The sequence below is a fragment of the Hyla sarda genome, chromosome 10 (genome assembly GCF_029499605.1).
Source record: "Hyla sarda isolate aHylSar1 chromosome 10, aHylSar1.hap1, whole genome shotgun sequence".
Classification (NCBI taxonomy): Eukaryota; Metazoa; Chordata; class Amphibia; order Anura; family Hylidae; genus Hyla; species Hyla sarda.
This window is the reverse complement of record NC_079198.1, coordinates 71516985-71641191: the sequence shown is the minus strand read 5'-3', so window position 1 is coordinate 71641191 and position 124207 is coordinate 71516985. Positions and strand designations below refer to the sequence as shown.

The following is a 124207-nucleotide window of genomic DNA, read 5'->3' as shown; positions in this document are numbered from 1 at the left end:
AGTGATTTGTACAGCGGTAGAATTATTTCCTTGTCGTGGGCATCTATGCCCCTATTGATGCACCCCATGATTTTATTTACCTTGGCAGCAGCTGCCCGACACTGGTCACTACAGATAAATTTACTGTTAGCCAAGACTCCTAATACATAGCTAAGACTCCTAATACATTTTTCCTCCCTATGTGCATTACCTTACATTTATCAGTGTTGAACCTCATCTACCACTTCCCAGCCCAAACCTCCAATCTATCCAGATCCATTTGTAACAGTGCACTGTCCTTTATAGTGTTTACTGCTTTACAGAGTTAAGTATCATCTGCAAAGATTGCTACTTTACTATTCAACCCCTCTACAAGGTCATTAATGAATATGTTAAATAGAACAGGACCCAAGACTGACCCCTGTGGTACCCCACTAGTAACAGTCACCCAATCAGAATAAGTACCATTAACCTCTTAAGTATTTAGGGCATACCTGTACGCCCTAAGCCCGGTCCCAGTGTGAAAAACGGGGTCATGCTGTGACCCCGCATCACACCGGGTCTGTCCCGGCTGCTAATCATAGCCGGGACCCTGGGCTAACAGAGAGCGGCATCGATCGTTGTGCCGCGCGCTGTTAACCCTTCAGACGCGGCGATCAAAGTTGACCGCCGCGTCTGAAAATGAAAGTAAACGGTTCCCGGCAGCTCAGTCGGGCTGATCGGGACATTGCCATAAAATATGGCTTTGCAGGGATCAGCATAGGAGATCAGTGTGTGCAGTGCTATAGCTCCCTATGGGAGCTATAACACTGCAAAAAAAAAGTGGAAAAAAAAAGTTAACAAAGGTCATTTAACCCCTTCCCTATTAAAAGTTTGAATCCCCCCCCCCTTTTCCCATAAAAAAACTGTGTAAATAAAAATAAAAATAAACATATGTGGTATCGCCGCGTGCAAAAATGTACGAACTATAAAAAATATATCGTTAATTAAACCGCACGGTCAATGGCGTTCGCGCCAAAAAAATTCCAAAGTCCAAAATAGTGTATTTTTGGTAACTTTTTATATCATGAAAAAAATGAATAAAAAGCGATCAAAAAGTCCAATCAATACAAAAATGGTACCGATAAAAACTTCAGAACACGGCGCAAAAAATGAGTCCTCATACCATCCCATACGCGGAAAAATAAAAAAGTTATAGGGGTTAGATGAGAATTTTTAACATATAAATTTTTCTGCATGTAGTTATGATTTTTTCCGAAGTACGACAATATCCAACCTATATAAGTAGGGTATCATTTTAACCGTATGGACCTACAGAATAAAGGTAAGGTGTTATTTTTATCGAAAAATGCACTGCGTAGAAACGGAAGCCCCCAAATTTACAAAATGAAATTTTTCTTCAATTTTGTCGCACAACGATTTTTTTTTCCGTTGAGTCGTGTATTTTTTGGGTAAAATCACTATTGTCACTGCAAAGTAGAATTGGTGGCGCAAAAAATAAGCTATCATATGAATTTTTAGGTACAAAATTGAAAGCGTTATGATTTTTAGAAGGTGATGAGGAAAAAAGGAAAATGCAAAAACTCTAAAACGCTGAGTCCTTAGGAGTCATACATTTATTTGTATCAAGATATTCCAAAATAGCATCTCTTAGAAAACTCTCAAACAATTTACATACAACAGAGGTTAAACTAACAGGCCTATAATTCCCGGGGTCGCCTTTTGACCCCTTTTTAAATATTGGCACCCCATTTGCTATGCGTCAGTCCTGGGGAACAGACTCTGTCACTATAGAGGGTCTGTTCCCCAGGACTGGCGCATAGCAAATGTGGTGCCAATATTTAAAAAGGGTCAAAAGGTGATCGGAGCACTGGATCCTTTGCAAAAGAGAGAGGGCACAGGGGGCTGGAATGGGGTTGGTAGATGTAGCACAAATGCTGCTGGAGCATTGGGACATCAGCTATGATTGAGTCAAACCTTGGGGTGTCTGTAATGGAGTATATTGTTGGAGCTGATAGGAAAATCCCTTGTCCTGATAGGTAAGTGGACAGATAATTATTTACCCCACAGTCCAGTATTGTGACCTGGGAGTGTGGCCTAACTTGTCACATCTCAGGTCATACCCAGTTCAGACAGTTCTGTGAACAGTGTGCTGGGCCTGGTAAACAGTAAAAGCTTCAGTAAACTAGTATACAGATATGTCTGACTGTCCCTAGCAGTTGGGAAAGCAACATTTGAGAGGGGTCCTAGTGGTGCCAGTAGTGAGAGTTAGGCTAATGAGCCCTAATTGGCAAAATAAATACTTCTGGGTCTGGACCCTAGAGGTCAGGGTCTGATAATAAGCAGTAGTCACCAGGAAAAAGGATAAGAAATGCCCAATGGGTAAGGTCTTGTGAGAAGTAACACAGGGGGCAAAGAGGCTGCTAAAGCGTAAATACAGTACTACCTCAGGTAAAATCAACTGCTTCTCTTCTGTGCTTTTTGTAAGAAATGCAACTACTTAGATTGGTGTACTCTTGAAAGTGAAGTCTATAGCCCCAGAATAGATTTGGCAGCTTCTTGAATAGACAGCCAAAGATTACGGTGTTGCACTCCTTGAATCATGCTATATCGCAGCTAATGTAAGTGAAGTCAAGCTGCAGCCTGCAAGTGGCCATGACCATGACCAGAAATGTATCCTGGACAGATTATAGGTGATTTCTGAGGGTCCCTTGAGGGCCTTCTGTGGTGACCCAGCACCAATAGCTGTCCTGTGGCTTTGGACTGTCTCAGGCAGCTTGGCAAGTGTTGGACCCACCAGAGTTTCACAGTTAAATCAATTATGTATAGTGTCAGATAATATATTTTCTTTAATTAATTGTTATATGTATATATGTTTTCCATGTGACTGTACCTTTAATTGAGAACAGTGAACCTCATGCGACCCTGCCTGCCAATGGTAACCCCTAAAGTCTCCCCTGTATAGTGTAGTGGGGGGAAGAGTTGTTCTGTCTAGTTACTGCAGAGCTACAGTGTGGTTCAGGTGTGCTGTGTGCTCTGAGGAGAGGCCTAGCTCAAATCTGATCTCTCAACTGGTCATCCTGCAAGGATTACTCGCAAGGAGGAAGTTCATGCTCCTGAGGAAAAGTCTTCAGTACCTTGACAGGACCCCAGCTACCAGGATTCAATCTTCTGCCTCACAAGTCAGTATTCTGTTTGGTGTAAGCACCACAAGTCTCAGCAAGTCAACAGGGCTCCCAAGGGGTTACGCTGCACTCTCTCACCTAAAGCCAGCTGTTTGTGTATTACCATCTGCACCAGCTCAGTAAAGACAGTTATCCGTAACCTGACATCGGTGTGTTCCTTTACTCCCCGTGTCTGGCCCAGGAGAAGCTGTCTCCAACTTTGGACCGTGTATAGGATAATGTGAAGGGATCGGGTATTCTTACTAACATGCCGTGGACACCACACTTCTGCCATGCAGCACAATTCAGTGAGCATGGCACGGCAATTATATGCCATGTGACCCATGTCGCCATGTAACTTTCATGAAGTCCTAGCCTTAAAGGAAAACTAGCATGTGTTAAAAGAGATCAGAACTCCACACTACAAACATGTCTTTATAACATGCTAAAATGCATTTTAAATGCTGTTTTTGTGGTGTGGCAATTGTGTGGAAGAAAGTTTTGGCGATGTCACCCCATTTAAAGGGGTACTCCTGCATTAAGACATCTTATACCCAATCCAAAGGATAGAGGATAAGATGCCTGATCATGGGGGTCTCGCCGCTGGGGACCCCCGTGATCTTTCATGCAGCACCCCGGTACCATCAGCCCTCGGATGTTTGCTCCGGGTCTGATGACTGCCGATCATGGGGCCAGAGTATTGTGATGTCACGCCTCTGCCCCCTCAATGCAAGCCTAACTACCTGGCTACCTAGAGTTTTACCTGGATGCCTAACTACTTATGTACATACCTGGCTATCTAACTACCTACATACCTGGCTGCCTAACTACCTACCTACATATCTTGCTACCTACTTACATACCTGGTTACCTAACTACTGTATAGTATATTGGGGGTGGTAGTAGTAGTATGACATAGTACTGGTATAGCATAATGAGCATAGCATAATAGTGGAGAGAACAGAATGACACAGGGGGTCACAGCACAGGGGCCAACCAAGGGAAAACCAGCAAAGGTAGCGGAGAGAACAGTGCCTCCATCGAGACCCACAGTTTCGTGGCAATGCAAGTCTACCACTCACGTAAGATGAGAAGCCACATAGTAATGGTAGATATTCAGAAGACTGAGACCCCCCTCCAGCTTACATAGAAACATAGAATGTGTCGGCAGATAAGAACCATTTGGCCCATCTAGTCTGCCCAATAATCTGAATACTATGAATAGTCCCTGGGCCTATCTTATATGAAGGATAGCCTTATGCTTATCCCATGCATGTTTAAACTCCTTCACTGTATTTGCAGCTACCACTTCTGCAGGAAGGCTATTCCATGCATCCACTAGTCTCTCAGTAAAGTAATACTTCCTGATATTACTGCAGAAACATTTGCCCCTCTAATTTTAAACTATGTCCTCTTGTGGTAGTTTTTCTTCTTTTAAATATTCTCTCCTCCTTTACCGTGTTGATTCCCTTTATGTATTTAAAAGTCTCTATCATATCCCCTCTGTCTCTTCTTTCTTCCAAGCTATACATGTCTATAAAGAAAAGATCTCTCCAACTTGCCTGGCTTGTTGGCACAGACAAATTTGAAGAGAAAAATGCACAAGGGGAAGAAACAGGAAAGCTTAGAAAAGATAAAGCAGGCGGGGAAGTACATAAAAAAAAAAAAAATCACACAGCACCTAACCTAAACCAAGAGAGTCCCACCAGTCCAGATCGGGATTAAGCGTGCGCAGTAGCGAGACAAAGTTAGTTTAATAGATCTCTGAGACCTGTGGTGTGAGGAAGATGCCATGGTATTTCAGGGACGAGGCAGCCCAGTGGAAGGGAAAAGAAACAGAGAGACGAGGGAAGGGAAGTTGGCAAGGACAGATTCAATGTCTCAGATTATTGGAGATTAATCTTGTAATTAGACAAGGCCGTATAAGTAGTGATCTCCGCCAAAAGGTTGGGGACAGTGACCAAGAAGTTAGTAATAAAAAAGGAGCATAGCCGACATAGCCTTGGAGGAGTCAAAATGAATAAGATCAAGAGTCCAGGTCATGCTGTCCCTCGCCTGCTGGGAGGGTATAAAACCAGCCTGATTTGTTTTTGCTTGCATAGCGCAGCATAGACTATTTTTTTTAGAACATTGTAGAGGTTTTTTTTTTTGTGTATGCCTTTATTCTTATCTCTTTTTGCTGATGTGGCGTACATAGGATAGGCTATATCTTGGTTTACAAAAGCACAATGATGTGGGTTGTGTAGTACGGCCTTTATTTTCCATGAATCCTCTGGCTTTGGGTGGGGAGTTTCATCATTGCACCTGGTCATCTCATTGGGCTGCTGGTGCTGGTGATCACCCAGGTGAACTTATTAGACTCACAAGTGGGTTGGGGTCAGTTCACACTGTGCAGTTCTGATGTGTTTTCTTACTTTCTTACTGATGTGTTTTCGTACTGTTTGAGAGAAATAATATCATATTATGATATTATATCATAATATCATAAAAGTAATTTGACCTATAATCACAATTGAGGTGTTTTATGAAGATTTGACGTCTCTAGGCTGTGTTCACACAATGAATTTTTACAGCTTTTTATACATTTTACTGCATTATAGGCCGTGTTCACATGTTACAACTAATTAGCCACAAATTACCAAAATTATGATAAACATGGCACATATTATAGCGATTATATAACTTATGCTACTTGCTGAGGGTTTTTTAGCATTTCTTTTGGAAATTTTTCTGGTGTATTACAGATTCCTACCTACTGAGTTTTCTGGACTTGTTGTCAGAAAATCCGGCGGCTCTCGATCATGCTCATGTGTTAAAGAAGCTGTGCTGAGCTATTAGATGCATGCCTCCTCTCTCCACCATACAAGGCTTTACATTTTAGTATTATGCCATGCAGGTTAATCAGTCAAGCGAGGTAAAGGTGTTGGTTGGAGGGAGGAGGTGTTCGTTCCGTGGCTCACACAGCCTCTCTGATACTTGAGCTCTAAGGGCTCATTCACTGGGATTTGGCTACTCTGCAAACTGCAGTATCAGCGCAGCAGAATTTCTACAGCAGAATGGACATCCATCCAAACAAGAACATGTTCCTTCGGGGGGCGCGGCTAGCTATGAAGTTGTGAGGACGCACACTCTCAGAGCTCCGAGCCTAGCGCCCTATATTGCCCTGATACACCAGCTGCCTTGATGAGGAATAAGCACAAGAAGTCTCAGCAGGGGACCAGGACCCGTCCTTCGTCCCCCCAGGCGGACATTTTGGGGTATTTTACCCGGTCACAGCCCTGGAGAAGTTCCTCCCTGCCTCCCTCCAAGATTGCGGCGGTTCCCGACTCCTCACCTTCACCATGTGATCCGGAGCTGCGACCTGCTGGCGGGTTGCTGCCCCCTACCACCGGGCTGGTCCCGTCCTGCGATGCCGCTCCCTTGTCCTCCCAGGAGCCCCAGAAGGTACCTGATCTCGCTGCCTCGTCATCCCCGGGACTTCTGCCTCCTCCTCTGCAGCAACGGGAAGATGCGGATGTGCGCAGTGCTGCCCACGCTGCGCCGGAAGAGAAGACCCAGGTTGCATCTGCTGTGGGGACCCCAGCTCTGGATCCGGATGCCCTGCTGGCGGAGGACCGCGGCACCGCTCCTGCTGCCTGTCCATCTCCTGCTCCTCCATCACCTGAGGTGAGCGTGTCGCGGCCCCCGCCGGCATCAGGCCGCGTTGCGGCAGGGTCGGGCGACCGGCCTTGTTCTCCCTCTGTCTGCTTGGGAGAATCAGGGAGGGATGATGAGGCCTCCTCTCCCACTCAGAGACTGTGCGCTGGCGCGCTGCCTGCCCCCCTCGGGGTGCAGACCTCACTATGGGGGCCTACCATGCCCTCAGCAGCTGAAAGGGGCCAAGATCTCTACCCGGTCCACTGCGTCAACTCTATGGGACCGGTCCTGATCCAATTGGACTGGCCTCCTCTGCCACTTCCTGGCCCCCCCACCCATGGTGGCCTTTTACAATCTACCCCCCACACTCCAGGTGCCACTGCCTACGGGTTCACCTCCATCTCCATAGTGGTCCTCAGGCTCCTCATGGGGACCCACAGTGCTACACCCCACCACAGTGTCTAGCCCTGGCATAGGGCCCCCCTCTCCTGCCCCATCCACACTGGCCCTAGATTATGGGGCCCTGCACTCCTCCTCGAAGGGCCCTCCTCCAAGTCTTCAAGGGACTCCACCTGCCTTCCAGACTCCTGTCCAGGACTATCGGTCTCCTCAACCTCCTATGGGCCCACTTGTGGGGTCTCCCCAGGTGGCACGGTCTCCTGCTGTGGACGGATACAAACCAATTACCCTGTCGGATCTCCGCTCCCTGCTTTCTTCTCTGCCCACTAAGGAGGACTTTTCTACTATGGCTAAACAACTGGTGGATGAATGCAAGCAGGAGTTTGCGCATCTTCGCTCTGATGTGACTGCCCTATTATCTAAAGTGTTGGAGATTGAGAATGTTCAGGACTCCGCTAACACAGCTATCAAAACTCTCCAAGACACGTTTCAGACACACAGTGAACAATTATTTGTACTTCAACAACATCTGGACGACGTGGAAAATCGCCACAGACGTAACAATATTCGGGTTCGTGGTTTGCCTGAGATGGTGGGCCCTGACTAACTGTATTCGGCATTGCTAGCGATATTCAATGACTTACTGGACAGACCACTAGATGCTCACATTGAATTGGACAGGGCCCATAGAGCCCTACGTCCCCCGAATCCCAATGATAGCCGTCCCAGAGATGTCATCTGTAGGGTGCATTTTTACGCCATCAAAGAGGACAAGGCGACACATCTTGTACAAAGACGTTGAAATCCAATTGTTCCCTGACCTCTCTCGCCACACGTTGGCCCAACGTGCAGCACTGAAGCCTCTCCTGGAAGTCCTTAGAGGAAAGGACCTCCCTTACCGTTGGGGGTATCCCTTTGCCCTCTTAGTTCGAAAGGAGGGCAGGATGCACACTTTACGCTCCCCGAGCGACCTGCCTGGATTCCTGAAGAGCTTGGACAACCCTCCTCTCCCTCTTCCGGACTGGTCCACACTGACACCTTCTGCACCCAAGAGGCAGATGCCTCGGTCTCCTCGGCAGTCCCCTAAGCAGGCCCGCTCGGATGCCCCCTCCCGGGGTCGCCGCCAACAGAGACGGGTCGCCCGTGGGGACTCAGTTCCCGCCTCCTCCAGAGCCGACCGGGCTCCTGATGGCTGAATTAATTGCTTGAGTGTTACTATGATTTTGACTTGCTTCCCTTGACTGTCTTTTCTCTCTTCTCTCTGCAGATCGAAATGTGAGCTGACTGTTGCCATTTTTCTCCTGTTTATCTTCACATTTCCTTTGAGTCTAGGTCAGTGGTTCTCAACCTTTTTGGCGACTGTACCCCCAAAGGCTGAAAGTATGTCCGCGGGTACCCCTTCGCACGGAACTTGTGCGCGAGGGGTACCCGCGGACAAAAGGCGTGTTCTTACCTTTATACTAATGCATCCCCCCTCCATCTTTATCCCCTTGTGTTATTATTCCTCCTCCATCTTTATCCCCTTGTGCTATTATTCCCCCTCCCTCTGACCCCCTTGTGTTATTATTCCCTCCTCCATCTTTATCCCCTTGTGTTATTATTCCTCCTCCATCTTTATCCCCTTGTGTTATTATTCCTCCTCCATCTTTATCCCCCTGTGTTGTTATTATTCCTCCTCCATCTTTATCCCCCTGTGTCATTATTCCTCCTCCATCTTTATCCCCTTGTGTTATTATTCCTCCTCCATCTTTATCCCCTTGTGTTATTATTCCTCCTCCATCTTTATCCCCTTGTGTTATTATTCCTCCTCCATCTTTATCCCCTTGTGTTATTATTCCTCCTCCATCTTTATCCCCTTGTGTTATTATCCCCCCTCCATCTTTATCCCCTTGTGTTATTATTCCCCCTCCATCTTTATCCCCTTGTGTTATTATTCCTTATCGGATACTGTCGACTAGATTATGTGCTAGTCCAACATGCTGCTCTTCCTTGGGTGGCCTCTTCTTCAAATCCCTATTATTAGACCCGCCTTGTTTGGCTGAGCTGTCGACCACAGTTGCCGGTTTCATAAGAGACCACGAGGAGGACTCTACCAACCCGTTTATACAATGGGAGGCTCTTAAGTGTGTCCTCCGGGGGGTCCTTATTAAGCAAGGGTCTTGTCTCAAACAGGGTAGGGCTCAGGATCTACGTAGGGCTCTTTCTGTAGTTTCCTCCTTTGAAGTTTTGCATAAGCGCTCGCTTTCCCAGCCTGTACTTCAGGACCTGCAGCTCGCCAGGCTTGAGGTGAAGAGGCTTTTGGAGGAGTCTTGGGGACGCTGGCTTCAGATGGGTCGTAGCAGGTTTTATGAATATGGGAACAAGAGTGGCCGCATGCTGGCTAGGGCGCTGCGCTCCAAGATAGCACAGTCACATATCCCCTGCATTCACACCCCCTCTGGCCATGTAGCTCACTCCACAGAAGATATTGCCTCCACTTTTAGGTCCTTTTTTTCTGATCTCTATAATCTCCACCCCCCTTTTCTTGGTTTGGTCGGATGAACATCTTGAAATTACACTTATGCCCCGCTTGTTATATCTCCTACAGACCTTACCCATCCATATACCTACTTCTTTCTGACGCTTGGTGCACAAATGTTTCGGCATATTCGTCTGGTCCTCGACACGTCCTTGTCTGAATCGCACCCTTCTCTCCAGACCTAAGTTGTCGGGAGGAGCTGGGCTGCCTGATTGTCGCTTGTATTATCTTGCATGTGTACATGCTCGTGTCCTGGACTGGTCGCATAACTTGGAGACTAAATTATGGGTCGGTTTGGCCCAGGATCTTTCCTGGGGAACCTTAGCTTCCTTACCGTGGAGGTGGTCCCCCTCCCGACAAGACATGTTCCCATCCTCGTTTTCTACACGCCACACCCTAGCTTCCTTGCACGCGATAGGTGGTGAGGAGTGCCTGGTAGATAGATTAGGCCCACTTCTTCCGGTGACGGGTAACCCGTCCTTTCCGCCAGGAGATCCCTCGGGGGGGTGACTTTTTTGGGGCCACTTTGACTAACCCTCTTAGGTTTTGGCAAATAGTGAAGGATGGGAGACTTAAAACTCTGGAGGAACTGCTAGCTGACAGCCCCCCATCTAGGCGTACCCCGTTCGCTTATCTGCAACTGCACCACTTCTTTTTCTCGCTCCCTCCTCAGGCCAGGGTGCACCGCCCGCTGTCACCCTTTGAACGTCTCTGCCTTGCCTCCTCTTGCCCCCGGCATGCCATCTCTTTAATGTATGACCTTTTACTGACTCCCAGAACACGCTCCCTTCCGGCTTATTGTCGAGCTTGGGAAGCTGAATTAGGCAAATCGTTTTCTGATGAAGAATGGGCGAGATGCTTCCACCTGACACATAAAGCAATTATTGCCACTAAATCCCAGGAAACCTGCTACAAAGTCTTATCTAGGTGGTACCGAGTGCCATAGGTGTTACATCGTTGGTACCCCTCTGTGCCTAGTGTATGTTGGAGCTGTGGTACTGCCGAGGGTACGATGACCCATATTTGGTGGGCGTGTCCAATACTGAAAAGATTCTGGGAAACGGTTCTCCGGGTGGTCGAGGAGGTCACAGGTACACGGGTGCCTCGCACCCAGGAAGCTACGCTACTCTTTATGGTCTCCATGGCGCAAGCACAGTATAAACGATCTTTGATGAAACACCTCTTACAGGCCGCTAAATCAATTATCCCTAGAAAATGGAAGTCCCCTGACCCTCCTACCATTGAAGAATGGATGGCTGAAGTGGCGCAAACACGCCGTATGGAGGAACTATTAGCTGTCCTCCCGGAAGACGTTGTGGGAATAGGTGCCACATGGCTCCCTTGGGGGGAATTTTTCTCCTCCAGACGGTATAGGTCAATGTCGTAGGATAGGCCTGATCCATTACCTTGCCCTTCTGCACAATGTTGCCCGCAGGCTCTGGGCCTCCGCAATGGGTTCTTGCTCAGTGTCCCTTGTATTCCCATTCCCGCTTAGTACTCAGGCTTGCAGCCTCTGTCTGTGGGCTTTCTTGCCCTTTTCTTTTACCTGTTCTGTTTTTCCACACTATTTCTGTCCCTCTCCCTTATTCCCTTTTCCCTTTTGTATTCGTGGGTGTGTGCGGTTGCTGTTTATTCTTTTCCCTAATATAGTTTTCTTTTTTCACTGCATTTTTGCTACTTACGAATGGTGTATTTAACAAATCTTTCTTACATACGCCCTCTTTATCTTGTGGCTCTCCTAACCGGATCTAATTGCTCTGTTTAGTTTTAGTTCTTAGTATTTGATTACTATGTTTTGTTAATTGCCTTGATGCACTTGCTTATCCAATGCATTTGCACATTAGTTTAATTCACAGCCCCTTGTACTTTTGGCCTCCAAAGGCCGGCGGGCTCGAATGCAGTTGATATATTTCCTGTATATCTGTTATTCTTATGCTAATAAAATCCTTTTGAATGTGAAAAAAAAAGAACATGTTCCTTCTTCAGGTAGAATTCCACTTGACTATTATGCCATCTAAGCAATGTGTCGGCGCCCGCTGCAAGCGGACATGCCGGCTGAATGTCCGCAGTGTGAGCCTTAAGCATGACTGCATAAGATGAAGCCTTGCTCTTGTTCCAACCATTTTCCATAGATGTATATTTTGTTACGTTATGCGCTCCGGCCGCACACGATGGCTGTGAGTGCATGGTCCCGTTACCTGTGGCTGCCGGCGGGGCTGGGACTCGCATTGCAGGACGAGCCTGCATGCGAGCCCCAGTCTGTCACTCACCTGGTGCTTCTCCTGCCTCTCTGCTCTGACATGCGTGTCCCTGCCCCCTAGGGTACATGCGCGCCGGAGCTTTAAGATTTAAAGGGCCAGTGCGCTCATTAGTGTAATTCACCTGTGGCTTATTGATAAATTCTGCCACCATCCTCACTTCCCTGCAAGATCTTTGTTGCCTTGTGCCTAGAGAAAGCATTCCTGAGAGTTGCCTTACCGTGTATCTTATCTTTTGCTCTGTGACTTGACCTTGCCCCTCTGCTACCTACCTACTGACCTCCTGCTATGTCCTGACTATGCTACTTTGCCGCCTGCCTTGACCTTCTGCTATCCTGACTACGAGCTGCCTTATCCCTCCAGTGCCTCGCATCTCCTCAGTCGCCTGTGTGGTCGAGCCGTGCCAGGGGCTCTGGTGAAAACCAGAAGCACCTTAGACTCCGCTCCCTGATACAGTCCGAGTCATCTGCCACACAGGTCCAGCGGATTAACATCCAACAGAGTTTCCATCTTCTGAAACGTGGGTGTTACATATTTATTAGTGCTAATCAGTGGGTATGTTTATTAGTCCGAATGTAGTTACTGGTTGACTATGTTTTGGCCACTAACAAAACTCTGAATACCAGCAGTGGCAGCATTTATTTTAACTCCTTAAGGCCGTGACCCCGCATCACACCAGGTCGGTCCCGGCTGCTAATCATAGCCGGGACCCTGGGCTAACAGCGCGCGGCATCGATCGTTGTGCCGTGCGCTGTTAACCCTTCAGATGCGGCGATCAAAGTTGACCGCCGCGTCTGAAAACGAAAGTTAACGCTTCCCGGCAGCTCATTCGGGCTTGTCAGGACATCGCGATAAAATCGCGATGTTCCGATCAGCTGGAACGCATTCGGAGGTGTCCTTACCTGTCTCAGCGGTGTCCGATCGTCGATTGATTGCTCCAAGCCTGAGCTACAGGCTTGAGCAATCGAGCCCCTATCTGACTGATCCGTGCAAAGCTATGGCTTTGCAGGGATCAGCATAGGAGATCAGTGTGTGCAGTGCTATAGCTCCCTATTGGAGCTATAGCACTGCAAAAAAAAAGTGAAAAAAAAAAACTTAACAAAGGTCATTTAACCCCTTCCCTAATAAAAGTTTGAATCACCCCCCTTTTCCTATAAAAAAGAACTGTAAATAAAAATAAACATATGTGGTATCACCGCGTGCGAAAATGTACGGACTATAAAAATATATTGTTAATTAAATCGCACGGTCCAAAATTTGGTCACTTTTTAGATCATGAAAAAATGAATAAAAAGCGATCAAAAAGTCAGATCAATACAAAAATGGTACCGATAAAAACTTCAGAACACGGCGCAAAAAATGAGTCCTCAAATAAAAAAGTTATAGGGGTTAGAAGATGAGAATTTTTAACATATACATTTTCCTGCATGTAGTTATGATTTTTTTCCAAAGTACGACAATATCCAACCTATATAAGTAGGGTATCATTTTAACCGTATGGACCTACAGAATAAAGATGAGGTGTTTTTTGTACCAAAGAATGCACTGCGTAGAAACGGAAGCCCCCAAAAGTTATAAAATGAAATTTTTTTCTTCAATTTTGTCACACAATTAATTTTTTTTCCATTTCGCCGTGGATTTTTGGGTAAAATTACTAATGTCACTGCAAAGTAGAATTGATGGCACAAAAAATTAGCCATCATATGGAAATTTATGTGCAAAATTGAAAGCGTTATGATTTTTAGAAGGTGATGAGGAAAAAATGAAAATGCAAAAACGGAAAAACCCTGCATCCTTAAGGGGTTAAAGTGCAAGATAAATATAGTTATGTTTAATAGTTTGGACATTTCTGTTTGTGGTGATCTAATACATATAGTTTTCTAGCGTGACAGGGCAGGAAAAGCTGAAGGGCAGGTCAACAAATAAAAAACTCACACCGCTATTCGTTTCCTGTCCTGCACTAACAGGGCCGGTTCTGCCTATAGGCAAAATGGGCAGCCGCCTGGAGCTCCCTCTTGATGGGGGCGTAGCTCTGCCTACTGCAAGTAAGCTAGTCGCCAGCATGCGAAGAACGCGACGCTTATTCAAAGCACCTGCCCAACCAGCACCACCGTTGCACCCCCTTCCCCCAGTACCATACAAATCTGCAGTGCCACCTCCGAGGCAGGTCAGGTCCATCCAGCATCCTGACATTGTGCGCGCCTCCATACATCCGTCCCAACTCCCACTCCGAACCAACCTCAATTACATGAAGAGGAGGTTTGTAACAGTGTGTCACCCCAGAAGTAAGAAGAATGCACAAGGAGAAGGGTGTTACAGTGTGTCACCCCAGTAATAAAGAGATTACATGAGGAGAGGGGATTTATTACAGTGTAAGTAGATTACATGAGATGGAGGTTTGTTACAGTGTCACCCCAGTAGTAAGGAGATTACATGGGGAGGGTTGTTACAGTGTGTCCCCCCAGTAGTAAGTAGATTACATGAGGAGGAGGTTTGTTACAGTGTCACCACAGTAGTAAGGAGATTACATGAGGAGGAGGTTTGTTACAGTGTGTTACCCCAGTAGTAAGGTGATTACTACAAATTCCTTTCACCTAGGGTGGAAAAATCCTTGCACAAACCCTGTGCACCAACGCACTGGAATGTCCAGTGAAAGTTGTATGGTGATGTTACCATAGATATCATGTGTAAGAGGCTTCGGGCCAGGTATTGGCTGCAGCAGCCTGTATACAGTGTACAGTCTCCCCTTCAAAGCACTCCATCTCCAATCTTTCTACAAATACAATTACAACTCTAAATCCCTAGATTCTCCAATATTACCACCCCCCACCCCACAGAACCACATCTTCTCTTCTCTCCTACAGCATCACTATTCCATCTCATAGACGAGGGGTAGGCAACCTTCAGCACTGCAGATGTTGTGGACCCAAGCATCATTGCAGATGTCCTCTAAAACACCTGCAGTGCTGAAGGTTGCCTATGCCTGTCAAAGACCAATCTCTTCCCCTGCAGCATCTCTTCTTCCTCTATCATACAGTATTTGCTCTTCCCTACAGCACCACATCTTCTCCCTCTCCAGCCTGCAGCCCTGTACATCGCCTATCTCTTCACTTTTCACTATTCTCCAAACTCACAGGACTATCTATCTTATCTACCACAGCAGTTCAGTGCCACATTCTTAATTCCTTGCCCTGTGAAACAATTATCCATGTGTTGGCAGGAACAGTCAGCAGATCTTACCAGCTGACACTGCCAGCTCTAGCAATAACTTGTGGGGTAACATTGGTGCCAATTTACATGGGGTGACACACTGTAACAAACCTCCTCTTCATGTAAAACAGCTAGAGGGCGTTACAGCACAACAAAAGGAAAGACACTTCCTCAGAGACTGAACATGGCTTCTGCACTACAGTACATGTAATTTGCTGTAACGCCCTCTAGCTGTTTTTAAGGAGAAACTGACATCTTGTTCACCCACACTAAACTCAATACATTGGCTTATAGTGCGGGTGAACAGCTTTAAAAAGAGGGGTAAGGCTAGGTCTCCATGCAGATTTTTTTTTCTGGTGTTTTTTTGGAAAACCGCTAATGCAGTTTTTGAGCCAAAGTCAGAAGTGGATCCAGTAGGAAGGAAAAGTGTAAGTTCTTCCTTAATATTTCCCATTCCTTTTGAGTACACTTCAGGCTGTTCACATTTTACATAGTAACATAGTTCATAAGGTTGAAAAAAGACCAGCGACCATCTCGTTCAACCTATATCCCTAATGAGTCCCTAGTGAGTTAAAGGAGTTCTCCAACTGAAATATTTTATCCCCCGGGCTGTAAAACTATACATAATAAACTTTCACTTACCTGCCTAAGATCCCCCGTTGTTCCGATATCGCCGCCTGTGCTCCGGTCAGCTTCCACTTCCTGCGGGTCGGTGACTTCACTCTGCGCTCAGCCTATCAGCGGCCGCGATGGGACATTGCTGCGGCCGCTGATAGGCTGAGCGCAGAGTGAAGTCACCGACCCGCAGGAAGTGGAAGAGACCAGGACCGGAGAACGGGACGGCGATATCGGAACAAGGGGGGATCGTAGGCAGGTAAGTGAAAGTTTATTATGTATAGTTTTACAGCCCGGGCACAGCGGTGGTTAAAAGTTTTAGCTTAGAGAACTCCTTTAATCCAGAGGGAGGCAAAAAAAACTCTCATACTAGAGGTAAAAAATTCCTTCCCGACTCCAAATATGTCAGTCAGAATAAATCCCTGGATCAACGTTCTGTCCCTATAAATCTAATATACATAACCAGCGATGTCCTTACTCTCCAAAAATGAATCCAGACCCCTTTTAAATTCTTTTACAGAGTTCCCCATGACCACCTCCTCCGGGAGAGAATTCCACAGTCTCACTGCTCTTACAGTAAAGAACCCCCGTCTGTGCTGGTGTAGAAACCTTCTTTCCTCTAAACGGAGAGGATACCCCCTTGTTATGGATACAGTCCTGGGTATAAATAGATCATGGGAGAGATCTCTGTACGGCCCCCTGATATATTTATACATAGTGTGGGAAGTGTCAGGGATCGCCCTTTGCTGAGGGAAAGGGACACGTGTCTGTCTTTATCCAAATCAGGCAAACAGCAGCAAGTTCATGCAATCTGACTCTTGGTCAGGTTTATTAGAAAGGTTGCAAGCCAAATAAAAATAACAATACAGGAACAAAAGAAAAACCTTGCCTGTCCGGCACTAACTATACAAGTGATGACCCTCACTACCAGCTGGAGAGCTTCTCTCTGCCAGCTAACAAAAATACTTTCAGCAACCTTTACTCACATAAGTCTCTCCACAGACAGGCGTTCTGTGTCCTCAGCCAGAGAGAGAGATCTGACCTCCTGGCTTCTCTTTTATATCCACCCTCTCATTCACCTTAATCAATCACCTGGCAGGTGAGAGGCTCTGGAGTTACCTCACATAGGAAAGGAACCTGGGAGAAATATACCTGCCTTCCACAACCAAACCTGCATGAGTGTCACAATAGTTATTAGGTCTCCCCTTAGCATTCTTTTTTCTAAACTAAATAACCCCAATTCTGATAATCTTTCTGGGTACTGAAGTCCTCCCATTCCCTGTATTACCCTTGTTGCCAGTCTTTGAACCCTCTCCAGCTCCACTATATCTTTCTTGTATGCTGGTGCCCAGTACTGTACACAGTATTCTATGTGTGGTCTGACTAGTGACTTGTACAGCGGTTGAATTATTTCCTTGTCGTGGGCATCTATGCCCCTATTGTTGCACCCCATGATTATATTTGCCTTGGCAGCAGCTGCCCAACACTGGTAACTACAGTTAAATTTAAGATTAACTAAGATTCCCAAGTCCTTTTCCACGTCAGTCGTCCCAAGTGTTCTCCCATTTAATACATAATCCCAGCCCGGATTGTTCCTCCCCATGTGCATTACCTTACATTTATCAGTGTTGAACCTCATCTGCCACTTCCCAGCCCAAACCTCCAACCTATCCAGATCCATTTGTAACAGTTCACTGTCCTCTATAGTGTTTACCGCTTTACAGAGTTTAGTATCATCTGCATAGATTACTACTTTACTATTCAACCCCTCTACAAAGTCATCAATACATATATTAAATAGAACAGGACCCAAGACTGACCCCTGTGGTACCCCACTAGAAACAGTGACCCAATCAGAATAAGTACCATTAATAACCACCCTCTGTTTCCTATCACTGAGCCAGTTACTTACCCACTTGCACACATTTTCCGAAGATTCTCATTTTATGCACCAATCTTTTATGTGGCATAAAATGAGAATGCAGGAGACATCCAGCGATTGCCCCTGGTCCAGTCTGGAGCCCCCCTCCTCATAAAAGCTGATCAGGTTAGTTTGACAGGACCGATCCCTCATAAAGCCATGCTGATATGGAGTCATGCATTTATTTTTATCAAGATACTCCAAAATAGCATCTCTTAGAAAACCCTCAAACAATTTACATACAACGGAGGTTAAACTAGCAGGCCTATAATTCCCGGGGTCACCTTTTGACCCCTTTTTAAATATTGACACCATATTTGCCATGCGCCAGTCCTGGGGAAGAGTCGCTGTTACTGTAGAGTCCCTGTTACTATAGAGTCCCTGAATTTAAAAAATAGGGGTCTGTCTATTACGTTATTTAATTCCTTTAGAACACAGGGGTTGAATGCCATCTGGACCTGGTGATTTGTCTATTTAGATTTTTTGTAGGCGGCACTGTACTTCTTCCTGGGTTAGACAGGTGACCTGTACTGGGGAGTTTACCTTATCTCGCTGTATTTCACCTAGCATTTCATCTTTCTCGGTGAATACAGTGGAGAAGAATATGTTTAATATAGATACTTTTTCCTGATCCCTGTCTATAATTTCTTCCTCATCATTTTTTAAAACACTTTCATTTTTAACCTTTTTGCTATTTATATAGTTAAAGGGTACCTCTCATCAAATAAACTTTTGATATACTTTAGATTAATGAATGTTGAATAACTTTCCAATAGCATGTTAATGAAAAATATGCTTCTTTCTATTGTATTTTTCCCGATCAGTCCTGTCGGCAAGCATTTCTGACTCATGTTGGAGTCCTAAACACTCAGAGCAGCCAGCCTGCTTTATTCACAGCCAAACAGGCTGGGAACAAAGCAGGCTGGCAGCTCTAAGTGTTCTCCTTTGTAAACAAAGCAGACTGGCAGCTCGTAGTGTTTAGGACTCCAGCATGAGTCTGAAATGCTTGCTGCCAGGACTGGTAGGGAGACCCCTAGTGGTCATTTCTTCAAAGTGGAAAATTAAATAGAAAGAAGCATATTTTTTTAATAACATACAATTGTAAAGTTATTCTGCATACATTAATCTATACTATATCAAAAGTTTTTTTGATGAGAGGTACCCTTTAAAAAACATTTTGGGGTTAGTTTTATTCTCTTTGGCAATGAGTCTTTCTGTCTCTATTTTTGTAGCTTTTATCTGTTTTTTACATATATTACATTTTTCTCTATAGCTTTTTAACCCCTTAAGAACCAAGCCAATTTTCACTTTAAGGACCAGGCCAATTTTATTTTTGCATTTTCGTTTTTTCCTCCTCACCTTCTAAAATCCATAACTCTTTTATATTTCCATCTACAGACCCAAATAAGGGCTTGTTTTTTGCGTGACCAATTGTACTTTGTAATGAAACCTCTCATTTTACCATAAAATGTATGGCAACTCCAAAAAAATATTTTTTTAGGGAGGAAATTTAAATGAAAAACACAATTTTGCACATTTTGTAGGGTTTCGTTTTCACACTGTACACTTTACGGTAGAAATGACATGTGTTCTTTATTCTGTAGGTCAATACGATTAAAATTATACCATGGCTAGATACTTTTATATTTTTGTACCGCTTAAAAAAAATCTAAAACTTTTTGTACAAAATCAGTAATCTAAAATTGACCTATTTTTACCATCTATAACTTTTTCATTTTTCCGTATAAAGGGCTGTATGAGTGCAAATTTTTTGCGCCGTCATCTGTACTTTTTATTGATACCACATTTGCATATATACATTTTGTAATAATTTTTTTGGGAATAAAATGTGACAAAAAAGCAGCATTTTTGGACTTTTTTTTATTTTTTACGTTTACGCCGTTCACCGTATGGGATCATTAACATTATATTGTGATAGATCGGACATATATGCACGCGGCAATATCAAATATGTTTATAAAAAATCATGTTTATGCTTTTTGGGGGTAAAATGGGAAAAACTGACAATTTTCATTTTTATTGGGGAAGGGGATTTTTAGGACACATTTTATGTCCCCATAGGGCACTAGCTATAGCAATCATTTGATTGCTTATACTGTTCAGTGCTATGCATAGGACATAGCACTGATCAGTGTTATCAGCTATCTTCTGCTCTGGTCTGCTCGATCTCAGACCAGAGCAGGAGACGCCGGGAGAAGGACGGAGGCAGGTGAGGGGACCTCCGTCCGCCATTACAGATGATCAGACCACAGCGGCAGCCCTGCGGGCGATCCGATTATCTATTTTAACGTGCGCATTGCCGCAGATACCGTGATCTGTACTGATCACGGCATCTGAGGTGTTAAAGGCGGACATCTGCGCGATCGTAGATGTCAGCCATTACCGGCAGGTACGCAGCTGCTGATAGCAGTCGGAACCTGCCGTGTATGACATGTATGCTCGCGGTCATACACAGGATGTAAATGTACGTCCTGGTGCGCGAAGTACCGCCAAGCCAGGACGTACATTTACGTCCGTGGTCGTTAAGGGGTTAAGGCTTCTTCACTGCCATCCTGTTTTAGTAGTTTAAATGCTTTATTTTTGTCATTTATTGCCCCCTTAACATTCTTATTCAGCCATATTGGTTTTCTTTTATTTCTGACCCTTTTATTCCCATAAGGTATATACATCTTACAGTGAGAGTTTAAGATATTTTTAAAAGTCTCCCATTTAGTGTCAGTATTCTTGTTTTTAAGGACATTATCCCATTTTATATTGTTAAGGGCTTCTCTGAGTTGATCAAACTTTGCCTTCCTAAAGTTCATTGTTTTTATGGCCCCTCGAGAGATTCCCTTATTGAAGAACAAGTTATTATTTATTACCGTATTTATCGGGGTATAACATGCACTGGCCTATAATACGCACCCTGATTTTCCCAAGGAGATTTTGGTAAAAAAGTTTTTTACCGAAATATCCTTGGAAAAATTAGGGTGCGTGTGTGTGCAGGTGTAACTCGATAAACTGTTTCTGGCGGCTTCTGCAGTTCAATTATTTAAAGCAAACGCTTTAAATCATTGACGTGCAGTGGCTTCTGTGGGGCCAGAGTGCCGCTGCTCTATTCCCTCCCCGTTCCCGGTTTTATAGTTAAATATTCCACCACTGCCTGATTCCCTCCCTGTCCCCGGTTTTATAGTTAAATATCCCGCCGCCACTGCCCAATTCCCTCCCCGTCCCCGGTTTTATAGTTACATGTGCCCTGGGGACTGCGGTCCTTCATGCTCCGGCGGTCTCCTGATCTGTCACTGTGCGCCGCACACTGACTGACGAGTGACCTTGTGTTGAGGACACAGCGCAGCGCACAGTGACAGATCAGGAGACCACCGTGGCATGAAGGATCGCAGTCCCCAGGGCACATGTAACTATAAAACCGGGGACGGGGAGAGAATTGGGCAATGGCGGCGGCAGGACATATAACTATAAAACCGGGGACGGGGAGGGAATCGGGCAGTTGCAGTGGGACTCTGGCCAGGCAGATGCTGCTGCAGTTCAATGATTTAAAGCGCCCACTTTAAATCATTGAACTGCAGCGGCTTTTGCGTGGTCACAAACAGTCTATCGGCGTATAACACACAGATAGACTATAGGCTAAACATTTTAGCATAAAAAATGTGTGTTATACGCCGATAAATATGGTATATTATGATCACTATTTCCTAGGTGTCCTTCTACTTGCACATCAGTTACTCTGTCAGGTCTGTTGGTTAATATTAAGTCTAGTAGGGCGCTCCCTCTGGTCAGCCCCTGCACCATTTGGGACAGATAATTGTCTTTAGCTATGGTCAGAAACCTGTTTCCTTTATGAAATTCACAGGTCTCAGTCTCCCAGTTTATATCAGGATAGTTAAAGTCTTCCATTATTATCACATCATTCTGATTTGCCGCCTTGTTTATTTGCCTCAGTAATTGATCTTCTGGCTCTTCCATTAAGTTTGCTGGCTTATAGCAAATCACATATCAAAGCCCTTTTAGACCCTAGTAACAGATATAGTTAAAACTTATACATTTTAATGATATGCCTTAAAATTAAGATACTTATCAAAAATCGTGACTACAGAATCGTGACCCACACAAAGATTAATAAACTACCACGACACCTGAAAAAGAGTACTGTACAAGTCCAAAGCCAATCCTGACTTATGGACTGTTTATATTTCGATACCATAAGTGGTAAACTCAGAGTAGTAAACCGGTCTCTCAGGATAAACAGACCGAAATTCACTCCTGAAATATACACTATCTCCCAAGTAGGGTCAGCGCAATATATTGTAGCATCAAGATTGCTCTATCACCTCTTATACATCATCAGTCAATATATATAAGCATTAACACAGGAGCATTCAACTCACCACTAGAATTCCAGGTGTTCACCTTAAATTATAACACCAATTGTGCAATCAACCGTGAGTGAAATAATAAAAAGGACATTACAATTTTTTCCTCTTTCCGATGCGTTTCCCCCCATATTCTCGGGGTTTCTCAAGGAACCTATGGGTTAAGTCCTATTGATATGGACGGATGTCACAAGATGAGGCTGGCTCAAGGATAATGCCGACAAGCCTGCACAAAACAAGAGCATACTAAGTTTGCACATAGGGGCCACAGTAATATAGCACTAAGTACCTGAAAAAGAAAGAGCAGCTGTTACATACCTCGTTCTCTCATGCATCACAGATATGTCAGGCGTGTGCCCCGGTAGGTATGTTATTCCACACGCCTGCAGCCTTGATATGGCTGCGTGCGGGTTTTATACCTCGCGGCAGACACACGCGAGCACTTCCGGTATCGCAGTGATCACTTCCGGTTCACCGCGTACCTTCAATACACCGTTTCTGTCATAATTGTATGATAAAGCCCACTTCTATTGTTAGTGTTACTGCCTGGCTTCCCTTCCGTACCTAACCGATGCTATAATTCGATGTTCTGCAACGGCAGTATACCCTATGAGGGACGCTGTGCATTATTGCGTCACAGCCTACGTGATAAAATGGCATTCCCCCTCATCTGCCAACCGGGCAAACTTGTTGGGGTGTGCCAGTTCCAGACTAGCCTCCCTGACACTTTTCCCTCTACCCCGTTTTCTAACTGTAACCCAGCTAACTGCCTGACTTTCCTGCACCTCCGTCCCACTATCCTCCCCCACCTCTACCCCAGAGATTACTTGCTCAGTGAGCAGGAAACTCCTCTCCAAGTTGTCAATGCGTCTCAGTGTTGCCAGTTGCTCCTCTAGATCCAGGATCTGGGCTTCAAAATGAACAACTCACTGCTGTTCAAGGATTGCATACATTGTGCAAGACGCACACTGAACTGCATTTTCAACATGGAGGCCATACTAGATTTGGGGATTGCAAAAATTAACAGTAAAAAAAACAATCACATTTTTCAATTAAACTCCCTGAATTTAAAGTCCCTTAATTGCAAGTCCCTCTCACTTTTATACTTACACTCACTTGTATACTTCACACTCTTGTATACAGACAAACAATCACTAGCTCAAACAATCGCATAGTGTACTTGCTTTTATAGTTACCAGATACCACCTCTCTCTTCCACTGCCTGGAAGTGAATGCAAAGTGCTAGCTGGACAAACAGGGCTCTGGGCACTGAGGACAAGCAGGGCTCTGGACACTGAGGATAAGCAGGGCTCTGTGCACTAAAGACAAGCAGGGCTCTGTACACTGAGGACAAGCAGGGTTCTGTGCACTGACGACAAGCAGGGCTCTGTGCACTGAGGACAAGCAGGGCTCTCTACAGTGAGGACAAGCAGGGCTCTATACACTGAGGACAAGCAGGGCTCTGTACACTGAGGACAAGCAGGGCTCTGGGCACTGAGGACAAGCAGGGCTCTGTACACTGAGGACAAGTAGGGCTCTGTACACTGAGGACAAGCAGGGCTCTCTGCACTGAGGACAAGCAGGGTTCTCTACACTGAGGACAAGCAGGTCTCTGGGCACTGAGGACAAGCAGGGCTCTGTACACTGAGGACAAGCAGGGCTCTTTGCACTGAGGACAAGCAGGGCTCTGTACACTGAGGACAAGCAGGGCTCTGTGCAGTGAGGATAAGCAGGGCTCTGTGCAGTGAGGACAAGCAGGTCTCTGTACACTGAGCACAGGCAGGGCTATGTACACTAAGGACAAGCAGGGCTCTGGGCACTGAGGACAAGCAGGGCTCTGGGCACTGAGGACAAGTAGGGCTCTGTACACTGAGGACAAGTAGGGCTCTGTACACTGAGGACAAGCAGGGTTCTGTGCACTGAGGACAAGCAGGGCTCTGTGCACTGAGGACAAGCAGGGCTCTGTGCACTGAGGAAAAGCAGGGCTCTGTGCACTGAGGACAAGCAGGGCTCTGTGCACTGAGGACAAGCAGGGCTCTGTGCACTGAGGAGAAGCAGGGCTCTCTTCACTGAGGACAAACAGTCCCCTGGGCACTGAGGACAAGCAGGGCTCTGTGCACTGAGGACGAGCAGGGCTCTGTACACTGAGGACAAGCAGGGCTCTGTGCACTGAGGACAAGCAGGGCTCTGTACACTGAGGAAAAGCAGGGCTCTGTAAACTGAGGACAAGCAGGGCTCTCTACAGTGAGGACAAGCAGGGCTCTGTACACTGAGGACAAGCAGGGCTCTGTGCACTGAGGACAAGCAGGGCTCTGTACACTGAGGACAAGCAGGGCTCTGTGCACTGAGGACAAGCAGGGCTCTCTACAGTGAGGACAAGCAGGGCTCTGTACACTGAGGACAAGCAGGGCTCTGTACACTGAGGAAAAGCAGGGCTCTGTAAACTGAGGACAAGCAGGACTCTGTGCACTGAGGACAAGCAGGGCTCTGTGCACTGAGGACAAGCAGGGCTCTGTGCACTGAGGACAAGCAGGGCTCTCTACACTGAGGACAAACAGGCCCTTGGGCACTGAGGGCGAGCAGGGCTCTGTACACTGAGGAAAGGCAGGGCTCTGTACACTGAGGACAAGCAGGGCTCTGGGTACTGAGGACAAGCAGGGCTCTGGGCACTGAGGACAAGCAGGGCTCTGGGCACTGAGGACAAGCAGGGCTCTGTGCACTGAGGACAAGCAGGGCTCCCTACAGTGAGGACAAGCAGGGCTTTCTACACTGAGGACAAACAGGCCATTGGGCACTGAGGACGAGCAGGGCTCTGTGCACTGAGGACGAGCAGGGCTCTGTACACTGAGGACGAGCAGGGCTCTGTGCACTGAGTGCAAGCAGGGCTCTGTGCACTGAGGACAAGCAGGGCTCTCTACACTGAGCACAAACCGGCCCCTGGGCACTGAGGACAGGCAGGGCTCTGTGCACTGAGGACGAGCAGGGCTCTGTACACTGAGGACAAGCAGGGCTCTGTGCACTGACGACAAGCAGGGCTCTGGGCACTGAAGACGAGCAGGGCTCTGTACACTGAGGACAAGCAGGGCTCTGTGAAGTTAGGGCAAGCAGGGCTCTTTGCAGTGAGGACAAGCAGGGCTCTGTACACTGAGGACAAGCAGGGCTCTGTACACTGAGGACAAGCAGGGCTCTGTGCACTGAGGACAAGCAGGCCTCTGGGCACAGAGGACGAGCAGGGCTCTGTACACTGAGGACAAGCAGGGCTCTGTGCAGTGAGGGCAAGCAGGGCTCTTTGCAGTGATGACAAGCAGGGCTCTGTACACTGAGGACAGGCAGGGCTCTGTGCAGTGAGGTTAAGCAGGGCTCTGTACACTGAGGAAAGGCAGGGCTCTGTACAATGAGGACAAGCGGGGCTCTGGGCACTGAGGACAAGCGGGGCTCTGGGCACTGAGGACAAGCAGGGCTCTGGGCACTGAGGACAAGCAGGGCTCTGTGCACTGAGGACAAGCAGGGCTCTGTGCAATGAGGACAAGCAGGCCTCTGTGCACTGAGGAAAGCAGGGCTCTGTGTACTGAGGACAGGCAGGGCTCTGTACACTGAGGACAAGCAGGGCTCTGTGTACTGAGGACAAGCAGGGCTCTGTGTACTGAGGACAAGCAGGGCTCTGTGCACTGAGGACAAGCAGGGCTCTGTACACTGATGACAAGCAGGGCTCTGTACACTGAGGACAAGCAGGGCTCTGGGCACTGAGGACAAGAGGGGCTCTGGGCACTGAGGAAAAGCAGGGCTCTCTACACTGAGGACAAACAGGCCCCTGGGCACTGAGGCCGAGCAGTACTCTGTACACTGAGGACAAGCAGGGCTCTGTGCAGTGAGGATAAGCAGGGCTCTGTGCAGTGAGGACAAGCAGGGCTCTGTACACTGAGGACAGGCAGGGCTCTGTGCAGTGAGGACAAGCAGGGCTCTGTACACTGAGGAAAAGCAGGGCTATGTACACTGAGGACAAGCAGGGCTCTGGGCACTGAGGACAAGCAGGGCTCTGGGCACTGAGGACAAGTAGGGCTCTGTGCACTGAGGACAAGTAGGGCTCTGTACACTGAGGACAAGCAGGGTTCTGTGCACTGAGGACAAGCAGAGCTCTGTGCACTGAGGACAAGCAGGGCTCTTTGCACTGAGGATAAGCAGGGCACTGTGCACTGACGACAAGCAGGGCTCTGTGCACTGAGGACAAGCAGGGCTCTGTGCACTGAGGAGAAGCAGGGCTCTCTACACTGAGGACAAACAGGCCCCTGGGCACTGAGGCCGAGCAGTACTCTGTACACTGAGGACAAGCAGGGCTCTGTGCAGTGAGGATAAGCAGGGCTCTGTTAAGTGAGGACAAGCAGGGCTCTGTACACTGAGGACAGGCAGGGCTCTGTGCAGTGAGGACAAGCAGGGCTCTGTACACTGAGGAAAAGCAGGGCTATGTACACTGAGGACAAGCAGGGCTCTGGGCACTGAGGACAAGCAGGGCTCTGGGCACTGAGGACAAGTAGGGCTCTGTGCACTGAGGACAAGTAGGGCTCTGTACACTGAGGACAAGCAGGGTTCTGTGCACTGAGGACAAGCAGAGCTCTGTGCACTGAGGACAAGCAGGGCTCTTTGCACTGAGGATAAGCAGGGCACTGTGCACTGACGACAAGCAGGGCTCTGTGCATTGAGGACAAGCAGGGCTCTGTGCACTGAGGAGAAGCAGGGCTCTCTTCACTGAGGACAAACAGGCCCCTTGGCACTGAGGACGAGCAGGGCTCTGTACACTGAGGAAAGGCAGGGCTCTGTACACTGAGGACAAGCAGGGCTCTGGGTACTGAGGACAAGCAGGGCTCTGGGCACTGAGGACAAGCAGGGCTCTGGGCACTGAGGACAAGCAGGGCTCTGTGCACTGAGGACAAGCAGGGCTCTGTGCACTGAGGACAAGCAGGGCTCCCTACAGTGAGGACAAGCAGGGCTTTCTACACTGAGGACAAACAGGCCCTTGGGCACTGAGGACGAGCAGGGCTCTGTGCACTGAGGACGAGCAGGGCTCTGTGCACTGAGGACGAGCAGGGCTCTGTACACTGAGGACAAGCAGGGCTCTCTACACTGAGCACAAACCGGCCCCTGGGCACTGAGGACAAGCAGGGCTCTGTGCACTGAGGACGAGCAGGGCTCTGTTCACTGGGGACAAGCAGGGCTCTGTGCAGTGAGCGCAAGCAGGGCTCTTTGCAGTGAGGACAAGCAGGGCTCTGTACACTGAGGACAAACAGGGCTCTGTACACTGAGGACAAGCAGGGCTCTGTGCAGTTAGGGCAAGCAGGGCTCTTTGCAGTGAGGACAAGCAGGGCTCTGTACACTGAGGACAAGCAGGGCTCTGTACACTGAGGACAAGAAGGGCTCTGTGCATTGAGGACAAGAAGGGCTCTGTGCACTGAGGACAAGCAGGCCTCTGGGCACTGAGGACGAGCAGGGCTCTGTACACTGAGGACAAGCAGGGCTCTGTGCAGTGAGCGCAAGCAGGGCTCTTTGCAGTGAGGACAAGCAGGGCTCTCTACACTGAGGACAGGCAGGGCTCTGTGCAGTGAGGTTAAGCAGGGCTCAGTACACTGAGGAAAGGCAGGGCTCTGTACACTGAGGACAAGCAGGGCTCTGGGCACTGAGGACACGCGGGGCTCTGGGCACTGAGGACAAGCAGGGCTCTGTGCAATGAGGACAAGCAGGCCTCTGTGCACTGAGGACAAGCAGGGCTCTGTGTACTGAGGACAGGCAGGGCTCTGTACACTGAGGACAAGCAGGGCTCTGTTTACTGAGGACAAGCAGGGCTCTGTGTACTGAGGACAAGCAGGGCTCTCTGCACTGAGGACAAGCAGGGCTCTGTACACTGATGACAAGCAGGGCTCTGTACACTGAGGGCAAGCAGGGCTCTGGGTACTGAGGACAAGAGGGGCTCTGGGCACTGAGGACAAGCAGGGCTCTCTACACTGAGGACAAACAGGCCCCTGGGCACTGAGGCCGAGCAGTACTCTGTGCACTGAGGACGAGCAGGGCTCTGTACATTGAGGACAAGTAGGGCTCTGTACACTGAGGACAAGCAGGACTCTCTACAGTGAGGACAAGCAGGGCTCTGTACACTGAGGACAAGCAGGGCTCTGTACACTGAGGACAAGCAGGGCTCTGTGCACTGAGGACAAGCAGACCTCTGGGCACTGAGGACGAGCAGGGCTCTGTGCAGTGAGGGCAAGCAGGGCTCTTTGCAGTGAATACAAGCAGGGCTCTGTACACTGAGGACAGGCAGGGCTCTGTGCAGTGAGGTTAAGCAGGGCTCTGTACACTGAGGACAAGCAGGGCTCTGTACACTGAGGACAAGCAGGGCTCTGGGCACTGAGGACAAGCAGGGCTCTGGGCACTGAGGACAAGCAGGGCTCTGTGCACTGAGGACAAGCAGGGCTCTGTGCAATGAGGACAAGCAGGCCTCTGTGCACTGAGGACAAGCAGGGCTCTGTGTACTGAGGACAGGCAGGGCTCTGTACACTGAGGACAAGCAGGGCTCTGTGCACTGAGGACAAGCAGGGCTCTGTGCACTGAGGACAAGCAGGGCTCTGTGTACTGAGGACAAGCAGGGCTCTGTGCACTGAGGACAAGAGGGGCTCTGGGCACTGAGGACAAGCAGGGCTCTGGGCACTGAGGACGAGCAGGGCTCTGTACACTGAGGACGAGCAGGGCTCTGTGCACTGAGGACAAGCAGGGCTCTCTACACTGAGGACAAGCAGGGCTCTCTACACTGAGGATAAACAGGCCCCTGGCCACTCAGGACGAGCAGTACTCTGTGCAGTGAGGACAAGCAGGTCTCTGTATACTGAGGACAGGCAGGGCTCTGTGCAGTGAGGTTAAGCAGGGCTCTGTATACTGAGGAAAAGCAGGGCTCTGTTCACTGAGAACAGGCAGGGCTCTGTGCACTGAGGACAAGCAGGGCTCTGTGCAATGAGGACAAGCAGGCCTCTGTGCACTGAGGACAAGCAGGGCTCTGTGTACTGAGGACAGGCAGGGCTCTGTACACTGAGGACAAACAGGCCCCTGGGCACTGAGGACTAGCAGTACTCTGTGCACTGAGGACGAGCAGGGCTCTGTACACTGAGGACAAGCAGGGCTCTGAGTACTGAGGACAAGCAGGGCTCTCTACAGTGAGGACAAGCAGGGCTCTGTACACTGAGGACAATCAGGGCTCTGTACACTGAGGACAAGCAGGGCTCTGTGCACTGAGGACAAGCAGGGCTCTGTGCACTGAGGACAAGCAGGGCTCTGTGCACTGAGGACAAGCAGGGTTCTGTGCACTGAGGACAAGCAGGGCTCTCTACACTGAGGACAAACAGGCCCCTGGGCACTGAGGACGAGCAGTACTCTGTGCACTGAGGACGAGCAGGGCTCTGTACACTGAGGACAAGCAGGGCTCTGTGTACTGAGGACAAGCAGGGCTCTCTACAGTGAGGACAAGCAGGGCTCTGTACACTGAGGACAATCAGGACTCTGTACACTGAGGACAAGCAGGGCTCTGTGCACTGAGGACAAGCAGGCCTCTGGGCACTGAGGACGGGCTCTGTACACTGAGGACAAGCAGGGCTCTGTGCAGTGAGGGCAAGCAGGGCTCTGTGCAGTGAGGACAAGCAGGTCTCTGTACACTGAGGACAGGCAGGGCTCTGTGCACTGAGGGCAAAGCAGGGCTCAGTACACTGAGGACGAGCAGGGCTCTGTACACTGAGGACGAGCAGGGCTCTGTGCACTGAGGACAAGCAGGGCTCTGTGCACTGAGGACCAGCAGGGCTCTGTACACTGAGGACAAGCAGGGCTCTGTGCACTGAGGACAAGCAGGGCTCTCTACACTGAGGACAAACAGGCCCCTGGGCACTGAAGACGAGCAGTACTCTGTGCAGTGAGGACGAGCAAGGCTCTGTACAATGAGGACAAGCAGGGCTCTGTGCACTGAGGACAAGCAGGGCTCTCTACAGTGAGGACAAGCAGGGCTCTGTACACTGAGGACAAGCAGGGCTCTGTACACTGAGGATAAGCAGGGCTCTGTGCACTGAGGACAAGCAGGCCTCTTGGCACTGAGGACGAGCAGGGCTCTGTACACTGAGGACAAGCAGGGCTCTGTGCAGTGAGAGCAAGCAGGACTCTGTGCAGTGAGGACAAGCAGGTCTCTGTACACTGAGGAAAAGCAGGGCTCTGTACACTGAGGACAAGCAGGGCTCTGGGCACTGAGGACGAGCAGGGCTCTGTACACTGAGGACAAGCAGGGCTCTCTACACTGAGCACAAACTGGCCCCTGGGCACTGAGGACAAGCAGGGCTCTGTGCACTGAGGACGAGCAGGGCTCTGTTCACTGGGGACAAGCAGGGCTCTGTGCAGTGAGCGCAAGCAGGGCTCTTTGCAGTGAGGACAAGCAGGGCTCTGTACACTGAGGACAAACAGGGCTCTGTACACTGAGGACAAGCAGGGCTCTGTGCAGTTAGGGCAAGCAGGGCTCTTTGCAGTGAGGACAAGCAGGGCTCTGTACACTGAGGACAAGCAGGGCTCTGTACACTGAGGACAAGAAGGGCTCTGTGCATTGAGGACAAGAAGGGCTCTGTGCACTGAGGACAAGCAGGCCTCTGGGCACTGAGGACGAGCAGGGCTCTGTACACTGAGGACAAGCAGGGCTCTGTGCAGTGAGCGCAAGCAGGGCTCTTTGCAGTGAGGACAAGCAGGGCTCTCTACACTGAGGACAGGCAGGGCTCTGTGCAGTGAGGTTAAGCAGGGCTCAGTACACTGAGGAAAGGCAGGGCTCTGTACACTGAGGACAAGCAGGGCTCTGGGCACTGAGGACACGCGGGGCTCTGGGCACTGAGGACAAGCAGGGCTCTGTGCAATGAGGACAAGCAGGCCTCTGTGCACTGAGGACAAGCAGGGCTCTGTGTACTGAGGACAGGCAGGGCTCTGTACACTGAGGACAAGCAGGGCTCTGTTTACTGAGGACAAGCAGGGCTCTGTGTACTGAGGACAAGCAGGGCTCTCTGCACTGAGGACAAGCAGGGCTCTGTACACTGATGACAAGCAGGGCTCTGTACACTGAGGGCAAGCAGGGCTCTGGGTACTGAGGACAAGAGGGGCTCTGGGCACTGAGGACAAGCAGGGCTCTCTACACTGAGGACAAACAGGCCCCTGGGCACTGAGGCCGAGCAGTACTCTGTGCACTGAGGACGAGCAGGGCTCTGTACATTGAGGACAAGTAGGGCTCTGTACACTGAGGACAAGCAGGACTCTCTACAGTGAGGACAAGCAGGGCTCTGTACACTGAGGACAAGCAGGGCTCTGTACACTGAGGACAAGCAGGGCTCTGTGCACTGAGGACAAGCAGACCTCTGGGCACTGAGGACGAGCAGGGCTCTGTGCAGTGAGGGCAAGCAGGGCTCTTTGCAGTGAATACAAGCAGGGCTCTGTACACTGAGGACAGGCAGGGCTCTGTGCAGTGAGGTTAAGCAGGGCTCTGTACACTGAGGACAAGCAGGGCTCTGTACACTGAGGACAAGCAGGGCTCTGGGCACTGAGGACAAGCAGGGCTCTGGGCACTGAGGACAAGCAGGGCTCTGTGCACTGAGGACAAGCAGGGCTCTGTGCAATGAGGACAAGCAGGCCTCTGTGCACTGAGGACAAGCAGGGCTCTGTGTACTGAGGACAGGCAGGGCTCTGTACACTGAGGACAAGCAGGGCTCTGTGCACTGAGGACAAGCAGGGCTCTGTGCACTGAGGACAAGCAGGGCTCTGTGTACTGAGGACAAGCAGGGCTCTGTGCACTGAGGACAAGAGGGGCTCTGGGCACTGAGGACAAGCAGGGCTCTGGGCACTGAGGACGAGCAGGGCTCTGTACACTGAGGACGAGCAGGGCTCTGTGCACTGAGGACAAGCAGGGCTCTCTACACTGAGGACAAGCAGGGCTCTCTACACTGAGGATAAACAGGCCCCTGGCCACTCAGGACGAGCAGTACTCTGTGCAGTGAGGACAAGCAGGTCTCTGTATACTGAGGACAGGCAGGGCTCTGTGCAGTGAGGTTAAGCAGGGCTCTGTATACTGAGGAAAAGCAGGGCTCTGTTCACTGAGAACAGGCAGGGCTCTGTGCACTGAGGACAAGCAGGGCTCTGTGCAATGAGGACAAGCAGGCCTCTGTGCACTGAGGACAAGCAGGGCTCTGTGTACTGAGGACAGGCAGGGCTCTGTACACTGAGGACAAACAGGCCCCTGGGCACTGAGGACGAGCAGTACTCTGTGCACTGAGGACGAGCAGGGCTCTGTACACTGAGGACAAGCAGGGCTCTGAGTACTGAGGACAAGCAGGGCTCTCTACAGTGAGGACAAGCAGGGCTCTGTACACTGAGGACAATCAGGGCTCTGTACACTGAGGACAAGCAGGGCTCTGTGCACTGAGGACAAGCAGGGCTCTGTGCACTGAGGACAAGCAGGGCTCTGTGCACTGAGGACAAGCAGGGTTCTGTGCACTGAGGACAAGCAGGGCTCTCTACACTGAGGACAAACAGGCCCCTGGGCACTGAGGACGAGCAGTACTCTGTGCACTGAGGACGAGCAGGGCTCTGTACACTGAGGACAAGCAGGGCTCTGTGTACTGAGGACAAGCAGGGCTCTCTACAGTGAGGACAAGCAGGGCTCTGTACACTGAGGACAATCAGGACTCTGTACACTGAGGACAAGCAGGGCTCTGTGCACTGAGGACAAGCAGGCCTCTGGGCACTGAGGACGGGCTCTGTACACTGAGGACAAGCAGGGCTCTGTGCAGTGAGGGCAAGCAGGGCTCTGTGCAGTGAGGACAAGCAGGTCTCTGTACACTGAGGACAGGCAGGGCTCTGTGCACTGAGGGCAAAGCAGGGCTCAGTACACTGAGGACGAGCAGGGCTCTGTACACTGAGGACGAGCAGGGCTCTGTGCACTGAGGACAAGCAGGGCTCTGTGCACTGAGGACCAGCAGGGCTCTGTACACTGAGGACAAGCAGGGCTCTGTGCACTGAGGACAAGCAGGGCTCTCTACACTGAGGACAAACAGGCCCCTGGGCACTGAAGACGAGCAGTACTCTGTGCAGTGAGGACGAGCAAGGCTCTGTACAATGAGGACAAGCAGGGCTCTGTGCACTGAGGACAAGCAGGGCTCTCTACAGTGAGGACAAGCAGGGCTCTGTACACTGAGGACAAGCAGGGCTCTGTACACTGAGGATAAGCAGGGCTCTGTGCACTGAGGACAAGCAGGCCTCTTGGCACTGAGGACGAGCAGGGCTCTGTACACTGAGGACAAGCAGGGCTCTGTGCAGTGAGAGCAAGCAGGACTCTGTGCAGTGAGGACAAGCAGGTCTCTGTACACTGAGGAAAAGCAGGGCTCTGTACACTGAGGACAAGCAGGGCTCTGGGCACTGAGGACAAGCGGGGCTCTGGGCACTGAGGACAAGCAGGGCTCTGGGCACTGAGAACAAGCAGGGCTCTGTGCACTGAGGACAAGCAGAACTCTGTGCACTGAGGACAAGCAGGGCTCTGTGTACTGAGGACAGGCAGGGCTCTGTACACTGAGGACCAGCAGGGCTCTGTGCACTGAGGACAAGCAGGGCTCTGTGTACTGAGGACAAGCAGGGCTCTGTACACTGAGGACAAGCAGGGCTCTGTGCACTGAGGACAAGCAGGGCTCTGTATACTGAGGACAAGCAGGGCTCTTGGCACTGAGAACAAGCAGCAAGCAGGGCTTTGTACGCTGAGGACAAGCAGGGCTCTGTACACTGAGGACAATCAGGGCTCTGTGCACTGAGGGCAAGCAGGGCTCTGTGCACTGAGGACAAGCAGGGCTCTTTGCACTGAGGACAAGCAGGGCTCTGTGCACTGAGGATAAGTAGGGGTCTGTACACTGGGGACAAGCAGGGCTCTGTGCACTGAGGCTCTATGACAAGCACCCAGCTCACACATCAGGATGATTGACAAGCCAGGAGCCTGCACAGAGCCCTGCTTGTCCCATCCACACTTCTTGTATTTGGACTCCTCACAGAGACACAAAGGCATAAGCTGCAGGGACAGCACTTTTCCACCGAAAAATATACACATTTTTTAACCAATATATATTAAAAAAATATATACATATAATGGTGTGGTGTCCCGGTACCGGATTTCATCTGTTACCTTGTGGTGAGGTCCCCAAAGTCAGAGTCCCTAGGTACCAGTGAGATCCATAGTTAGCCCCTACATCCATAGTTAGCCCCTAGTCACCCCTCTAATAATTAAAATTATTGAAATTCTAATTGTCTATATGTATATAAAGTGTACTTACCTTGTTGTTAGTGTCGCAGGACCTGCGGGTCACGTGATGCGTTCCAGAACTCAAGGACCTTTCAAGGTTTTTACTCAAGGACCTTTGGAGGTAGTCAGGTGATAACCCACCATGCTTTGTAACAGTGAGTGACAGCTGACATGGACCAATCCAAAACGGCAACAGTCACTGCCCTGCTGATAATAGACTCTGTTACTAAGACTGTTACCGTTACTGAATGTACCGCAATTCATCAGTAAAGTTCCTGCAAGTTCAACACTGCCGTGGACAATCATTTATTTCTGCACGCACCTATCGTTTCTGGGAAGGGTGGCGATAGGCCTAGCAACTACCTCAGCGTATTAACCCCCACTCTGGCATCACGAGTGACAAGGGTTAAATTATCCCCTCATATTCCAACACAGCAACAGCCCAACTACACTATACCCCTCAAGGGCTACCCCAAAGCCTTTTTGGTGTCGCACGAACAGGATTCGGGTGTGTGCCTGCTGCTGTTGCCACTAGTGAAAGTGTACTCCCCCCCCCCCAAGTAACGAACTTTATTCATGTGCTGTGAACCGTGTTGTTGTGTACGAGAAAAGTAAGGGGGGAGGCAAAATGTATCTGAAACTAAGATGTGTAAACTGCGCAATAAGTTCATGCTGCGATCCTCTGGTCCAGTCAGCACAGGTGGAGCTGAACTGCTGCCGGAAAAGCATGTGAAGAAGGCCCGCGCTGCGCCATGCCCCGCCCCTGGGCGTTGCTGCCAAGTCGTTGTATCACAGCCGAAAGGGAACTTGGAGATACAGGAGTCATCTCTGGAGGGACCGGAAGTCGGGCTGCTCCGATGACGTCCTTCCTGCCGGCCGCCATTTTCGGGAAGCCCACTATAAAAGACACCATGCAGAGTGACCTCTTCAGTCTGCACAAGGAGCTGGAGAGTACAGACATGGCGGAGAGCAGCGTTCCACGTGGTGAAGATAGCAAAATGGCGCCGGAACAGCGGAAAGTCGTGGCAGTCGCAGCCCGACTATTCCAAGAAATTGCTGACCGTCTGCAGCGGTAGTCATTAGACGAAGAGGGATCCTGCAATCTTCCCCCATTGCCTGATGATGGCGACGATTGGCCAGAAACACCTCCAGCGGAGAATGCAGGGACAGTCCCCTCACCACAGAACTTGGGGCTCGTGGACCGAGATCCCATCGGAGGAGTCTGCAGTGAGTATCCCGCCAGAGGCGGACTTCTCTTCCTCCTCCAGCCCTGAGGCCATACCCCGATCAAGCTTGCCAAGTGCACGACCGTACTCACCGAAATTGCCGCAATGGGTGTTCGGAGATGAGCCGGAGCTGATCGAATATATGCACAAGGTACTTCAGCCAATACCTGGGAGGCCACTCCCTCAGATCCCAGCTGCACGGGGAGTAAGGGCCCGTCAGGAAGCCAAGCTGGCCGAATTGATGGAAAAGTTAAAGGCCCGACACAAAGAATTGCATGCCCCTAAGCACGTCCATTTGCCTCATGAAGAAAAAGTGCGGTACCAAGAAAATACCAAACAAATGGAGGCATTGTACATACGCAAATGGGATCATCCCGAGAAGGGGAGGAACCATTAGAAAGAAGAAGAGCAACTGTGGCCAAGTTCGACAAGGTCCAAGGTTATGGGACACTTCTTGACTGCCACACTGGGCAGACCATCCTCGTAAACCGGCGAGCGGTACAAAGGCCATATCTACACAAGAAGTTTTACTCCCTGGAGGTGGGTGAAATTGTGGAGTACACCCCCGTCCAGAGCCTTCGAGGGGAATGGGCTGCTGCGGTCACAAGACCAACTGCCCCAACACAGCTTCCTTTCAAGTATTTCCCGTCAACTGATTGGGAGTCTGACCGCTTCAACTTGAGGCCAAAATGGTCCTCTCCTAAAGTCTCCATCAACGTACCCAAGGAGGAGGAGCCTCAACAGCAAAGATCATCTTTTGTGTACAGCAAAGAGTCAAGTTCATCATCTTCTGTGTACAGTCAAAGAGCACCTATCGTTTCTGGGAAGGGTGGCGATAGGCCTAGCAACTACCTCAGCGTATTAACCCTCACCCTGGCGTCAAGAGTGACAAGGGTTAAATTAACCCCACATATTCCAACACAGCAACACCCCAACTACACTATACCCCCCAAGGGCTACCACAATGGTACATAAAATTACACCTTATCTTTATTCTGTAGGTCAATACGGTCACAAGGATACCAAATTTATGTAGGTTTTATTTTATTTTACTATTTTAAAATTGTCATCTTCTGACCCCTAACTTTTTTATTTTTCTGCATACAGGGCTATATGAGGGCTCAATTTTTGCTCCATGGTCTGTAGTTTTATCGGTAACATTTTTGTTTTAATGGGACTTTTTGATCGCTTTTTGTAAAAATTTTTATGGTATAAGAACTTTGGTATTTTTTTTACGTGTACGCCATTGACCATGCAGTTCAACTAACCTTATCCCCTTAAGGACTCAGCCTTTTTCCGTTTTTGCATTTTCATTGTGCAACTAAATTCAAGACATTTTTTTATTTTGTAACTTTTGGGGGCTTCCGTTTCTACGCAGTGCATTTTTCGGTAAAAATGACACCTTATCTTTATTTTGTAGGTCCAAACGGTTAAAATGATACCCTACTTATGTAGCTGAACCATTAACACCATAAAATTTCCACAGCAGACATTCTGCTACGGAAATTCTAGGCCCCAGACTCCACCTAAATAATTGATATGTTCATTCTTTTGGCAGACTACATCTAGAAACACATTCTCATCCATAGTGACGGCACATTTTCAAACAGTTCTAATGCGGGATTATTTTGCCAGCACCCACTACAGATGGAATCTTGGCCCGGAATATCTCCAGGGCGCAGATTCCACAATGTAAATGTCCTAAGTGTCATACATCAGATGTATGTGTTGAGGGCTCCTTCCGACATATACTTCTTTACTTTAGAACACAGCTAATGCAGCATGAACCTAGCCTAGTAGCTGTCATGTCTATGGTATCAATAGAACTGATCATCAGATGACTTAATAGTTAAAAAAAAAAAATGGAAACATAATTCTTATGTTCAAAGGTAACAATGGCTCCTTTTCTGGCCATAAATTTAAGAGTGAAGTATTTAGACGGTCTTCATATGCAGCATTTGTTGCTATTCGATTCCGGAAAGACCTATTTTTAAATTGACATCGGAAAATCTATGTGGTTGTGACTGTGGGTTTAATTTTGCGCATATATGATCATGTTTTTTTTTTTTTGCCTCTTAGAAAAGCAGGTGATCTGTTTCTTACCATGAACTGTGTAGATAGGGGTGGTAGACTGATCAAGAAGGGGGAGGAGAAGCAGTGAGAGAAAGAGGGGGTTACAAAGGAAGCCTAAAGACAAGGAGATTGACAACATCAAACAGATTCAGTTAAGCAAAGAGAAAGTAGAGAGATGTGAAAAAGAATTAACATTGAGGAGAAAAAAATACAAAACAAAATAGAAAAATTGGATAAATACCGATCATTGTGGAAAATAAAGAGTTGTAGATAATGAAGCCATGGATCATACTGTCGCTGCTGTTGGTTGGACTATATTTTGGTGAGTAAGCAGATAAATAGTTGGATCTAAAATTTTATTCAAAGAAAGGCCTTTACATTATGGAGGGGTTTTATATGTCAATAGCAATTTTTTACTGTAAAAGCCGCAAGTTAAATGTAGATATATAGTTCCAGCAAAAGGATGCTTATATTAAACAGTTTGGTATATGGACAAGTTAAACATCTTTTACTAATAGACACTATGTTGCCTGTACAAAATGGTATTTATATATATATGCAAAGTAATATATTTTATTAGTTTTTGCAATTGAGATTTGACCAAGGGTTTGGGCCTGTTTTCCAAGGCCTAATGAAAAATAGACATAACACAAAACAAAAACTGCCAACTTTTTGCCATTTACAGCTAAAAAACTAATGATTATGGCCTTAAAGTTATAAGTTCATTTATTAGGTTTTTTTTTAAACATTTTATTTTACTAAAACCATCAGACTTGAATTGGAGTGAATTAACTATAACATAAATTAAACTACAGTAAACTGGATCAGTGTCTGGTGACCTGGGGTACTAACTTGTGAAGTAAAAGTTACTTTACAGCCATTTTATATTATTTTGTATAGCTCTGCTTATAATCTTGTATAGCTCTGCTTATAATCTTGTATAGCTCTGCTTATAATCTTTTTTTATACTTTTATGGGAATTGGTTAAATAATAAATCAAAAACATTTCTGTAGGTTCTAACTACTGTATATTACAACTCACAAGACCTGTAGTTTAGGAGATTCTCTGACCCAGTCATCTAGCCATCACAATTTCCCCCTTGTTCAGATTCTTAGAATTACGGTACCCCTTTTTTTTTTTTTATTCATTTAAGTTAGAAACATTTTTGAGATAAGATTCTATTAACTGTAAATATATATATAAATATATAATTTAGGTGCCACATGCAATTCTAATTCATCAGAATATTTTTAATTATTTGAATTACTGAAAGTAAATGCTGTAAATGTTGTAAAAAGTGGAAAAGGTAAAAAGACCTACAATTAAAAAAAAATGAATAATGAAAGGATTATACTTCTTGTCATTCTAGTATGAGCAATATAACATAATGAATACACGAAGTCTCTTGTTAAGCGTTTATACACTTCAATATAACGCCATTACATGGATACAAATATGCCAAGGATACTGCAAGATACTTTATTAGATGAGCCTTTTTGTACGGCTTAATATACTCCTACTGTAAATTATGAAGACTATCAACAGTTATAAAGGGGTTCTGAGGATCTTAAAATTTACAGTTAAGGGGGCAGTATTCCTTAAGATATACACCCCAGTTTAAAAATAAATGAAGGTGCCCATAAGTATGGGGAGGATTGAAGAAATAGCAGAGCAAGATTTGCAGCTACTGGGGTATGTAGTATGATGGTTTATACCAATTTGGAACTGCAACCACTGAAGAACTTCTTTTGTTATAAAAGAGGGAGCAGTATATATATCAGGCAATCGGTACATGACATAGTGTTAAAATAAACTACCTGCTTACAAACTTCTGCATTAGTAAGGAAACGAAAGGTAAAAATAATGAAAAAGTAAAAATAAAAAATGTATGAATTTTGAAACTTTGCCTATTTGGCAATGACAACTCTTCCACCAGGGCTGGATGCAAAACTCTACACTTTTGTGTTACTTCACCATAACTAAGCTAAAATAGCAAAGCCAAACTACCACTGGGAACAAATGTGTAAGTGTTGTAATCACAGCCGGGAAAGCATCCATGAAATTACTTCAAGGAAAAGTCCATATTCTACCTACTTTTTTTTTTTCTTAGGCTGTTTACACGGCAGTACTTCGGCATGAATTTACAGCCAATTCACTTCAATGAAATTCCTACAGCGGAAATTCTGGAGCAGAAATTCTGCTGTGTGAATGGGAGAGCGGCATCCTATTGAAGTGTATTGGCTATGAATTCATGCAGAATTCTGTGTAGAATTCCATGCAGTGATTCTGCCATGTGAACATAGCCTTATTGCTTCAATAACCTTAATTAGGAATATGCATATTTTGTGTGTTTCCAGTTCCTATGCAAGCCTATGAGTCTCCATGGATTCAGACTGCAAACACACTCTGTTGCCCTACTTTTTATTTTTAATGCACTGGTTCAAAGGCGGAATACCCTTTTGAAAAAAATGTTACAATAAGGAAGAAAATTTGAGGCTTATACAGTATTTACAATAGTTTTTTTTCCATTTTCTACCTTTCTACACTTTACCACAAAGGCCAGTATGATCAGGTTTCTTATTTTCTGAGAAATATTAAACAGGTTGCATGTAGATACTGAATTTTTTATACTGTGACTGATCCTGGTTTTCAACATAATATTTAACCCCTAAAGGACAGACAACATACATGTACCCCCCGCTGTGTAGTGTTTCCTCAGTACACAGCAATATACATGTACAGTATCTCCCATAAGTGAGTCCATCCGTCGCATTTTATTTTACCTTCTTATGTGACAACACTGAAGAAATTACACTCTAATACAGTGTAAAGTAGTGAGTGCACATCCTGTATAACAGTGTTTAATGTTGTGTCCCCTCAAAATAACTCAACACACATCCATTACTGTCCAAATTAAGCTCAGAGTGTCAATATTTCGTGTGGCCACCATTATTTTCCAGCACGGAATTAAGCCTCTTGTGAATGGAGTTCATCAGTGCGTGGCTCCTGCCATTCCAGCTCTGCTTGGTGTAGAGGTGTTGGGACTCTGTAACCTGTTGGTTATGAAATAAGAATAAATCTTCACTAGCAAGTCATCCAGGTGTGTTGCTCCATTTTTCTTTTCCTTTTACAAGATGCTTAATAGGGTTTAGGTCTGGAGACTTGCTTGACCAGTCCATTTTCTTTACCCTCAGCTTCTTTACCTAGGCAGTGGCCGTCTTGAAGGTGTGTTTGGGGTTGTTATCCTGTTGGAATACTGCCCTGCGGCCAAGTCTCTGAAGGGAGGGGATCATGTTCTGCTTCAATATGTCACAGTATATGTTGGCATTTATGGTTCCCTCAATGAACTGTAGCTCCTTAGTCCCAGCAGCAGTCATGCAGGCCCAGACCATGACACTCCCACCACCATGCTTGACTGTAGGCAAAACACATTTGTCTTTGTACTCCTCACCTAGTTACTGGCACACACACACTTGACACCATCTGAGCCGAATAGGTTTATCTTGGTCTCACTGGATCACAGGACATTGTTCCAGTAATCCATGTCCTTAGCCTGCTTGTCTTCAGATAACTGTTTACAGGCTTTCTTGTGCTTCATCTTTAGAAGAGACTTCCTTCTGGGGTGACAACATGTAGATCAATTTGATGACACGTGCGGCGTATGGTCTGAGCCCTGACAGGCTGACGCCACCACCATTTCAACCTCTGTGGCAATGCTGACATCAAGTTCCCGATGACAACCTCTGGATATGATGTTAAAAGAGTACTCCTGTGAAAACTAACTTTCCCCTATCCTGTGGGATAAGTAGCTGATCACGAACACCGGGAAAGGACAGCTCTCACTGAGGAGACCGGTAGACAGTTTGTGCTTTATTCATTCCTATGGGAGCATCAATGATGCCCGAGAGCGGTACTCAGGTCTTTTCGGTGCTCCCATAGGAATGAATGGTGCACGTGCTGGCTGCAGCATGTGCTTTTCACTGAGCACCAGGTCCCGTCCCGGTGATCGTGGGGGGGCCTGCCGCTGGGGCCCCCCACAATCAGCTGATTATCCCCTATCCTGCAGATAGGGGATAAGTTAATTTTGAACGGAGATCTCATTTCAGCATGTGCACTAAACTTCTTTGATCAACCATAGAGCGGCCTGTTCTAAGTGGAACCTGTCCTTTGAAACTGCTGTATGGTTTTTCCCACTGTGTTGAGGCTCAGTTTCAGGGTCTTTGCGATCTTCTTATAGCCTAGGTTCTATAGCAACGATTCTTTATTTCAGATTCTCAGAGATTTCATTGCTATGAGGTGCCATTTAAGTAAACCTTTACTTTTATGTACTTTTAAGGCAATCTTCTATTGACTAAATAATAGTCATACAGTTACCAAATAATATAACTATAACTTAGGGCCAAATATTGCCATCATACTATTACCAAACAAATTTTACCAATAAATCCACTGCACAAGTTTCCAGCACACCATGACCTTGTTACTACCACATTATGTGTGAATAATATACTGTTACTATATAATACAGTCACTCCATGACCACACATTACCACCATACTAAATAAAAACCAATAGAAAGTCCAATGTTATTACCATATGGTGACAATATAATGGCAGATATACCAGTTTTACACAGGCCTTCTGATGGCCATAAAGTGATTACAGTGCAGTTGCATCCAGTCATTCACTGGTAAAGCCATTATTTTTTCTTTTTTTCTATCTGGCTGAGAATGACTTCTTTCTGTCACAACTCTTTTCTCCCAAATTTCCTGAAAAACTTTTTAGGCTGCTCACATTTCTATCCCCCCCTCCCACATTTTCGGAAACAACGCCACATCAATAATGCTTGACTCAGTAATAGTGCCCCCACACTGTAATTAACCCTCTCTGTCCCCTTTCCCCAAACTATATATAGGCCTCCTCCTATATAGTGACTCCAAACTGTAGACAAGGCGCTTCTTTTTGTGTCCCCAAATGATAAATAGGCCACCCATTGTGACCCCATACTTTACATGAATATAGGACCCTAAAGGACCGCATATTATAATTGGCCCCTTCTGCGCCTCCAAATTGTAGTTAATCACCTTTTTGTGACTCCACACTGTAGATAGGCCCCATTGGTGCCATCATCCTGTAATTAGCTCCTTCTGTGCCCCCACACTATAATTAGACCCTCTTTGGGTGCCCCCACTGTAATTAGTCCCTTAATAATGTTCCCCATTGCACCAATAAGAAAAAACCTGCACCTCTCCCCATTCCCATGCCAGATTCCCAGTGCAAGCGGCACATTGCACTGATATCATTGTGTCACTCGTGCCAGCCAGACACCCTTAACTGCTCTAGTTTACTTGTAGGAAACAATGTGATTCAGGCCAGAGTGGTCCCATCATCAGGTCCTTTGTTTTATACAAACACATGTAATATTCACAGTGATGAAAGTCTGCAGTGAACAACCAGTGTCATAAATGAATGGCACACATTGGCACAAAATGCTAGCTGTGCCATTGTCAATTGGAGTAGGATATCTGGTGTAGGTTGTCAATTGCAGTAGAACAGCTGTGATTGATAATTGTATTATCAATAGTTTAACCCATAGAAGTGATACATTATTAGTTACAGGGCATCTAAATGATTAAACCAATGAGAACCAGCTCAATCAACTGGCTCTAGAAAGTTAAACAGATTTGTAAGTTACATCTATTAAAAAATATTAATCCTTTCAGTACTTATGAGCTGCTGAAGATGAGTTGTTCTTTTCTGTCTAAGTGCTCTCTGATGACACCTGTCTCGGGAACTGTCCAGAGTGGAAGCAAATCCCCATAGCAAACCTCTTCTGCTCTGTGCAATTCCCAAGACAGACAAAGATGTCAGCAGAAAGCACTATTGTCAGACAGAAAAGAACAACTCAACTTCAGCAGCTGATCATTATTAGAAGGATTAAGATTTTTTTTATAAAAGTAATTTACAAATCTGTTTAACTTTCTGGAGCCAGTTGATATATAAAAAAATTTTTTCTTCCTGGAATACCCCTTTAAAGAGGTTATCTAACATTAGAAAAACAGAGCTGATTTGCTGATTTCTTTAAAAAAAAAAAAAAACTGCGCCACATTTGTCTACAGGTCGGGTGTGGTATTGCTGCTCAGTTCCGTTAAAGTCAATTGAGCCAAGTTGGAATAGCACATGGAAACTGCAGGGGCTGTTTTTGGAAAATAAAACTCTCTTTGGCTCTGTTTTTCTATTCTTGGATAACCACTATAAAGGGGTACTCTGGTGAATTTATTATTATTTTTTTAAATCAACTGGTGCCTGAAAGTTAAACAGATTTGTAAATTACTTCTATGTAAAATCTTAACCCTTCACATACTTATCAGCTGCTGTATGCTCCAGAGGAAGTTCTTTTCTTTTTTAATTTCCTTTCTGTCTAACCACAATGCTCTCTACTGACACCTCTGTCTGTCTCAGGAAATGTCAAGAGTAGGAGCAAATCCCCATAGCAAACCTATCCTGCTCTTGACAGTTCCTGACATGGACAGAGGTGTCAGCAGAGAGCACTGTGGTCAGAGAGAAAATAAATTTAAAATGAAAAGAACTTCCTCTGGAGCATACAGCAGCTGATAAATACTGGAAGCAGAGGCAACTCTAGACTATGTGAGGCCTTAGGCGATTCTCGAACATGAGGCCCTCACTGACAAGATGTTGCAAGAGTTGTGCGCCTGCACCCCTGAATTTAAGTGAATGGCCATGTATGCAGTGTATACATTGCCACTCACCAGGGGCACACACAAGATTTCTCAAGGATTGGGGGTATAGAAACATAAAATCATATCTCCACACCAAGGCGACATATTACCACTGAAGTGACTAAATAACAGCATTATACTACACAAATGATTCCAGCCAATCATGACCACTACAATTACACCACATATTGACTGAATAAACCACTGTACACAGACTAATATCCCCTAAGCAGTGACTATATAGTGCTGACTTCGGCTCTACACAGGCACTGCAGACCATGTAAGTGATTACAGTGAAGTTACATCTACTGACTCACAGGGTGCGCCTTCTTTTTTTCTCTGTCTTGCTCAGACCACCATGAAGACTTCTAACCATGATCCATCACCGCAGAATCTGCCAGAATAATATGTTAGGCTCTTACTTTTGCCTATAGTTAGGCAGCCGCGAGGCCCTTGCTAGTACGAGGCCTTTGGTGACCGCCTAACTCACCTAATGGTAGAGCTGCCTCTGACTGGAAGGGTTAAGATTTTTAAATAGTAATTACAAATCTGTTTAACTTTCTGGCACCAGTTGATTAAAAAAAATGGGTTTTCACCCGAGTACCCATTTAAGGTTTTTGGAAGCAAATGTAAGAGACCCAGAGGGACCTCAGAAGAAGAGAGTGCTGTATGGCATTTTGTCAATGCATAGCATTAACCTCTAAAGGGCTGTAAGTAGTTAAAGAGTACCTGTTACCAAAGCTTGCAAGAGCTGTGCCTCGCCATGCCCCGCACGCACTTCCTGAGTTTGGTCTCCTGCCAGGCCGGGAGGAGACCAAACTGACTGTTTGACTTGTGCAGGGAACAGAACAGAGCCACCTAGTGGACATTTTTCAATCACATTACAAACATATAGAGGTTGAGAATTTAAACAGCAAGTAAATAGCAAAGTGTCTTATAATTTCATTAGGAATTATACAGGGTGGGCCATTTATATGGATACACCTTAATAAAATGGGAATGGTTGGTGATATTAACTTCCTGTTTGTGGCACATTAGTGTATGTGAGGGGGAAACTTTTCAAGATGGGTGGTGACCATGGCGGCCATTTTGAAGTCATCCATTTTGAATCTAACTTTTATTTTTTCAAGGAAGAGGGTCATGTGACACATCAAACTTATTGGGAATTTCATAAGAAAAACAATGTTGTGCTTGGTTTTAACGTAACCTTATTCTTTCATGAGTTATTTACAAGTTTCTGACCACTTATAAAATGTGTTCAATGTGCTGCCCATTGTGTTGGATTGTCAATGCAACCCTCTTCTCCCACTATTCACACACTGATAGCAAAACCGCAGGAGAAATGCTAGCACAGGCTTCCAGTATCCATAGTTTCAGGTGCTGCAGAATGGGCAAAACAAATATTGGAACAGGACCCTCAGTTTACGCAGAAGATTTTGTTCAGTGATTAGGCAAACTTTTATGTGAATGGTGAAGTTAAAGGGGTTATCCAGGAAAAATCTTTTCTTTTATATATCACCTGGCTCCAGAAAGTTAAACAGATTTGTAAATTATTTCTATTAAAAAAATCTTAATTCTTTCAGTACTTTTTAGCCGCTGAAGTTGAGTTATTCAGCAGCTGATAATTATTGGAAGGATTAAGATTGTTTAATAGAAGTAATTTACAAATCTGTTTAATTTTCTGGAGCCAGTTGATATATAAAAAAATATTTTTTCCTGGAATACCCCTTTAACAAACAAAACCACCGCTATTGGTCTGACTCTAACCCACATTGGATAGATCCCTCCAAGACTGTTGGAACACAAAAAATGATGGTATGGTGTGGTATATGGGGTACAAAGATAGTGGGGCCATTCTTCATCTATGGAAACCTCAAGGCCACTGGATATGCAAAATTGCTACATGATGATGTGTTTCCCTCTTTATGCACTGAAGCTGGCACATTCCCTCAGTTTTTCCAGCAAGATGGTGCACCAACACATTATGGGTGTCAGGTCCGAGCATTCCTAGATGAACAGTTTCCTGGAAAGTGGATTGGTCATCGTGGGCCAGTTGAATGGCCCCCAAGGTCTCCCGATCTGACCCCCTTAGACTTTTATCTTTGGGGTCATCTGAAGGCAATTGTCTATGCTGTGGAGATACGAGATGTGCAGCACCTGAAACGGATACTGGAAGCCTGTGCTAGCATTTCTCCTGCGGTGTATATAGTAGTATATAGCAGTATATAGAGAAGAGGGTGGCATTGACAATCCAACACAATGGGCAGCACATTGAACACATTTTATAAGTGGTCAGAAACTTGTAAATAACTCATGAAAGAATAAAGTTACGTTAAAACCAAGCACATCATTGTTTTTCTTGTGAAATTCCCAATAAGTTTGATGTGTCACATGACCTTCTTCCTATTGGAAAAACAAAAGTTGGATTCAAAATGGCCAACTTCAAAATGGCCGCTATGGTCACCACCCATCTTGAAAAGTTTCCCCCCTCACATATACTAATGTGCCTCAAACAGGAAGTTATTATCACCAACCATTCCCATTTTATTTAGGTGTATCCATATAAATGGCCCACCCTGTATATTAAAACCTCTTCACAAAAGACGCACTCGGCACTGCCAGGCTGGATATATAACTTCAATGCGGTGGACTGACACACACTCCAGTTCCTGAATTTCAGCACACACACAGCCTGGGGTGCTTACTGACCATAAAATGCAGAGACTAATAACAATAACAGTCCATAAGCACAAAAGATCATGGCACTCACCAATGCTACTGTAGTGAATCAAAGAAACACCCCTGCCCAAACTTATGTCTGTTTCTCACCTGGATCTTCAATAGAATTCAATACAGCAGCATTGGTGAGTGAAATGATCTTTCATTCTTATGGAAAATATATTAAAAGTTTAGTTTGGTGACAGGTACTCTTTAAAGCTATACTCTGGCAAAGCACCAAACAGCACCCTCTTCCTCTTCCGAGGTCCTTCAGGGTCTTCTCAATTTGCTTTGAGTTCGGATACCGCTCCATCATTGGACTCTGGTCTGAAATCCAGACTGCCGCCAGAAGCAAGATATATATACATATATACATGCATATTGGTGTTGTGCCCTAAGTGCATACTGGTGTCGTGCCCACAAAATTGTTAAAGAGTACCTGTCATGATCTTGATAGATTTTTTTAAATCTTCCCAGTTTTAGTTTTCTAACATGTTATTGTGCTGTATATTTTGCTCAGTCTCATACAGCTCCACACATTGGGTTGTCCCCAGCAGGCATAACATCATCTGAAGCCCTGCTGGGGAAAACTTCTGCCCTCTCTCTGCTATGCTCCTCTGTTCAGTGCGTGATTGGTTGTGATTTGCAAAAACAGCACACGCCCCCTCTGAACTCTAACTGAACTCTACAGTCTCTGAGATTTTCCCAGCAGCTGCAAAAGGAAGCAGAAACACAATATTTAGCACAATACTTAGCACTATAAAATGAAGGAATCATGAGTCTACAGCAGTATTTCACAACCAGGGCATCTCCAACTCCCAGCCTTTGGCTGTCCATGCTTACTGCAAGTTGTAGTTTTGCAATAGTTGGGGGCACCCTTGTTGGGAAACCCTGCTCTACAGTCTCTCTCAGCTTAAAGAGACAGGGAGATGAAATATTCAGCTCCATACATTCTCTATACTGTGCTGAGCTGTGGTCCCACCTGCATTTCCTGAATTTTATATATAAAATTTTATTGATGGTGACAGGTACCATTTAACCCCTTCCCGCTATAGGACGTATGCATACGACCCAGCACTTGACACATTCACGCGCCAGGACGTATGCATACGTCCTAGCGATCTGCTGCACTGCCGCGGGCAGCGCAGGAGATTGGCTACGGGACCCGGCTGTCAATCACAGCCGGATTATCGCCGCCGCTGACGGTCCCGGCAGCATTAACCCCATAGATGCCGTGATCAATCCTGTTCACCAACGGTGGCCCTGCGATGCGATCGTGGGTCATCATTGGTTGCTATAGCAGCAGGAGGTCAGATCTCCTGTCTACTTGCTACGGAAGCCTGTAAGATCCAGTAACAGGCTGGATCACACAGGCTGTACTGTGTGCAGCTGATCGGGCCATACTGTGCTGCAGTACAAATGTATTGCAGCATAGTATAATCTGTAAAAAGTGTAAAAAATAAAATAAAAAGTTCTTAAATAAAAGTATGAAGTAAAAAAAAATGCCCCTTTCCCCTTATCACCAAAAAAGATCACAAATCATATACATAATAGGAATTTTCACGTCCATAATGACATGTACTTTAAAACTATAATGTAATTTATCCTGTTCAATGAACGGCGTAAAAAAAAAAGGCAAAATTTGCCAATTTTGGTACAAATAGCAGAATAAAAAAGATCAAAAGGTAGCATGTATCGCAAAAATTATACCAATGAAAAGTCCAGCTCATCCCGCAAAAAATAAGCTCTTACTCAATGGCGTCAGACGAAAAATAAAAAAGTTGCGGCTGTTGGAAAAAAGAATGGCGGAAAAAGAATTTTGCTGAGAAAAGGAAAAAGAACATAAAAAGCGATATAAAATGGGTATCGCCATAATCGTACTGACCCACAGAATAAATATAACATCACTTTTACTGCACAGTGTACACCATAAAAAAAATGTAAACGCCAGAAATTTTCCACTTTTTCACAATATTTTGGAATTTTTCACAAAAAATGCTGCATGTGTCAACAAAAATGCACCACTTATATAAAGTACAATGTCATGAAAAAACTATATCAGAATCGCTCTGCTCAGAAAAAGCATTCTAAAGTTATATCCATTTAAAGAGACACATGTCAATTTTTTTTTAAAAGAGCCTGGTCATTAGGGTAAAAAATGGGTCCGTCCTTAAGGGGTTAAAGATAATAGCACTAGATAGTGCCTCTGTCTGTCCTTTTTTTGCACATGTGAAGTTAAGGCTTTTGGAATGTAGTAAGAAAAACAAAAAATTGCCACATTCTTAAAGAGTTAAACAAGTGCACAAAAAATTCTCATTGTTGGTTATGAGGCAATGTAATCAATTTAATCTTTAGACATTGTACTATTTTTTAGAATACTTATTTTATGGGCTCAGGCAGAATAAGCTTTTTTTTTCAATAAGGTAGAATAAGCTTTATCTCCACAATTATTAATATTTTACTATTATAATGTATTATATGTTTCAGATCAGTCATCTGCAGATGGGGAAGATACAGGTAAGATGCTTTTATTACACTTTGTATATTCTTTCCTTTGTGTTATCATAGTTTTTTGTTTCTAATTGTGTTCTTAAAAATATACTTAAAAATATCCAGAAATGTTGTTTATAGCACACCCAAAACAGGTCCAGTATTTATGTAGACCATTGTCCAGCTATTTATTTGTAGCTAATAGTTAAATATCTAAGGGCCCTTTTAGACCGGAGGCAGCAAAAGATGGCCTATCAGAGAGATCGGCGAACATTTGCAGAACCTTTACAAGGCTCAATCACTTGTGCAACCCATTTAATTATTTAGTTGTACATTCTCTGTTTAGATAGGGTGATATGTGGCCAATATGATGAATTTATTGCCTGCACAAAATATTTAAAGTGTACCTGTTGTTTGGAAAAAAATGTGTATATTTTTGGGTGAAAAACTGCTGTCCCTGCAGCTATTGCCTGTGTGTGTCTGTGCGGAGACATCCCCTGTAGCTCGGGATTTGGCTCCTCCTTCCTTTGTGACAGCCCACTCTACTAGGACATATTCCTCTGGAACAGATCTGTGATGCAGCTCCTTGGAGCATGCAATCAACTTTCATCGGTCATTATCAGATTCATTATTGACTCCAAACACACAGAAGGAGTAGCCTTTGGACATTTTATTTTAAATAATGTGCATTCTCAGGACCCTTCCTCTTAGAGTCCCCACTTGTGCTGCCAGTTAGGATGTAAGGGAAACAATATTTCATGTAAATTATTTTTTTCCCTTAGTCCCAACAGCAGCGCACAAATCCCCACTCTTTGGTTATGTTATTACTTATTACAGATTACTTTTTTTTTTCTTTTTTGGAGTGGGGGGGGGGGGTTCTTATAGGAGGGTCAGTTAGTTAATTATCTAATCAATGATGCTTGTGTCAGAATTCAGTAGAATTCTGCCTGTCCTGCTAGCTCCACAGGGGAGAAACACCCAACTTGTGCTGCAGTTAGGACTAAGGGGAAAAAAAATCACACTAAAAATGAAAGCTACTTTTAGTTCTACAGCCTCTACAGTAGTGTTTCCCAACCAGTGTGTCTCAAGCTATTTCACAGATTATCAGAATAAGCATTTTTTTGTTAGTTTTTTCTATAAGGCAGAATAAGTTTTATCTCCACATTCATTGATACATTACTATGATACTTTATTATGTGTTTCAGAACTGTCAACTGAAAGTAAGAAAGGTATGACGCTTTTATTACAATATGTCTATTTTTTCTCTTGTTTTTGTTAGTTTTGTGCTTCTAATTGTTTTCCTGAATTAATAACATTTACAATTAACCAGACATGTTGCTTACAGCACACCCAAGGGATCCAGTAATTATGTAAATTATTATCCTGCAATTTAATTGTAGCTAATAGGTAAATATCTAAGGTGCCTTTAAGATGTCCCGACTGGAGGCAGTAAAAGATTGCTGCCGATCAGAGGGATAAGCGCCTGTTTGCAGAACCTTTACATGGCTCAATCACTTGTGCAGCCCATTTAATTTATTGTCATCAGGTGTACATCCCCTGTATAGACAGAGTGATATGTGACATATATGGTGATTTTTTTGGGCTGCACAAATAATTTAATCAACCAACAAAAAAGCATTTGCTCATTTGTCCGTTGATCAATGACCCTTTTACATGGGCTGTATATCAGGAGTGAGTGTTCCTAGGAAAGCTCATTTGCCCTATAATCAATTAACCCAACATTAGTTTACTGGAAATATCTAGGAAGATGTTCCAAACCATTTGACGTTTTCAAGATTCCTTCCAATGTATGTCACTAAAAAAATCTTAATACTTGGAGTCTATTCAGACCCCTTTTCTAAATTGAGGTTATATTCACATATTTGTATTAAAAATAAATAAATAAAGAAATGTGTGCACATAGTCCAAAAGGGCGTCTGTGGCAAGAAAGTGTCTTTTTCCACTTGTCAGCAACATTTTTTTAAAGGATTAAAGGGGTACTCCGGTGGGAAAAAATAATTATTTCAAATAAACTGGCTCTAGAAAGTTTAACAGATTTGTAAATTACTTCTATTAAAAATCTTAATCCTTCCAGTACTAATCAGCTGCTGTATACTACAGAGGAGGTTGTTGTTCTTTTCTGGCTGACCACAGTGCTCTCTGCTGACCCCTCTGTCAATGTCAAAAGCTGTGCGGAGCAGGAGACACTTGCTTTGGGGATTTGCTCCTGCTCTGAACAGTTCCTGACATGGACAGAGGTGTCAGCAGAGAGCACTGTGGTCAAACAGAAAAGAACAACTCAACTTCCTCTGTGGTATACAGCAGCTGATAAGTACTGGAAGGATTAAGATTTTTTTTATAGAAGTAATTTACAAATCTGTTTAACTTTCTGGAGATAGGTGATGTGATTTCACCGGAGTACCCCTTTAAGAAGCAGGATTGTGAGTCTTGGAGACAGCACAAAGTTGGCTCACCCTTGTTCTAAGTGTGCTTAGTTACAACATGGCTAAAGTTTTCATACTTCATACATGGATTAAACGGAGTAGCTTCCAGGGAATAAAAACTCAGTTTCAAAAATATAATTTTTTCCTTTTTAAAAAAACTTGTTGGACTTGCGGCATAATAAAATGAGATAAAATAATAAGAGATTTGCAGGCTTCTAGTGCTGGGGACACTGACGACAATGGTGCTTAATGGTCCTGCTCTGTTTTCCTCTGTTCTGCTGTAATCCCGATTCTTCGGTACATGTTGAGATTATCTGCTTGGGGCACAGGGGCTTTCCTAAGCATTCCATGCATGGTGACGTCTAGCCAGCATCTTACTATTAACACCTCAAGGGAAGGGGAGGAGGCATTAATAGGAAGGCAACACGGAACCATGCACCAAGTAGGAAATTTTGTCATGTACTGGAGAACCAGGATTGCAGTGGAACAGAGGCACAGAGTGGAAGCCAGTAAGTATTATTGTCATCTGTGTCACCCGCACTACAAGCCTGTCCAACAGGTTAGTGCAGCTAATATTGATGACAGGTTCTCTTTAAGCATAGCTGCCATGATTTCAAGCACCACAGCTCAAACCTCACAGTGAATCATTGCTGGAGATTTCTGAAATAATACAGAATGCCTTTCACCCGGTAACATGGAGCCTGAAGGATTCCACATGACATGCCATATCCACAACACAGGACCAAGCCCATTTTGGCCTTAAGGACCAGAGCGTTTTTTGCACATCTGACCACTGTCACTTTAAACATTAATAACTCTGGAATGCTTTTAGTTATCATTCTGATTCCGAGATTGTTTTTTCGTGACATATTCTACTTTAACATAGTGGTAAATTTTTGTCGATACTTGCATCCTTTCTTGGTGAAAAGTCCGCAAATTTGATGAAAAATTTGAAAATTTTGCATTTTTCTAACTTTGAAGCTCTCTGCTTGTAAGGAAAATGTATATTACAAATAAAAAAAATTTTTATTCACATATACAATATGTCTACTTTATGTTTGCATCATAAAAGTGACGAGTTTTTACTTTTGGAAGACACCAGAGGGCTTCAAAGTTCAGCAGCAATTTTCCAATTTTTCACAAAATTTTCAAACTCACTATTTTTCAGGGACCAGTTCAGGTTTGAAGTGGATTTGAAGGGTCTTCATATTATAAATACCCCACAAAAGACCCCATTATAAAAACTGCACCCCCCAAAGTATTCAAAATGACATTCAGTCATCATTTTAACCCTTTAGGTGTTTCACAGGAATAGAAGCAAAGTGAAGGAGAAAATTCACAATCTTCATTTTTTACACTCGTATGTTCTTGTAGACCCAATTTTTGAATTTTTACAAGGGGTAAAAGGAGAAAATTTATACTTATATTTGTAGCCCAATTTCTCTCGAGTAAGCACATACCTCATATGTCTATGTAAATTGTTCGGCGGGCGCAGTAGAGGGCTCAGAAGGGAAAGAGCGACAAGGGGATTTTGGAGAGTACGTTTTTCTGAAATGGTTTTTGGGGGGCATGTTGCATTTAGGAAGCCCCTATGGTGCCAGAACAGCAAAAAAAAACCACATGGCATACCATTTTGGAAACTAGACCCCTTGAGGAATGTAACAAGGAATAAAGTGAGCCTTATTACCCCACAGGTGTTTCACGACTTTTGCATATGTAAAAAAAATAAAAAAAAATTTCCACTAAAATGTGTGTTTCCCCCCAAATTTCACATTTTTGCAAGGGTTAATAGCAGGAAATACTCCCCAATATTTGTAACCCCTTCTCTTCTGAGTATGAAGGTACCCCATAAGTGGACCTGAAGTGCACTATGGGCGAACTACAATGCTCAGAAGAGAAGGAGTCATATTTGGCTTTTTGAGAGCAAATTTTGCTCGGGGGGCATATCGCATTTAGGAAGCCCCTATGGTGCCAGAACAGCAAAAAAAAAAACCACATGGCATACCATTTTGGAAACTAGACCCCTTGAGGAACGTAACAAGGGATACAGTGATTTAATTTTTTTACACTAATATTCTGGTGTAGACCCCAACATTTCCTTTTCATGAAGGGTTAAAGAAGAAAAAGCCCCCCAAACCTTGTAACACAATTTCTCCCGAGTACGGCGATACCCCATATGTCGCCCTAAACTGTTGCCTTGAAATACGACAGGGCTCCAAAGTGAGAGCGCCGTGCGCATTTGAGGCCTAAATTAGGGATTTGCATAGGGGTGGACATAGGGGTATTCTACGCCAGTGATTCCCAAACAGGGTGCCTCCAGCTGTTGCAAAACTCCCAGCATGCGTGTACAGTCAACGGCTGTCCGGCAATACTGTGAGTTGTTGTTTTTCAACAGCTGGAGGCTCTGCTTTGGAAACAGTGGTGTACCGGACGTTCTTATTGGGGGAGGGGGCTGTGTAGGGGTATGTGTATATGTAGTGTTTTTAACTTTTTCTTTTATTTTGTGTTAGTGTAGTGTAGTGTTTTTAGGGTACAGTCACATGGGCGGGGGATTACAGCGAGTTTCCCAGCGCAAAATTTGCTGCATCTCAAGATGCGAGAAACCCACTGTAAAAGCCTCGCCCAAGTGAATGTACCCTGTACATTCACGGGGGGGGGGGGGGGGGGGGGGTGCACCAGCTGTTGCAAAACCACAACTCCCAGCATGCATGGTCTGTTAGTGCATGCTGGGAGTCATAGTTTTGCAACAGCTGGAGGCACACAGGTTAGGAAACACTGAGTTAGAAACAGACAATGTTTCCCAACCAGTGTGTCTCCAGTTGTTGCAAAACTACAACTCCCAGCATGCCCAGACAGCTGAAGGGCATGCTGGGAGTTGTAGTTCGGCAACATCTGAAGGGCCAGATGTTGCTGAACTAAAACTCCCAGCATGCCTGGACAGTCAGTGCATACTGGGAGTTGTAGTTTTGCAACAGCTGGAAGAGCACAGATTGGAGACCATTATACAATGGTCTCCAAACTGGGGCCCTCCAGATGTTGCAAAACTACAACTCCCAGCATGCCCAGACAGCCAAAGGCTGTCTAGGCATGCTGGGAGTTGTAGTTTTCAGACTCCTAGAAGCAGCAGTGAAGATCTTCACTGCTGCCTCTGAGGACCACATACTTACCCGTCGCTGCTCGTCCACGTGGCCGGTCCCGCGCTGCTCCTCGGTCCCGCCGCTGGATCAGGTAAGTCCGCCGGTCCCCTGGTGTTCCCCCCGAATGCCGCAGGTCCCCGCGAGCCCCTGCAGCCTTCGTCCCCCGTTCTGCCCGACTTCCAGGGGCGGGCAGTGCGGGGGATCTGAACTTTCACCCCAGATCACTGTGATTGGTCCACAGGGACCAATCACAGTGATCGCTGACCAGGACCATCAATGGATGGTCCTGGGGGTGAAGCAGAAGTTGTCCCCTGCTGGAAACAGCGGGACTTCTGCCAGTTAACCCGTGCGATGCTGCGCATCGCCGGGTTAACTGCATGTCATTTATAAACGCCGGGATGCGCGAACGCACTGCACAACCCGGCGTTTATATATGACATTCTGCGGGAAGGGGTTAAGTGAATGGCAGATATAACAATAACTAGGCAAGAGATATCTAGCATAAGGTAGACAGACTTCTCAATAAACAAAATGGTCTTCTGTATAAAGCAGTATACAGAACCATATTTTCAGCTGTGTAAAAATGAATAGTAAGCATTGGGAGCAGCATGTTGCTATTATTTCTTTTTCAACAAATATCATTTTAGTAGCATGCATGTTTGCTTCGAATTAATTCTTCACTGCTATCTATTATTGCATTGTATTTATGATTGCCAATTTACACTCCTCAACATTAAAATTGCAATACTATGAAGGGAAACCTGTAAGGGTATGCAAATTGAAAAAGTAGCAGGTGCCGCTAAGATCTCCAAAACAACCAAATTTCCCAGCACCTAGCATTGATCATTGGCATGTGGGAGGGGATTCTAGGGTATGAAAGCCAGATCAAAAACACATTTTTTTCAGCCACATTAAACCTTTAAAGGGTACCTCTCATCAAAAAAACTTTTGATATATTATAGATTAATGTATGCAGAATAACTTTACAATTGCATGTTATTAAAAAAAAATATGCTTCTTTCTATTTAATTTTCCACTTTGAAGAAATTACCACTAGGGGTCTCCCTACCAGTCCTGGCAGCAAGCATTTCAGACTCATGCTGGAGTCCTAAACACTACGAGCTGCCAGTCTGCTTTGTTCACAAAGGAGAACACTCAGAGCTGCCAGCCTGCTTTGTTCACAGCCTGTTTGGCTGTGAACAAAGCAGGCTGGCAGCTCTGAGTGTTTAGGACTCCAGCATGAGTCAGAAATGCTTGCTGACAGGACTGATCAGGAAAAATACAATAGAAAGAAGCATATTTTTCATTGACATGCAATTGGAAAGTTATTCAACATTCATTAATATAAAACATATCAAAAGTTTATTTGATGAGAGGTACCCTTTAAAATTGGATCATGTCAGTACATGTGCTAGTTATCAACACTTGTCACAAACTGAGAGGGACAGAATCCTTGAACTACGAGACCTTGATCTATCTCTCTGGCAGATCTCTATACACGTAGCAACATAGCAATGAGAAAAAATAAAGTGTTGCACTCACCCAAATCGATGATTGTTGTACTTTATTATTCCATCACATGGGAAGGACAACCAGGGTATAATACCCGCGAGGGGAGTCAGAGAGGCTGCTCCAACAGTGCGGGTGCTTACCACTGGGGATAATGATTTTCGCGTCACAATCGACTCTTCTTCTGGCCACGTAGGTAATGTCCTATAGTGGCATAGACACTGATATACAAAGTTTAGTGACAAGAAGAAAGAGGAGTCCAGCGTCCAATAACTCAGAGGATGATGTTTATTTCACCAGATGGTCATAACAGGAACACAAGGTACAGTGACGCGTTTCGGCCTTACAACAAGGCCTTAGTCATACAAAATATGTGTATGACTAAGGCCTTGTTGTAAGGCCGAAACGCGTCACTGTACCTTGTGTTCCTGTTATGACCATCTGGTGAAATAAACATCATCCTCTGAGTTATTGGACACTGGACTCCTCTTTCTTCTTGTCGTTCATTTTGGGATAGGTCCACTCCCTGTCCGCGCCCACCTGGGGTGAGCTGAAGCACCGTTGTTTCTCTGTCTTACAAAGTTTAGTGACATAACCACGGTAACAGTAAATATGCATATGTACCAACATGTTTTAACACATACAGTTAAACAATCGCAAAGAATGAATATTGACTCAATTAAAAGAGGAAAGATCATTACATTTATTAAGTCTTTAGGCCATAATGTATTTAAAGGAAATCTGTCATCAGTGTTACCTGCAATAGCCTGTCGGTACAGACAGGTAGTGCAGGTGATACTGATGACAACGGTACATACCTTGTCCCGTTCCGTGCAGTCGTTCTTCAGTAATCTTCTCCGGTATCTTCAGCTCCGGGCCTGGATTAGAGCATGGGCGGAGCGTAGTGACATCACTGCCGCTGTTCTCTGCTGGGTCCCGCTGCTAGAGAACAGCAGTGGTGGTGTCACTAAGCTCCGCTCATGCTCAAAGCCAGGCCCAGAGCTGAAGATACTGGAGAAGATTACTGGAGATCCCCTGCACGGAACAGGACAAGTTAAGTACCATTGTCATCAGTGTCACCTGTATTACCTGTCTGTTCTGACAAATTAGTGCAGGTGACACTGATGACAGCATTCCAAAGGTTTTCCTTGCAAAGTAAACTGTGCATTCGCATAAGGGAACATGCACAAGAGCCACACATTTTATTTTGCATAAGATTAAACATCATGGTGGTGATCCCGCGGGTTTGAAATCTGCCGTTCTGGAGAGAGTGGAGAAGGTTCCCATAGGGAGAGATTTTCATGTCCATCTGCTCCACAAGGAAGCACTTTGGATTACTATATTGAATGCTTTAGGGCCATTAGGACTAAATGAATGTAACAATCTTTCCTCGTTTATTCAAGGCACTCTACAATCTTTATGATTTTTTAACCATTTGTAGTTTTTTTTTTGTTTTGTACATATGTATATATACTCTTACCATAGTTACTTCACTAAGACTTTGTATGTAAGTGTCTACACCAATATATGAGTTTACCTAAGAAGGTTGCGGAAGAAGCATTGATTGTGATGTGAAACTAGTTGCCCCCAGTGGTACACACCCACACCGTTTGAGCAGCTGCTCCGATTCCCTGCTCAGCAATTATACCCTGTTTCCTTCCCATGTGATGGAATAATAAAGTACAACAAACATAAATCTGGGTAAATGCAACAATGTATTTATTATCATATCTAATTTGTGAAGTGTATCTGCTTTTTTTCAACGTAAAAACACCCGTAGATGACATGCTACCTGTTTCGGAGTTGATCTCGCAGTTGGCTGAGAGCTGCAGTGTCAGATTGGCTTTTCCATTCTTGTGTACCTGCTCTATGCATGTAGGCTGAGGGGTCAGCACTGTTCAACGTTGCATGTCCCTGTGGTAAGGAGATCAACAACAAACTGACAGCGACAGCAAGCGGTGCACAGAGGCAAGCTTCTGCATGAATGAAGTGTTCCATTCTGTACTGTGCAACATAACATTGCATAATACTGGGCTACAAGACAGACGTCCAGCTACAGGTGTTCCATTGGCCTCACACCACTGCTCTAAAAGGCTGTTTTGGTTGAGAGCAAAATGGCAATGGAGGTCTGTCCTCTTCAGCAGTCATGTTCATGGGCAACACCATGAAGAGGCCTACACTAAGAAATGTCACCCTGGTCCTACTGTTTATTCCAGTACACTAACAGCTCAGAGTTCCATAAATTTAGTCATAGATTGGTTTGGACATTTTTCAAAAGTGTCCCAGAAGCCATTTTTCTACATAAAAACACCAGGTGGCATGTTGCTCGTGCTACTGTGAGCAGCCTGCATGGCCTATATGAGCTACCATGACCTGCAGTGTGCCCAGACTTATCTCCCATCAAGCACTTGTGAGGCATCATTGGTAAGCAATTGGAAGCAAAGGAAGGCTCCAGGAGCGGATTGTAAGGATTTGTGTACCCAAGTGTATTCAGTGTGGCAGGACATTCCTTAGACAACTATTTATAGCCTCATTGATAGCATGCCAAGGAGTGTGTGTGTATTTTTTTGCATGACGCTCATACTTGATACTGAAAAAATGTAGATGTTTTGAATATTTTGTTTTCCTTTTTTTATTTGCATATCATTACTGTTCATAGATCCTGGGATTTCTAAAATTTTCCAAATTTTTCTTCTTTGTGTTTCACATTTCAATGTTGAGGACTATATATATTGCAGAACTTATAACGCTGAAGCCTGTGGTATTTGCTCTGTTTATGGTATGTTGACACTTTTTTGTTTTAGACTGATGTGAAGTACAGTGTTTTTGTATATGATCTTCTAGCAAATATTATGTATTTACCCTTCTAAAGTAAACACTTATAACATTTTTATAATTCTAATAATGACAGATTAACATGTTTCAACATATTTCCTAAATGTTCGGACAGGGTGCAAGTAATAAGTTCTGCTTGTATGTCAACTTAACACTTTTTCTTGTATTACAATGAATGTACCAGAAGAAATCCAGGTTTCCATCACAGGACTTAAAGTGGAGATTTCCTGTCCTAAAGAAGGAGATTCACTAAAAAAAATAACAGATAATGACCCAACTGGTGGCAAGCCTGTGGGAGACTCCCTGGATAAGTATACCTCAGATAAAAATGGGTTGTACCAATGTGACAAAGACTATCTTTATCTACATGCCTACGGTAAGCATGAAAAGATGCCACAGCTTTTTCCTGCGTTTTAGCAGTTTTTCAGCGTTTTTTTTCCCCAGGTGTTTTTCCTGTTGTGTGGAAACAGCCAAATGTGTCCCCTGTTGCAGTTTTTTCACTGCCGTCAGGTACCACTCTGTGGGTCGGATGCTGAGTGCCCAGTCCACAGAGTGTAAGGAGATGAGGGGTAATGTACAGCATCACTACTCACCTCCCCCGGTCGTATAGTATACAGGGGGGGCATAGTGTACCCGTGTATACTATACAGGGGACGGGAATCCTGTCACTATACTGACAGGACTCCCTACTCCTGTAGCCCCTTTGGGCGGTATACATTATATACAGCTATCTATAGATAGCTGTATATTGTGTATACAGAAAAGGAGATCCCCTTACCTCTCTCGCTCCTTGTCGTGTCTGTGTAGCTCCGCCCCCTAGTGATGATTTCATTGGGCTCGGAGCTACAGATGGGACGCAGAATGGTAAGTGTGAGGCTCTGTTCACATTGTACGTTTTGTATAATGTGAATAGAACGTTCTGCCAGTGTCTTCCCAGACAGGGAGACTCCAGCTGTTGCTAAACTACAACTCCCAGCATGACCAGACAGCCAAAGACTGTCTGGGCATGCTGGGAGTTGTAGTTTTGCAACAATTGGAGGCTCCCTGTTTGGGAAGACATTGCAATATGGGCGCTCTCCCCAGCAGAGAGCGCCAAAAATGTCTTAACCCATTTTTTGTGTTTCTTTTTTTCTTTTCGTTTCAGATCCGTGTATGCAGAGCATTCCATCAGATTCAGTGGACTACTGCGGATGAACTGGATTTTTTTTCTTTTAATAAAATGGCTACTGAGGGCTGTAGGGTAGTGTTTTTAAAATAAAAAAAAATTTCCAATGTGTCGTGTTTTTTTAAAATAGAATTTTCAGGCTTAAAAGTGAAAGCAATCTTATTGACGGAATCCATTACTTAGCTAAGCCGGGGCTTAGCGTTAGCCCACAAAACAGCTAGCAATAACCCCCAATTATTACCCCTAAACCACCGCCACAGGGGTGCCAAGAAGAGCCGGTTCCAAAAATAGCTCTCCTGGGCCTAGGCGGTAACAGGCTGATGTCATTTAGGCTGGAGAGGGCAAGAAACAATGGTTCTTGCCCACCCTGGTAACGTCAGGCCGTTGCTGCTTGGTTGGTATCTGGCTGAGAATAAAAATATGGGGCACCCTATGCTTTTTTAATTTATTTATTTGTGTGAAAAAAAAAGCATAGGGTTCCCCGTATTTTTATTCTCAGCCAGATACCAACCAAGCAGCAACAGCCTGATGTTACCAGGGTGGACAAGGACCATTGTTACTGGCCCTCCCCAGCCTAAATAACGCCAGCCTGTTACCGCTGAGGCCCAGGAGCACCATTTTTGACGCTCCGGGCCTGTTGGCACTGGCTCTTCTTGGCACCCCTGTGGCGGTGGGTACCGGGGTAATAATTGGGAGTTAGCACTAGCTGTTTTTGGGGATAACACTAAGCCCCGGCTTAGCGATTCTGTCAATAAGACGGCCTCCACTACTAAGCCTGAAAATTCAATAAAAAAAAACAGGACACATTGGAAAAATTATTTTATTTAAAAAAAACACTCCCTCACAGCCCTCGTCAGCCATTTTAGTAAAAGAAAAAAAATCTACTTAATCGCCTTAATCCACCGAATCTGCCGTGATCCTCTGCATACACGAATCTGAAACGAGAAGAAAAAAAAACACAAAAAATTGGTTAGTACATTTTTGGCACTCTCCACTGGGGAGAGCGCCTATAATGCAATGTCTTTCCAAACTGGGAGCCTCAAATTGTTGGCTGTTTGGGCATGCTGGGAGTACAATGTGAACAGAGCCTCATACTTACCAGCCTGGCTCCCGTCTGTAGCTCTGCACACTCTGCTCCATGCTGTTAGTTGTAGAACCTGTACTAGAAGACAGATCGCAGCGGGTTGCGATCTGTCTATTAATGCAGGTACTACAGCTCCCAGCATGGAGCTGAGTGTGCTCCATGTTGGGAGCAGTAGTACCTGCAGCTAAGGACAGATCACAGCGGGTGTTGCGATCATCCTGTATAATGTATAGATGCGGCGACCGCTATTCTCTGGTCCTCTGCACTGCCGTATGTATACACCTATTCATATTTCCCGCAGAGAGTTGTGATTGGCTGGAACCATCTGGCCAATCACAGCTCTCTGCGTGAATTATGAATCATCATGAATTCACATCGCAGAACATAGTGCAGGATAGCGGAGAAGAGTGGCAATGGCGTCAGCTTCTATACATTATATGGGAGGATCGCAACGGGTGTCAGATTTGGCACCCGGGGCGATCTGTCTGTTAGCACAGGTACTACTACTCCCATCATGGAACAGTCTGTTCCATGCTGGAAGTAGTAGTACTACCTAAAAAATGTAAAAAGAAAAAGAAAAGAAAAAAAAGTGAAAAACACTTTATTAGGCTGCATTCACATCTCGGTTTTACAATACGGGTGCCGGATCCGGCTGGGGGAGGGACAAACTGGGCTCTCCCGTACCCCAGCCGGACAAGCGCTGAACTCCATTTACTTTAATGAGCCGACCAGAGTCAAACGGTGACTCCGATTGGCTAATTTTTTACCCGTATGCGGTTTTGTGACCAGACCTAAAACTGTAGTATACTACGGTTTGAGGTCCGGTTAGGAAACTGCATACGGGTCAGAAATGAGCCAGCCGGAGTCACTGTTTGACTGGTCCGGCTTCACTGGTCCGGCTGGGGTACGGGAGAGCCCGGTTTGTCCCTCCCCCAGCCGGATCCGGCACCCGTAATGTAAAAACAAGATGTGAATGCATCCTTAAACAAATTATTAAAATACATTGTTAATAAAAAGTTTAACAAAATATTTTTTACAAAATATCTTATTTTTACATTTAAATGGCCCCTTTCTACATTTCTATTTTTGTCAGCTAAATTTTTGATTCCCTGCCTGCCCACATTAATTGATCCCTGTTGAAAAATGTATAACATTTTCGTTATAAAAAAATATACATTTCGTTAAATACAATTTTTCCATCACTACTGTGGCTTTTTTTTTTTTAATGGTACCCTACGACATTTTAATAAAAAAGGTATCTCCATCCCTTTTTGGGATCGTTAAAGTCCAAAATAAAAACGCCTAAAAAACGCCTAAAAAATGCCAAAGTTAAAACCCACATGGCGTTTTTCTTGGCGTTTTTTCACTCCCATAGACTTCTATGGGAGGAAAATGGTAAGATTTTCCCGGGAAAAAAAGTCTCAACAAGAGGTTATTTTTGAAAAACTGCCAAGGAGCCAAAATAGCAAAAAAACGCCCAAAGGATTTAAAAAATGCCAAAATGAAAAACAGCAGGTGGATCTGGCATTTTGTAGTTTATTATTGACTTGCAGCTAACATCTGGCCGCTGCATTTTTCCAAAATTTTCCAAATTTAATTTTTTAATAAAAAAAATAAAAAAATAACGCATAGGGTTCCTCGTATTTTTATTCTCAGCCAGATACCAACCAAGCAGCAACAGCCTGACGTTATCTGGGTGGGCAAGGACCATTGTTACTGGCCCTCCCCAGCCTAAATAATGCCAGCATGTTACCGCCTAGGCACAGGAGCGCCATTTTCGATGCTCCGAACCTGTTGGCTCTTCCCGGCACCCCTGTGGCAGTGGGTACAGGGGTAATAATTGGGGGTTAGTACTAGCTGTTTTGGGGGCTAACACTAAGCCCTGGCTTAGTAATGGATTCCGTCAATAAGACAGCTTCCACTACTAAGCCTGAAAATTAAATTTAATAAAAAAGATGACACATTGGAAAAATTATTTTATTTTAAGAAACACTCCCCCACAGCCCTTGTTAACCATTTTATTAACCCCCTTAAGGACCAGAGGTTTTTTCGTTTTTGCACTTTCCTTTTTTCCTCCTTACCTTCAAAAAATCATAACTCTTTCAATTTTATACCTAAAAATCCATATGTGGCTTATTTTTTGCACCACCAATTCTACTTTGTAATGACATCAGTCATTTTACCCAAAAATCTACAGCGAAACGAAAAAAAAACATCATTGTGAGACAAAATTGAAAAAAAAACTTTTGGGGGCTTCTGTTTCTACGCAGTACTTTTTTTTTTGTAAAAATGACACATTCTCTTTATTCTGTAGGTCCATACAAATAAAATGATACCCTACTTTTATAGGTTTGATTTTGTCGTACTTCTGAAAAAAATCATAACTACATGCAGGAAAATTTATACGTTTAAAATTGTCATCTTCTGACCCCTATAACTTTTTTATTTTTCAGCATATGGGGCAGTATGAGGGCTCATTTTTGCGCTGTGATCTGAAGTTTTTAGCGGCACCATTTTTGTATTGATCGGACTTGTTGATCGCTTTTTATTCATTTTTTATGATATAAAAAGTGACCAAAAATACACTATTTGGGACTTTGGAAATTTCTTGGCGCGTACGCCATTGACTGTGCGGTTTAATTAATGATATATTTTTAGAATTTGGACATTTCTGCAAGCGGTGATACACCACATGTTTATTTTTATTTTCATTTACATAGTTTTTTTTTTTTAATGGGAAAAGGGGGGTGATTCAAACTTTTATTAGGGGAGGTGTTAAATGATCTTTATTCACTTCCCCCCCCCCTTTTTTTTGGGCTCCCATATTGGGCTATAAGACTGCACACACTGATCTTTTACATTGATTACTGGTTTCTCATAGGCACCGCGATTATTGCCGCACGCTATTAGCCACGGGTCCCGGCCGTTGTTAGAGGCCGGGCCCGACCCGCTATGACATGGCCCCGCGTTATAGAAAGGGAAAGGACTCAGGACGTACCAGTACGTCCTTGGTCCTTAAAGGGTTAACAGGAAAAAAAATCCAGTTCATCCACCCTAATCCATTGAATCCGCTGTCATCCTCTACATACACGGATCTGAAACGAGAAGAAAAAAAACACAAAATATTGGTTAGTACATTTTTGGTGCTGTCCACTGGGGAGAGTGCCCATAATGCAGTGTATTTCCAAACAGGGAGCCTCCAATTGGTGCAAAACTACAACTCCCAGCATGCCCAGACAGCCTTTGGCTGTCTGGGCTTGCTGGGAGTTGTAGTTTAGCAACAGCTGGAGTCTCCCTATCTGGGAGGACACTGCCAGAAGGGTCTGTTCACATTATACAAAATGTACAGTGTGAACAGAGCCTCACAGAGTCTTACTAGCCTGGCTCCCGTCTGTAGCTCTGCCCCCTAATGATGTCATCACTAGGGGCGGAGCTATGCGGACCTGCCCTGGACTGGACGGAAGTATGTGGACTTCCTCTTCTGTATACACTATATACAGCTATCTATAGATAGCTGTATATAGTGTGTACCGCCCAAAGGGTTAACCTACACTGTCCAGCAGTGTGAGTTAACTCTTTCCTTGTTGGGCTTGCGCATAGCGCACAGCTCAGCAAGGGGTTAAGTGAGCCAGCAATGTGTATACTGCATACACACTGGAGGATCACTGTAAGTTCTTGCTGGGCAGTAGGTATACGATGTATGTATACTGCTGAGCATCAGCTGTTCTCCCGGCTCTGTAGCCGTGGGTACAGCTGAGTCCCGACATTCACATCAGGAGGATCGCAGCGGGTGTCAGGAGGAGTGACATCCGCTGTGATCTGTCCCTTACTGCAGGTACTACTGCTCCCAACGTGGAGCACACTCTGCTCCATGCTGGGAGCTGTAGTACCTGCATTAATAGACAGATCGCAGCGATTGTAACTTCTGACACCCGCTGTGATCCTCCTGTATAATGTGTAGATACGGCCACTCTTCTATGGTCCCCTGCACTGATGTATATATACACCTATTCATATTTCCTGCAGAGTTGTGATTGGCTGGAACCATCTGGCCAATCACAGTTCTCTGCAGGAAATATGAATAGGTGTATATATACGGCAGTGCAGGGGACCATAGAAGTGCGTCCGCATCTATACATTAGACAGGAGGATCGCAAGGGACCCCGGCGATCTTTCAATTAGTACAGGTAACTACTACTCCCATCATGGAACAGTGTGTTCCATGCTGGAAGTAGTAGTACTACCTAATAAATTAACAAACAAAAAAAAGTAAAAAACATGCACACACTACATTTTTATTATTGTTGGCTACATTTTTAGTGCCTTACCCGCCCACCAAAGTTAAAACCCACATGGCGTTTTTCTTGGCATTTTTTCACTCCCATAGACTTCTATTGGAGGAAAAACGCCAAGATTTTCCCGAAAAAACGCCAAAGTCTTGATAAGGGGACATTTTTTTAAAACTGCCAAGGAGCCCAAAAACGCCAAAAGGATTAAGAAAATGCCAAACTGAAAAACGCCATGTTGATATGGCATTTTGCAGTTAACTATTGACTTGCAGCTAACATCTGGCCGCAGCGTTTTTCCCCGCCAAAAGAACGCCATGCGGCAGAATGGGTGATTTTATTGGCGTTTTTGCCAAAGTGGAAACCTAGCCTAATAAATACAAAGAAAGAATAAAAAATTAATTACTTTGCAAAGGTATTCATAGCCCTTTAGATTGTAAATTAATTAAACCAATAGGCCCAGGACTATGGCAATCTCTATTAGATATTGGACCACAGACTAACACTATTAATATTCGTTTCAGACTAAGGCTAGGATCCCACTGAGGTTTTTGCACTGCGTTTTTTTAGGCTTAAAAACGCCAGAAAAACTGCCACTGTTTTTCCCTGCATTTTGGCGTTTTTTCTGGCATTTTTTCTGACGCTTTTATCTTTGTGTGGAATTTGCCTGTTTTGGCCCCTTTGGCGTTCTTTTTCCAAATTAGTTGGGTACCAAAAAATAAAATAAAAGGATGCAGTAGGGATGGAAAAAATTTATTTAACGAAATGTTTATTTTTTATAACAAAATTTTTATACATTTTTAATAAAGTGTGTGTTTCACTTTTTTTTTAGGTAGTGCTACTACTCCCAGCATGGAACAGACTGTTTCGTGATGGGAGTAGTAGTACCTGTACTAATAGACAGATCGCCCTTGGTGTTACTCCTGACACCAGATCCGATTGTCCATAATATAGAAGATGCGGAGCGGCTCTATACAGCGCTCACATCTCTGCACCATACTCCGGGAAGTGATGTGAATAGAACATCACTCATTCATATTCTCCGCCGAGAGTGGTAATTGGCAGGATGGTGGCAGCCAATCACAGCTCTCAGAGGGAAATATGAATGAGTGATGTTCTATTCATATCACTGGCCGGTGTGAGGTGGAAACCTGCGTTATACACACTAATATAACTCAGCCCTGGTTGGGAAACACTAGTATACACACACATAACAGGGACTACAACTCCCAGCATGTGTCATTCAGGAGTCCCCCCCCCCCTTCACACATAGAAATCATCTCCAGTCCGATATTCCCCAGCCCCTGCAAGTCTATAAATCCCCAGCCTGTGCAGTAAACACAGACAGAGCAGGGGAGGGGAGATGAGGGAGTCATGTACCTCCTCTCTCCCCTGCTCTGTGTTCTTTCTCCCGTACAGACCTGTGTCCTCCGAAGGCAGAGCAGGGAGAGGGGAGAGGAGGGGGGGCATGTACCTCCTCTCTCCCCTGCTCTTCCCTCCCACCCAGCTCTAGTTTCCAAAATTTTAAGCCCTTAAGGACCGGGCCATTTTACACCTTAGGACCGGAGCGTTTTTTGCAATTCTGACCACTGTCACTTTAAACATTAATAACTCTGGAATGCTTTTACTTATCATTCTGATTCCGAGACTGTTTTTGCATGGCATACTCTACTTTAACATAGAGGTAAAATTATGTGGCAACTTGCATCCTTTCATGGTGAAAAATCCCCACATTTGATGAAAAAAATGAAAATTTTGCATTTTTCTACATTTGAAGCTCTCTGCTTGTAAGGAAAATGGATATTCAAAATAAAAAAAATTTGGGATCACATATACAATATGTCTACTTTATGTTTGCATCATAAAATTGATGAGTTTTTACTTTTGGAAGACATCAGAGGGCTTCAAAGTTCAGCAGCAATTTTGAAATTTCTCACAAAATTTTCAAACTCTTTATTCAGTGACCAGTTCAGTTTTGAAGTGGATTTGAAGGGTCTTCATATTAGAAATACCCCACAAATGACCCCATTATAACAACTACACCCCCCAAAGTATTCAAAATGACATTCAGTAGGTGTTTTAACCCTTTAGGTGTTTCACAGGAATAGCAGCAAAGTGAAGGAGAAAATTTAAAATCTTAATTTTTTTACACTCGCATTTTCTTGTAGACCCAATTTATGAATTTTTGCAAGGGGTAAAAGGAGAACATTTTTACTGGTATTTGTAGCCCAATTTCTCTCGAGTAAGCACATACCTCATATGTCTATGTAAATTGTTCAGCGGGCGCAGTAGAGGGCTCAGAAGGGAAAGAGCGACAAGGGGATTTTGGAGAGAACATTTTTCTGAAATGGTTTTTGGGGGGCATGTCACCTTTAGGAAGCCCCTATGGGTGCCAGGACAGCAAAAAAGAAAACTCATGGCATTATATTTTGGAAACTAGACCCCTTGGGGAACATAACAAGGGGCAAAGTGAACCTTAATACCCCACAGGGGTTTCACGACTTTTGCATATGTAAAAAAAAAAAAATGTTACCTAAAATGCTTGTTTTCGCAAAAATTTTACATTTTTAACAAAGGGTTAAAGCAGAAAATACCCCCCAAAATGTACTGTGTGGTGCTTGGTGTAAAAAGTGTAGAACAGTAATAGAAAAAAAATTTAAAAAGCTGCGGCCCAAAAAAAAAAGGGTGGCAAACGCAGCTACCTGAACCCCTAATAGGACCCTGGGTAAGGGATCAGACCCTAATAGGACCCTGGGGGACCTATTAGGGGGTCAGGGGGGGATTTTTTTTTATAAAAAAAAAAAAAAAAAAAAGCTGCGGCCCAAAAAAAAACAGGGGTGGCAAACGCAGCTCCCTGAACCCCTAATAGGACCCAGGGTCAGGGATCAGACCCTAATAGGACGCTGGGGGACCTATTAGGGGGGAGGGGGGTACTTTTTTGACTTTTATTTCACTTTTTAACCATTTAAACTCCTACCTGTCCCTGCAATGATCTCGCCCTATTCTAAGGCTCCTGAGGGGGCTCCGGAGCTGCGAGGGGGGATCCACAGCTTCTTCTCCCTGCTGCACCCGCTGACTGAACGAAAACAGCGGGTCCAGCAGCGGGAAGGAGCCGTTAACCCCTCCTCTGCCGCTCTGCTATTGGCTGGACGATCGCCGGCCAATAGCAGCATAGCAGCGTGAATTGTACACCGCCGATCACCATTTATTTCCAGGTCATCGGGTCACAAGTGACCCGAATGACCCGAATCGCTGAAGATCGCTTGCGTGATTTCACAAGCGATATCCGGCGATCACCGACATGCAGGGGTCCCGGGACCCCCCTCGGCATTTGCACGGCATGCCTGCTGAAAGATTTCAGCAGACATGCCGTTCTGATCTCTGCCCGGCGCACGGCAGAGACCGGAAATACAACGGGACGTTCTCTAACGTCCTTGGGCATTAAAGCCCAGGTAGCGGGGACGTTCCAGAACGTCCTATGTCCTAAAGAGGTTAAGAGAGTTGAGGGGAGGAGTGGACGCAAGTCTGCACGGGGCGCAAATTTCCATCTCACACCAGCGGGAGTATAGTGCAGAGATGCGGAGCGCAGGAGAAAGCCGCTCCGCATCTCTGCAATAGAAAGGACGATCACAGCGGATGTCAGGAGTGATACCCACTGTGATCTTTTCTTAACTTCGGGTACTTCAGCTCCCAACATGGAGCACACTCTTCTCCATGCTGGGAGTTGTAGTACCTGCATTAATAGACAGATCACAGCGAGTGTCACTCCAGACACCCGCTGTGATCCTCCTCCTGTATAATGTATAGATACGGGTGGCTGCTCTTCTATGGTCCCCTGCACTGACGTATATGTACACATATTCATATTTCCCACAGAGAGTTGTGATTGGCTGGAACCATCTGGCCAATCACAGCTCTGCGGGAAATATGAATAGGTGCATATATACGGCAGTGCAGGGGACCATAGAAGAGCGGCCGGCCACATCTATACATTATACAGGAGGATCGCAACGGACCCGGGGAGATCTGTCAATTAGTACAGGTACTACTACTCCCATCATGGAACAGTGTGTGGGTGTGGTAGTACTACCTAAAAAACATTTTTATTATTGTCGACTACATTTTTATTGCACTGCCCGCCCACATAAATTGATCCCTGTTTAAAAATGAATAAAAATGTTGTTATAAAAAAGATACATTTCGTTAAATACAATTTTTTCCATCACTACTGTATCTTTTTTTTTTTTTTTTTTTTTTAATGGTACCCTACAAAATTTTAATAAAAACGGTATCTCCATCACTTTTTTTGGATCCAAATAGAATAAAAACCGCCTGCAAAAACGCCAAAGTTAAAACCAACATGACGTTTTTCTTGGCATTTTTGCTCTCCCATAGACTTCTATGGGAGGAAAGCACCACGATTTCTGTTCTAAAAACGCCAAACTAGGTTTTGTCGGGCATTTTGGAAAACCAGCCTCTGAGCCCAAAATAGCTGAAAAAGACCAAAAGAATAAAAAAAAAAAAGCCAAACTGAAAAACGACAAGTGGATCTGGCATTTTGCAGTTTACTATTGACTTGCAGCTAACATCTGGACGCGGCGTTTTTTCGCAGAAAAGATGCCCGCAAAATAGGCGTTTTTTTATAGTGTTTTTGCATGAAAATCCTCCTAAAGAATTTATATTTATGCAAAATCTTTAATTAAAAAAAAAGACAGCCTGTAAAATCAAATATCCAATGTGCCCAGCATTATTATTATTATTATTATTATTATTATTATTATTATTATTATTATTATTGGTCTTTGGTACCTTGTATTAGTGAGCTCTGGTATCCAGTGATCCCTACATGATCCCAACTTACCCTCTAACTATAATTCAGCAATCCCCACCACAGCCCATGGGAAAGCTACAATTTGAGGATGAACTAAGAGTGTTAGGACTGAATAAGGGTGCATTCACACCACGTTTTTCAATGCGAAAACCGTACAGAACCGTATTGAAAATTGTATGCATTGACTCTCCATTGAAAACCGTATGCCAAAAGATGCATCAGGTTGTGTCCGTTTTGCATCCTGTACGGTTTTGTCAGTTTTTTTTTTTTTCCGTACCCAAAACTGTAGTCTACCACGTTTTTTGTTCCGGGTGAAAAACTGTATTAAACAGTATACGTTTTTTTTTAACATGGGAGTCAATGGGAACTGTACAGAACCGTGTGTGCGTACGGTTTCATACGGTTTTCATCATACGGGTTTTGACTTTGCACAGTTATTTTTCTTGGAATTTCAGTCAAACAAGTGAAACTTTATTAAAAACGGAATGAAAAGTTAAAAACGTATACGTTTTTTTCTTACAAAACGGATGCAACCGGACATCATTTTTCAAACCGTATACGGTTTTTAACTGTATACAGGTTGAAATTTGTACACACGTTTTGATACAGTTTAGTCAGGTTTTGAGGAATCCGTTTTTCATCAAAAACCTGATGCGGGAACTGCATTGCAAAAACGTGGTGTGAATGCAACCTTACACAGCCCTATGCCTGTCTATTAGGAGCACCTATCAATAGCATATCAGTACCATAGGATCATACCAATAAAGTTCATGAGCCTGTCTTCAATCGTTTCAGTTCTCTGGTGTTTAGTATACCCCAGTTTCACACTGGAACCATGGCTCCTGTCGATTATTTTAAACGTGTATCTTATACTATGAACAATCTGTCCTCCATTTTTAATTTATGCTAAATAGTCTGCAGAATTTCTTGTCTCAGTGTAAATCCCTTCTTCTTGTGCTGCATATAGTAATGTATATAAACCCACATCTAAATGTATTTTTTACTTTTTGTTGCAGTATGTGAAACCTGCACTGAGGTCACTGTTGCGATGTTGGTTATTTTTGTGATTGCCGATTGCCTGATCACAATAGGAGTTTGTCTTATTGTGTATATGTTCTGCAAGAGAAAACCTGGTCAAGTCAGAGAGAGTGGATATAGTAAAGGAGCTCGCAATAAAGGTACGCACGTGATAAAGCACAAAAGGCTGTCTGTAAATCTCTTTTCTGCTTGCTGCGAGTAAATACTATGATCGTTTTTTCATCACACAGGAAACAAAGAACGTCCCCCACCTGTTCCCAATCCTGATTATGAGGTAAATAGAAGAGGGGGGGGCATTAGCATGTCTGGCGGGATATCATGGGGATGACCTTGGGTTGGCTTAATATACATAATATTGTTGTCCAGAATTAGAAAAGACCATGTTTAGGGCCACTTTTAGTACATTCTCAATGAACAATAGGTCTTTTTGCTTTCTTCATGCAATAAAAGAGGTTATCCGAGGTTAGAAAAATATAAATGCTCTTTTCTAAAAACAGCGCCACATCTTTCTTTAGGTTGTGTGTGGTATTACAGCTCAGTTCCAATCAATGGAACAGAGCTGCAATACAACACACAAACTGTGGATATGAGTGTTGCTGTTATTTTAATCTTGGAAAACCCCAGTGGATAACCTTGATCATCTATCTACTGCTGTTTTTAGACATCTTTTCCTCATCATTACCATGACTACAGTGAGGAAGAGTTGTATGGAGCGGCTCTTGAGCTTCATGTTGCCGTTCTACACAACTCTCTGCATGATATAGTAAGCTGTGTAAGAGCACTCACCGTACAAATCCTCCTCACTGTGGATATACTGTTTGAAATGGATGGGGAACAATCATGTTCCAACTGATCCATCAGAAATCACTTATTCAATGGGAACATAAATGACTGGGCCATATATTGTCATCTAATATTTTTTTTATTTTTTTTTTTTATAGCCAATCCAGAAAAGAAGACAAGATGTATACGATGGATTAAACCAAGGCTTAAAATAATTTTGTCAATCTGCTCTTGCTTTTGTTTGTTTTTTCTCCCAAGTTCACATGTAAAAAGATTATATTATCAAGTCTTTGTAAACTCATAGCAATCTCTCACAGTCTCATCATACACATCCAGGCTCAGGCTAAGTTTCTACCTGTTTTATTTTATTTATTTTTTTAAATGCCAAGAAAAAGGCCAATTCTGACGCATGGCGTTTTTTCAGCCAAGATGCGGCCAGATGTTAGCTGTAAATCAATGAGAAATTGCAAAATTCTTTTTCCACTTGGTGTTTTTCAGTTCGGCTTTTTTTTATCCTCTTGGAGATTTTTTTCACTCGTTTTTCGTTTTGCAAAATCACAGCATGTTGAGCCACTGGCGTTTTTTTCCCCTGAAATCGTGGCGTTTTTCTCCCATAGAAGTCTATGGGAGTAAAAATCGCCATGTGGGTTTTAACATTGGTGTTTTATCAGGCGGTTTCTATTCTCTTTTGGACTTTAGGGATCCAAAAAAGTGATGGAGATACCTTTTTTAATAAAATTTTGTAGGGTACCATTTAAAAAAAATTATAAAAAAAATATATAGTAGTGATGGAAAAAATTGTATTTAACGAAATTTATCTTTTTTATAACAACATTTTTATTCATTTTTAAACAGGGATCAATTCATGTGGGCGGGCAGGGCACTAAAAAATATAGCCGATAATAATAAAAATGTAGTGTGTGTGTGTTTTTCACTTTTTATTCTTTATTTTTTAGGTGGTACTACTACTCCCAGCATTGAACACACACTGTTTCATAATGGGAGTAATAGTACCTGTACTAATTGACAGATCGCCCCGGGTTCCGTTGTGATCCTCCTGTATAATGTATAGATGCGGTCGGCTGCTCTTCTATGGTCCCCTGCACTGCTGTATATATACACCTATTCATATTTCCTGCATAGAGCTGTGATTGGCCAGATAGTTCCAGCCAGTCACAACTCTCTGTGGGAAATATGAATAGGTGTAAATATACGTCAGTGCAGGGGACCATAGAAGAGCAGCCGGCCGCATCTATACATTATACAGGAGGATCACAGTGGGTGTCAGAAGTGACATCCGCTGTGATCTTTCCTTAACTGCAGGTACTACAGCTCCCAACATGGAACAGAGCGTGCTCCATGATGGGAGTAGTAGTATCTGCAGTTAAGAAAAGATCACAGCGGGTGTCACTCCTGAAATCCGCTGTGATCGTCCTATCTATTGCAAAGATGTGGAGCGGCTCCATACAGCGCTCGCATCTCTGCTCTGTACTCCGCCCAGTGATATGAATAGAACATCACTCATTCATATTTCCCTCTGAGAGCTGTGATTGGCTGCCACTATCCGGCCAATCCCCACTCTGGGTGGAAAATATGAATGAGTGATGTTCTATTCACATCACTGGCCAGAGTACAGAGCAGAGATGTGAGCGCTGTATAGAGCCGCTCCGCATCTCTGCTATATTATGGATGATCGCATCAGTCGATATGTCTATTAGTACAGGTACTACTACTCCCATCATGTTCCATGCTGGGAGTAGTAGTACTACCTAAAAAAAAAAAAAAAGAGAGGAAAAAAAGTGAAACACACATACACACTTTATTAAAAATGTATTTAAATTTTGTTATAAAAAATATAAAGTTAAATAATTTTTTTTCCACCATTACTGCACCCTTTTTTTGTTTTTCCTTTTGGTACCCAACAAAATTTGGGTACCAAAACAAAAACGCGAAAGAGGCCAAAAATGCAATTTTCACACATATGATAAAACACCAGAAAAAACACCAGAAAAAAACGCCAGACGCAGAAAATTGCACTTGCGTTTTTTCAGGCGTTATTTTCGAACAAAAAAATGCAGAACAAAAAAACAAGGAGAAACTTAGCCTAAGCCAAGTCTGCATATGTTCTCACTATAGAGGAGGGGGCATAAACTGTTTCCAGACCTCTCTGGAGGTGGCTTATCCACCTGTGAACTACAGAATTGACATCTGCCTTATGGGGGAGTCAGGATGCCACAGTAGTATAGAAGGGATACCTTTCGTCAATCCGCCCATGCCCCCTTTTCTAACAGAGCCACAGAGCCTCTCTAGGGCTAGGATTCCACTTGGTTTTTTATGCTGTGTTTTTTTGGGATTAAAAAAAAACTAATTTTTTTCTTGCATTTTTTCTTTTGTGTGGAAATTGCACCTTGGCAGGTTTTTTTGGTACCCAAAATTTGTTGGGTACCAAAAAATAAAAATAAAAAAGGATGCAGCAGTGATGGAAATTTTTTTTAATAAAACGAAATGTATATATTTTATAACAAAATGTTTATTATTTTTTTAATAAAGTGTGGGTGTTTCACTTTTTTTTCTCTATTTTTTACATTTTTTAGGTAGTACTACTACTCCCAGCATGGAACAGTAGTAGGGAGTAGTAGTACCTGTTCTATAACATATCGCCCCGGGTGTCAGTCCTGACACCCGATGCGATCGTTCATAATATAGCAGAGATGCGGCTCTATACAGCGCTTGCATCTCTGCTCTGTACTCTGGCCAGTGATGTGAATAGAACATCATTCATATTTTTTGCCCAGAGCTGTTATTGGCCGGATGGTTGCAGCCAATCACAGCTCTGAGTGAGTGGCCGGCCAGAGTATAGTGAGAAGATGCGAGCGCAGGAGAATGCCGCTATGCATCTCTGCTATAGACAAGACGATCACAGCGGGTGTCAGTAGTGATACCCACTGTGATCTTTCCTTAACTGCAAGTACTACTACTCCCAACATGGAGCACACTCTGCTCCATGCTGGGAGCTGTAGTACCTGCATTAATAGACAGATCGCAGCGAGTGTAACTTCTGACACCCGCTGCGATCTGTCTATTAATGCAGGTACTACAGCTCCCAGCATGAAGCAGAGTGTGCTCCATGTTGGGAGCAGTAGTACCTCCAGTTAAGGAAACATCACAGCGAATGCCACAACTGACACCCGCTGTGATCCTCCTGTATAATGTATAGATACTGCCGCACTTCTATGGTCCCCAGCACGGCAGTATATACACATATTCATATATCCCACAGAGAGCTGTGATTGGCTGGAACCATCTGACCAATCACAGCTCTCTGTGGGAAATATGAATAGATGTATATATACGGCCGTGCAGGGGACCATAGATGAGCGGCCGCCCGCATCTATACATTATACAGGAGGATCGCAATGGGCGATCTGTCTATTAGTACAGGTACTACTACTCCCATCATGGAACAGTGTGTTCCATGCTGGGAGTAGTAGTACTACCTAGTAGTACTACCTAAAAAACATAAATTGATCCCTGTTTAAAAAGTAATAAAAATATTGTTATAAAAAAAGATACATTTCGTTAGATACAATTTTTTCCTTCACTACTGTATTTGTATTTATTTTTTTAATGGTACCCTACGAAATTTTATTAAAAAAAAGGTATCTCCATCACTTTTTTGGATCGCTAAAGTCCAAAAAAGAATGAAAACCGCCTGCAAAAACGCCAAAGTTAAAACCCACACATTGTTTTTCTTGGCATTCTTTCCCTCCCATAGACTTTTATGGGAGAAAAGCGCCATGATTTTGACAAAAAAAATCGCAGTGGCTCAACATGCTGCGATTACCAACAATCAGAAAAACACCAAAAAAGAGTGAAAAAACGCCAAAAGGATTAAAAAACGCCAAAGTGAAAAACACCAAAAGGAATAAGAATTTTGTGATTTCTCATTGATTCACAGCTAACATCTGGCCGCAGCGTTTTTTGGCCGAAAAAACACCATGCGGCAGAATTGGCGTTTTTCTTGGCGTTTTTCTCCCCAAAAAAAACAAGTGGAATTCCAGCCTAGGGCAAATCCCTCTCTCTTACATTCACTCATGTAGTTTCCTAAATGAAAGTGAATGTTTATAGTGCCCCCCCCCCCCCCCAGATAATATGTAAACATGTCTCGACAACTTAGCCCGCGCAGCAGAATGCCTTATAGTAAAGCAAACAGTAATGTATCATTTAATAAAGCTTTATAAATAGAAGTAATCATATATTCAAACATGTTTCATATAGAAGGAGATTTATCATTCTTTTCAAACGTATGGCTTATACATGACAATTTTTTTTTTACTTACTTTTGCTTATATGCGACCTATTTATCAAATAGTCGCACAACCTTGATGAATAAATCGCATGTAAGCAAAACCCGGGAAACCCGCTTGCAAAAGCATTTTTTAAAGCAGAAAAGTTTCCCCTTATGTTAATAGCCAAAGTTCTTTATCTACCCTTTATTACCAGTAATGTTGCTAGAGAGTGACGGGGGAGGGGGTGCATACCGCATCAGGTGACACCCTGACTGGCCTGCCTGGAACTAAATAGCTGCACTCCAACTGTGCCGCAACAACCCATCCACCCTCCTCAGAAAAATATTAAAAACATGCTGCACCATGAATATCCGTACTCTGGAGGCTATTTTGTTTGATTTTGAGCCATTCTTTTGTGACATTGGTAGGCGGAGGCGCTGCGCTGAGGCTGGAGTTTATGTCAGGAAGGAAGACAGAGCAGGACCAACAGGCACATTTACGTAGTCTGTAAAAATTCTTATACAATTATTTTGTGCCTTATTCTATTTTAACATAACATTAATTTTAAAATGTGGTGGGTACGCCAACATGTACATGTCCTAAAATTAACAAGGTGTGCAGTGTGTATTTTCAACCTTAAAATTAATAGAGTTATTAGTTATATAATTTTTTTTTCTATAATTAACATTAACATTAAAGGGGTAGTCCAGTGGTGAAAAACGTATCCCCTATCCCGTACAGGAGATCGCGGGCGGATAAGTTTTTCACCACTGGATATCTTCTTTAATGTAGTAGCTCTGTTTCATGATGCAGAACAAAAACTGTTGTTAAAGTGGGTGTTTAATTTTCTGTGGACGTATGCACTTTCTGTAAGCCAGGTTGGATCTGGAATACATATGCGACTTTTAAATGGAGATGCGACTTTATTTTTCAATACATGACCACTGCAAAGTAAAAAAAAAAAATTACTACGTGAGCAGATTTCAGAAATGTGTTTTGAAATAAGCAAAAATAAAAAAGTCGCAGCATGTATAGAAAAGTTTAAAAAAATGCAAAAAAATATCTACTAGGGAGCTTGATAAATCTCCTTTAGAATTGTTTTTACATTTATAGGGATAAATACATTTTACATAGTTATTGGAACATATATCAAAATATTTTTTATAAAAGATAAGTGCAAGGTTAAATGCATTTTAGATTTTGATACAGTCATTGAATAACATTCATAAGACGCTAGTACATCGTAGAGTATAATTACATTAATATCATATATTTATTTACAGGGATAACCAAGCAGCTTGTAATAAAGGCACAGTTCTTTTTTTTAGGAAGCAGGCTTCCTTGTGTTATACCAGCCGGAGAAGTTTGTATTGGAAGGATTCTGCATTTAGGGTTCCAGAGGAGCTGTTCAAATGCATTTTTAAACCATCCAGCGCCTCTCTAGTAGTCGAATTAGCAACCACAGTAGATGGTATATTCAGCTCAGCCATGGCATGCATAAATGTATCCAATCCAGGGGGTATCTAGTTTTTTTAGCAGACTATGACTCTGAGTTGTATTTCTCACCAAGTCCACCATGTTAGATCTGGGTACAACATTTCCTTTGTAAATAAATTCACCTCGCTCATTCAATGCTGTAATGTTGTATTCAGTAGAAGAACGGAGCACTCACCCAGAACTTGCTAATAATAGCTTCTTTATTGTTCATTAGAAAATGCGGGATACAGTGTACAGGGGGGCAGGTGGTGAGGACGCGGGGGTATTGTCTGGCGACAGGCCGTTATTGCGCCGAGGCGCTTCATCAGGCCATGCTTTTAACTGGCCTGACGAAGCACCTCGGCGCGATAACAGCCTGAACTGACTGAAGTGAACTGGAAATACACAAAAGGCCATCACACAGTCAACAGAAACACAACAGCTTATGCCAGACTAGAACTGTACTCACTTCTTGACAGATTTCATGAGAGATGCCTTTATCATGACACAGATTCTGTCATTTTTGTGCATCGCGAGGGTGACTTTAATCTGCCTTTAGGCGATTGTTTGGTGGAATTAACCAGTGAAATTTCCGATGACTCACACATCACAGAATTTGTCTCAGCCAGACCAAAAACCTATGGCTACAAACTCAATACAGGTAAAACAGTCTTAAAGGTGAAGGGTATAACACTAAATGTTGCAAACACACAGGTTATTAATTTTGATAGCCTAAAGGATTTAGTTTTGGACTATCCCCGTAAATCCTCCTCTGAGACCCAAAAACGTAGCTAGGTGTTGAAACAAGACCGCTGCGCAAGACGCAAAGATCCTTTGCTTCTAGTGCTTTTATCACGTCATTACATCTCTATTTTTCAGACGAGCTAGCACCCCTTTTTAAGAATCTCAGGATCAGTGAACCCGACGGTCTGCGCGAAACTCAAGAGCGCAATTAAACACAGCGCGTATAAGACAGTGACACCGATACCAGTCATCTATTAATATCGTGGACACGAGGTTACAACATCCTTTTTCATGTATTTTAGCAGGCCCCTCCAATTCTGGAAAGAGTTATTTTGTAAAAGAGCCGCTGTTAAATAGTGCTACTTATTTAACCCCTTAACAATGCAGGATGTAAATGTACTGTGGTACTTAACGCACCAGGACGTACATTTACGTCCTATACATAACCGCGAGCATCGTAGCGATGCTTGGATCATGCGCGGCAGGTCCCGGCTGCTGATAGCAGCCAGGGATCCGCCAGTAATGGCGGACATCCACGATCGCGCGGATGTCTGCCATTTCCCCTCTGAGGCCATAATCAATACAGATCACGGCATCTGCAACAGTGCGGTCACTAAAATGGATGATTGGATCGCCCGCAGCGCTGCCACGGTGATCCCATCATCCAGAACGGCAGACAGAGATCTCGTCACCTGCCTTCGCTGCCTTCCACGGGTCTTCTGCTCTGGTATGAGATCGAGCAGACCAGAGCAGAAGATGACTGATCATACTGATCAGTGCTATGTCCTATGCCTAGCACTGAACAGTATTAGCAATCAAATGATTGCTATAATTAATCCCCTATGGGAACTATTAAAGTGTAAAAAAATAAATAAATAAAAGTAAAACAAGTAAAAAAAAAAAAAAGTTAAAATAAATGTGAAAAATTCCCTCCCCCAATAAAAATGTAAATTGTCCCATTTTCCCCATTTCACCCCCAAAAAGTGTAATAAAAAAATTTTATAAACATATTTGGTATCGCCACGTGCATAAATATCCGAACTATTAAAATATAATGTTTATGATACCGTACAGTGAACGGCGAGAACGTTGCTGCTTTTTAGAATATTTTATTCCCAAAAAAATTATAAAAAATGTATTAAAAGTTTTATTTATGCAAATATGGTATCAATAAAAATTAAAGATCATAGCACAAAAAAAGAGCCCTCATACCGCCGCTTATATGGAAAAATGAAAAAGTTATAGGTCTTCTAAATAGGGGATTTTAAATGTACTATTTTGGTTAAAAAGTTTGCGATTTTTTTTCAGCGCAACAGTAATAGAAAAGTATGTTATCATGGTATCATTTTAATTGTATTGACCCAAAGAATAAAGAACACATGTCATTATTACAATAAATTGTACGGCGTGAAAACAAAACCTTCCAAAATTTGCTAAATTGCAGTTTTCTTTTTAATTTTCCCACACAAATAGTATTTTTTTGGTTGCGCCAAACAACCTAGTCTGTGGATGAAAATATAAAAGTTATAATTTTTTGAAGGCGAGGAGGGGTACTCAGGTGGTTAAAGGGGTACTCCGGTGGTTAATTTTTTTGACTATATGGCATCTTCTTTGTAAGTTTAGTTTTTTTGCAATATACATGTGTTATGTGTTTTGGCAGCGTGTATGTGTTTTTCTTACCTGTTTGTTGGGCAGGAAGTTCTGTAGTTCAGAGGGTTTTCTTTTACTGTTGTCCACAGTTCTGAGTCTGTTGTGGACAAGATGTCACAGCACTTTTTTTTTCTTTGTCTGCATGAGAGGAATAAGCCACGCCCCCTCATCTCATCCAGCTGAGTACACAGCTCCTCACCTCCCCTCCCCCTGCTCTGTATTCTGAAGATGTAGGTCTGCACAGGAGAAGGAACACAGAGAAGATAAGTGTTATCTGAAGGGGAGGATGAGAAGGTGCACGGGCTGGGGATGTATGGACTGCAGGGGAATAAATCTCATACTGGGAATGATCTCTATGGGGGAGATTTATCAAAACCTGTGCAGAGGAAAACTTGCCCAGTTGCCCATAGCAACCTATGAGATTGCTTCTTTCATTTTTCACAGGCCTTCATAAAAATGAAAACAGCAAGCTGATTGGTTGCTATGGGCAACTGGGCAAGTTTTCCCTCTGCACAGGTTTTGACTCCTGAATGACACATGCTGGGAGTTGTAGTCCCTTTTGTGTGTGTATGACAGTGTATCCCAACCAAGGCTGATTATATTAGTGTGCTGTGTATAAGGGGGCTGACCCGGGAAAATAGTAGGATGGGTAAAGGGCGGAACAAACAAACAAAAAGGAGCCACCCCAAACCAGCAAGGCATGTGGCATGCTGGGATTTGTAGTTTTCAGCACAGCAAGAAGCAGGAAATAGAAGCAAAGATAGGAAAACAAAGTGGGGGATAAAAAGAAAACAAAGAACGGAAATAGAGTAGGCTAAACAACAAGAATAGAAATTAAACAAAACAAATAGGGTAAGTCAAAAACGGGAAAAACACGTTGACCACCGGAGTACCCCTTTAAGGCCAAAAGGGGCTGAGTCCTTAAGGGGTTAACACACAAGCCCGACAATATTGTTTGGTTTTATGCGTTTTGGCAAAAACTGTATGATGACCTGTCTCGTTCTTTTCCTAACATTAGGTTTATAGAAGGACTACCACATACATTTAGGGTACGTTCCCACACAGCGTATTTGCTGCGTATTTGCTGCTGCGTATTTTATTTTCCCTGTTGAAGTCAATGGGTAGGAAAATACGCAGCACCAAATACGCAGCAAATACGCAGCAAATACGCAGCAGAATACGCCATGTGGGAATGCACCCTTATAGAGGATGATCTGTTTACACCTGACAAGGTAAATTTGACCATTGTTGATGATCTCATGGAGAGCGCTAGCGAGAATAATGAAATAGAAAAAGCATTTGCCAAATATATAAATCACAGGAATCTAAGTATATTATATTTAGTGCAAAATATATTTTGTCAGGGTAAAATGAGTAGAACCATGAATTTAAATACCAAGTACATGGTTCATTTCAATAATCCACGTGATAAATTGCCCATTTCTTTTTAGAAGCTTTTGAGGATGCTACAAAAGAACCTTTATGGTTGAAAAGAACCTTATGGTTGATTTAAGGGCAAACACCCCCGAGCAGTATCGTTTAAGATCAGGCTTCTTTCCCCCATCTTTACCTGCTGTGTAAATTCAAAAGAAATCCCTCCTGTTGCACATTCAATGTGCTGTACATAGTAGTGTCAAGACATCTGAGAGATTAAGGCGTAATTGGGCACTTTTAAAAACCCTGGTTAAAGCCAGCTAGAAAATCTATATTGCGACATGGGGGCGAGGATTTAATATCCGCCATAGGGGAAATCACTCTGAATATCTTGAAAGGGAGAATACCTCTAAAAAAGTGGCAGAAAAATATACAAAAAAAGTGGCGTAGAGCTATAAAGAAGATACGGTAAGTGATAGGTCCTTGCCCATAAAGAAAAAGAAGCGCTTAGTGAACCAAACAGGAGGGTTCATAGGACCACTATTGGGATTTGCAATTCCTTTAATAACAAGTCTACTTTTTAACAAATAATGGATCATGTGGAGAAAATGTACTTGGTGCCCAAACACAAACTCAACAAGCTAAGTCAGACTGTTACACCTACACCTAACATACACCAGAGTGTAATACAGCGTCTGGATGGGGAGATTAGCAGTATTTTACACCGTGGTGACTTGTCAGATGATGTGAAAATTAAGAGATACTCTGAAATACTGCAAAGATACTTCGTTCTTGAGAAAGAGCTAGCAACTTTAAATCTTGTTGCTCCTAGTATTTCTGATCATCAGCAATTAGCAAATGTATCCTCTGATAAAGGTGCTGCTATCAATGAAATTGTCATGTCAACCCCCCGATTTAAGAAAAATGCTAAACTTTTGCTAAGTAGGCTGCTACAGAACAACGACATTACAGCACTCAGAGTCATAGTCTGCTAAAAAAAAAAAAAAATACCACCTGGATTGGATACATTTATGCATGCCATGGCTGAGCTGAATATACCCTCTACTGATGTTGGTAATTTGTTTACCAGAGAGGCGCTGGATGGTTTAAAAATTGATTTGAACGGCGTCTCTGGAACCCTAACCCCTAAATTCAGAATCCTTCCAATACGGACTTCTCCGGCTTGTATAACACAAGGAAGCCTGTTTTCTAAGCTGCTTGGTTATACCTGTAAATAAATATATGATATTAATGTAATTTTACTCTATGATGTACTAGTGTCTTATGAATGTTATTCAATGACCGTATCAATATCTAAAATGCATTTAACCTTGTCTGCCCCCTCTATCATAGCCAGCACTCTGCTCCACCCATTCGGCCCAGGTGTTTTCAATTAGCTGGAGACTGCATAAGGGTTTCCTCCTAGCATTCTCCTGGGTCTCTGGCAAGGAGCACTTGGTAGTTATTCACATTGGTGTGGTTGTACTGTGGCGGATCATTGTTACTGTGGTGCTCTGTCTGTGGGGTGGTGTGGCCCGGACCCAGGGGCTTGGTCGGGCAGCAGTGGGGCTGCCTGGCCACTGGGTCGCTCCCCCTGTGGACATGGTGTTGCAGTGGTGGTGGCCGCCGCCCGGCGCTACACCAATGTTGGGTTAAGGACCCACTCTAAATAGGTGGCCTTGACGTGGCGAGTGGGCTTGTACTTTTTTTTATCAAAATGTATACTAACAACCTGTTAGTGTTTGAATTTATGCTGAGAAGCAAGTACCGTAATCAAAATCAAAATTGTGGATGTATGGCTTTGTTTTCTTTTTCTCTATTTCTGTTCAACATTTAACCTTTCCCTTATCTTTTATTAAAAAAAAAAAAATGTTTATATATATGTTTCAATATCTATATAAAATGTATTTATCCCTATAAATGTAGAAACAATTCTATGAAACATGTTTGAATATATGATTACTTCTATTAATAAAGCTTTCTCAAATGATACATTACTGTCTGTTTTACTATAAGGCATTCTGCTGTGCAGACTTGTCGGGACATGTTTACATATTACTTGGGGGGGCACACCATAAACATTCACTTCCATTTAGGAAACTACATGAGTGAATGTGAGAGAAAAGGGGGCAAAGCTATGCAGGGAAGGGGGCGTGGCCTAGAGAGGCTCTGTTAGAAAAGGGGGCATGGCACCTGTCACTTTTACTTCCAGTGGGTGGTTTGACGAAAGGTATCCCTTCTACACTACTTGCCACCATACACTTTAGATGGTTGGGCAGTCCCACTGAAATTGCCATTTTCGGAAGAGTCAATTCTTGTGTATGGTCAGTTTCAGACAGTTTTCATCTTACACAGATTTCTGTGTGTCAATAAGATTTTATGTACTATAATGTACTGTATCTAATTCTCTGTAATACCGAAACATTCCTGCTTCTTTGGTGAGAAATAAAATCAATTTTTTTTGTAACATCTGTACTTACACTGTAACCAATTTTGCACAATTGGGCATGTACAAACAAACAAAAACAAAGGTAGTCACCAAGGGTTATCTAGCATTTTCAAAACTGAGCTTATTTTTATTTTTTATTTTTTCAAAAACAGCACCATTCCTTTTTGTATATTGTATGTGGTATTACAGCTTGTATCCTCTCACTTTAAAGGGGTACTCCAGTGGAAAACTTTTTTTTAAAGGAACTGGAAAGTTAAACAGATTTGTAAATTACTTCTATTTAATACCTTTCAGTATTTATTAGCTGCTGTATAACACAGAGGAAATTCTTTTCTTTTTTAATTTCTTTTTTGTCTTGTCCACAGAGCTCTCTGCTGACACCTCTGTCTGTGTCAGGAACTGTTCAGAGCAGCATAGGTTTGCTATGGGGATTTTCTCCTGCTCTGGACAATTCCTGATATGGGCATCAGGTGTCAGCAAAGAGAACTGTGGACAAAAAAAAAAAAAAAAGAAATAACTTTCTCTGTAGTATATAGCAGCTAATAAGTTCTAATGCAGGATAACCCCTCTAATACAGACTTGTTCACACGAGCTGGTTTTTGGGCAGATTTTCCACAGCTGATCTGCTGCTTTTTCTTTTCAGCTGCTTTTTTTTAATCATTGACTTAGCAGCAAAAAATAAGCAGCAGAAAAAAAGCTGTAGAAAATAAGCTGCTGAAAATCTGCAGCAAAATCCGCTCGTGTGAACGAACCCTTAAACTGAATTCTACCGAACCTTTTGCTTTGGCTGCTTTAAGAGATTTCAGGAGGAAGACAGAGATATATTTTATATAAAATGTAAAACTGTACTGTTCTGAAAAATGATGCTTACTATTATTTGCTGTTGTAGCAATTGTTTGCTACAGTTACAAATATCCAAATACCACTGAGAAGCAACTCATTTCATCCAACAGGTTTTAAGGGGCTTATCCAGATGAAAATGATAAACTTCCCGATGTCCTGAGCTTCTGTTTTGATGGTGCCCGGTCCCCGCTGGTCAGCACCTCCTGGTTACCATACTTCTTGACACACAGGAAATGCCCACTCAGCCAGTCACTGGCTGGGGTGGGTCATCAGACAAGCCTTTGTATGGCCTCAGAATCCACGGCCAACTACCATGCCACCTCTTAACCAGTCAGATCATCTTCTACAGTATATTAGTTGACATGGAATCCCAAAAATGTGCAATAATCTGTTGACCCTTAAAATCTCATTCAGATCCAAAGGCTTTTAGCGGTCTTCTTTATTGCTCTATTCATTATATAATTATATAATTTTTTTTTCATTATATACCCTATTATAACCATCTATGATTGACATTTGGTCCCTCCCCTTTTTGGCTCTGCCGTCACATAGCCACACCCATTTTGCTTGGGGCCCCCAAATTCCTTCAAACAGCCCTGACTGTACATTAAGAAGCCTGATTGTCTTTCCAAGGGTGAAATGTGTGAATTAGAAAATAAAGGTGCAGGTATAAAATCCTCACTACTTAGTAAATGTGTTTTTATTATTTTGTAACAAATTGTAAGGGGTTAATAAAGTTTTCTTTGTATGTATATAAGGGTGGGGATTTTGAAGGAAGTCAGAGGTCTTGAGAAAGCACTATTGTTAGCGAGAAATGGTCTGTTAACTATCCTGTATATTGGACCTGACTGTTGAATAAGTCTATTGGGCACTGTATATACATGAGGGCCATCTCTTTCTTACATTGTGGGTACAGTTCATTTCTGGATTGAGCACCACGGCGAAGCAGTGCTGACTCTCTTTACTTCTTATGAATTATCACCGAAAATGAACACTAAAACGTAACTTTTATTAGATGATTTTTTTTATATTAAAAAAACATCTTATAAAAGTGACGTTTTAGTGTTCATTTTCGGTGATAAGTTATTTTGTAGGACACTAATTATTATTTAGTTCTGTGAGAATTACATCCAGTACAGAATAACGTGTTCTTCTGTACTCCTGCCCATCTTGTGTGGCAGATGCTGCTTCAATGTCCGTCTTGGGCCCAATCTCCTCAGGACCCTATAATAATGCATTGGTTAATTTATTGGTATTTTCTATGCACTTGTTACTTTAAGAAACCTGTTGTCGTGAACCTTGTTATTAGGGGAGTATGCAAAGGTGAACCATGTGACTTCTCTGCCCAATGAGACCTCTCTATATTACTCCCATATATAGTGTAACCGGAGTTGAGTTCTACAGTGTTGTTGCTGAGGTACAGTTGAGAGAAGTCTGAGGAGTCTGTGAGGTGATTCTGAAGGAGGCCTGAGGTCTAGTCCAGCAACCACATGTCTACTACCAGTTAACTCCAGTACCCAGGTGAAAGTCAAAGCCTTGCTGTAAGCACTAACGTCCAGGGATCAATCCAAGTTAAGTTCAAGTCACTACAGTCTAGCATGGGTTGCATACAAGTCAAGTCAGTCACAGCACAATCCTCTATAAGTTACAGCAAGCCGATAAGCTTCCCAAAGTTCACCCTGCATCTCCTTCTTGCTGATCTGAGCTGTAACTGATTGTAGCATCTTTCCAACCTCAGTAAAGCCTGTTATCCGTATCCTTGCATCGGAGTGATTATTTGCCCCGTGCCTGGCACAGGAGCAGCTGATCTACCTCGGGTTATGTATAGGTCAACCACGCCCTAGCGTCAAGAAAAGGGTAATTCACACATTATCCTCACCCGACACCACAATTGCATATCAGGAGGATATGATCAAAAAATGCAATTCTGGGGTTTTGTATTTTTTTTTACTTTTAATCCATTTACCGTACGGGATAAAAGCTGATATCATTTAATAGTTTGGACAATTACACATGCAGCAATACCAGTCAGAGCCCACTAGACCACCAGGGATGGTTTAAATCTCTCTTTAGACGCCGCTGTCAGCTTTGAACGCTGCGTCTAAGAGGTTAATGCCGGGTATCACCGCGATCGGCGATGTCCGGTTTTGGACACGGGTCCTGGCAGCTGATTGCCGGGGGACCACCCGGCTATGACGCAGGGTCAGCTCGTGAACCTGCATCATAGCAGGGGAGAGGGCGTAGGACATACAGGTACTCCCTGTGTCCTAAAGAGGTTAAAGGAGAATTATCATGGGGAAAAACTTTTTCCCTTTTCAAAGGATAGGGGATAAGTTTTAGATCGTGGGGGGTACAACAGCTGCGACCCCCATGATCTCCTGTATATGGCCCTGACTCCTCCGGGGAGTGACACGTCATGACCCCTGAACTAAGCACAGGCCACCACTCCCCTTTCATATATCTCCATGGGAGTGCCAGAGATAGCCGAATGGCCCTTCCATAGAGATATATAAAGAGTGCGTGTGGCCTCCATTATGTGTAGAGGTCATGACATGCAGCTCCAGGAGAGAGCCAGGGTCCCAGTGGTTGGATCTCCCACGATCTAAAACGTATCCCTTATCCTTTGTATAGGAGATATGTTTAAGCCATAATATATCTCCTTTAATATTATATTTTTCAAGAAAAGCATACAGGCCCTCCGTGAACTTGTTTATTGAGTCAGACATCATAACATCATGTGGTTGAGCAATCCATAGCTTCATTGCTCTTACAGTAAAGAATTCCCACCTGTCATGATGGTAAATCCTTCTTTCTCTAGACATCGAGGATGTCTGATTGTCATGGTTACCGGCCAAGGTATAAAAAGATCACAAAAAAAAAGATCTCTGTAGCACATAATTGTACATGCTGTTTTTACAGCCCAAGTGCATAACCTTACATTTATCCACATTAAACTTAATTTGCTATGTCTGTGCCTATGCCTCCGGCTTCAGATCCCTCTGTAATATTATATTATCCTTCTCTGTGGTGATCACCTTACCCAGTTTAGTGTCATTTGCAAATATAGAAATTCGACTCTGTACTCCCTCTACATTGTAGAGTCTACAATGTCATTAATGAACATGTTGAAAAGAAGTGGACCCAGTACTCACCCCTGCGGTACCCCACATGTAACTGGTACCCAGTCAGAGTATGTTCCAATGACTACCACCCTCTTTTGTCCTACGCTCTACACATGCCTCTATTTTTCAAGACTCCTGTCATATTCTCTGACTACAATCCTTGAGGTTTTTGTATAGTCCCGCATCTGCCACCTGCCAGGCAAAATGTGTGTCAGGTGTGGTGAATGAGCTCTTTTACCCTGTTACTTGTGCTTTTATGCATAATAATTCTTTTTAATATATATTATTTGCTGTAACTTACTTTTGTTGCATAGCACAGACTCATTTTTAGCTCTCCTGTTTTTAACTTAAAGGGGTGGAAAACCATTTTTTTTTTTTATCAACTGGTGCCAGAAAGGTAAACAGATTTGTAAATTACTTATATTTGAAAATCTTAATCCTTCCAGTACATATCAGATGCTGTATGCTACAGAGGAAGTTGTGTAGTCTTTTACTGTCTGACCACAGTGCTCTCTGCTGACACCTCTGTCCATGTCAGGAACTGTCCAGAGCAGGAGAGGTTTGCTATGGGGATTTGTTCCTGCTCTGGACAGTTCCTGACATGGACAGGGGTGTCAGCAGAGAGCACTGTGGTCAGACAGGAAAGAACAACTCAACTTCCTCTGTAGTATATAGCAGCTGATAAGTATTGGAAGGGTAAAGATTTTTAAATAGAATTAATTTACAAATATAACTTTCTGGTGGCAGTTGATTTTTTTTAAAAAATGCTTTTCCACCGGAGTACCCTTCTAAGGTCTCGTAATATCCACCAGCTTTGTGATCTCGTCATGGGGGGAGTGGAAGAGGACTCCAGTGGCAACTTATGAAGCTCTGGTGAACTCCGTGACCAAGAGGCTTAATTCAGTGCTGGAAAATAATGGTGGCCACACAAAATATTGACACTTTGGGCCCAATTTAGACATTTACATTTAGGGGTGTACTCACTTTTGTTGCTAATATCGGTGTTTTTATTTATTTTAAGGTTGACAGCAACATTAAACACTGTTATACAGATTGTGCACTCACTACTTTACATTGAAGCAGAGGGTCATTTCTTCAATGTTGTCACATGAAAAGACAGAATAAAATATTTACAAAAATGTGAAGGATGGACTCACTTATGGGGGATACTGTAACTGGATTAACCACATTCTAGTATAAACGTCTATTACTGCAAACATTTTGTGGTAACTTTTTAAAAATTGTATTCCCATCCTTTTCCTTTACAATGTACTCTTCTTTCTCTCTTCAGCACTCAGACGTTCTGTTACTTTCTCGTCTTAATTTCCTTTCCACTCAGACTTTCGAGCTTGGCTTTGAACATGTAGATCACAGGTGGGAGCTTCTCCCCCCTCAGTCAGCTAAATAACCCCACAGGATTTCCGTTGTTTTTATGCATTTAATCAACACAGAGTAACAGACAAGAACAGAGAATATTTTCCATTGCTCTAAGTCAAAAACATATACGTAAGGCAGCGACAACAGTGCTCAGTATTAAGAAGACACAAATAGGACTACAGCTGAGGATTCTCAGAAGCCTCCTCGCTTAGGGCGGGGTGCAAGATGGCTGTACTGTTCATTATCTCGGCGTCCCAATACCTGAGAAAAAGGAGTGAATAATGTGCATAAAAGTAACAACTCCTTATTATCTGTATGCAGAAAATGTGCTACATGTAAATATACTGGACCACTAAATGGGCTAATCATGATTAAAAACATGGTGAAATGATGCAAATATGTAACAGAATTCCACGGCTACCCTTTGCCACCCCCTTACTGTTCTCACATAAGACCTATAAGGAGAAAGCTTTGGCAGGGATTTCATAGGCGCACATACAAAGCTTGTGAGTATGTAGAAATTCAGTTCAGAAATTATTTTGGGTGAAAACTTATCCCCAGGACAATTCCACTTTACTTTATGACATCTTTTATTCTAGACCTTGCAACTCTTCCTTTATCTTAATGGGATCTGTCCACCCTGTATACTCTAAACCTTTGGGGGGAATTTGCTAAGACTAGCGCTTCACACACCAGTCTTAAAGGAAAACGCTCACCCATTAATAAGCACTATAACCCGATACACAGGGTTAAAGTGCAGGTGAACAGGAGACCGATGCGGGGTCTCGGACTGCTATACCTACCTGCAGTCCAGAGACCAAATCCCCCAAATTTCCCCCTCTTCCAGCGCTGGCTTGCGCTTTGAGGCAGGCCCGCAGGCTGGATTTAAATATTCATAAGTGCTGGTCACGTGAGCGCTCGTCCCTATTGAGCGCTCATATGACTGGCGCTTATGAACATTGAAATCAAGCCGGCGGGCCCGCCTCAAAGCGCAAGTCAGCGCTGAAAGAGGGGGACCTTCGGGGGATCGGGGCTCCGGACTGTAGGTAGGTATAGCAGTCCGAGATCTCGCATCAGTCTCCTGTTCACCTGCACTATAACCTGGTTATAACCTGTCCGGGCATGCTGGGAGTTGTAGTTTTGCAACATCTGGAGGTCCGCAGGTTGAAGACCACTGTTAGAGGAAATTGTACTCACCTGTACCCGCCGCTCCGGACCGTCATCGCTCGTCACTGCTGCCCTGGATGTCGCCGTCCATCGCTGTCGCCGTGTCCCCAACACTCCGGCAAGGCCTCAGCTTCCCCGACATCCTCACTCTCCGTCGCCGCCATCACGTCGCTACGCACGCCGCTCCTATTGGATGACGGGACGGCGTGCGCAGCGACAATGCAGGGGATCCTGAAGAGGACGCGCCGGAGCCCCGAGGACAAGTAAGTGATCGTTACCAGAGCACACGGGGCACCGTAAACGGCTATCCGGTGGCAGCTGAAGCAGTCTGCGCTGCCGGATAGCTGTTTATGCGATGGCCCCGACATACAAAAGCATTGTATGTTGATGCTGCCTTCAACATGCGATGACCTCTGAGAGGCCATCGCATGTTGAAATTATCGTATGTCGGGGCCATCGTAGGTCGGGAGGTTCACTGTATATCCCGTGTCATATAACCTTGTTACTAACTAAAGATCACATAACTGACGCCATGTTTAGTCTTATTTAGGTAGCCAATTGGTACATACAGGACACTTCTATGGCCTACACTATTCAGCTGTGTGTATATCAGTTGGAAATGTTCAGGGCACCTTTTCTGCTTGTCTATAAATAAGAGAGATCTTGAAAACAGTAAACAATTGAATTAAAAAGTATAATATAAAGCTGCATAGGTATACAGCACGCACACAAAGTTCCGTTATTGTTATTATGCAGCCATCCTGTGCACAGCTTCTAAAAACATTGTCACTCACCTGATACTCTGTATCTCTCTCAATCAAATTCTGTTTGTCAGAAGCTACAAAACATTATAAATAGTCATAAGATTAGAGCTCTGCAGGGTTTAGCATATTGCATAAACCACTTTACTGCTAGTTGGGCATTTTCACACATGCGGAGTGTCGTCCCTATGAGCAGTCCTGCCTGCGATAACCATCTGACTAATAATAAGTAATAATAATAATTAATAATCAGTGTGTGATTTATGACAAATGATTTCACTTGTCGGATCAGTCATTGTAGGTTATAACATTCTTCCAATCCAGACTCTGCTATCACTAGAATCACATTGTGTAAGTGTGGAGTATAGTACATTTCTTTTTAGAGAACAGAAAGGTTAATTATGGGTATAGTTTAAGAGAATCTGCCAGTATTCTCCAGGGGTACTCCATTGGCCAGCATTTGGAACATTTAATTCTGAACGCTGTGTGCGAGCTGCGGGGGTCGGACACGCCCCCTTGTGGCCTCACGCCACGCCCCCTCAATGCAAGTCTATACATACTCCCATAGACTTGCATTGAGGGGGTGGGGCATGACATCACAAGGGGGAGTAGCCAACCCCTGCAGCGCACACAGTGTTCGGAACTAAATGTTCCTAACGCTGGCCAATGGAGTACCCCTTTAAGGGAATCTGTCAGCTGCAATTCACATTCCAAACTGCTGACACTGTTAGATAACTTTTAGGACAAGGAGACACATGGTACCTTTCATATATCTGTATGTGCTTGCGTAACAAAGAAAATGTTTTTATTCTTTAGTGTAAAGTGTCAAAGAGGCTTTTTCAAACCCCCGAAGTGTTGAGATCTAGAACGTCTCCTTGATCCCAGCCCTATTCCTGCTTCACTGTCAGCGAGGGCTGAGCCTCAAAATGTTGTTCCTGTGAAGTTCCAAATTGGTCCTGTGTACAAGGACCAGGGGAAGGGATGGAAGGGAAAGAGAGGACACGTTGCAGCCCTCAGCATTTCAGGGGCTGGGGAACGCCACTTTGACTCCTTGTACAAGAGAATAAAAGCATTTTTGTACATTGCGGCAGCACAGACAGATAAATGATAGGTACCATGTGTCTCCTTGCTCTAATGGCTTTCTATGGCTCAGCAGTTTGGAACATGATTTACAGCTGACAGATTCCCTTGAAGCTATAATATATTTTGTCTAACTGCTTTCATTATGTGTTCATACATATACCCACATTAAAGGGGTACTCCGCCCCTAGACATCTTATCCTCTATCCAAAGGATAGGGGATAAGATGTCAGATCGCCGTGGTCCCGCTGCTGGGGAGCCCCGGGATTGCCGCTGCGGCACCCCGCTATCATTACAGCACAGAGCGAGTTCGCTCTGTGCGTAATGACGGGCGATACAGGGGACGGAGCAGCGTGCCGTCATGGCTCCGCCCCTCGTGACATCGCGGCCCATCCCCTTAATGCAAGTCTATGGGAGGGGGGGTGACGACCGCCACGCCCCCTCCCATAGGCATGTATTGAAAGGGGTGGGCCGTGACATCACAAGGGGCGGAGCCGTGATGTAACGATGCTCCGGCCCCTGTATTGCCCGTCATTACGTGCAGAGCGAACTCGCTCTGTGCTGTAATGAGAGCGCGGTGCCGCAGCCGGGATCCCAGGGCTCCCCAGCAGCGGGACCGCGGCGATCTGACATCTTATTCCCTATCCTTTGGAAAGGGGATAAGATGTCTAGGGGCGGAGTACCCCCTTTAAAAACATTGCTTCTCAGGGAGAACAGCTGCGTATATAGAGGAACCTGATGGTGCTTGGACAGCAGCACACGGAGGGTATGTGGTTCCATATTTGGGAAAAGTGTGGCCTCCATGCATCGGTTAATGACTTTGTGCACACCTCTTCTGTGTGCATGAGTTTGAAGTCTAAATGTCTATGGTGTGAAGCATCCAGACTTGTTTATTGAGAGCCCTGGCCAATCACATCTATTGTTACTCAGCAGGTCACACGATTGACCATTTAGCTGCTAGAAATGTGGAAGAACTTGTAAATCATATATTCTTAAGCTGGCCAGGCACAATAGATAGCTGGGTGGAGAATGAAATATTCTCAGACAGTTATGACAGTACCTTATATCCAAAGATCATGCACACTAAAAAAAAGAAGCCCTGTAGTGCATAGCATGGGAGTGCAGGGGGCACATGACGGGGCTGAATGGGAGCGTAGCTAGGTGGAGGGTGCTAAGGGTTAATGCAGTGAGGTGAGGTCAGAGAAAGAGGGAGGTAGCCCTTTAAGAAAGGTTTTAAGAGGTGGTGGGCCTGGAGGAGGAGACAGTAAAGAAGTGCAGGGAGAGAATTGCCTGCCCACCTGTTTTCCACCTGGGGTGTTTGTTGTTTGTTGTTTTTTCCTTTGCCGCAGCAGCAGGAGTTAGAGGGGGATTTGGAGGCATTTATAGGAAGGTCCAGAGCAGCGAATACATTGGTATGGTGGTGCTTGGGACGGTACCCAGCCAGTTGAGGTAAATCGCTGTGGGTAAGTTTCCAAAGATAAGGTAGGCTCTAACTGAGGTGGCCTTGGGTCAGGGGCTGGATGACCAAGGCCAAAATAGAAGACCTGATGAAGTTGAGCTGCCTTTAAGTCCCTCCTCCTGCTAGATAGGGGTAGTTGCAGAGTAAGTAATTGCACTGTTTAAGTGGTTATTAGGTTATTTATTAAGATGTTTTTAGATGTTATGTTATGTAGTTATTTAATAAAAGTGGGTCTGCTGTGGCCTTTGCACCCTAAAGTTGATTCAGTAAGTTATTTAATGTATATATTGTATGGAGTAAAAAGAGGAATATGGGGAAATTGGGTCACAGTGGACTTATACGATCCCTTAGTCAAGTCTTCCATACTCAGAGGGAGCAGCTAGAATGACAAAATACACACATTCCATAGATAGGCTACTGAACTACAGTACGAATCTTCTTCTTACCTCGTCCTGGACGTCGTGTCTCTGAACCAGAAACAAAATATACAGCCGTGGCAATAAGACCAATCATAATGGCGTCAGCCACAATAAAGCCAGCAATTGTGGTCGGGTCCAGTTCTATGCAGTTCATGCACCCTGAAAAACAGAGGAAATGGATACATATAATAAATGCTAGCTTGCATAAGGAATGAGGGGTGTTGGTAAATGGCAGTCATAATGCACATAACATGGATTAGGTCATGTGCTGTCTTTTATCAGAGGTGAAACAAATAATTTCTCACTTTGGAGGTACATCTCAATATAATATCATTGTCTGGCCTTTTGTTTGTCCATGTATGGCCTGCTTTAAAAGTAAAGTACTCCACCCCTAGACATCATATCCCTTTCCAAAGGATAGGGGATAAGATGTGTGATTGCGGGGGTCCCACCACTGGGAACCCCCGCGATCTCTCCTGCAGCTCCCCCTGTCATCTCGTGCACGTGACGTCACAGCCCCGCCCCCTCAATGTAAATCTATGGGAGGGGGCGTGCCGGCCATCATGCACCCTCCCATAGACTCATGGGGGTTCTTACTGATCCTTTGGATAGGGGATAAGATGTCTAGGGGCGGAGTAACCCTTTAAGAGGACAAGACTAGTAAAAGAAGGTTATAGGTATAAGTTAGAGGTATAGATTAATGTGTACTTTCATTTCAATATACTTCTGACATATCATAGTTACAATGCAGAAGTGTTTATAGGTGGGGGTCTGGGAACTGCGATCTTCACTGATCACTAGAATGAAGGTGCAGGAGTGTAAGGCTTCATGTACTGTGCGCCTTCATCTCCATTCTGCACAACTAAAACAAGTTGTACTGTATATAAAATTTCTGAAAATCCCATAGACTTGAATTGCTACTTTGTATACCGCTTGCTTTAGCTGCATAGAGTGGAGATGGGGGGCACGGCACGTGCAGCCATGTGCTTTTGCACCTTCATTCTAGTAATTGGTGGGGGGCCTCAGTACCTGGACTCCATCAATTCAAACTTCTGACAAGTCACTTTCTAGCCATGGGTGTAAATAAGCACATGGCTAGATAAGGCTTGTCATCACGATTCCAGGCATACTTTTTTTTTTCATCTCTATAGTCCTTTACAGTGCGGATATATAAACATTTTGTTGGTATGCAAATAAGGTTCAAAAGCCCAGGGGTGTTTCCCAGCATGACAAGAGCCCTGGTAAGTCCAGCCTATTTATCTACTCACTGTGAATCAAACTGGGTAGGCAGATGCAAGCGGGCAGTAATAAAGAGGTAATGGGATGGACCTGGGTTCTTGCCTCATTTGCATAATAAAAAGAAGGCTTAAAGTCTGACGGCCGTCACGCCCCTCCCATAGACATTAATGGAGGGGGTGTGGTGTAATGTCACAAGGGGGAGTGGCATGACATCATGTCTCCGTCTCGGGAGCAGCCTCACAGAATGCCGGGAGCTGCACCTAGATCATAGGGGGTCCTAGTGGCGGGGACCCCTGCGATCAGACATCTTATTCCCTATCTTTTGAATAGAGGATAAGATGTCTAAAGTCTGAATACCCCTTTAACACATAAGCTAGAATATATCCCATTGCTTACGTTAAATAGACACAGCTAAATGCAGAATGAAAACAGGCTAAGGCTGGGTTCACACTACGATTTGAACTACGGTTCCCGTATATGGCTGGGAGGAGGGTGGGTCGGGGCTTAATCGCGGCGCCCGCACTCAGCCGTATTCGGGAACCGTAGTTAATGTATGTCTATGAGCCCACCGGAGTGAACCGCAGCCTCCGGTCGACTGCTTTTTCGGCCGTATGCGGTTTCCCGACCGCAGGCAAAAACGTGGTCGACCACCCCGCCCACCCCTCCTCCCAGCCGTATACGGGAACCGTAGTTCAAATCGTAGTGTGAACCCAGCCTAAGTCATAGTGTAAAGCTCTACTAGCTCCACCTCTACAGGACTGCAGGACCTTAGGGCTGGTGAAGGATGCCTCGAGTTTACACTAATTCTTATCTGCATAAGTCTACATCTTCAAACTTTTCCCAATTCCTCCCCGGATTACAGATGACAAACATGGTATACTCACTTCTCACATATACCTGAACCGATTCAATAGGCTTATCTTTTTTTTCACAGTAATAGACTCCACGAGGATCATCCCATAATCTCAATAATAATTCTGTATTATTTGCTATGGAGTTGTCATTCTTCTTCTTCAGTGTGTAACCCCCGATACATTTAACATGCAAATGGTCACCTTTTTCTTCTGCCAAAGAGGAAACATTTTTAACAGATAGTCTCCTTTAGGTGTCTGAGACCTAATACTAATGAATTAATGAATACTTCATACTGATACAGTGAAAACATACAGAAAAAGTACATGCGCATCATACACCTGTGAAGCAGTGTTAAAAAAGGAAGTAATTGAGGTGGTGACTATTGTTAAAACTTGCCATAGACGGTAATATTTGCTCTCAATCTGAAGATTATTTTAATTTCTACTATGAGACCCAAATACTCAAAATGATTTATCGATGTCGGCCACAAAATTGAAATACTATGGCACATAAATTCTAACAATGATGTTGTATAGGGAAATACTGCTTAGGGTGGGTTCACACTACGTTTTGTCCCATACGGGAGCGCATACGGCAGGGGGGAGCTAAAAGCTCGCGCTACCGTATGTCACCGTATGCGCTCCTGTATGTCATTCATTTCAATGAGCCGACCGGAGTGAAACGTTCGGTCCGGTCGGCTCATTTTTGCGCCGTATGCGCTTTTACAACCGGACCTAAAACCGTGGTTGACCACAGTTTTAGGTCCGGTTGTAAAAGCGCATACGGCGCAAAAATGAGCCGACCGGACCGAACGTTTCACTCCGGTCGGCTCATTGAAATGAATGACATACGCGAGCGCATACGGTGACATACGGGAGCGTGAGCTTTTAGCTCCCCCCTGCCGTATGCGCTCCCGTATGGGACAAAACGTAGTGTGAACCCAGCCTTACTGCCAGGAAGAGCACCACAACTGCAGGACCATATGTACAGTTTGTGCTGTCCTAGGCACTCCGACTGAATATACCCCATTAGGGTGATCCCATATGTGCTAGAATTTTTTTAAAGCATCTCTGTCACAAATACACAGAAAAAACTGTAGGAGTTACATGCAAGTTTTGTTGCAGATCCATCGTAGAACTTGCCCCCCTATACACAGAAAGTGGTGAAATCAATCACAAATCCACAACATGATACGTATACTGTGGCTGCAAATTTAAGGGTGAATTTTGTAACTGTTCTAACCTATGTGGATTTAAAGGGTTACTCCTTTGGAAAATATTTTTTTTAAATCAACTGGTGCCAGAAACTTAAACAGATTTGTAAATTACTTCTATTAAAAAATCTTTTTGAATTTCCTTTCTGTCTGACCACAGTGTTCTCTGCTGACACCTCTGTCCATTTTAGGAACTGTCCAGAGTAGGAGCAAATCCTCATAGCAAACCTATCCTGCTCTGGGCAGTTCTGGGCATGGACATAGGTGTCAGCAGAGAGCACTGTGGTCAGACAGAAAGGAAATTCAAAAAGAAAATAATTTCCTGTGGAGCATAGAGAAGTTTATAAACACTAGAAGGATGAAGATTTTTTAATAGACGTAATTTACAAATCTGTTTAACTTTCTGTCACCAGTTGATTTTAAAAAACATGTTTTACAGTGGAGTACCCCTTTAATGAAATTAAATATTCAACTTTTTTTTACTCATTTAAATTCTGCCCCTGTCAATACTGCTGCCCTGGGCATATGCTCTTGTGCAGGTCCTGCAACAACCTCTTATCTCAGAAGCAGGAAGAGGAGAGCAGACCAGGGACCGGACAGAGGGAACAGCTGCGAGGGACCAACAGGGGACTAAGGCTATGTACATTTTTTTCTATTTTCTACTGCTCCAGTGCTAAATTATTATTAATTATTTTTTTTTATACAGTAGGTAACACCTTTAAAAAGGACCTGTGGTCAACCCCCCCCCCCCCCCCCCAAAAAATTATAATTAGATTATCATTAAATAGCTTAGGGTACCCTTGGGCCTATATTTGGTTTATTAGAGAGACCTTGTGGTTCTAATGCCTTATGAGATATGTTTTCTTTACTCATTTTACTTTTTTTCTTAGATACTTAAAATCTGCCAGATGCCTTTTTTTTTCCATATTCACAAAGCACTTGCATCACTTTTTCTTATACATATGAAAGAAACGAAAAATTTCTGGCACTATCCCAATGTCGCAAAAAAAATAAAAAATTCTGATCTGACTCAAATGAAAATAATCTTTATGCTGCCATATAGAAATGGAAATTTTCAATTGACACCTCTGTAAATAGTGGCCCAGATTAGATAACACTTGTCAGATTTTAGCAACCAATCTAAGTTTAGGTTTCATTTTAGCATAGGAATTTGAAATATGAAATTTGAGCTGTGATCAGCTGCTATGGGCAAATAAACTTTTTTGGTCTTCAGACATAGTAATAAATCTGGGATAACATTTGTATAAAAACCTCAAAATATAAAAATCACACATTGATTATAATACAGAGATAAGTGGTGCTACATGGGTGCCGCTCATCTCTTCTTGCAGGGGAGGTCAGTGATAGATCAGTGTAGGAATTTTCTTTTCTAATGCCAACTACTGATGGACTGACATGTAATCATATACCTTTTTTAGGAAGATGCTCTTTAGCCACTGCACTGTGTATTACACTTAACCATACCCTATCTGCACCTACTATTATTCAATAAATTATTCCGAATTTTAGGCATCACCTCTGAGTTTGTGGCTCTCATGTTATTCCTCTGTGACTTACAATATTCTTATAATTTTAAAGGGGTTTTCCAGAATTTATTTTTATTTGACTATGCTACAGGGGCTGTAAAGTTAGTGTAATTCATAATATAGTGTCTGTACCTGTGTGTGACGGTTTTCTCACAATTCTTCTGTGATTTTCACCCCAATATTTATTTTTAACAGCATACAAAATGACTGTTGTCTCAGATTTTTCGCAGGTTGCAATGCGGCCGAGACCTGACTCACTCGTCAGCTGATGACAGGGAGCCTGTCTGCTTCAATGGGTGGAGAGATCGCTTGGTGGGAGAGAGATCAATCTGCAACTAATGCAGCAGCTGTAGGCACCCTGATTGAAAATCACAGGTCTTTTTTTTCAATGGGTGGGGTGGCTGATGTGTGGGAGGGAGGAAAATGGAATTGTGGGATTTGTAGTAAAAAGAAAAAAATGTAAAACAGGAAATAAAAGTTCACAAAAAGCTAGCCACAGTGTTATGGTTATCTCACAACATAGCCATTTAGCCCCAAGACAAGCGCAGAAACTTCCTAAGCATGTCCATTTCTGTCTGCCAGGTACGTACTAAAATCACCTTATGGTGGAGAACCCCTTTAAGCGAGTAACCATCCCCATCCCCCTTTTTATGCTTTTGACAAAATTGCCCACGGATAGGGAGTGGTAGGACAAAGTGAAAAAAAAATGATATCCCTTTGCTCACTCGTGATTCAGGACTGCCGCTACTCTCTGGAAGTCACAGGTGTCCCGATGATGTCCCCGTATACTCAGGACAGGATGATGCAGCCAATCACTGGGCATGTGCCCTTACTCTGCATGTCATTGCTAGAAACTGGTTGTAGAAACCTATGCTCATTAAATGGGACATCTTCCACCGGACACCCCCTAGACCCCAACAGGTCATGTTTTCTGGATTTCCTTAGTCTTTCACATGTTATATATATATGGTCAGTGAATCAGTCATCACCACAGTTATATCACCTGTGAAATCCTGAAAACATGACCTGTTGCGGGGACTGGAGGACCACACTTGAGAAACACTGCCCTAGGCAGCATTGGACCAGGAGCGAGTGGAAGGGTGAGGACTGTTTTTCCTTGTCCTTAAAAACCCCTTCAAAAGGGTATTCCGGGGAAAACATTTAGGGTAAGTTACATATAGTTACATAGTTAATACTGTTTAAAAAAAGATGCAAGTTTGTCCTTAATCCAATATCAAGGCTGTAAATAAATTAGACTTTTGGGGGGGGGGGGGGGGGAATTACAGATGAAAATGTGCACATAAAATATGTCAGCAGATTTTGTGTGCGAACTTAGCCTTATATTTATTTGTGCTCAGGCGAGTGATAAAAAGAAAAACAAATTATACCAAACTTCCTCACATCCACACCACCTCCTTACTGACACCACAGTAACTACTGATTGACTGACGGGGCAATTCCTTGCGCCGACCCTGTTCCTAGAAGTTTTGCACAGAGAGAATGTGCAGGGGAACGGGGAAGGTAAGTATAGCTTTTTTTTTCTTCTTTTTAACACCTGCATTTGAAACTTAGAAATAGAATGTCAGATAAGTGTTCACATGGCCGTCTAGACCCGTCCCGTTCTTCTCCCGACAAAAATAAAATTGGACTTAAAAAAAAAAAACGGACAATAACGGATGCAAACGGCTGTTATTCATTTGCATCCGTTATTGTTCATTTAATAAACAAAAAAAAATTATATTTTTTGTTCTGAGCATGCTCAGAAGTAAAAATGGATCAAAAAACGGATTGAAAAAACGGATTGAAAAAACGGATGCAAACGGATGACATTAAAGGCTCATCAGTTTTCCATAGACTTCAATGTTAAATGTATCCGTTTTTCTTCCTTTTTTTTTGACGAAAGAAAAAAAATACAGCATGTGCTGTTTTTTCTGCCGTCAATAAAAGGGAATTGAGTGCAGACGGTTACAAACGGATGTATACAGATTGCAAAAAAATCCCATTGACATGAATGGGATTTAAAAAAAAACTTTTTTAATCCATTTACAGCCTGCAAGAACGGAACCGAAATGGGGATAAAAGAAAAAAAACGGAACAGGAGGCCGTGTGACCACACCCTAAGATGGCAGAAAAGAACTAGTCGGCTCATCTAATCTGCCAAAGATTCTGATTATCTGAATTCATAAAGTTAACTTTTATAATTAGTATCAGGATATTCATCTTCCCCCCCCCAGCCTGTATACACACAAGCATATTCCTGTAACTGGAAAAAAAATAAACATACATGAAACATTATTTTGCTAGTTGCAGCTATCATTGACCAGCGATTGCATATTTCTTTTTATATATATACTGTAATATTTGAATGTATATGAGATGAAAGAATAAATTGCACTTTATGATAAAATTATTTTATGACGAAGCAACTACATATATAAAATAGTATCTAACACCAATATATTTTTTCTCACGAAATCATTGATGGCATATGTCTAGAGCAGTGTTTCCCAACCAGGGTGCCTCCAGCTGTTGCAAAACTATAACTCCACGCAGGCCCGGACAGCCTTCGGCTGTCCGGGCCTGCTGGGAGTTGTAGTTTTGCAACAGCTGGAGGAACCCTGCTTGGGAAACACTTTTCTACAGTATACCAATATTGGCAGATCAGCTGGGGCTTCTCCCTCTGTGACTCTTGCCAGAGGCATAACTTGTAGCTTCAGTGCCCTATTGCAAAATCTGTAACAGAGCCCCGTGCCTACTTTTGGGCCCCCTTAGACACCAGGGCCCCAGTGTGACGACTACTTCTGCATCCTCTATAGTTACGCCCCTGAGTCCAGCAGTTTAGTGCATATTCAATGAATTAGGGTACGTTCACACGGGCGGATTTATTTGTGGATTTCCCGCTGCGTATTTGAAAGGGGGCAGGCGCTTCTCGGCTTTTCGCAGCAGATTTTCCGTGGTGGAATTTACGCTGCGGAAAATCTGCCACAAGCCCCATTGAAGTTAATAGGGTCTGCGGTGGATTTTCCGCAGCGTAAATTCCGGCGCGGAAAATCTGCTGCAGACAGCCAAGAAGAGCCTGCCCCTTTCAAATACCCAGCGGAAAACCCGCAAATAAATCCTCCCGTGTGGACGTACCCTAAGGCTGGGTTCACATCCCGTTTTTCCCCATACGGGAGTGCATACGGCTGGGGGGAGCTAAAAACTTGCGTTCCCATATCCCTGCCGTATGCCGCCCGTATGTAATTCATTTCAATGAGCCAACCGGAGTGAACCGGTCGGCTCATTTTTCCCCGTATGCGGTTTTCTACCGGACCTAAAACCGTGGTTGACTACGGTTTTAGGTCCGGAAGAAAACCGCATATGGCGAAAAATTAGCCAACCGGTTCACTCCAGTCGGCTCATTAAAATTAATTACATACGGGCGGCATACGGCAGGGATATGGGAGCGCAGGTTTTTAGATCACCCCCAGCCGTATGCACTCCCGTATGGGGAAAAACGTGATGTGAACCCAGCCTTAGACAGACATTTCTAAGAACACGTATGTGGAGAGGTTACTTACCCAACTGTATGTGCCTTTTTCCAGTCCCTGTATCTATGACATGAATATTTACAGAGAAGACAAAAAATGAAAATATGTTATCCCACTGCTCATTGCAATATTTTTTTGTTTTTGATATTTTAATATTCCCATTATCTGTCACCGCATCCCCCAAATTTTGTTTGATATCTGCAACATTTTATGAAAGAGGATATTTTGTTCCTTGTCCCCTCCACGTACCTTGCGAAAAGATGCCCTGAATGAGCAAACCAAGAAGTAGCCAAAAACGAAAGGTGACCATGATGATGTGTCAGCTGGATTGTAAACGCTGTAGTGATCAGCAATGAAGACTTCTCTCTACCTTTACTGTTCAGGAAACCAAACAAGTACAAGCATCTGAAGTCTGACTTCCTGTGTGTTTTACTGCGTGTCACATGTTTAGATGGGTGTCATCTAAAGTGGGTCTCTGCTTTCATAAAGTTTATCTAAGGCTCGGTTCACACTACGTTCCTGTCCCATTAATGAAATCTATCTGGATCCCGCCATAAACAGGATGCTGACATATATTGTTAACGGGAACAGCGGACTCCAATCCCTTCTATGGCCGAACAGAGTCACCTAGTAATTCGGGACGCATCTTCTTTTTTATGTGGACTCCAAAGCACTTTTGTAATAGCGCATACTAGGTGACTTACTCTGTTCGTCCATAGAAAAAATGAATGGGGTTGGCTGCTCTGGTTAAAGGGGTACTCCGCTGGAAAAAAAATGTTTTTAAATCAACTGGTGCCAGAAAGTTAACAGATTTGTAAATTACTTCTATTATTTACTTCTATTAGTTATTTTATTTTATTTATTTTAAAAGTACTTATCAGCTTCTGTATGTTCCACAGGAAGTTCTTTTCTTTTTGAATTTCCTTTCTGTCTGATCACAGTGCTCTCTGCTGACATCTCTGTCCCTTTTAGGAACTGTCCAGAGTAGGAGCAAATCCTCATAGAAAACCTATCCTGCTCTGGACAGTTCCTAAAATGGACAGAGGTGTCAGCAGAGAGCACTGTGGTCAGACAGAAAGAAATTCAAAAAGAAAAAAAACTTCCTGTGGAATATAAAGAAACTTATAAGGACTAGAAGGATTACAATTTTTTAATAGAAGTAATCTACAAATCTGTTTAACTTTTGGTCACCGGTTGATTTAAAAAATAAATAAAAAAAAACATGTTTTCCAGTGGAGTACCCCTTTAACAGTATATGTCAGCATTTAGGTAGTGTCGGACATCTCAGGGGGGGTCCACTTCTTATGTAGCTCCAAGCTTCACCTCTTCTCCCAGCTAGTACTGTGCAGCCTGTAGCCCCCCTCTTCCCTTATGTCCTGACTGCAGAGCTGTATAGAGTGCTATATACACAGCAGGAGGCAGGGGGCCAGCTGTATACAGCTATATATATATATATATATATATATATATATATATATATATATAATACACACATAGCAGAAGGCAGGGGACCAGCTGTATACAGCTATATATATATATATATATATATATATATATATATATATATATATAATACACACATAGCAGGAGGCAGGGGGCCAGCTGTATACAGATCTCTATATACACAGCAGGAGGGGGAGGAAGAGAAGAGAGGGGGTCGGTTGCTTCTCTCTACATCTTCCTGCTCTCACCCTGAATAAAGAACTCTCTAACCACCCCTACTACAGGCATCCACCTCCACTTCAAAACAATCCCCCACCATAATGCAGACTGCTCATCAATACAGATACAGATTTCTCCAAGTTCACCATTCACCTTAAAGGGGAATTCTTTTTTTTTTTTTTTATTTGACTATGCTTCAGGGGCTGTTAGTGTAGTTCATATTATAGTGTCTGTACCTATGTTTCATGGTGGTCACACAATTCTTCTGTGATTTTTGCCCCAAGGTTTATTTTTAACAGCATAAAAAACGAGTGTTGTTTCAGGTTTTCCCAGGTTGTACTGCGGCTTGAGACATTATATCACTAGTCAGATGATCAGAAGGAGCCTGCCTGCTTCAATGGGTGGAGCAACCACTGGGTGGGAGGAAGATCCTTCTGTTTTTTGCAACAGCTGGAGGCACCTTGGTTAGAAAACAATGGTCTATTGCACTGAAGAAATCACAGGTGTGTTTCATTGGGTGGGATGGCTGATGTGTGGGAGGGAGAAAAGTGACCGACAATGGACCCTATGGTGTGTCTCCAGCTGTGCATGCCACATGTGAGCTTGCTTTTTACAGTACAGATTATATTTTGCATAAACCCTTTGAGGACAGGGGGGGGGGGTAATGCAATTCTATTTTTAAGGCATTTAGCAAGCACTTAAAATGAGATCTTAACGTGTCATATGGGCAGCCATACCATATATGTGTAATTAATGTTTGTTTTTACTCAGTGCACTTTATGGCAAAAATGACTATTCTGTAGGTCAGTACAATTAACAAGATACTCCATTTACATTGTTTTTCTATGATTGTACTACTTTAGAAAAAAAAAAAAAATTCTAACTTTTTTTTTTTTTTAACAATACAGGGATGTATGAGAGCCTATTTTCTGTGCCATGATAAGTACTTTTTAATCGGAAACCGATCTATATATTCATGAGAAGCAATGTTCATGTAACTCAATAATCTATTCTAATCTATCAATATATTTATAAAAGCAAATACACGGCTCTGGGCAGTATTACACTAAATCACCTTAGTATCCCACTGAATGGTCTTAGATACAACTTACACAGACAAAAAGATCCCAGAAATAGGATACTGATACCCTATTGCAACCCCCAACCATAAAAAAAAACTACTTTTATTCTATTTACATCAAATATGTTATTGAACAACTGTTATGCACAAACATATTTTATATAAATTAATTAAAAGATATTTTGTATCTAAGCTGATTCAGTGTGATACTGCCCAGAGCTGAGGAACTAATCCCAATAAGTGCGATACACGGCTCTGAGCAGTATCACACTAAATGGGCTTAGATATAATGCTCTAGGCAGTATAACACTGAATCGGCTTAGATACTGTGATCTGGGCAATATCACAATGAATGGGCTTACATACACACCTCTGGGTAGTATCACACTGAATTAGCTTAGATACATGGCTCTAGCAGGTATCACACAGAATCAGATTAGATACACTGATTTGGGCAGTATCATACAGAATCAGCTTAGATACAAGGCTCTGGGCAATATCTCACATAATAGTCTGCTGGCAGTATCACACGTAATTAGATACACAGCCGAGAGCTCTCAGTATCACACATACTAGGCTGCAGGCAGTATCATACATATTATGCTTAGGTTAATGTTTTGAAAAATATCTTTAGTGCCTAAAACTTAGCTTTTAATAGTACAGCTAAAATTGTTCACCAAATACGTGAGCCCCTTCACCATAAAAATAGTACTATACAATGAGCAGCAGTATTATTATCCGTCATCGGACAACTGCTGTGCCTGACAAATAAGTACAGTGGTCCCTCAAGTTACAATATTAATTGGTTCTGGGACGACCATTGTATGTTGAAACCATTGTATGTTGAGACCATAACTCTATGGAAACCTGGTAATTGGTTCTGAAGCCACCAAAATGTCATCCAAAAATAGGAAAAAGTGAGGATTAAAGAAAAATAAGTAGATAACTAATATAGATAAAGCAAATCCTTACATATAAAAGTAAGAAAGATCTGCTGGGAGCTGTAAATCACTGTCTATGTCAGCGTTTCCCAACCAGGGTGCCTCCAGCTGTTGCAAAACTACAACTCCCAGCATGCCCGGACAGCCAAAGGCTGTCCGGGCATGCTGGGAGTTGTAGTTTTGCAACAGCTGGAGGCACCCTGCTTGGGAAATGCTGGTCTAGGTAGAGGACAGGAGCTTCTTCAGGGTCCTGTACAGTGCACGCAGTGTCCTAAAAATTTAAAATGGAGCCGTCCTCACCTGGTGTCCCAAGGAGCAACTAACCCTGGCACAGGTAAAGAGTAGTACAGAACATGTAATACCTCCCTGTACTGTAGGGGGCGCTACCAGACACCGGTCAGTGCATGCACTTCAGTAATACAAGGGTTTTACCAGTGAATGCTCATTCTGATTGGTCGGCTCTTTCAGCCATTGACACGTTTCACAGATCTGGACTGTCCGTACATTGTATGTTGAGTCTGGTTTCAACTTACAATGGTCCAGAATAGACCATTGTATGTTGAAACTATTGTATGTTGAGGCCATTGTAAGTTGAGGGATCACTGTATACTACTTGCATATTATATAGCTAAATATGCTGCTAAATATAGCAGTACCATACACATTCGCCACCCTGATGACGTCGGCGCTTAAAGGCTGACAGAAACGCGTTGAAGGCGATGTTGATATTGAAATTCTCTAATTTTCTAACGTTCATACAGATCTCGTGTGGTAAATCCTGATCTGTGCAGCCGCCACTAAGGTACTTATTTGTCAGGCACAGCAGTTGTCCGGTGACGGATAATAATACTGCTGCTCATTGTATAGAACTATTTTTATGGTGAAGGGGCTCACGTATTTGGTGAACAATTTTAGCTGTACTATTAAAAGCTAAGTTTTAGATACTATCCCTTCTTTCTAAGATTTTTTTTAATTAGACTGGATAGTTTGCACCTAGTGTAGCTAATAGGACCAGTAAAATAGCCATAATTACATTTAGGTTTATGTTTTGCCAAGATGTTAAACATCTAAAGAGTTTTTAAATCTGACAGTGCTCATTTGAAGTAACAAATATCTACCTTCCACAGATGCAGTTGCCAAGAATGGTGCTCAATGACTGAATTCAGAGATTTTATTAAAACAAGTCTTTTTTTTACAATTCTTTATTTTGTAGACATCTAGATACACGATTTCTGCTTCAGCGTGCGGCAGTTCCATTCGCCTCCTGGTGGTGTCACTGTAACACTACGTATTAACAGATAAACATGTGTCAGCCCATTAGCTTCCTGCCTTGTAGTACAGGTGACGTACGTAGTAGCTTTGGGACAGGGTAAGAGCTTGGAGCTATGCAGAAGGTTACACTGACATCAGATGAGAAAAGTCACTAGTTACCATGTTTATAATCTACATTAAGGCTCCTTTCACACTGTCATTAGTGCCCGGCAGTGTGACGGCCATTAGAGAATTTTGCTTGCGCCGTCTTTTTCTCCCACTATTTTCTGGCAGAATAACGGCCATTAGAGAATCCCATTCAAGTGAATGGGATCCTCTGTGCTTGTTATGTCTCCCGTTGGGCTCCGTTACACTAACGGCCATTAAAGGGGTACTCCGGCGCTAAGACATCTTATCCCCTATCCAAAGGATAGGGGATAAGATGTCTGATCGCAGGGGTCCTGCCGCTAGGTACCCCCATGATCTTGCACGCAGCACCCTGTTACAATCAGTCCCTGGAGCATGTTCGCCCCCGTGTGACGTCACACTCCGCCCCCTCAATGCAAGCCTTTGGGAGGGGGCGTGACAGCTGCATTGTTCCCAGTATGCAGTGGTTAAATGGGTACTCCAGTGGAATTATTTTTTTTAACCCCTTAAGGACCGGAGGTTTTTCCGTTTTTGCATTTTCGTTTTTTGCTCCTTGCCTTTAAAAAATCATAACTCTTTCAAATTTACACCTAAAAATCCATATGATGGCTTATTTTTTGCGCCACCAATTCTACTTTGTAATGACGTCAGTCATTTTGCCCAAAAATCTATGGTGAAGCGTGAAAAAAAATCATTGTGCGACAAAATTGAAAAAAAAAACGCTGTTTTGTAACTTTTGGGGGCTTCCGTTTCTACGTAGTACATTTTTCGGTAAAAATGACACCTGATATGTATTCTGTAGGTCCATACGATTAAAATGATACCCTACTTATGTAGGTTTGATTTTGTCGGACTTTTGGAAAAAATCATAACTACATGCAGGAAAATTAATACGTTTAAAATTGTCATCTTCTGACCCCTATAACTTTTTTATTTTTCCGTGTATGGGGCGGTATGAGGGCTCATTTTTTGCGCCGTGATCTGAAGTTTTTAACGGTACCATTTTTGCATTGATAGGACTTATTGATCACTTTTTATTCATTTTTAAATGATATAAAAAGTGACCAAAAATGCACTATTTTGGACTTTGGAATTTTTTTGCGCGCACGCCATTGACCGAGCGGTTTAATTAATGATATATTTTTATAATTCGGACATTTCCGCACGCGGTGATACCACATATGTTTATTTTTATTTTTATTTACACTGTGTTTTTTTTTTTATTGGAAAAGGGGGGTGATTCAAACTTTTAATAGGGGAGGAGTTAAATGATCTTTATTCACTTTTTTTTTGCAGTGTTATAGGTCCCATAGGGACCTATAACACTGCACACACTGATCTTCTATGTTGATCACTGGTTTCTCATAAGAAACCAGTGATCAACGATTCTGCCGCATGACTGCTCATGCCTGGATCTCAGGCACTGAGCAGTCATTCGGCGATCGGACAGCGAGGAGGCAGGAAGGGGCCCTCCCGCTGTCCTGTCAGCTGTTCGGGATGCCGCGATTAGCCGCGGCTATCCCGAACAGCCCGACTGAGCTAGCCGGGAACTTTCACTTTCACTTTTAGCCGCGCGGCTCAGCTTTGAGCGCGCGGCTAAAGGGTTAATAGCGCGCGGCGCCGCGATCGGCGCTGCGCGCTATTAGAGGCGGGTCCCGGCTTCACTATGACGCCGGGCCCGCCATGATATGACGCGGGGTTACTGTGTAACCCCGCGTTATATCAGAAGAGAAGGACCAATGACGTACCGGTACGTCCTTGGTCCTTAAGGGGTTAAATCAACTGGTGCCAGAAAGTTAAACAGATTCTATAAAAAAATTCTTAACCCTTTCAGTACTTAGCAGCTGCTGTATAATACAGAGGAAGTTCTTTTCTTTTTAAATTTATTTTGTCTGACCACAGTGCTCTCTGCTGACACCTCTGTCCTTGTCAGGAACTGTCCAAAGCAGGAGAGGTTTGCTATGGGGATTTGCTCGTGCTCGGGACAGTTCCTGACATGGACAGAGGTGTAAGCAGAGAGCACAGTGGTCAGACAGAAAATAAATTCAAAAAGAAAAGAACTTCCTGTGGAGAATACACCGGCTGATAACTACTGGAAGGATTAAGATTTTTAAACAGAAGTAATTTACAAATCTGTTTAACTTTTTGGCAACAGTGGATTTTAAAAAAATTGTTTTCCACTGGAGTACCCCTTTTAATACCTGCCAAAAGTGGGCCAGGGAAGAACAGCTGGTGAACAGGTGATAGTCATGGGTGTCCAAATATCACTGATGTGTGTGGGGAGGGATGGCTAGCTCATTTGATCCAATGTCATACACGTTGCTGTAGCACATACAGTAAAGAAAATAATTATTCAATCCCCTGCCGATTTCATACTCCGCCCCCCCCCCCTCCCCGAGAAAGGGTCTAAAGGAGGACTTAGGTATCTGGAGGAGGACTATGGAAGCAGGACTAAGAGATCTGGGGGGGAGGGGGACTTAGTGCTTGTCCACACTGCAGAGATTCCATCTGTAAAATTACGCTGCAGAATTTCACTTGAAGCAGAGTCCCATTATTTTAAATGGGATTCTGCTGCTCTGTGCATATTGCAGAATCCCAGCAGCGGAATTCTGCTGGTGGAATGGATGTCTAAAGAATAAACATGGGAATTCTAAGGTTGAGTTCACACTGCCTGAGATCGAGCTGGTGGCACTAGGACCACGTGGACTGCACTGCCGTCCCCATAGATGGCAATGCATTTCTAAGCAGGTCTCCCAAAAGATCCACCCAGAAATGCATTTCCGTCTATGGGGGCAGCAGTCCGCTTGGTCCTAGTGCCGCCCACGGGATCTCCTGCGGAAATTCCACCCAGAAATTCTGCAGTGTGAACCCAACCAGAGGTGTCTAATAGGTGGCGCACGTCCGCATGGTCCTATTCGGTGGCGCCTGCTGCAAGAGGACATTCCCCCTGATGAATATTCGCAGTTTGGACGAGCCCTTGGGGTCTAGGGGAGGACAATACAAAGGTGGGGTTCTGCCATACAGACAAAACTGTGTCTGGCAGGGTTGTGTTCAGGGGGCACAGTGTATGGTAGTATTATATTCAGGGGGTACAGTATTTGACAGTATTATAATGATTGTCTTTATATAGAGAAGGAAGATCTGCTGACAAAGTGAGGAACCAATGATGTCCGGGCGTCAGCCTCTGCAGAGAAGATGGAACTGGAAGAAGACCTAACGTTTGGACCAGATGAAGAAGAAAAGAAAAGGAAAGAAAACAGAAGACGTCACTCAGGTCACTGATTTCATTGTGTATTCTCCTGACTGTCCCATCAGAGCTGTAGTAACTTTTAGGTTCTGCAGTGTTGATGGGTAAAACTGTACCCCAATCTGTGGCTCTCCAGGCATTTTGGAAGTTGCAGCTTTACAACAACTGGAGGGCTACTTGGACCAATGAGATTTTAGACTATACAGCCCATTTTATTTTGGCAGGGTCCCACTGTTGAGACCCCCACCCAAAAAATGGTCTGCATAGTCTAATATGCCCAGGCCTATTTTTGGTCCCAGTCTGGCCCTGTGTATAGGTGTCTTTAAGACACCGATACAAATGAACAGCCACAGCCCAAAGCAAGGGAATGCTGTGCTCCCTGCCCGGCGCTTCCCCTGTGATGCAGGTGGCGCAATTAGCGCAGCCTGCATCATCTGCTCTGGCCAGGTTTAACTAGAAGAGGCCAGAGCAGCGCGAGACCTGGGACGGGGAGCCTATTTTTCCAGGTGAACAGTCATTCCCCCACCTGTATGTAGAAGTAGTGGGAATCAGCACTCGTCACCTTGGCGTGGTGCTCGTGGACAGGTAGGCAATAGGTAAGTAGAAGAAATCCTGGCACACACAATCTTGATGCAAATCCCCTGAAGTGTCTATTCACAAGCGTACATCGTGAAAGAGCAGCTCACAGGATGCGTTTTGGCCACCTCGTGGCCGAAAGGCGTCTTGTGAGCTGCTGTATCACTATGTACGCTTGTGAATAAACACTGCAGGTGATTTGCATCAAGATTGTGTGTGGCAGGATTTCTTCTACTTACCTATTTCCCCACCTGTGACTCTCCAGTTGTTACAGAACTACAACTCCCATCATGACCATCTGTCTGTGCATGATGGGAGTTGTAGTTTGCAGAAGCAGTTTATGTGGTACCACAATGACATTATGTATTCTGGGGCCACTGTGGCATGTATTCTGGGGGCACAGTGGCATCATTTACTGTGGGGGCAAAATGTGTGGCAGTAATATACCAAGGACATTGCATGTGGCAGTAATATACCAGGAATATAGCATGTGGCAGTAATATATCAGGGGCATACCAAGTGGCAGTACTATACCGGGGCACACCGTGTAGCAGTAATATATTAAGGGGCATAGCATGTGGTAGTAATATATTCAGAGGCATAGCGTGTGGCAGTAATATATCCAGGGGCATAGCGTGTGGCAGTAATATATCCAGGGGCATAGTGTGCGGCAGTAATATACCAGGGGCATAGCATGCTGCAATAGTATATTTAGGGTTATAGTATGTGGCAGTATTATATTCAGGGGGTATAGTGTGTGGCAGTAATATATTCAGGGGGCACAGCATGCAGCAGTTATATAATTAAGAGCACAGCATGCAGCAGTAATATAATCAGGAGCACAGCATGTGGCAGTATGATATTCAGGGATACGGCATGTGGCAGTATTATATTCAGGGGTACAGCATGTGACAGTATTATATTCAGGGATACACAATCAGCAGTATTTTATTCAGGAGTACAGTACAGTACAGTCTCGGGCACTATTCAGAAAATATAGGAAACTTTAGGCTTACATCCTCCAGACTCCAGTCGTTTTGCCTATTTCTTTTATGGCACTGCTGCCACTAAGTGTGAACCAGGCCTCAGAGCTTTCCTCGGACCTTCACCGGATGGCAGACCTGGATAAGCGGACCCTCACTAAAAATAGTTAAGTACCCCTGCTCTAGAGCATTGTTTCTCAAGCGCAGTCCTCAAGTACCTCCCCCCACCACCAACAGTTCATGTTTTCAGAATTTCCTCTGGGAGTCAGAACAGAGAGGGGAGGAGTCAGAACACAGAGGGGGAGGATTCATCACAGTAAGGAGAAGAGAGGAGCACACCCATGCCTCTGCATGAACAGAAACCTCACTGAACAAATGATGGCAAGTAAATTAAAGGTAATTCTGAGAGAAATATAGGTCGTAGACACATGCAAATTAGATGTACATGATTAGGATGAGGTACTGAGCAGTGTACACTGCTCAAAAAAATAAAGGAAACACTTAAACAACACAATGTAACTCCAGGTCAATCACACGTCTGTGAAATCACACTGTCCACTCAGGAAGCTACAATGATTGACAATCAATTTCACATGCTGTTCTGCAAATGGAACAGACAACTGGTGGAAATTCTAGGCAATTAGCAAGACACCCCAATAAAGGAGTGGTTCTGCAGGTGGTGACCATAGACACCTTCTCAGTTCCTATGCTTCCTGGCTCATGTTTTGGTTACTTTTGAATGCTGGCGGTGCTTTCATTCTAGCCGGAGTCTACAACCCACACAAGTGGCTCAGGTAGTGCAGTTCATCCAGGATGGCACATCAATGCGAGCTGTGGCAAGAAGGTTTGCTGTGTCTGTCAGCGTAGTGTCCAGAGCATGGAGGCGCTACCAGGAGACAGGCCAGTACATCAGGAGACGTGGAGGAGGCTGAAAGAGGGCAGCAACCCAGCAGCTGAACCACTACCTCCGCTTTTGTGCAAGGAGGAGCACTGGCAGAGCCCTGCAAAATGACCTCCAACAGGCCACAAATGTGCATGTGTCCACTCAAACGGTCAGAAACCAACTCCATGAGGGTGGTATGAAGGCCCGACGTCCACAGGTGGGGGTTGTGCTTACAGCCCAAAACCGTGCAGGATGTTTGGCATTTGCCAGAGAACACAAAGATTGGCAAATTCACCACTGGCGCCCTGTACTCTTCACAGATGAAAGCAGGATCACATTGAGCACATGTGACAGACATGACAGGTTCTGGAGACGCTGTGGAGAATGTTCTGCTGCCTGCAACATCCTCAAGCATGACCTGTTTGGTGGTGGGTCAGTAATGGTGTAGGGTGGCATTTCTTTGGAGGGCCGCACAGCTTTCAGAGGTAGCCTGACTGCCATTAGGTACCGAGATGAGATCCTCAGACCCCTTGTGAGACCATATGCTGGTGCAGTTGGCCCTGGGTTCCTCCTAATGCAAGACAATGCTAGACCTCATATGGCTGGAGTGTGTCAGCATTTCCTGCAAAAGGAAGGTATTGATGCTATGGACTGGCCCGCCCGTTTCTCAGACCTGAATCCGATTGAGCACATCATGTCTCACTCTATCCACCAACACCACGTTGCACCACAGACTGTCCAGGAGTTGGCGGATGCTTTAGTCCAAGTTTAGGAGTACATCCCTCAGGAGACCATCCGCCACCTCATCAGGAGCATGCCCAGGCGTGGTAAGGCACATGGAGGCCACACACACTACCGAGCCCCATTTTAACTTGTCTTAAGGACATTACATAAAAGTTGGATCAGCCTGTAGTGTGGTTTTCCACTTTGATTTTGAGTGACTCCATATCCAGACCTCCATGGGTTGATAAATTTGATTTCCATTGATAATTTTTGTGTGATTTTGTTGTCATCACATTCAACTATGTAAAGACAAAAGTATTCCATATGTTTAGTTCATTCATTCAGATCTAGGATGTGTTATCTTAGCGTTCCCTTTATTTTTTTGAGCAATGTATAACCTTTTTTTTTTTATTGGGGGGGGGGGGGGGGGGTCCTTACAGGCACACTTTAAAAAGGTACCTGTTAGAAATACGGGATTTGTGTAAATGGGCCACCATTCTCATGACCCGACATGACACAATTACAAGTCAAAATGACGGTTCCATGCAAAAGTCTAAGGGACTTCCGGAATTTTGTCTCATAATGGCATCATGTCAGGCCAAGTCTCAGGCTACGAGAGTGCTGTCCAGTTTGCACATATTCCACCACCATGTAATTGTGACAGCTACCTTTTAAAAAATGTAAAAAAAAAAAAATTTAAGATTTAATAAATGTGAATAAGTCCCTCCCCCCAGCAAAAATGTAAATCATCCTCTTTTCCCATTTTACTAATTAAAAGAAAAAATTATTAAACAAGAAACAAAAATGTGTTATTGCCATGTGCAGAAATGTCTAAACTATTCAAATATACATCACATCAAAAAGTCATATATAAGCAAAAGTTGTAAATGATAAAAACAACAGAGCAGGGCATGAAAAAATGAGCCATCATACAGCCCGAAAATAGAAAACTAAGAATGTGACTTTTTTAAAAGCAGTACAATAATAGAAAAGTGTACAATCATGGGTATCATTTTAATCGTATTGACCCACAGAGTAAAGAGAACATACAGTTATACTGTATACAGTTATACTGTAAAATGCAAAAGTTACAAAATTGCAGTTTCCTTTCCATTTTCTACCACGAAGTGTTTCTTTTTGTTGGGCTGTACATTTTTTGGTAAAATTAAAGGTGTTATTACAACGTGCAAGCTCTCATATTGGTCTGTGGATGGAAAAATAAGTGTTATGCCTCTTATGAAGGAAAAGGGAAAAAATGAAAACAAAAATGAATAATAGTGTCTTCTAGGCCAAATGGGCTGTGTCCTTAAGGGGTTAAACTGAGTGCTTCTAATTTCAGCTTGTTACCTGTAGTAAAGACATCGTTCCACAGAAGCAATCAGATTCCAATCTCTCCACCATGGCCAAGACCAAAGAGCTGTCCAGGGGATGTCGGGACAAGACTATAGACCTACACAAGGCTGGAATGGGTGACAAGACCATCGCCAAGCAACATGGTGAGAAGTTTACAACAGTCAGTGCAATTATTTGTTAAAGGAAGAAATGGTGAATTATACTCACAGATAATTGTATTTCTTGGAAGTCTCAATGACAGCACCACAGGAAAAACACTGAGCGTTTAAAACCCCACCCTTTCCCCTCCATTCCCAGTGTTTTATAAAGAACACTGAGTAGAAAGGAAAAAGTGATCACCAAAAGGACCAAACCAGAAAGAAAGAAAAATCAAAGGGTGGGTATTATGGGTGTTGTGATGGAGACTTCCAGGAAATACAATTATCCGTGAGTATAATTCACCATTTCCCAAGTTGTCTCCATGACAGCACCCTGAGAAAAATACCAAAGAATAATATTTTAGGAAGGGACCACAGCACTCAAGACCTTGTGTCCGAAAGCCATGTCCTGTTTAGAAAGAACATCTAATCTATAATGCTTGGAAAATGTATGTAAATTTTGTGGCTCCACGACAAATCTGCTCCACAGACGCAGATGCTCTCTCTACCCATGAGGAAGAAACTGCACGGGTAGAATGAGCCTTTAATTCAAGAGGGGGATCTTTTCCTCTTGCCGAATAGGCATCTGAGATGGCCATGCGGATCCATCTTGCAATTGAACTTTTGGAAGCCTTTTTCCCCTTGTTGGGACCTGCATATTGGAGGAAAAGGTTTCTTTCTTTCCTCCAGGGACGAGAGGATTCAACATACTGTAAAGTGGCTCTCCTTACATCTAAACAGTTGAATGATCTTTCCTGATCATTTTTAGGCGCCGAGCAAAAGGAAAGAATAACAATATCCTGGGACCTATGAAATGATGAAGAAACTTTAGCCAAAAAGTTAGGGTCTAATTGGAGGATCATTTTATCATCCCTGACTGTAAAGAAAGGCTGTAAGGTAGAGAGGGCCTGAATTTCACTGACTCTACGTGCAGATGTTATTGCTACCAAAAAGTTTTTAAGGTAAGGAATTTAATAGAGATGGACTCTAATGGCTCAAAGGGAGGCTACAAGGACTACATTAAGGTTAGTAATCCTAGGCCTAAGTTTTTCAGAGGCTTTAAAAAACCTAGAAACCCAACAGTCATCTCCTAATTTCATCTGGAAAAGAGTACTGAGGGCTGAAACCTGAACCTTTAAAGTACTCGGAGAGAGACCTAAATCATGGCCATCCTGTAGAAAATTAAGTATCTCAGGAATGTTAGGGGATTCGAGTGAAAAAGAAGACCCACACCAAGAAATGTATTTTTTTCCCAAACCTTAGAATAGATCTTACAGGTGGAAGATCTGTGACTGGCTAGTAGGGAGTTAATTATTTTTTTTTCAGAGAAACCCTTCCTTTCTAGCAGGAGCTTCTCAGTTTCCAGGCTGCTAAACTGAGGGTATGAACCTGACTGTGCTGGATTGGACCCTGGGTAATAGGTAAGTAGATCTGGACGAGGGGGGGGGGGGGGGGGAAACCGTGTTGGAACTTCCAGACTCAGATTTTAGAAGAGGAAACCAACTCCTTTTGGGCCAAAAGGGGGTGATCAGGATTAATGTAGAAGAGTGGATCATAGGCTTGTGTAGTACTCTGGGGATTAGGACTATTGGGGGGGAAGGCATACCCCAGGCTGAAAAACCAGTCTTTAACCCCTTAAGGACACATGACGTTCTCATACGTCTCCATTTCCGAGTCCTTAAGGACACATGACGTATGAGAACGTCATGTGTTTTACCGGCCCCCCGCAACCATCTGGAGCGGAGCCGGTCCCCGATGCCTGCTGAAATCGTTCAGCAGGCATCGGGGCATATCGCCCAGGGGGGTCATTATGACCCCCCATGTCGGCGATGGCCGCAGATCGCTGGACAATTCAGTCCAGCGATCTGCGGCGGATTCCGGGTCAATCGGGTCTCCAGTGACCCGGTGACCCGGAATTATTGGCTGATCGGGGCCGTCAGAGACGGCCCCGATCAGCCAGAGCCAGCAGGGGTGAGGTGGCACTGGTGCCACCTCACGATCGCCCTGATTCGTCGGCCGGATTACCGGCCGACCAATCAGGGCGCCTGCTGCGGGTGTCACTCCCGCAACCCGCTCCGCCCCTCTTCCGGAGGACGTGAGCGGGTGCGGGACGTGCACCCCGGGTGCTGGGGACCCCGATCCCCGGCGCCCCTGTTGGGATCGGGGCCCCAGGAGAAGCGGCGGCGGCGGAGACGACGAGGGACTGACCTGTGCGGCGAGGATCGCTGGAGGTGAGTGACAGCCTCCTGCTGTTGCTTAGCAACAGCTCCCAGCATGCAAAAAGGGCATGCTGGGAGCTGTAGTTATGCAACAGCAGGAGGCAGACCACCACAACTCCCAGCATGCCCTTATGGGCATGCTGGGACTTGTAGTTTTGCAACAGCTGGAGGCACATTCTTTCTATGGAAAAGTGTACCTTCAGCTGTTGTGTAACTACAACTCCCAGCTTGCACAATCAGCTAAAGTGCATGCTGGGAGTTGTAGTGGTGCATCTGGTGGTTGCATAACTACAACTCCCAGCATGCCCGTTGGCTGTCGGTGACTGCTGAGAGTTGTAGTTTTGCAACAGCTGAAGGCACACTGAGTTAAGTAGCAAACCAGTGTGTCTCCAGCTGTTGCATAACTACAATCCCCAGCATCCCCAGCCAAAGTAGTATGCCTCCAGCTGTTGCATAACTACAACACCCAGCATGCCCTTCCGCTGTCCGTACATGCTGGGGGTTGTAGCTTTTGCAACAGCTGAAGGCACACTGGTTGCAAAACACTGAGTTTGTTACCAAACTCGGTGTTTCACAACCTGTGTGTCTCCAGCTGTTGCAAAACTACAACTCCCAGCATCCACTGATAGACCGTACATGCTGGGAGTTGTAGTTTTGCAACAGCTGGATGTCCCCCCCCCCAATGTGAACGTACAGGGTACACTCACATGGGCGGAGGATTACAGTAAGTATCCGGCTGCAAGTTTGAGGTGCGGCAAAATTTCTGCCGCAGCTCAAACTGCCAGCGAGAAACGACTGTGAACCCCCGCCCGTGCGACTGTACCCTAAAAACACTACACTACACTAACACAAAATAAAATAAAAAGTAAAAAACACTACATATACACATACCCCTACACAGCCCCCCTCCCCAATAAAAATGAAAAATGTCTGGTACGCCACTGTTTCCAAAACGGAGCCTCCAGCGGTTGCAAAACTACAACTCCCAGCATGCACTGATAGACCGTACATGCTGGGAGTTGTAGTTTTGCAACAGCTGGATGTTCCCCCCCCCAATGTGAACGTACAGGGTACACTCACATGGGCGGAGGATTACAGTAAGTATCCGGCTGCAAGTTTGAGCTGCGTCAAATTTTCTGCCGTAGCTCAAACTGCCAGCGAAAAACTACTGTGAACCCCCCGCCCGTGCGACTGTACCCTAAAAACACTACACTACACTAACACAAAATAAAATAAAAAGTAAAAAACACTACATATACACATACCCCTACACAGCCCCCCTCCCCAATAAAAATGAAAAACGTCTGGTACGCCACTGTTTCCAAAACGGAGCCTCCAGCTGTTGCAAAACAACTACTCCCAGTATTGCCAGATAGCCACTGACTGTCCAGGCATGCTGGGAGTTTTACAACAGCTGGAGGCACCCTGTTTGGGAATCACTGGCGTAGAATTCCCCTATGTCCACCCCTATGCAATCCCTAATTTAGGCCTCAAATGCGTATGGCGCTCTCACTTTGGAGCGCTGTCGTATTTCAAGGCAACAGTTTAGGGCCACATATGGGGTATCGCCGTACTCGGGAGAAATTGGGCTTCAAATTTTGGGGGGTATTTTCTGCTATTACCCTTTTAAAAAAATGTAAAATTTTTGGGAAAACAAGCATTTTAGGTAAAAAAAATATATATTTTTTTACATATGCAAAAGTCGTGAAACACCTGTAGGGTATTAAGGTTCAAATTACCCCTTGTTACGTTCCCCGAGGGGTCTAGTTTCCAAAATGGTATGCCATGTGTTTTTTTTTTGCTGTCCTGGCACCATAGGGGCTTCCTAAATGCGGCATGCCCCCAGAGCAAAATTCGCTTTCAAAAAGCCAAATGTGACTCCTTCTCTTCTGAGACCTGTAGTGCGCCAGCAGAGCACTTTTCACACCCATATGGGGTGTTTTCTGAATCGGGAGAAATTGGGCTTCAAATTTTGGGGGGTATTTTCTGCTATAACCCTTTTTAAAATTGTAAAAATTTTGGGAAGCCAAGCATTTTAGGTAAAAAAAATATATATTTTTTTACATATGCAAAAGTCGTGAAACACCTGTAGGGTATTAAGGTTCACATTACCCCTTGTTACGTTCCCCGAGGGGTCTAGTTTCCAAAATGGTATGCCATGTGGGCTTTTTTTGCTGTCCTGGCACCATGGGGGCTTCCTAAATGCGGCATGCCCCCAGAGCAAAATTTGCTTTCAAAAAGCCAAATGTGACTCCTTCTCTTCTGAGACCTGTAGTGCACCAGCAGATCACTTTTCACCCCCATATGGGGTGTTTTCTGAATCGGGAGAAATTGGGCTTCAAATTTTGGGGGGTATTTTCCGCTATTACCCTTTTTAAAAATGTAAACATTTTGGGAAAACAAGTATTTTAGGTAAAAAAAAATTATTTTTTCTTACATATGCAAAAGTCGCGAAACACCTGTAGGGCATTAAGGTTCACGTTACCCCTTGTTACGTTCCCCGAGGGGTCTAGTTTCCAAAATGGTATGCCATGTGTTTTTTTTTGCTGTTCTGGCACCATAGGGGCTTCCTAAATGCGGCATGCCCCCAGAGCAAAATTTGCTTTCAAAAAGCCAAATGTGACTCCTTCTCTTCTGAGACCTGTAGTGCACCAGCAGAGCACTTTTCACCCCCATGCGAGGTGTTTTCTGTATCGGGAGAAATTGGGCTTCAAATTTTGGGGGGTATTTTCTGCTATTACCCTTTTTAAAAATGTAAAATTTTTGGGAAACCAAGCATTTTAGGTAAAAAAAAAATATATTTTTTTTACATATGCAAAAGTCGTGAATCACCTGTAGGATATTAAGGTTCACTTTACCCCTTGTTACGTTCCCTGAGGGGTCTAGTTTCCAAAATGGTATGCCATGTGTTTTTTTTTTGCTGTCCTGGCACCATAGGGGCTTCCTAAATGCGGCATGCCCCCCAAAAACCATTTGTCGCTCCTTCCCTTCTGAGCCCTCTACTGCGCCCGCTGAACAAATAACATAGACATATGAGGTATGTGCTTACTCGAGAGAAATTGGGTTTCAAATACAAGTAAAAATTTTCTCCTTTTTACCCCTTACAAAAATTCAAAAATTGGGTCTACAAGAACATGCGAGTGTAAAAAATGAAGATTTTGAATTTTCTCCTTCACTTTGCTGCTATTCCTGTGAAACACCTAAAGGGTTAATACACTTACTGAATGTTTTATTGAATACTTTAGGGGGTGTAGTTTTTATAATGGGGTCTTTTATGGGGTATTTCTAATATGAAGACCCTTCAAATCCACTTCAAAACTGAACTGGTCCCTGAAAAATAGTGAGTTTGAAAATTTTGTGAAAAATTTCAAAATTGCTACTGAACTTTGAAGCCCTCTGGTGTCTTCCAAAAGTAAAAACTCATAAATTTTATGATGCAAACATAAAGTAGACATATTGTATATGTGAACCCAAAAAAATTATATTTTGAATATCCATTTTCCTTACAAGCAGAGAGCTTCAAAGTTAGAAAAATGCAAAATTTTCATTTTTTTCATCAAATTTTGGGATTTTTCACCAAGAAAGGATGCAAGTTACCATGAAATTTTACCACTAAGTTAAAGTAGAATATGTCACGAAAAAACAATCTCGGAATCAGAATGATAACTAAAAGCATTCCAGAGTTATTAATGTTTAAAGTGACAGTGGTCAGAATTGCAAAAAACGCTCCGGTCCTTAAGGTATAAAATGGCCTGGTCCTTAAGGGGTTAAAGAAGAAGTATCATGGACCAAGTCACAAATTTTTTTTTCTATCATGTGAAAGTGCATGAGCTCACCATTCTGACAATCTGCTCCTCATGTATCTCACCCTCTCCCTTCTCCTGCCATCCCCTCTGAAAGATCAGTACTTCCTGGTCCATGGAGGTCCCTGACTTCCTGTCTCCCATAATGCCTTTCAGTTCATCATAGAAGTAGCCCAGCCTAGACCAGTGCTTCCTAACCAGGGTGCCTCCAGCTGTTGTGAAACTACAACTCCCAGCATGCCTGGGAGTTTTAGTTTGGCAACAGCTGAAGGCACCCTGGTTGGGATACACTGACCTAGACACTGATCACTTTCCTAACAGCAGGCTCAGTGTTTCCCCTCCCCCTGCTTCTATTCTCAGGACATAGTTCTTTCAGACTGACCTGCTGTCAGATTGTGATCAGTGCAGGGCAAAGCAGGGATCTCCCCCTCCCCCTCTGCTTCTTCTCGGGACATTGGGACATCGTTCTTGCTCTTATAAACACTGAGCTGGCTGTCAGATGCTTCCCTGCCGAGGAGATGAAGACACGTGAGCTCAGCTAACTGGGGCTTCTATGATTGGCTGAAGCTGTACATGGGAGGTTCCCTTGCCGTGCACAGAGCTGGCTAAGCTGCAGAACTATGGGAAATTGTGACATCACGGCCCCCAGCATAATGCAGCTCAATGGGGGGTCGCAAGTCATCAGAACAGGGAGCTGCTGAACTTCCTCTCTGAACAAAGAAGCTAGAAAAACAGGTTTTACATACAAGATGGGTGAAGTCAGTGATTTACAAAGTGATATAACTTTTGCTTCTGCATTTAAAACACAATACTTTTTCTACATGGGACTTCTCCTTTAACTAGAGCATCCACTGCCGATGGAGAAACTCTGGGATTCAGAGAGAAGAATCTTCTCACTTAGCGATTTTTCTTGGAGGCGAACAAATCTATCTGGGGTAGGCCCCAGGTGATGACTATTGACGAAAATGCCCAGTCTGCTAGAGTCCATTCCCCCGGATCTATGAAGTGCCGGCTTAGAAAATCTGCTCTTCAACTGAAAATTTGACATGAGACTGACTGAAGGGCTGCGTGGCGAGGCCGCCTCTCATGACGAATCAACGCCAATGCAGTCGTGCTGTCTGAGTAGATGAGAACGTGTCTGTCTTTGCAATAAACTTCCCTGTCCTGGAGAGCCAACCAGATGGCTAATAACTCTTTCAGGTTTCCTGACCTGTTTGCCAGAGAGGGCTAGCTGATCGGGACCATCGCAGTGAAAACGCAATGTCCCGATCAGCTAGGACGCATCAGGAGGGTGCCTTACTTGCCTCCTGTGCGTCCGATCGGCAATTGATTGCTCCAAACCTGAAATCCAGGCTTGAGCAATGCAATGGCATTGATCAGTATATTGAATCAATGTACTGCATGTTATAGTCCCCTATGGGGCTATAACACTGCAAAACAAAAACAAAAAAGTAAAAAAAAAAAAAAAAGTTAAGATAATTTAACCTCTCCCCTAATAAAAGTTTGAATCACCCCCCTTTTCCCATTTAAATTTTTTTTCAAAAGTGTAAATAAAAATAAACATATCTCTGGTGTCTGGTATTGTGCCAAGGGACTGGCGCAAGGCTAATGTGGTACCAATCTTCAAGAAGGGCTCTAGGTCTTCGCCAGGCAATTATAGACCGGTAAGTCTAACGTGCATTGTGGGTAAATTGTTTGAAGGACTTATAAGGGATTACATACAGGAATACATAGGGGATAATAGTATTATAAGTGATAGCCAGCATGGGTTTACTAAGGATAGAAGTTGTCAAACCAATCTAATTTGCTTTTATGAAGAGGTGAGTAG

General features: G+C 43.9%; 2 protein-coding genes across 5 annotated transcripts; one reads left to right on the top strand and one right to left on the bottom strand.

Moving 5' to 3' along the window:
* The first annotated feature begins 37799 nt into the window (after positions 1–37799).
* LOC130293729 (T-cell surface glycoprotein CD3 epsilon chain) lies at positions 37800–86229 on the top strand. 3 transcript variants are annotated; one of them, XM_056542764.1, is made up of 8 exons: positions 37800–38040; positions 49665–49694; positions 50873–50896; positions 59777–59968; positions 71975–72136; positions 72227–72270; positions 72938–72961; positions 85715–86229. In XM_056542764.1, the coding sequence occupies exons 1-8, from the start codon at positions 37992–37994 to the stop codon at positions 85736–85738; spliced, it is 549 nt and encodes a 182-aa protein (XP_056398739.1). In that variant the 5' UTR covers positions 37800–37991; the 3' UTR covers positions 85739–86229. The 3 variants fall into 3 exon arrangements, with proteins under 3 accessions (XP_056398739.1, XP_056398738.1, XP_056398736.1); XM_056542763.1 differs by lacking the exon at positions 85715–86229 and having other exon boundaries at positions 59780–59968; positions 72938–73716; XM_056542761.1 differs by lacking the exon at positions 85715–86229 and having other exon boundaries at positions 72938–73716.
* Positions 86230–89787: 3558 nt separating this feature from the next.
* LOC130293658 (T-cell surface glycoprotein CD3 gamma chain-like) lies at positions 89788–123120 on the bottom strand. Of its 2 annotated transcripts, none has more exons than XM_056542628.1 (7): positions 122762–123120; positions 103623–103748; positions 103404–103436; positions 97113–97289; positions 95017–95148; positions 92065–92108; positions 89788–90364 (listed from the first exon to the last, which is right to left on the bottom strand). In XM_056542628.1, the coding sequence occupies exons 2-7, from the start codon at positions 103681–103683 to the stop codon at positions 90296–90298; spliced, it is 516 nt and encodes a 171-aa protein (XP_056398603.1). In that variant the 5' UTR covers positions 103684–103748; positions 122762–123120; the 3' UTR covers positions 89788–90295. The 2 variants fall into 2 exon arrangements, with proteins under 2 accessions (XP_056398603.1, XP_056398602.1); XM_056542627.1 differs by having other exon boundaries at positions 89790–90364; positions 97113–97292; positions 122762–123118.
* Positions 123121–124207: the final 1087 nt, after the last annotated feature.

Bases quoted from the DNA above. Each gene is read 5' to 3' on its own strand.
- LOC130293729 (XM_056542761.1), top strand. From the start codon at position 37,992: ATGAAGCCATGGATCATACTGTCGCTGCTGTTGGTTGGACTATATTTT. The intron at 49,695-50,872 runs GTAAGATGCTTT...TATGTGTTTCAG, and splicing joins TGCAGATGGGGAAGATACAG to AACTGTCAACTGAAAGTAAG. The intron at 72,137-72,226 runs GTACGCACGTGA...TTCATCACACAG, and splicing joins TAAAGGAGCTCGCAATAAAG to GAAACAAAGAACGTCCCCCA.
- LOC130293658 (XM_056542627.1), bottom strand. From the start codon at position 103,683: ATGGTCACCTTTCGTTTTTGGCTACTTCTTGGTTTGCTCATTCAGGGC. The intron at 97,293-103,403 runs GTAAGTAACCTC...CCTCTTTGGCAG, and splicing joins AAAAAGGCACATACAGTTGG to AAGAAAAAGGTGACCATTTG. The intron at 92,109-95,016 runs GTAAGAAGAAGA...AATGTTTTGTAG, and splicing joins GACACGACGTCCAGGACGAG to CTTCTGACAAACAGAATTTG.